General features: G+C 35.2%; 7 protein-coding genes across 49 annotated transcripts in view; 2 read left to right on the forward strand and 5 right to left on the reverse strand.

Annotated features, from left to right (window-relative positions):
- Positions 1-8,747: 8,747 nt before the first annotated feature.
- LOC18432077 (uncharacterized) lies at positions 8,748-17,191 on the reverse strand. 28 transcript variants are annotated; one of them, XM_088868109.1, is made up of 11 exons: positions 17,066-17,191; positions 15,651-15,759; positions 14,268-14,539; positions 13,530-14,190; positions 13,168-13,367; positions 12,532-12,776; positions 11,417-12,345; positions 11,117-11,213; positions 10,692-10,771; positions 9,682-9,818; positions 8,748-9,035 (listed from the first exon to the last, which is right to left on the reverse strand). In XM_088868109.1, the coding sequence occupies exons 2-7, from the start codon at positions 15,720-15,722 to the stop codon at positions 11,429-11,431; spliced, it is 2,367 nt and encodes a 788-aa protein (XP_088724235.1). In that variant the 5' UTR covers positions 15,723-15,759; positions 17,066-17,191; the 3' UTR covers positions 8,748-9,035; positions 9,682-9,818; positions 10,692-10,771; positions 11,117-11,213; positions 11,417-11,428. The 28 variants fall into 28 exon arrangements, with proteins under 28 accessions (XP_088724235.1, XP_006842250.3, XP_088724237.1 ...); XM_006842187.4 differs by having other exon boundaries at positions 10,692-10,809; positions 17,066-17,190; XM_088868111.1 differs by having other exon boundaries at positions 10,692-10,778; positions 17,066-17,189.
- A 6,099-nt stretch (positions 17,192-23,290) lies between these two features.
- LOC18432076 (NUP50 (Nucleoporin 50 kDa) protein) lies at positions 23,291-34,340 on the forward strand. 2 transcript variants are annotated; one of them, XM_020665854.2, is made up of 3 exons: positions 23,291-23,554; positions 31,248-31,445; positions 32,515-34,340. In XM_020665854.2, the coding sequence occupies exon 3, from the start codon at positions 32,607-32,609 to the stop codon at positions 33,969-33,971; it is 1,365 nt and encodes a 454-aa protein (XP_020521513.1). In that variant the 5' UTR covers positions 23,291-23,554; positions 31,248-31,445; positions 32,515-32,606; the 3' UTR covers positions 33,972-34,340. The 2 variants fall into 2 exon arrangements, with proteins under 2 accessions (XP_020521513.1, XP_006842249.1); XM_006842186.4 differs by lacking the exon at positions 31,248-31,445.
- Positions 34,341-47,280: 12,940 nt separating this feature from the next.
- LOC18432075 (uncharacterized) lies at positions 47,281-58,956 on the forward strand. 5 transcript variants are annotated; one of them, XM_006842185.4, is made up of 12 exons: positions 47,281-47,941; positions 48,336-48,409; positions 49,954-50,113; positions 52,650-52,674; positions 53,505-53,594; positions 54,516-54,687; positions 55,455-55,528; positions 55,870-55,939; positions 56,282-56,353; positions 56,767-56,900; positions 58,061-58,134; positions 58,520-58,956. In XM_006842185.4, the coding sequence occupies exons 1-12, from the start codon at positions 47,677-47,679 to the stop codon at positions 58,576-58,578; spliced, it is 1,269 nt and encodes a 422-aa protein (XP_006842248.1). In that variant the 5' UTR covers positions 47,281-47,676; the 3' UTR covers positions 58,579-58,956. The 5 variants fall into 5 exon arrangements, 3 of the variants coding, with proteins under 3 accessions (XP_006842248.1, XP_088724247.1, XP_088724248.1); XR_002280570.2 differs by having other exon boundaries at positions 47,289-47,941; positions 56,263-56,353; XR_016056392.1 differs by having other exon boundaries at positions 47,289-47,941; positions 55,465-55,528.
- LOC18432074 (pentatricopeptide repeat-containing protein At2g33680) lies at positions 58,889-63,266 on the reverse strand. The gene is made up of 3 exons (XM_011624270.3): positions 60,043-63,266; positions 59,523-59,627; positions 58,889-59,357 (listed from the first exon to the last, which is right to left on the reverse strand). Exon 1 carries the CDS (start codon positions 63,094-63,096, stop codon positions 60,190-60,192), a length of 2,907 nt encoding a protein of 968 aa, XP_011622572.2. The 5' UTR covers positions 63,097-63,266; the 3' UTR covers positions 58,889-59,357; positions 59,523-59,627; positions 60,043-60,189.
- An 18,702-nt stretch (positions 63,267-81,968) lies between these two features.
- VRN5 (Fibronectin type III domain-containing protein) lies at positions 81,969-87,577 on the reverse strand. Of its 4 annotated transcripts, none has more exons than XM_006842183.4 (6): positions 87,516-87,577; positions 85,949-86,015; positions 85,070-85,718; positions 84,346-84,656; positions 82,802-84,013; positions 81,969-82,354 (listed from the first exon to the last, which is right to left on the reverse strand). In XM_006842183.4, exons 2-5 carry the CDS (start codon positions 85,989-85,991, stop codon positions 82,818-82,820), a joined length of 2,199 nt encoding a protein of 732 aa, XP_006842246.2. In that variant the 5' UTR covers positions 85,992-86,015; positions 87,516-87,577; the 3' UTR covers positions 81,969-82,354; positions 82,802-82,817. The 4 variants fall into 4 exon arrangements, with proteins under 4 accessions (XP_006842246.2, XP_088724249.1, XP_020521544.1 ...); XM_088868123.1 differs by having other exon boundaries at positions 84,346-84,667; XM_020665885.2 differs by having other exon boundaries at positions 85,949-86,073.
- Positions 87,578-100,811: 13,234 nt separating this feature from the next.
- On the reverse strand, positions 100,812-107,634 carry LOC105420478 (DUF538 family protein (Protein of unknown function, DUF538)). Of its 4 annotated transcripts, none has more exons than XM_011624246.3 (2): positions 107,119-107,634; positions 100,812-101,096 (listed from the first exon to the last, which is right to left on the reverse strand). In XM_011624246.3, the coding sequence occupies exon 1, from the start codon at positions 107,588-107,590 to the stop codon at positions 107,120-107,122; it is 471 nt and encodes a 156-aa protein (XP_011622548.1). In that variant the 5' UTR covers positions 107,591-107,634; the 3' UTR covers positions 100,812-101,096; position 107,119. The 4 variants fall into 4 exon arrangements, with proteins under 4 accessions (XP_011622548.1, XP_011622547.1, XP_011622546.1 ...); XM_011624245.3 differs by having other exon boundaries at positions 100,812-101,124; XM_011624244.3 differs by having other exon boundaries at positions 100,812-101,175.
- Positions 107,635-109,149: 1,515 nt separating this feature from the next.
- LOC18432072 (zinc finger FYVE domain protein) overlaps positions 109,150-144,179 on the reverse strand; it is a 45,143-nt gene continuing 10,113 nt past the window's right edge. Inside the window, exons 9-36 of one of the 5 annotated variants that reach the window (XM_011624243.3) lie at positions 134,407-134,530; positions 133,504-133,602; positions 133,355-133,426; positions 133,032-133,169; positions 132,241-132,394; positions 131,775-132,139; positions 129,406-129,863; positions 128,953-129,306; positions 127,105-127,326; positions 126,373-126,463; positions 126,084-126,161; positions 125,630-125,920; positions 125,073-125,270; positions 124,465-124,953; positions 124,133-124,294; positions 123,724-124,053; positions 123,570-123,652; positions 123,268-123,372; positions 122,729-122,969; positions 122,012-122,377; positions 116,742-116,843; positions 116,394-116,537; positions 114,966-115,054; positions 113,890-113,972; positions 113,563-113,678; positions 112,574-112,659; positions 111,871-111,970; positions 109,150-109,610 (exon numbers count right to left, since the gene is read on the reverse strand). In XM_011624243.3, the coding sequence (XP_011622545.1) occupies positions 109,545-109,610; positions 111,871-111,970; positions 112,574-112,659; positions 113,563-113,678; positions 113,890-113,972; positions 114,966-115,054; positions 116,394-116,537; positions 116,742-116,843; positions 122,012-122,377; positions 122,729-122,969; positions 123,268-123,372; positions 123,570-123,652; positions 123,724-124,053; positions 124,133-124,294; positions 124,465-124,953; positions 125,073-125,270; positions 125,630-125,920; positions 126,084-126,161; positions 126,373-126,463; positions 127,105-127,326; positions 128,953-129,306; positions 129,406-129,863; positions 131,775-132,139; positions 132,241-132,394; positions 133,032-133,169; positions 133,355-133,426; positions 133,504-133,602; positions 134,407-134,530 (5,206 nt within the window). In that variant the 3' untranslated portion in view covers positions 109,150-109,544. Of the gene's footprint in view, positions 109,611-111,870; positions 111,971-112,573; positions 112,660-113,562; positions 113,679-113,889; positions 113,973-114,965; positions 115,055-116,393; positions 116,538-116,741; positions 116,844-122,011; positions 122,378-122,728; positions 122,970-123,267; positions 123,373-123,569; positions 123,653-123,723; positions 124,054-124,132; positions 124,295-124,464; positions 124,954-125,072; positions 125,271-125,450; positions 125,506-125,627; positions 125,921-126,083; positions 126,162-126,372; positions 126,484-127,104; positions 127,327-128,952; positions 129,307-129,405; positions 129,864-131,774; positions 132,140-132,240; positions 132,395-133,031; positions 133,170-133,354; positions 133,427-133,503; positions 133,604-134,406; positions 134,531-144,179 lie in introns of those variants that run through there. The other 4 variants (XM_088868126.1, XR_016056394.1, XR_016056395.1 and 1 more) reach the window with 4 other exon arrangements.

Raw genomic sequence — 144,179 nt, forward strand, 5'->3', positions numbered from 1 at the left:
TTTTAAAAAAAAATAGTGTAGAGATGTGACATTGTGATTGGAGCAATCTTAGCCCTCCATTAAAATATGGACGGTTGGATAAGGGATCATAAAACTTCTATGTTGCAGGAGAATATAGAAAGCTTTCCCTTATGAGAAACCCTTAAAGGCTGAGAAATTAAGGTAAAAGACATTTTATGCCACCATTTGGGGCACCATTTTTGTGTATTATAGCTCCATAAAAAGCGACTGGCTAGTTTGGTGCATTACTATTTATAAAACACTTTATTTAATAAGCAGGCCTTATAGATAAAAAGAGGGATGTTAATATATGTTAATATAAATAAATTTAAATTTTTGTGGTGCTTAAAACTGTATCTTGCGTTTCATATTTTACATTCATGTATCTATTTTTTGTATTTTTTATTTTTTTCTTAAATTTCCCAGTTCCGAACTCCAAGTTCTAAAGCTTGGTCCTTTTTTTTCTTTATCAAGAGATCACTTTGAATCTTCAAGTCTCAAAACAATTTTCTCAAAAACCTACTAGTTTGGAACTTGGAGTTCCAAGCCAGTTTAATTGTTTGTTTTCAGAGTGAAAGATAGCTTTGGAAGTTGGCAAACTTTATCTCTAAAAAACATGCAATCCAAGTAGTTTGAAAAAAACAAAAAAAAAAAAAAAAAAAAAAAGAAGAAGAAGAAGAAGAAAGAAAGAAAGAATAGAAGAAGCAGAAGAAGAAAAGAAAAGAAGAAGAAGATAGTTTGGAAATCCTAGTTCTAAAAAAGCTTATTTGTTGATGTTTAGTAAAGACCAGTTGGAAAATTGGAACTTAAGAGTCACTTGAAGTTTCAAACGGTTAAAAAAAGTCACCGGAAGTTCCTAATTCATCTCTTGGCTAAATAAAAAAGGAAAAATGGTTTCATGAGTCGGCGGGCGCACGAGCCTGCTGACAACATCCATCCTAAAGATGGACGTTATCAAAAAGTATATTATATTTTTAATTTTAAAATTTTATTTATTTTTTTCATATTTATGATCATCTTGGCCTAGATGATGTATCTATTAAAAAAAATAATTAGAAAACAAATAATCTAAAATAAGTTTTAATAGGGGGTCGCATATGTACATATGAGACGACTGACTCCTAGAAACCCCATCCAATGACAAACACCTCACTTTGGAACTTAAAGAGTTCCGAGGTGTTTCTAGTATAACGTAATGAGCAGGGGTGCCGTTTGTAAAGAGCCGAGGCTCTAAACAATTAAAGTAAAGCCCACCTTCAAATACTATCGAAAAATGTGGTTTCAGTACTGGAAATCGTTGTGATAGCCTTAAAATGTATTTTTATTTTTAATTATAAAAATTTAAAACTTCAAAAATGGTGTAGATCAAGCAAATCTATGAAAACTTGTAAATCTTGAAAATTGACAGTCCAAAAATGTGTTACAAGATGCATTATTTTCAAAACTTGAAATCCATTTATTTCTCATGTCCATGCAAATTGATGTCGAGATTATCAATTTGATGATATTTGAGCATCAAAACGACCTCTTCTAGTGAACTTTTTGAGGTCGGCTCTAGTTTGATTGTTCAGAGCCTTGGCAAGTCTCTATACAAACTTTTCTCCAAAAAAAGAAAACCCTTTTTAACTATGAGTATATACACTTTATTTCGACCCAGGAAAAGTATGGAGATCGAGGAGGTTACATCCTTAAATTTTGGGTCCTAAGAATGCTCTTAGATGGACTTCACGAGGGAGTGAAAGTCACCAAAACTTGTACATTGTTTTTTTTTGTTTTTTGTTTTTTGGGCAAGCTCTCTACGTTTCCCCCGGAGCATAGAAGTTCTATCCTCCCCCTTATCCCACTGTCCATTCTGAATGGAGAGCTAAGAATGCCCCAATCACAATGTCACTTCTCTACACTACTTTATTTTTAATTTTTTTTCTATAAACTATTTTGACACCGAATTTTGGACGTCCATTCCTCTATTAACTTGCACTAGCGAAAAATATAAAAACAATATTTTCAATAAAATAAAATGATCAAAATTCTCCTATAAATTTCAAGGGGTATTTTGATCATTATATTTTATCAAAAATTTATTTTTAATATTTTTTATAAGTGCGCCTCAATGAGAAGATAACATGTACCAAATTTCATATTCATACAATTTTTATAAAAAAAAACTAAAAATAAAATACTTTGAGACGTCGGATCTAAGATCAAATGATGAGTGGCTCTCTCGATCAAAATTGGATGGCCGGATTGTAGGGGGAGGATAGAACTTCTATATTGTAGGGGAAGCATAGAAACCTTTCTCTTTTTTTTTTCTCTTTTTTTTTTTGACAAAGATTACTGGACTTATTAATAAAAAAAATATTACAAAAATAACTGAAAGAAAATTGTATATTGTTTCACGTGATTATGACTATCAAAGATCAATTATTTCCACACTTGCCCATAAATCTAAGGAAAAAGTTTATATAAGGTTGCAACTTTAAACTATGGAAGTAAAGTAAGGTGCATCTCAAAAATCCAATAGAAAAAAGTGCTCTAAAGTTATTAAAACCTTCCAACTAATCATCTCGCCCTTGAGATCCATAGATATTAAAAAAAATAAAAATAAATAAATAAATAAATAAAATAAAATAAAATTCGAAGTCTTAAAAATGCTGCATCTTGTAACTTATCTGAATAGTCTATTTTCAAGTTTTTTACATTTTTATAGCTCTACTCGATCTGTTCCGTTTTTTTTAATTATGAAATCTACATTTAGGGTTGAACATGAATTTTTAAATCATCGTAAAATTTCCAAGAATAACTACATCCGCAAACAAAGTACAGAAATGTACCTTACTTGCATAGTATAATATGGGCAACATGTACAAACTTCACCCTAAATCTAAATATAGATGAGCCCCCCAAAGATCCCTAACTTGTAAGAATGTGAATCACATGCCTAATGCCTGAGATCCAAGACATTCAAATATGAGGTAAAGGGAACTAAGACCATTCCATGGCAGATATTTACCTGAACAAGCACAATACCATAAATAATAACCATGGGTTGTTGAGCAAATATTAGATTTCACATATATTACCTGGGCTTACATAAAACCAAATTATGGTGCTAAGTGATTGTTAACATTTCCACACAATAATAATAATAATAATAAATAAATAAAATATGGTGCTGAGTGTAACAGATTGATTTCATGAGTTATCGCAGAGAGAATTATAAGGTCTTTTCACTTAAAATTGTTATATCGTTTCTAAACTGCTACAAAGTTCATTAGTTTTTATTGACTTCTCAAAATAGATATCCTCACAAAGGATGAGAGAGACATAATAATCCATTGTCACAACCCATAACTAAAAGTCGAAAACATACCTAAAAAAAATGAAGGTTAAAAACTTTCATATGAAAGAATTCAAGTCTCACGTAAATTATTTTAGATTGTATTATTTGGTGAGAAAATAAAATTCTAGATATCTATTTGTAGTATATATTATCTTTGGAATAGGGAGGTCACAATTACTTACAACCATCCGATGTGAAATCTGATAGCTTGAGTGTGCTACAGCGTTCGAGAAAATTTCTTTTGAACTTTGAGTTTGGTCAATGAAATAAATCCAACCACCCAATTTCACATCTAATGGTCAAGATTTATTGTGACCACCTTGTATCAAAAATAAATAGTCTCATTATATACTTTCCATATATATAAAGCATGAGTTCTATTGGAACAACATGATAAAATAATGTCTAAGGGTCCAATAAGAGGATCTGGTGCAGAATTAATTTTTGATGATGTGGCTTCTTTAAAATTTATCTTTGACTAATTATTTTTTGGGATTGTCTACAAGGTTTTAAATTTTATACAGAGGTTTACCTTAACAAATCTTCTTATTCTTCATTACATTTTCTTTTTCTATAAAAAATATATAATATTCTAATTATCATTCTTATTGCACCACAGAGGATGAAAGCCATATCTGTACAAATCATCTACATATATATCCAAATTGAATGAAATATCTCAAGAAAAAAGAAACATCTCTTTCTCATATAGATTATTTCATAGGGTGCAGTTGACATACGGATGCATCCGTAGCTGTAGAGGTAAGGTGCACCTTCAAATTTTATGATGGTATATAATTTTGATTTAAAATGTTCTTAGGATTATCTCAAAATCTATTTTATATCTAATTATAAAATTTTAAATTTAAAAAATGGTTAAAATCAAGTAGATCTATAAACAAATGAAATTCTTGAAAATGGACGGCGCAGATGATATGTTGTAAAACGCATTATTTCTGAGACTTAAAATCCTTTTATATTTCATAGTCATATATCTCGATGTCGAGATGATCAATCAAAAGGTTTTTCAACGTTAAAACTACCTTTTCCAATGGATTTTTGAGGTGCATCTGTAGCTATAGAGGTAAGGTCGCAACCTTATATAAACTTTTTCCTATTTCACATAACACCTGAATGGCCACGCAAACAGGACAATCAGAAGTGCTTCAAGAAATTGTTATTCTTCGATGAAGAGGTACGTACAATATCTCAAACATCGATGAATTTGTAATATCAACGTTCTAAATTATTCGATGTTTATTGGGTCGAGAACTCATTGGAACTAATTTCCCGTAAGATATACAACCAGTTTCTTCGAAATTTAAAGAAATATCATTTTACAAAATAAAAAATACAATCGACTACATCACTCCTGTACAACATAAACTTCTCAAAAGTGGATATGATATAATAATTTGTACATAGACAACAATTTATGAGATGGATCCCAACAGAAAAGAACTACATATTCATAGATTTGCCTCTTTTTCAAAATTAGATCATAGGTATGAACTCAAGTTGCTTCTACAATTGAGGCTGTTTGGACATTATTTTTTTTATTAATCTTATAAATCATTTCAAATCAATTTTGGAGACTAATAGTGTAGCAAAAATAGAGATGTACAAAAATGTTGAATGAGTTTCAAGATTTATGCCATTTTAGTAGTAAGACACTTCTACCTATGTTATCTTTTCTTGCAACTTATCATATATTTGCTTATAAAAATGAAATGTTATTTAAAATGCTGGGTATACTACCAGATTGCAAGTATCAAATAATTTCTACAATTTGTTCTTTTTGGGCATTCTTATTTTATTCTTCCTATAAATCATGTAAATGGATTTTAGTGGCTAACAACACACTGAAAATAGTGATGTCCAAAAGTGTAGATTGAATTTCAAGATTCATGTTATTTTAATAGCTACTACTCATAATTTTCCACTCCAATTTTTATGACATATGTGCTTGTAAAATAAAATGCTATTTAATAATCCAATTGTGCTAGAATTTCAAATCTTATTTTTCTTGAGAAGTGTAAGCGATTGACATCTAAAAATCCCAAGGATAGTTGTAGTTTTATATTGCATACAGTTTATATTCATTCTTCTCTATGTGATATACATAGGACAAATGAAAGAATATTAATGTTAATATTGGTGAACAACACCTTAAGAAATGTGTAGGACTAAAAAGTAAAGGACGTGGTTAGCATGCGGCCAAGCCCGCACATGTAAGCTTGACAATAAATATATTTTTTAAATATAATTTGATCTTAATTTTTAGCGAATATATAATATTTAACATAAATATGAAAAAGTTAATAAATTTTGAAAACTAGAAATAACAATTATATTAAGAAAACATTTGGACAGTTAGTTACAATTGTTTTTAGATAGACTACCAATTTGCGTCCATCTTCCAAATGGATGCTATATATCTCTGGACCGCACACTGTACGAATGCGGTCTAGCTTACATGAAACAATGTTCAAAAGTAAAAGTTTTAACATTGAGATCATGAATATGAAAAAAAAAAAAAAATTTAAAAAATTAGAAATAATAATTATATTAAGAAAACATTTGGCCACCAATTTGCGTCCATCTTCCAAATGGATGCTTTATACCTTTGGACCGCACATTCAAACATACATTTGGACCGTTAGTTACCTTTGTCAATAAACAATTGATCCTAGATATGCAATCTTTAATATTTGTGACAAAACCGTGATATATGTGTGGTCAAGAGAGAGATTCACAAATTTAGTTCAAAGGATTATTTGATAAGGGTTTTATTTAAGGAAACTTGTTTTATGAGTCAGAGGGCACAAGAGCCCGCTGACTTACAAATGTCCATCTTAAAAGATGGACTTTATCTAAAGTGTATTGTCCATACCTAAGATATGGACGGTGCATAAAAAAATACTAAAAAATTATATTTCCAATTTTAAAGGTTCATTTTCTTTTCATATTTATAGCCTGGAAGACAAATCTACAAAAACAAATTAGAAAAAAAAAAATCATCTAAAATGAACTTTTGTGGAAGGCATCTAATTGTTAAATTTTGCTCTTTCTGATGGCAGAATTTCTTCTTACAACAAGATAAGTGTTAAGAAATGTTGTGTTGGTGGCAACCTGAGTCTAGGTGAGTTCTTTCCATGAATGATTGTGCTTGAAAAACAATCAGCAACCAGATAATTCTAGATCTCTATGTCACATAAATCAGCATAAAAGGTCATTTGCATCTACACTGTCCACAGAGAAATGCTTATACATATCTTCATCAATGCTTGGACTGAAATATATTGGGAAAAATCATCCTCATTATGTGAAGAGACCTGCTAACAGCATATACACAACATACCTGGTGAAGATACTTGTTAAGAGTGCATGTGCTGGTAACAGTGTATATAAATTTCGCATGTGTATAAACTTAACACTGTTCAAAGCACTTTAGTGAGCATCGATTCTAACAAAAATAGTTCCTGTCTGTAAATTTCAATAGTTTTTTTTTTTTTGATAACTCTGTAAATTTCAATGGTTAACATTAACATTAGCCATTACTGCAACTTTTTGTGTCATATACTATTGTTTCCTAATCTTGTACTCCCCAATTTTCACCCTAAAGCTTTTTACCCCACTTATTAGAAACACCCATGTTATTAAGCTCTCAAACACGTTTCATGACCTCCATTATTGCTTGTCCCTCCCTCTACCGGACCAGTGTTTAGAAAATCGACTCGGCTAAGATGTCTTGATCGAGACGAGTTACTCGGGCAAGTCCGAGTAATTCAACTGAGTCCAGCTCATTTTTATTATTTTTTTTAAGAAAATGAAAAAAGAAAGTAATATGTGTAATTAGTAGAAAGTTTTTACATTCAAATAGCTTATGGTGTATGGGTAACACCACCTGACACAAGGTTGTCTCTTTGCCCACAACTTTTTTTTTTTTTGAACTCCATCATATTAAAAAAAAAGTAATGATCCTATAAGATACTCCCACACCCACGTGTGTAGGACCCAAAAGGATGATCATTAAATTTGACATAGATCTCTAAAAAAAGTTATCATATGGGTGCGAGATTTGACTTTTTTAGAACTCCATCACATTAAAAAAGAGTAATGATCCTATGAGACTCTCCCACACCTAGAACCCCAAAGAATGACCATTAAATTTGACACAAATCTCTAAAAAAATTATCACATGGGTGTGGGACTTGATTTTTTTAGAACTCCATCATATTAAAAAAGAGTAATGATCCTATGAGATCCTCCCACACTCATGTGTGTAAAACTCCAAAAGATCACCATTAAATTGACACATATCTCTAAAAAAATTATCACATGAGTGTGAAACTTGACTTTTTAAAGATCTGTGCCAAATTTAACAGTAATCCTTTTGGGTCCTACACACATGGACGTAGAAAGATCTCATATGATCATTACTCACTAAAAAAATAAGGTTTATGAAAAAGTGGAAAAAGTGATGTTCGCTAATAGGATTCAAAACCCGGCTAAAATACACGTCAGGACTAACAGAGCCGTCTAAATATATGACTTAAATTCACCGTGTTAATATAAATAAACTTTACAAACATATTCTACAGCCTACTAGCCCAAAGTTGCCTCGGCAAGGCTGAATCCTTGGTCGAGTCTCATAACACTGTAGCAGACTATCTAGAACTCTCTAGAAGAGCTTCTTCTGGCCTACCTCCCTTTCTTGAGCCCCTTCTTCTGCCTCATAAAACGAACCCCAAGTCCTTCCTGTCTCTTCTTCTAAAGCCTCCAACAAGAGTTTCTAAGCTTCTGTTCCCTGCAATGTGGAGATTCATCCGCCAAAAGATATGATTGTGAGGGTTTAATTCCTAGTGTTATTGCTGGTCCTAGTTATGCGTTTAGCTAGGGCTTGGAGGCCCTTTCAAAAGGTCGTCATTTGGGCCTGAAGCTACAAATGAAGATCTTGCCATTGCTAATTTTGGCTTGCCCAACCAGCTTGCAGATGCTGCCAATGCTACACAAGGTACCCCCAAGTGGACTGAGGATTACTGGTACCTTAATTACAGTCAAAATCTTCAAGCATATACAAGCCCCAGATCTGCAAGCAAATTAAGGTTTCTTTTTGCAAGCTTGAGAGATTTAGACTTCTGTATTCATGCTTCTCTGTATCTCTCAATATATAGCCCAAATTTCTCAATCTCTCTGCAGATGGGTCTAAACATAATTGTGTTTGACGGACAAAGAAATGGGGAAACGAAATTTGTGGGAAAAGCAGCACTATTTTTATCCAAAATATAACTCATAACTCAAGTGGGTGGTTCCATGAGAAAAGAAAAGAAATACTAGGTTTCTGGGGATACAACCAAAACAAAAAAGGGAAATAGCAGGTTTTCCAGTGATACAGCCGAATCAATGGAGCTTTGATAAGGATAATTTCTATTAGGGAGGATAGTGTTATTTCTCCAAATAAAACTTCACACAAAAAAACGAACATTTGTCTAACTGGTGTCATGTTAACATCACTTAAATAAGTTCCTCTTTCTTTTTTTACATTTTAACAGGAGCAGAATGGAACCCTTTGATGTCATGATGTAGCTCCCCGCCCTAACCACCCAGGCCATGGGCACATTCCTTGATAAATGTTCTTCCTCAGCAAAAAGTGCATTCAAGCCTCGAAATAAATCTTCATTGTACACCTAAACTGAAATAACATCGTTAATATCATACAAGGAATAACCAATTTGCTTTATATAATTTTTACTGACTCCTTAACAAAATAACTAAAATTACATCATTGAAAACATTTCTATATATAGGGAGGTGGACTCAACAGAATTGGAAAAACCAATTTTAGAATATTCAATCCCTTAATGCTACAGATTCAAAGAAAACGGAAAAGGAAAACGGAAAAGGACTTTGGTCACTTGTTTGGTCAAGATGAAACCTTACACTACAGCACGACACTAAAGAACAAGGACATTTCTTACGTGTTACTAATAGAACTTTATCAACATAAAGATACAATTAAAATTGAAATTAAGGGACAAGGGAATTTTATCAACGGACAATATTCATCAAGCAATATCGACATAAAGCCACTAAACACCAATGTCCTTTTGTGGAAAACTTCATCTTGTTTCCTCAAAATAACCAGGATTACCCTCCTAAGAAACATATCTACAGAAGGGTGAGAGTGTCTTCAGCCATTTAGAAAGACGCCATCTTCAGGAGTGCTTTTCAGTTTTTAACTTCAACCAACAGAAATTTTGGGGTATTAGCGTAAGCTACCGGTCTGCGCGTGCGCATGTGCGTGTGTGTGATAATAAGTAGGGAGTTTGAACCATAACCTTATTATTGAACAAAAGGACTCCATCAGATGATCCTCTGTCCCATGAGGGACAAGGGAACTGTCCAGATATCTGTCATACATCAGCCATTAATGTCCCACCCCATTAAGTTATGGGTATCTTGCTTTGAAAATTACCTGCACGCCATACAGTCGCTTTGTTTATGAAACATTACAAGACTGTTGCATACCCCACAGACGTCAACTGGGTTTTGTTTCAATTTTAGCTTGAAAAAGCAATGCGCAATCAAGAAAAAACATGCAGTTAGACATATCTGGATCATTCATACACTAAATCATATTAGAAAAATGGATGCCTTCTTCCTATTCAGGATTTCATTTTAAATATTTCAATGATTAACTCAGACCATCAATGAGAAAGCATGGAACTTAGAAGCTACTACATTTCTCTTCATTAAGATATATCCATGAAACTGCCTCAATCTGCTCTTGTGGTCACACAGAAGGTCCACAGCAACAGCAGACAAATGCAAATCATTCTTCAACTTTCCTGATATTTCAAGAACATAATGTTTCTTCTTTAGAAAAACAAGAAAAGCTGCAGAATAAAAATCCAAACGGATATGCTTTGAAAGAAAAATAAAAGTGACAAAATAGAAAGTGTTAACAAATTATAATTATCATGTTAAACTAGTTTACAAGGTATGGACATCACATCACCAACCGAGAATATTAGACATTACAAGAGTCACACAGAGTGGCTTAACTCAGACCATAAATGTGCAAGACTCACTCCTTTCCTCCATGTCTGTGGCACAGAATCAGAGGAAAAGTCGTAGTGAAACACAGAATTGTGGAGAATTGAAGGGAGAAAGACATAATTATTGAATCTTAACATTGTCATAACTATTGATTGTTTTTCCCTGACTACCTTCTAGAAATATCTAAGTACATAATTTAGCAAGTTGAGCATAAGTACGCGTAACAACCCTAAGACTACATGCAGTAAAGAAATTTAAAATCATAATGATGATATAATAGAATATGTACCTTCAATCCAGAACACAGTGTGCCAACCAGGTTCACTTCACAACCGATCCTCCCCAGGACCTGGCTTATCTGTCTCTTATCTGGATGCTTCAATAACGGCTGAATTCAGCAGTTTCCTCTTTCCAGAAATATTCAATTAGAAAAGCATACAAAACATACAGTTACCAAGTTTAGGAAGTCATCTGAAAGTATTGATTTGGGTCATCCCCATCCAATGAAATGATGAACTGATGGAGATATGGGAGGTCCAACCATTGGAATCATTGCCTTGTTGGTCCTGCTCTCTCCATCACTATACATTATTTTCTTGGATAGTGATGATCCCAATGGCTATTACTTTAATGGATTGAGTTGTGTATCCCTTTATATAGTACAAAAAATTGTGGAGTTAGAAATTGTATTTATTGGAGTATGGTATAACATACCTTCAACCACAAAAACAAAATGAATGCCATGTTCAGTCCATATGCATCAACAAGCAAGCCCCATATTCCCTGGGCATTGGAGTTCTGAAGTCTTCAGCTGTTAAGACAGCAATCCATCACTATATATGGAACTTAATTTGTAGAGGAAGCACACAAACCAAATGTAAAATGAACCAATATATAAATTGTACCAAGGTGACTATTGAATCATAAATCATAAATCATAAATCACAGATCATAAATCCTAAATCATAAATCATAAATCATAAATCATAAATCATAAACCACAATATTACATACCAATCAAAACAATCAACCGATCCCATGCCTCACATCACCATTGCCAGTGACTGCATGCTCACCTATGATGGGCCTCTCATTTGAAACTTGAGGAACTTTTAGAAACTGAACAACCTCTCTCATCTGATTGTTGATTAATGCTTGCGAACTAATCGCAAGAGAAGATCTCCCACCAAAGTCAAGTTGGGTTGATCCAGGACTCAAGGCCCATGACCTCTTTACAAACCTCTCAAAGGGTGCATTAACCTGAGGTACGAAACTCTCAGCCCCATTAGAGTTTGTTTCCAAGTGGATAACAGGCTGGAGCAAGCCACGAGAAGATAGCTCTTCGAGACCCTTGAGGTCTTGTTGCATTCGTGTAGCATGCACCATAGCATGGTCTAGAACAATGGGGTCATCAGGAGGGTTTTGCAGGAGAGAGAGCAATATCTCTCGATAAGCTTGCAGAGCTAGTGATGGTCTAGCCACTTGACGATGCCTGCATAAAACACCCACTTTGATTATATGCTTGCATACATTCCCATGCCTAGACCAAGGGCAATCACATAAAGAAAACTCAGAACCGGGATTCCATATGGTGTATGCATGGCTCCGGTCTGATTGGGAGATAACTTTTACAAAGAGAAGGTCTTCTTCATCCAATATAACATCATCATCAGAAATATGCAATGCCCTGCGCCAGGAGTTCATTGAGAAGGATTGTTCCCTCATGTTCCTAAAGAAAGCGCTTTCTTCAGCATATTGATCAAACCAACATAGGGAATGGAATTCAGTTGTCAATACATGCACCAGCCAATCAACCCGATGCCAAGACCTAGAAGGAGGGTCACTAAGCAATTTGGATTTCAATCTTGAATGATATGACTCAATTGCAGCAAGAACCTCTTGATTTGCTAGAGGGAGAGTCCTCATTGCAGAGACCCACATATCTGTTGAAAAGCACAGAGAGTCAGCTGACAATAGTTATGGAAATACAGTCAATGGAACCCACTTCGTGACAATTAATGATAAATCAAGAAAAATAAAAGGAGGGAACCAAGTCCAGCACACAGTCGAGAAGTGTACAATATAATTCAAGAAAAGGAACTAAATACAACACATGGTTAACAAGTTACCTATCCTTGGCAACCAAAAAGCCTTAAAGTACTCCAAAAATGCGGTTTGATCAACAAAAACTTGCATAAACTCCTCAACTACATCTGTGGCATTTGGGCCACTCCTTGAGCAATAGAGAATGCGACCAAGATGCTTGAACATTTCCCTTTGCACATCAAAATTGCAACATTTCTTTAAGAGGTTCCTTATCCAAACTCGCCGAACACGCCAAAGACACAAAAGAATCCTACACTGGAAGATGTCTCTGTGTATTGATGATGCATATTCAGCACAAAGGTGATCCCAATCTAGATTATTGGAAAAGGAAAGAAAGCACATCATACATAGCCTGTACATGGTAAATGGCACACAGCATGGGGGTCCCCCCCACCCCCCACAAAAATGTACCAATTAAATTCCATTCATTGGGAACTATGTCTAATCACTACCATCCATTTTTTTTTTTTTTTTGGGGGGAGGGGAGGGAGGGGGAGGGGGACGTTTGGGGCGGTGAGGTCATTTAATCTCCACTATCCATAAATCAGAAGGGAAGGAGTATATCCCATCTGTGTACCATAAACCCATGCACAGGCAGCAAGTGGTGGTATAATTTCTGCATTGGGAAACCATAGCTCCACATTATACTGGACATGTACCTGATAACAGAAATTTCAAAAGAGGGATCATCAATGAGGAAGGCAGTGGGCCTCCAATTAAGGTCCCTTGCTCGAACCCTTTCAACAAGTGAGCCCATCCACATATGAATATCTTGACTTGCATAACTAGATGAAATGACCCATGCGACAGGGATCCCATTCTGGTATGCATCAAACACTAACAAGGTGCACAAAGGACACTGCAAATGTCACAGTGGAGAGCAATCAGTACTACAAAACATTAATCCAAGTCTTAATACTAAATGCCATTCAAATACGTATTGATGAATTCTAGTCAGTAATCAAGGAAATAAATGATAATCCTATTATAAGTAATGCATGAAAGGCAACAGTTTTCAGACCTTGAGTTTGTTCAATCCAAACATGGAATTTGCAGCAATGGAACTGTTGTGACCATAACGGAGCATTTGCTGCAATTGCCACTCAGTTTGAATGCCCAAAATAAATGACTCTGTATCAGGACTATCTTGGAAGAAGAAAACACACTTTTGATGGCGTTGTACCCATATACGGACACTAACTGCATCATTTAAATGGAGTTCATATGTGGATTGCTTAATGACCCTCTCCATATTTCGAACGTCATTTCGAGTGAGAAAATCATCTCGATTGCAAGGACCACCATGCCTCTCTACTTCTTCAGTGTGATGCTGAATGATGTTATCCAAAGGAACCCCAATATAGAGCAAAGACATAATCCTCTGCCTTAGTTCCTCTGAAATCCTTGGAGCATACATGGCCCGAGTCCCTATAGCATCTCTATCCAGAGAACCATGACATGGGGCACCTGTTTTATCAACATGGTTCTTTTGGTTGAATATAATGAGGGCAAGTAATGGTCGAGTATACAAGCGCTTCACTGTAAAATGACATAGGCAACCTCTCATCATGTGCCTCCTTCCTGGCCTGCTCCCCTTTCCAGAAGTTGGTTTGTTATTTGGGAAATCACCAATACCAGAATCACAGTCCCTATAGTCTTCAGGGCCATAAGAACACCAATATCTGCAAGAAATGAGACACTTACATTGAGATATTCCACTATGGAAACCATGTGACAGAAGAATCACCAATAAACATACATTGTATATTCAAGGTAGCCATCAACTCTTGGCTTGCTGACACTTCCTTCAGAACGCTTTCTTCTTGACTCGATACGGAAACTAGCAGGGCACTCTACTTTATTGGATTCGCCTTTGACGAAATCATCCACTCTACTGAATGGGATTAAAGCAATATCATCACCACCTTGGCGCCCCCCATCCACTTTTACCCAGTTGAGATGCGCTGCTGAAAACTCAGCATAAGGAGGATCCTGCACAGGGAGATTAAGAATATCCTCCATTCTTGGCATCTGCATAAACCAGAACACCTCTGGTAAAGTTGCAGCATAAAGAGATACACATAATCAGTTTAGCTATCAGTTCTCTAAATAATGTATAGCAAATACTCTAGATCATAGGATCCAAGAAGTGCTATAGAAAACATCCTTAAGGAAGACCACATTCACATTTACAACATCATCTCCTTGATTTTGCCTAAAAAACCCCAACTAATGAGAGACTGATAAATTATAATGGACCACAGATGAATGGTGACGATAAGAGTGTGGAACATGCACCAGCTGATCATAAACTGATATCTCATTTCAGAATATTCTTATGCCAGAAAATTATTGTTCAAATCAACCTTAAGGGTTGCTAGTTTTTCCATCAAAGGGCAAGGCCATAGTCATCCTTTCATGTAGTGGAAGGACATATTTCTAGTTATGCAAGTATGTTGGTCACGTTTTGTACGCTATATCTATAGTAACCAGTGCAAAAACTTGGTTCGGGCTTGGGACTCATCCAAGTCACGTACAAGCCCGAAAGGACTCAAAATTTGCAAAAAATTAAAAAGAAGGTACAAAATATTCAAATAAAGAAAAATCAGTAAAAATAACAATTGACTGTATGTGTGCACCATTTATTGTATGTATGCTGGAAAAAGTATGTAGAAAATGGATGTGAAAAAAATTGATATATAGCTTGAAACAATTCAGAAAATCCAAAAAACGAAAAACAGAAAAATAGAGCACACAGTAATAACACTCAGAGAACATAATACTAAAATTTCATAACCCATCATCAAAATTATATAGAGACATATTTACAGAAAGTTTATTAGTGATCAAGTAAAACAATGGAATTTTATATATTTTTTGTACGCCCGAGTTTGTACAGAGAACTCGCCTCTGCAGGGTGCTGAGGCCAAGTTTTAAAACACTGATAGTAACTTATAAAGCCAATCATCTCACTAGGCCCTAGGACTTCACACTTCAGTCAATGGTAATTATTATGTCTCACTGTTGCACAATTTTGATATGGTACCAAACCACAACATCTAAATGCAATTTCTCTATTAAATTCACTCCAAAGCAGATTAATCATAATCAATTAACAAGAGGAACAATTTCCATAAAGTACCTTGTTCTCGCTTCCTTTCATGCTTCCTTTTGATGCTCCAACTCCTAAATCTTTATAAGTTGCCATCAGCATGAGCAGCCAGATTAAATCAAGCTGCTACTCCATTCAACTGATGATTATAGATAATTATTTACATCAGATGACATATCCCTACACCATAAACAAGAAAATTACACATACAGCATGAAAAAACTAACTCCTATCTAATATAAATCACAATTTCAAAAACAATAAAGACATCTTATAGAATTATGCCACGCAAATTAGGAGCCAAAATAAAGAAGGAACGCAAGAGTAGCATTATCTCTCCTTTTCTAATTAGGCTGACAAAATAGAATTATTACTCAGTAGCAACTGACATGAAGTGAATTTGTATAGTGATATCAATCAATTCAATAGCCTGTAATATCCAGGATATAAAAGAACGGAAAAGTAAATAAAAAACAGAGTCAATGTAAAAACTGGATCTTTATGTTTTTTTGGCTAGGCAAAGTGGAAATTGAATCAGGCTTATCCATGAGACATAAAAATAACATACTGAATCCTTCCTTAAATTCATCGAAAACTAGAAGAAAGAAAGGCAAAGAAAATAGGAAACTGACCAGGAAAATTAATCAATGCAGAATTATTATTCAAAAAAAAAAATCAATGCAGAATAGAGAAATAACATATCTAAACTAAAAAACAAGAGCATCAGTTTTCAAAAAAAAAAAAACTCAAAAGCAAGAGCATCACATAATGTGAATGTTCTAAAGAAAATGGAAAGTTCCAGTAACTAGCAAGCTAACATCACATTAACCAAATGCTGAACACATTTGCTTCCAATTTCTAAGAATTAACTGAATTGAATTTCCGTAAAATTAAAAGAGAAACAGTAGTGCGGGAAAAAATGGAAGTTAAAATAACTTTAGCAAATACCCAAATGAACTCGACCTTTTTTTTTTCTTCATTGAGCTCCACATTCAGTTACTTAAAAGTAAAACAAATAGAGAATGAAATGGAAGATTACAGTGCATGCAAATACTGTATTGTTCTTCTTCGTTTTCAATTTTTCATCCAAAACTGCAGGAAAAGTAGTAACCAACTAATGCAATAAATAAAGATAAATCAAAATCGCCCAGGTAATTCACGCAACTGCAAAAGAAATGAAACCAAATTAAATTGAGGAAATGGAGAAAGAAATGCACAGTATCTAGATATTCAGGCTTCTTCTGAAATTAGAAAACAAACAGTGTAATAAACCCTAACCTCATCAAATCTATCCTAGATTTTAGAGAATATAGAAGGAGATCATGAACAAATTCAGACAGATTTATGGACGAAAAGGTAGGGCGATCCATAAACTAGGGTTTTTCACCGCCTGAACTGGGGATTTATTGGCGCCGGTTTATTGGGTACCAATTAGGGTACTTTACCTCTTTTTTTCCATGCAAATGAGATCCAAGCTGTGAGAAAGAGCTTCTTTTACACATTAAGTGGTTTCATGAAAAACTAGAATAAATTTGAGATAATTTATATGGACAGAAAATAATAAATCAGTAAAACCCCATTTTCTAATTTAATTTCAGAATTACTGAGACATTCTTTAGCCAGTGACGAAAATACCCTTGCTGGAAAATAGAGTTGCGTAACTACCAAACAATGGTTTAAAAAGCGGATCTGTGATCTGGATCGGGCTTCCAAAAAACAGATCCGGATCTGAAGATCGGCGATCCGGATCGAAAATCGAGTGAATCGGTCATAAAAAAGTTTTAAAAAAATCTTAAAAAATTATTAAAATTCATTATAAATATTTTTTTTTAGGAATTCCATAAGAAATGAGGGTATTCCGTTAAGAAATTTCATGTTTTTGAATGAATATGCGAATATTAATATGTTCTTTCCCTGCATGAACCGCCATTCAGCATTTAATTTACATCACACAAAAGGATAAATATAGAATTATCATGGAATAAGTATATCAACATACATGGACTACAATAAAGCATAAAATTAGTAACATATGATCTAAAAATCAAATGATAGACGACATTATTGTTCTTCTTTGTCACGTTGGTGCCATTGATTGAATTTGTTTAACAATTCATTGATTCGATCTAAAAACGAATCATCGATATTAGCAAGAGTCTGACTATTCCCAAATCCCTGAGTGTTAGTGTTTTGTTGTGTTCCCAATCTAAAATCCCCGAAGATTCTCCATCCTTCATGCTCACCTGCACTGTCGTGCTCATCCCTACACTGTTGTTGTTGGGACTCGATATGTGAATAATATGGCTGGGATAGGGTGGCCTCAGAATCATCATCTCTCTCATTTTCTTTTTGAATAATATGGATTAAAAAATAATAATAACAAATTTTTAAAAAAATCAATCATAGATTAAAAAAAAAAAATCACAAATTTTCAAAAAATTCTACCATGGATTACAAAAAAAAATTCGATCATGGATTAAAAAAAAAAAATCACAAAGTTTCAAAAAATTCTATCATGGATTACAAAAAAAAATTCGATCATGGATTAAAAAAAAAAAATCACAAATTTTCAAAAAATTCGATCATGGATTACAAAAAATTCGATCATGGATTACATAAAATTCGATCATGGATTACAAAAAAAAACAAACAAAAAAAACAAAAAATTCAATCGTGGATTACAAAAAAAGAAAAAAACAATTCGATCATGGATTACAAAAAATTCAATCATAGATTACAAAAAACTCTATCATGGGTTACAAAAAAAACAAAAAACAAACATTTCGATCATGGATTACAAAAAAGAAACAAACATTTCGATCATGTATTACAAAACATTCGATCATGGATTACAAAATATTCTATCATGGGTTACAAGAAAAACAAAGAAACAAAAAATTCGATCATGGATTACAAGAAAAAAAAACAAACATTTCGATCATGGATTACAAAAAATTCGATCATGGATTACAAAAAATTCTATCATGGGTTACAAAAAAAAAAAAAAAACAAAAAATTTGATCATGGATTACAAAAAAAAAAAAAAACAATTCGATCATGGATTACAAAAAAATCGATCAAGTATTACAAAAAAATCTATCATGGATTACAAAAAAAAAAAAAAAAGTTCTTTACGAGACTCGCCGATTCACTGTACGGACTCGCCGATTCCGTACAGTAAATCTGCGAGTCACTGTACAGAATCGTCCAGTTCTCTCTAGAACCGAACGATTCCCGTTTTTTTCGCCGATTCAACCCGTCCATGGCGATTTCCGAGTTCGACTCGGCGTTTTTTTAAACACTGCTACCAAAGCATGGGCACCTGTTGGATCCAACTGTCTTTGAACAAATGAGAGGAGTATAATTTGAACTTTTGAGTTTCCAATATTGTGTGGGGCTTTAGGTTGTCTGGTTTTATCTTGGCTGATTTTGCGTAGGACGCGGTTAGCATGCGGCCAAGCCCGCACATGTAGAAATGCGGGTTTGGAAATAATATTATATAAAAATCTCAAAAATAAGAAAAATTTTTAGATGATTTTCGTGAACCGGCCGAGCACTTTAAAAAATTCAAAAAATATATAACAATCCCAAAAAATGAGAAAAAATTTGTTCGTAATGTATTTTTTAATGTTTTGACAAATATTTGAAATTGTGTTGCCCATTAATACTTATTTTTATATTTTCCTATATTTTAATAAAATTTCAAAAATATCCTTGAACACAAATCAATTATTTAAAATCCATTTTTTCATTATTTTTCATATTTATTTGGAAGTGATTTGTTTAATCATGCTTACAATATATTTTATTAAGTTTTGTTTGGATTTGTTTTTACTTTTTTTTAACACTTTTTTGATTGCCGAAGACTTGTCCTGATAGGCTGGTTAAACTGCTTCCGACTACATATCTGATTAACCGTTCAAATTCAATTTTTCCTATATTGATTCCATTTGAGCTTGATATTTTTTATTTCAATCACTCTCTTCTCTAACAAAACTAACAACTTTGTTTAAACTAATATGATTCATGATAATGTAAGATATTGCCCCCCTTATTTCAATCTGGATATGTAACTTTTAGAACCCTAATTCATATCCATTCCTTCCTCCCTAAAAAACTTTTATATACATTCTAAAAAATAATTTGTTTGTCGTTTGTTTTACTTTTTCTAAAAGTTATTAAATAAATACCATTTTTAAATCCACAAAAGCATGGCAGAAACATATTTACAGCGATTTAGGATGTGTTTTGTATCCTAATATCATAAAAATTAAGTTGGATTCATGTCATTGGACACACAATAAGCTCTTCCTTCACCGTTTTTGTGGGGAAGAATTTATTGAAATATCCATGTGAGATGAAAGTATTTAGCATTTTGCCCGTTAACATCTCCTCCTATATTTTTAAGGGTGTGGTTTGTATAGAGCCTAGGCTCTAAAGAATCAAATTAGAGCTTACTTTCAAAAAGTGTTGAGAAATCTGGTTTTAATACGGGAAACTTTGTGATAGACTTCAAATATATTTTCATTTTTATTTATAAAGTTTAAAGCTTAAAACATAGTGTAAATTGACAGATCTATGAAAACTTGAAAATCGATGATCAAAAAATACGTCACAAAATATACTATTTCGAAAACTTGAAATCCATTTTTTTCTCTTGTCCATGTATCTTGATGTCGAGATGATCAATTTGAAGATATTTGGGCATCAAAACAACATCTTCTAGGGAAATATTTGAGGCAAGATCAAAATTGATTGTTTAGAGCCTCGGCTCTATATAAACTTTTGCCTTTTTTTTAGTTTCTATAAGGTTGCAACCTTAAACAATCCAATTAAGGCGCGCACCTCCAAATTTTATGATAATCAATAATTTTGGTGAAAATTTTATTAGAATTATCTCAAAATTTATTTTCATTTGTAATTATAAAATTTTAAACTCCAAAAATGGTTTAAAATCAAGCATATCTATAAACATATGAAAGTCTTTAAAATAGGCGGCCTAGATAATGTATTGCAAGATGCACTATTTTTGGTACTCAAAATCTTTTTTTTCTTTCATATTCAAATATCTCGATATCGAGATGATCAATTAGATGTTTTTTCAACATTAAAACAACTTTTTCCAATGGATTTTTTAGCTGCATCTGTACTTATACATTTTAAGGTTGCAACCTCATATAAACTGTTCTCTTTTTTAATAGCTATTTCGAAATTAAATGGGTTAAGTATTAAGACTTCCCTTGTTTTTCCAAGGGGCAGAAGACATGTACCTCCAAATCGTAATACTAAATAACCTCTAGGTCTATAGAAAGCCCGTAAGCCTCCTCTAAGTTAATAGGAAATGATGTTTAGCCCCGTGTTATTTTTTCAATGTTCAAATCATAGCTAGCAAGTTGGGGGCTAATTATATATCGGCAAACTAAAATAGCGGTAGTAAATAAGTTTTATTTCAAAAAGTTTGAGGAATAAATTAGGTAAAAAATTTGGATCGCCAAAAAAATGAGATAAATTATAGAATTGTGAGTATTTTTTATTTATCTCGAAAAACCAAGTGAAAAAATCGGATATGTAAGCTCGATATATTATAGGATTATGATTTGCAATTATTATATAGATACATTAAAGCTATTGAACAATAATTTTATAGCCTCACCTAGTGTTATTAGAGTAATGAATGAATCCAATAATAATGCTCACTATATTGTCAAAACACAAAACATATCATATATTTATTACGAGCTTAAAATGAAACAATGAGGATAATACTAAACATAAGGACTACATTAGTAAATAACAAGAACTTGTTCATAGAAGAAAGAAAAAGGCCGTCAACATAGGATTGCACTTAACTTGAACAAAATTCAAATATCTAAATATGTAAAATAATAGCCCATCCAAAATATAATGTTGTATACACCAATAAAATGAAGAAAAGAAAAATATAGAATTAATCTAACTTCTTTATGCATAAAGAAACCAACAAAGTGTTTAAGTGAATTCGAATTTCACACTAAAATCCTAGTTGTCTAAATATTTAGTATCATTGAATCTCTCCCTTGCTTTTTGTAAGCACGCTTTGGACTTTTTTAAAAAAGAAAAAGATATTTCATTGGGTTACTCTTCTTCTAACTGTACTTGTTATTTTGAGATATTTAATTATTTTGATTTTTTATTTTTTAAAGAATATATTGCTTGTATTTTTTCGTACAATTCTTTGAGGGAACTTATTGGTGAAAATTTTGATGGAATGCTTTCTTAAATCAAGATTATTGATTTGCGCCTACCATTAATGTGCTTGTCTTTAAACCAAATACAATGACATCATGTTTATGAAGAAATAAAGGTTTTTAAGTATTTTTTTAAAAAAGATAAAATACTGATATATTTGTTCAATTAAAAAATGAGATTTTTTGAAGATATTTTGAAAAAATTGGAGTTCTTAATGGATTTAAAAAATGTGAGATTTTTTCCATGATTTATCCAATATTCATGATCGACGGTGGAGACAAATTGTACGCGATACATGAGGAATTCCGGTTAATCTCTACCGTTAATCATCTAGAAGGGACAATAATATCACCATCGTGTATTATATGCCATGCACCATTGGTGTACGGTTTTGTATTTCTCCCAATAAATAATTACAACTTGTTATTATAAAAATTTATCAATTACAACTTGTTAAGCTCAACTTAGAGAGAAAGAGTTTAGAGAGAGAATTTATGAAGATAAAACGAGAGAGAGATGATAAGTAAATGAGAAATTATCACAACTATACTTTAATTTTTTAAAAAACTTTTAATTTTCATAATTTTTATTTTTATATATATATTTTTAATTTTGATATTTTTTTACCAAACTAGCGTTACATTACGTAAAGTATTGTAATGATAGAGCTTTTATGGTGGTACGACTACTGTCTTTATGGTAATGTAACTATCGTGAATGATATTTTAATAAAAAAATGTCAAAATTAAAGAAAAAAAAAATATGGACCATGTTTATGAAAATTAACATTTATTTTTTTTAATTACAAAAAAAAAAAACCCTATTATTTTTTATTTTTAATTTCTATATCTCATCATATTCAAAAATTAAAAATATTACTGATAAGCAAAAGAATTATATTTTCTATCTTTCAACCCTTAAAACCTTTTTGACCGTATATTATTAACATCAACAACTTATAAAAGGATTCTACCTCTCTCAAAACTTTATCTCTCCAAAACCCAAACTCCATATCTCTCCGACATTATAGTTTTTCTATCAAAACTCTATCTTTTTTCTTGAAACTCAAATTTCATCTCTCTCTAAAACTCGTTCTTTCTCTAAAATCTAAACTCGGTTTTTTTTTTTTTTAAATTCCATCCCTCCCTCACACAAATAAGAAGTTGTGCCCGTGTTCGAGCTCAAACTAAACATCTAGGTTGGTAAACTCACTTAGAAGTGAAGAGAGAGATGAAGTTTAGAGAGTGATAAAATTTGAATAAAGCGCTATTTTAATATTTGTTTGAGTAAAAAATTTATGATCTAATCGATGGACGGGGTTGTAAGAAAAAAAAGAATGGAGAGTTAAAAATAGGAGATATTTTACCTTTACCATAATTTTCCTAAATAAATAAGCGTGGCAAAAATAAACCCTACTTTAGAGAGAAACAGATGAATTTCGTGGACACACTTCCCTCGTTCCAGCTGCATACTTCCGCTACCACTCTCTCTCTCTCTCTCTCTCTCTCTCTCTAAATATTTTCTCTCTCTTCCCCTCTCTGTGTGGACGCTTTCCGTGCATAATCACAACATTTTGAGAGTGTTTCATTTTGCAGAGGTTCTCAAGACAAGAGAGCCTGATATTACTATATCAGAGCCAGGAAGACCTAGTTCGAGTTCAAGCGTCAAGGATATCTGCCTCTTTCCACTCGTCCCTCTTTTCTAGGGTAAGTTTTCTAGGTTTCTTTTTTTTTTTCTACTCTGAGATGTTTTGATTGTTTTCTTGACACTGAATGGTTGATAGTACGTTTTTGTTTCCAGATTGAGCTTTCTCTGTGTTGATTTTCGTGGGATGATTGTTAAGCAGAGAGAGCTTTCTTTGTGTTGATTTTCGTGGGATGATTGTTAAGCAGAGAGAGAGAGAGAGAGAGAGAGAGAGAGAGAGAGAGAGAGAGAGAGAGAGAGAGCTTTCTCTGTGTTGATTTTTGTGTGATGTTCGTTAAGCAGAGAGAGAGAGAGAGAGAGAGAGAGAGAGAGAGAGAGAGAGAGAGAGAGAGAGAGAGAGAGAGAGAGAGAGAGAGAGAGAGAGAGAGGGGATGCTGGTTCTGATATTATGGCATAGGAGATAATGTTGTTTGAATCTAATGAAATTTGGCAGGTTTCTCAGAATAATTTGGTGTGCAAAGGGAATTAATATTTTTCCTATTCTTGCTTAAAGATGGGGAGTGGGGCTATTACACTAATAGCTTGCTTTCCTTCTGTGACTTATTGGAAAAAAAATAAAATCCTATTCTTGCTTAAAGATGGGGAGTTGGGCTATTACACTAATACCTTGCTTTCCTTCTGTGACTTATTGGAAAAAAAATAAAATGCTTGCTTTCTTTCTGTGATTTTGTGGTAAGGAGTCATTTTATTGGTTATAGCAACAGAGGCATTTTTCCCTTTGAAGTGGATGGAAGTTTGATAAATTTTGTGAATGGATTGTACCTAAACTGTTTTCTTTCTCCACTGTTATATTAGTTGGGTTAATTGTTTTTCAAGAATCAATGGAGAACGTAAATTTTAATAGTAATCCCTCAAATACTGCAAAATTCCCCCTAATATTCATGTGATGGCGGAACCCCTCATTAGACTTCTAGTGATATTAAGAGAATCACCCTAAATAATTTCTAGGCCTTCAAAGCTCAATGTCAAGAGCAAAACCCCCACCAAATCTGCATTTATTCCAACCTTTTGCTATATTTGATTGGAAATAGTATCTCCACGGAGCGGCCTCTACCTCTGTGTTATTCAATCCTTGCTGTCTCTGCCAAAAAAAAAAAGAAAAGAAAAAGATTCAGGAGAAATGCAAAATTAGAAATTTTGCAATATTCTTCACCATGTAGATCAACTATATTTGCACTGGACGAATGTATGATGCTTTGGCTCTTGCTCGTCACTACATGAGATATATATGTTGGTTAGAATAATGAACACTATTGAAAATGATCTATTGTTAGATTTCTTTTTTTAATTTATTTTGATTGACTAATTATAGGAAAGTGGGAGACCTTGGATGGACTTGTGAATCAAATTGTCAAGGAAGACTCTGTAGTTTGTTCTAAATGCATATACATCTTTCTTATAACTCATTTTTTTTAAAAAAATTTGTTATATCAAAGTGGTCCACATTTTCATTATGTACTAACTCAACCCCTTCTAATCTCCTTATCTATTTGGATAAGAATACTTCTTTCAAAATATGTGTGTCAGTACTTCTGATTTATGCTCCTTGGACTGGCAAAGCTCCATCCCTTGAACTAGGTGAAATCTATTCTCCCAGTGTTCCTTTCTCATGAACCACCTCTGCAAATGATCAAAGTGCTATGTTATGACAAGACAAAAGTGACTATATGATCACTTTTGGAATTTAAAACGAGTGAAATTTTGTAAATTGTGAGATTTAACAAACTGGCCTCTATGAGGGTATTGAGAAGTCCACATGGTTGTCCCATGACAATCCCTCACAATGCTTCTTACCAACTAATGCCGAGAATATCCAGTGTCATTGCTATTGAAGCTCAGGTTCAGGGGATTTTGCGAGGGAGGAGATCAATTGTAGAAGGATGGGAACACTTGAGCACATGTTCTTCACTGCTATTCTATTTTGAAATGTCCACAGTCATGATCCGTGGGAACGCTTGAAGTCTAAGGCCCCAAGAGATCAAGGTGTCAAGAATCTTCTAGTAGATAGCTTCATTTTCGCAAGAAACACCATTAAAGGCTTGGTTGTTTCTCTTTTTGAGGAAATTAAAGGCTTGGTTGTTTCTTTCCTAAATGCCATAGAAAATACCCTCTTGACCCTTCAAATGTTGTTATACCTGTTAAAATCCCAAAGCCCTACCATGAAGAATCCTCCAACTTTCAGATAACTTTATGCTATGAATATTTGATCGGTTCGAGTGTGTGCTGCTTACCTAAAAGGACCATATTCATCACTGGTGATTCTTCTAATGCCCATGCCATCACACTTTATTGCTGTAGAAAACTCTTTCAATCTCATCAAACGGAGTTCTCTTTTGTTGTGTTAGCTTGGCAAACAAATTTATGTATCCTGTCCAGTATGAGGCTACCCCAGTTGGAATACAGTAGAAGGACATGAAACACATCAAAAGATTTCTTACAACTGCCTAGATAAAATTTTCGTCTATTTTTGTTTTCCATGGACAAAAGTGATTTAGGGCAAAAGGGTGGGGGCCTGGCAGTTTATGTGTGTATCTATGTTGCATGGATTCTTTTGTTTGGTGCAGTACCTCTGTCAGAAGCATATTGACACCCATACCAGCACATATTTTTCTGAATTTTCTTGTTTACTAACCATTGGTTACATCACTTTAGAGACTTCATCGTTTCTTTTTATTGAGTAGACCCATGAACTATGGAAATATCTGTAGAACCTTGAAAATATATATGGATTCAGCCAACTAAGGTGCAATTGAATTTTTCTTACACGAAATGGTGTATTAATAAAACATTGTTGATTTGGTTGTCGCTTCATGATATAGCCATATCACTGAATTCTCATTTTCTTGGCATGACGAATCCATTTGACCATACCGATGTCTGACATTGACAAGGTGCCTACTTTCATGCATTGTGTACATATTGCGAGGTGTTATTTTCTTTTCCATGTGGAATATCGAGCATTTGTTTTGGATCTGAGTATGCCAATGGTTCTGAGTACCTTGATACCCAGTAAAAGTAATAAAAGCAGAACTAACACATGATAAAATGCACCTCTCAGATGGAATTCCTAGACAGTCACGTATTCCCTCTGTTCTAAAAGTCTTGAAAGAAAGCTGTAGAATGACATTTAACTCCTGAATCTGAATTCTGTGAATTGGAAAGATGGCATAGTCTTATATCAAATATTCTTGTGAGATTGTATGCATGTGCTCTCTCAGATCTCAGAAGTCTGTCTGCATGTCCTACAAATGCATTTGAAGCTGAGCCCGTAAGTGGCCAGGCAACTGTCTTCTCTTGCTTGTATAAAGTTTGCAAAAGAAGCCCATAATAGCCTTCTCATGTATGGAATCTGAAACTCTACTACTTTTGATGAGATTTCCTCTTTCTTGAGTTGGTGATCATGTGGATGAAGTTGATGATTTGTTACCTTCATTTTTTTTGGGTCAGGAAAAAAGAACAGGATAATTTAGGGTCAGTTTGGTTCTTTTCTTTTTTTGTTTTTGTTTGGGTTGGGGTGGAGTCAGATTGGTTTTTTTTGTTCTCTCTCTCTCTCTTTGGCAAATGTTTTCAATTTCATGAAGCCATTGAAAGCTCCATTAAAACTATTGCAGACTGGGAATGTAATGTACTTTGACACTACTTTCAAGGCTTAGTTTCCGTAGGGTTTAATTTCCAAGGCTTAGTTCTCGTAGGGTTTAATTTCCAAATCTGGACAAGGAACTACCTTCTTTACCTGTAACAATAAATTTACAGAATCTGTTTTCTGATTAATTTTTTTATTAAGTTCTATCATTGGCATTCATGCACAAATTTTTTTAGAAATCTGTCAGTTCTATCATTGGCATCATTCATGCCCAAAATTTTCAGAAATCTGTATTTATTGGTTTCTTCAATTTTTCTATGCTTCAATTGAGACTTATGCTCGAAATTTTCCTTAGCTTGAATCTTTTATTTATTTTACTTGGGGTAGTTCATAGTTGTTTCCATTTTAGCAAGATTTGCTGTGTCTGGGAAAACAGGTTCCACTCCCAAATGTCTAATAGATATCCAAAAGGAAACTTTTATCTCTTCCTTCACAATTTGAAGCTTTTTCATCATTTTTAATCTGCCCAGTCATCTTTTCTAATAGATATCCAAAAGGAAACTTTTATCTCTTCCTTCACAATTTGAAGCTTTTTCATCATTTTTAATCTGCCCAGTCATCTTTTCATCTGAAGTTCTAGCATTGTCATATGGTTTTGGGGATTCTGAATGACAGCCACATCACACATGTCAAACTGAAAAGGAATAGGTTTCTCTGTGCCATCAAAAGCAAGAGTATAAATATCTGAAGCCGGTTTAGGAGTGGCTACCAGTTTGCCACTTGGAATCCGGCCTCCTATTCTCAGGAGATGATAAGGCACTCAAGTCTTGTATTATCTACCGCTTGCTTCTTGTTTGATCTTATGAAAGAGACCGCCTCACAGTATATCGTCAACCGATAACACCCTGTAGACTCCCACAGTTTTGACTGTACTGGTGTTGAATTTTCTACGTCTCTCTTCTCACAGGTTCCTTGTTCTCTCTTATTTTGTTGTAACCTTCTTAGAACCGATTTTGTTCAAAAGGGCCTTATTCACTTAGTTTATTTTGCCTTTTATTTCCATTGATAGTTGCCCACTTTTGTGAAGTTTTTATCTATAGTATCTTATCTGGTTCCTCATCTAACATATCCCGACTCTCATAATTCCAAAATCCAAACAATTGAGTTCATAATCCTAACAATGGATATTTTAATGGAGTTGAAATGTATAAGTTACTTTCTCTATTAGTATGAGAAACAATGTATTGCTTCATTATTTTCCTTTCACTTTATGGGAGGATAGGATAAAAAAAAAAATTTCTATACTTTTTTGCCCCTCCTAAGATAAATTAAATTGGTAAAACCTTTTTGTTGGAAAATTTGTTGTCCTGTCCTTTAGCTTTAGTTCGATATCTTGCAATTTAACAAATTTAACAGCTAGTTGATATCATAGAATTATTAATATTTATTCCAATCGCAATGAGTTTTCCAATACTGTCCACATTTTATATGGATATTTTATACCAACACCCTTATGTTTGATGCCTAGAAAAACTTTCTGAATGAATCTGTTTAATATTTTCTCTTGGTTGTTTCCTTGCTTCAAAATGAAATGTCTACTCAAAGTAAGGATATCGATTGCTTCGCTGGATTTTAGTTTGGGAGCTGTTTGTCGTCATATTCAATTTTCTTGGGGTTCATTTCTTCTTGCCCTTCATTTCAAATTACCTCTGTTCATGTTCTATTAGTCACCTAACAAATTTGAAGTGGTGATGTATTGGTATGGCCCTTAATGGCTTCATTGAGGGTATGGCCCTTAATAGAGCAGAATGGCGGATCGGGATTCATGTATCCAACCCCTATTTGTTGGGAAAAGGCTTTGATGCTGATAATATGTTGGTACCATTTTCTCCTTATACTTAAAACCTAAACGTCATTAATTTGGGAACCTAAATTACTTAATAATTTACAATTTGATGCCTTTATAAATTTGTTGGTAGTAACTTATCTAAGTTAGCAACATTTATTTTTTTCCAAATAAGAAACAATAAAATAACCTACAAATGAATAGCTAGAGATTGGTTTAACTATATTAAATTATAGAGGCTGTACTGTACAAATAGTTAAAGTTTAAGCAAAATTGCATGGAAATGAGAGTTTTTTCATCATCATCAAAGCCAGTCCCAGCTAGTAAATGAGAGTTTTGTCTACTGTGCATTAATATTTACAATTCTATTTGTTTTGTTCTTCCTGATGATATTTGTGTTTTGTTCAGGTGATGAATTCGTCTTGTTTTTTGGGAGTTTTTACATGTTCCCTTTTCTGGTTTCTTGGATGCAATTCTGATAACTGACCAGTGACTCATGTTGGATCCCACTGTCATGAACTTCTTGAAGCAAATCTATATTAAGAATAATAAGTAGTTAGTACCTTCTGGAAACATTGAAAGTACCCTGGGTTGTTTGTGATTTGTTTTTTTGTGTATTTCAAAGATGTGTGCTCGCTCTTCAAAATAGTATCCTTCCCTTGAAGTAAATGGTCTCTCTCTTGAGCCGCCAACTGGCATCAAATTTCCCTCAATCATTGACTCTCATAATTTTGTAGTCTTCTCAATTGTGTTATGATTCTCCTCTATTGCATACTAGTAATGCAGAGTCGCATAATGGAGTAAACAAACCTGGATTGCCCCTTAAATTCTGAAGCACATTGCTTTTCAGAGCTTCTCTCTTATGCTATTAGCTAGATGCTGGTTATCAATTACAATGCGGTCCTTAGAAACTGAATTGGTTTGGTTTGTGGCTCCTAAAAAAATGAAATGGAATGTATGATTTTTCCATAACAACTAATTTCATGGTCCAAATGATCATCTTCATGCTACCTCCTTACCTTTGAAGTGTGTATTTTCTATTGGGTAATGTTTGTGCCAGTATTGTGAAACACACAAATTCTGGTATCAAATCCTGAAGTTAGGAGGCAAGAAGCCCACATCATTGCTTATATGCAACAATCCAAGGCCTTGGAACTACTGATGCGAACTTCATCCAGTTTATGCCAGTGCGACATTCTGGGAAAGATGTGGCCTTGATTTCTTAAATGCTTAGCTTATAAAGCGATTTAATTAAGACAAGGAAAAGTAATATCATATTCTTGGAGATACCTAATTTTTTTATAGCCAAATCCGAGAAGATTCAAATGAAATCCTCTATGATTTATGCTTCAAACTAAATCAATTAGAACTCGGTGGAAAAGACTGGGGTCCGTTGAATTACAACGTATAAGCGGCTTGAGATTGCATAAAAACTAAGAAAAGATACACGGAAAACTAAATGAAAACAAGTAGAAAGAAAATAATCTGAAAATTAAAGAGAAATAAAGAACTACTTACTTGGAAGCCGGTCCCCTAGGCGCAACACTTAGAGTTGGTGGCCTGGATTAGACTAGCAGTTGAAGCGTTTTCAACCCTCAAGAGATTTGCTTAAATATTAGAAGCTTTTTGAAAGGAGGTTATGAGAAGCTTTTTGAAAGGAGGTTTTACCTAAGGCATGTTCTTCCTGGGGTTTTGATTGCTTTCTGGGTTTGGGGTTTCATGTAGATGCAAATAGTTTTTCTAGCCTAAGGGTCTGAGTAGCTGAATGAAGGATTGAATTGATATATGCCCTTTAAGGTTTGGGTACTAAGGAATCTATAGGCTTCAATGAACTCTAGGTCTATTAGGAATAGGAGTAGGAGTTCTAGGGTTTCTAGAAGTTCTGGGTCGTCTAGGATTTCTAATGCTAGATTAGAATTCCAAGGCTTCTATACAGGTTAAATATGCCCTCAAAACAGATCCAGAAAGACCTAAACAATCAACATAAGAGCCCTAAATTGCGTCACTGCATTTCCGGAAAAATCCGGAAGCCAGAGCAGACAGTGACGCATTATGCGTCACTGGGCCGATTGGGCCTACCACGACGCTGGTCTAGATCCTGCTCCGGATGATGTCAAAGGGTCTATGGTCCAGTCTGGTGCAGGCTAATTGAATTTGTATCAGTTTTGGTGGTTGTGATCTGTGTCGTATTCTACTGTTCTGGATAAGTCTGGATAACTCAAGATTGGTCTGACTGTATTTGGACAAATTATTGTTCGAGTTGCAGGTTTCAGGGAATCTCTTAGCTAAAATTCAGTGGCGTTGTCTACACCTTTGCATCACATTTTTTAGGTGGAGATGATGATCCTTGTGCCATCCAAAAGACCCCTGTATGATCTCCCATAGAAGGGACCTGCTAGTGAAAAGTACGCGTTCCAACAATTTCGCTCAATGCTCTGAATATCCATTCCAAAACGTTCAATAGGTGAATTAAATGATATCTTCTGCCTTAGTGGAGACATTGAATTCTACATATGCTACCATGACCAAAGTTCAGTAATTTTAATTTTGTTTGTAAATTCTACTCTTCGCATCATGCTTTTGCATGAAATTTCATTCATCCTCCATTGGCATCCTCTCTGTGGGACAGGTTGACAGGCAAACAACCTGTTGACTGTGAACCTAAATGCACCTTTTTATGGTTGATATTTTTCCTTTCCCTCTTCTATTTATCCTCTCTACTTATTTAGCTGTACATGTACATACATCCATAAATATACTAAGGTGATTGTACATGTAGGTATTTCTTTTTTTGAATGTGTTAACTTTTATACATGTAGGTATTTCTTAAAAAAAAGAAGAAAGAATGCATGTGTAAGAAATGTCATACATAAATGTTTTAGGTTTCTTTTAGTAGAAAATAATCTACATATGCTGCTGGTGCTTCCTGAAAATTTCATGGTGTTATGCTGTATCCTTTGTATCTCTGCTGCAGTAGCTTCTTGTGAATTTATTTATATTTTGCCGTTCTTCCTGCAGTAGTTTGGGGAAACTTATGATAATTTTGATTCAATCTGCTTGGTTCCAAGTGATATAGATGAATTATAAAAGTCTTGTTTGCACAATTGGATTTTTCCTGTGAACATTTTCAGACTTGAATTGATTTGTGTGTTATGGTATTTTGGATAGACATTTGTTTCTTGTCCTTTCCTTATACCAAAGGGGAGGCAAATTGTGATCTAATGTACTCTGGAAAGCAATAGTCTCTTGGTGTCAGAACAGTCCAATGAAATGATGGTCGGTGATGGGGATTGGGGCCCCTCCATAACAGGACATGAGCTAAATGGTGGGTTCTACTCTTTCCACAACCATTCACCATTTCAATGCATGGTGATGACTCCGGGGGACTATGAATTTCCATGTATCATTGAATTGCAGTATGCTTTCCTTATATAAGAAGTCAATTTTATTGTGACCTTTCCATGGCACATGTATCATGCAGAAGGTACTAACAAATAAATTCTTGTATGAATCAATAATTGCTTGCCTTGCAGTTAGTCCACCATTCACTGATAGTTGGATACTGTGCCAAAAAGGAAAAGGGGGTTAAAGAGTTTCCTTGCACTCTCTCTCTTCATTAGTTACGATGAGGGATTCCGAAAATGCCCTTCCTCCTTCCAAAAAGAGGGTTGCGGGTAGGGAGCTTTCACGTGATAACCCAGATCGTGATGATGAAGACGATGCTCCCGATGAAGAGAGTGGGACCTTTCAAAAAGCAAGTGAGGAAGTATTGGCCTCTCGAAGGATGGTCAAAGTGCGCCGAAACCCACCTCCTACTTCAACTGCTTCCTCCAATCCTTTTGCAAGTGTTCGCTTGGTTCCCCCTTCAATCCCTCCCGTTGATAATGAGGCCGAGCCTTCCACAAGTCTGACCGAAACCACTGTTGTGTCTCAAGAGGCTGCTGATGCATACACTTCAAAAGTGAAAGTTGGGTCTTCTGTTGTGGCCGAATCTAAGGAGAATAAGGAAGGAATAGAGAAAAAATCAACTGAGCTGAGTGGAGAAGCCACCGATGCTTCCATAAATGAACCAAATGGCAAAAAAGAAGGCGGGGACGAGTCTAAAGGTGACACTGATGTGCCAAAAGAAGCATCGGAAGCCACTGATAAGGTGGACTCTGTGAAGGAGACCACTGACTCGGATGAAACAAAGAAAGATGAGGAGGAGGCTAAAAAGAGAAGTGAGGAGAAAACTGGTGAAGGGGACGGCAATGGAGCTTCAACAGCGGCAGCTGCTCCTTTCAGTTCATTTCAGCAGCTTTCTAGTGGCCAGAATGCCTTTACGGGGCTTAGTGGAACTGGGTTTTCGAGCTCTTCATTTTCTTTTGGAACCATCCCAATAGAGGGTTCATTCGGGTCAGGGGCTTCTACATTTGGGGGCTTTGGTTTGGCCGCAGGGCCCCTGTTTGGGTCAAACAATGATAAGAACACCAAAAATGGAAGTTCTTCTCATCAACTCTTTGCTTCTTCGACTGGTTCAAATGATGTGACTAAATCTAGTGGCAGTTCTTTGACACCCATGCCTGAGGTTCCTTTGGAAACTGGCGAAGAGAACGAGAAATCTGTTTTCACTGCTGATGCAGTATTATTTGAATATTTGGAAGGAGGCTGGAAAGAGAGAGGAAAGGGTGAACTCAAACTGAATGTTTCGACAACCGACAGTGGGAGGGCGAGGCTTGTGATGAGAGCTAGAGGCAATTATAGACTGATATTGAACTCAAATCTTTATCCCGACATGAAGCTCACCAATATGGATAAAAAGGGCATCACGTTTGCCTGTGTGAATAGTGCAAGTGAAAGGAAGGATGGGCTTTCTCTCTCTACATTTGCCTTAAAGTTCAAGGACAGTTATTTGGTGGAGGAGTTTAGAGGAGCTGTGACTGCTCACAAAGGTAAACAAACTGCAGTTTTGAAGACCCCCGAGAATTCCCCGAAGGCCAATGATGATTGAATCCGAGTATTTCCTTACAAAGGTTGGAACCACTATAGAGTATCGATAAAAATTTTACTTGCTGTCTGTCTTCTTCTTAGTTTTGGTTTTTTGTTATGTTTTAAGTTTCGGAGGTCTCAAGTCTTAATGCATGGGGATATTCTAAAATAAGGAGCCTCATGTATCTGGCCATGAGGGCCTATGATAATTTTTGAATCACTTGTTACTATGTAGTGAAATAGGTGGGTTTTCTTGTTTCAGTTACAGGAAGTCTATTTTGCTAGTATGGTGATCTCATTTGTACTGCTATGGACAAAAAGGTATATTAAGATGTGGTCTACAAACTTGAGGTGGTGCATCGGCATTAATGCTTAACATAATTTTACGGAATCTCTTTGGATGGTTACAATTGTAGTTTTAAGTGATGGACATCCTGAAAATGTTTGGTTTCTATTTTATTTTATTTTATTGTGAGAAGATAACTTAATGTTTGGTTTCTATTTCGTATACGTGTGGGTCTTTTGGTTTCAAATAGTATGATTCTTAGGCCCATTTGAATGGACCAGTGAACATGTTTATTATTATTGTCACAGCAGTGTGGGAACCATTCTGCAACGTGTTTGTTTATGTCCACTTTTTAACCATACTTAATATTTGAAAAATGTAGCAAGTAGCCATCTCATTGGGAAAAGCAAAAGTATAAAAAGTGACCATCGACTTTCTATACTAGGAGGTCTTAATTACCTTTGTTTGTCATATTTCAAATGGGGTGATTTTAAATGTGTTATTGACTAAGCTCAAAATTAAAAAGTTTTTTTATCGAATTTTGTAATGCACTTCAAGCCATTCAATCTTACATCCAAATCACTGTGACCTCTTTATAACAAATATAAATGGGCTCATGGGGAGATGGTTTTGACCACAAGCAGGATTAGTGCTAGTTAAATTAAAACTAGGTGGTACACCTTTTAATTGATTTTTTTGTTCATAGGTGCTCTTGGCAAGGACTCCTTTGACTCTTGGAAGAAATGGCTTTGTAAGCCTGTGTCTTCCAAGAAACTAAAGCTGCCAATTCCTATATTGATCGTTATTTTTGGTGCCACAGGGTACCATAGAAGCTAAAGCTCCACCCATAATCAAATGGAGAAGTGCTACAATATTTTTGAAAACATGCCTCTTGCAAATATCAAAGACGCATAGGAATATTCACTACTTGTCCATCCATTGTGCTTCACGACCCAGATCTTAGACTTTGAGTCACCTTTTGCAGATGAATATGTAGACAAACCATTAGGATTTAGATAGTTGCTCCTGGATATTTCTTGTTGAATTCATAGATACATCTTTTTAGATGTTCATGTATGACGTCAAACATAAAATGGGATCTGCAAAATGATTTCGGAATAATTTGGATGCTTAATGCCCTGTTTGTGCAGATGGAATGTTAGAGATAGCATTGTTTAGTTTGCACTAGTATTTCAGTTTGGTGTGCCATTATTCATAGTGAGCCTGTTTTTTTAACCCACCCTGTTTGCCCATAAAACATTGTCCAAATGCCATTGCACCGAAATAAGAGATATCTATTTTTCCTTTTTCTTTAATATATGTTCGTGATTGCCCAAAACAGTAAGCAATGAGGATGCCTAAATAATTTCACATGAAACCATGGATTCAACTCCGATTTAGGAGCACTCATTTTATTACACCTACAATTACCGTAGTACCACTCTTAGTTTGCCTATTAGTCTCTATAAGATTATTTCTAAAGTCCTAGTTGAGAGACTAAAGTGGGTGCTTCCCTTGGTTATTTCGGGCCCTCAATTGGCTTTTATCCGTAATAGATTGATTATAGATGGTGTCTTCATTGCACAAGAGTCAATCTACTCTAGAATATTGAGCGTCGAACTGGAAATTTTGTTAAAGTTGGATATGAAGAAAGCTTACGATAAATATATTTTGCAAGAAATTATGGTGCGTATGGGCTTTGAGGAAAGGTGGAAGAGGCCTGATTTATAAATACTTATCAAGTGCTATCTAAGGAAAGGTGGAAGAGGTCCGATTTATAAATACTTATCAAGTGCTATCTTTTATGTGATTAATAGAAGTCCAAAATGATTCTTTAAAGCAACCAGAGACATTAAACAAGGTCACCCTTGTTTTCCTTATTTGTTTGCTTTTATGGCTGAGGATTTTGGTACGATGTTAAGAAATGTGGATGGGACGGGTTTATGACTTTAGGGTCTCCAACAATGACCCATGTATCTCGCATTTGTAATATGCAGACGGCATTCAGATTTTTTGTGATGTTAGGATGGGTCATGTTCTCAATATTAGAATATTCTTGAGGTGTTGTGAGATGGTTTTGAGACTAAAGATAAATTTTAGAAAAACATTGTTGGTTGGGGGAGAGTGTCTACACTAGTGTCTCATGTTGGCTGAATTGTGAATAGTTTCCTATTAAATATCTTGGACTTCCTATCTTGGATTCTAGCTTTAACCAGAGCTGCATGGGATCCCGTTATTCAGAGATTTCAGGTTAAGCTTGACTAAGTTTTATACTTAGGGGGTTGTATAACGTTGATTAAATCTTCATGGCTAATCTTCCTATTGTCTCTTTTATATATGCCTAGTTCTATTCTCAAAGACATTGAGCCGATGATGAGGAACTTTCTTTAGGGATCTCGTTGTAATGAAAGAAAGTAACACTTTACTAGTTGGGACAAAGTTTGTACTCCTTAAAAAGGGGGCTTTAGTATTAAGAAGCTGAAGATTGTGACCAAGCAAAATGATGATGGAGTTCTTTACAAGGTCAGGTGCTTGTGGCTAACTATGGCCTAGATTTAAATTTTGAATTGAAAAGTAGAGGTAGAGGTGCATCCCATCAATCACAGTTTTAAAGAGGTATTCTTTACTACAATTGATTGCCGAGAGGTATTCTTTACTACAATCAATTGCCGAAAGGAACATTTGGTGGTTGGTTGGAAGGGGGAACAAGGTGAAGTTTTAGAATCATAAATGGTTATGGGATAGACCTTTGAGGGTGTGTCATTCTGAACCTTTTGTGAAGGTCACTCATCTTTTGGCTAAGGTTAATGAGATGTATGAGTGTCATGGCTCAAGTTGGTTCTGGAGTACTAAGTGTTCTTATAACAGGGTTCTTGACATGTTGATCACACAACCAACTGAGGTGTTGATGGATTTGAGCTTGTTTACCTACCATAGGATGCTGGAGATGAGATTGTTTGGGAGAATGAAAATGATGGTCTTTTCTTGGTTAAGTCAACATATTGATTATTAGTTCATGACCATAAGGTGGATGCAGCAAATGCTTAATAAGATTAAGAAATGGCCTATTCCCCACGAGTTACAAGCCTTCATGTGGATTGCTATGCAAGGTAAGATTTTCAATGTAGATAATCTACACAAGAGAGGAAGAGTTTATGGTTAAAAGTTGTTTGATGTGTGACAAAGATAAGAATGTGATAATCACTTGTTCTTATATTTGCCTTTAGTACAAGATGATTACAATTAGTTTTGATCATTGGATGTGAAATTGGGTGGCTGCATTTATTTCATTGACCAAGCTCAAAGTTCAAAAGAAATTTTCTCGAACTTTGTGACTCACACAAGCTATCAGATTTCACATCAGATGGTTGTAAGTAATTGTGACTTTTTTGTACCAAAGGTAAATGGCCTCATTGTATACAATCCCTTTACATATTATTTTTGGGAATGGGCTTTTCAAAAGATTAGGATTCCTTTGATAATACCGAGACGTCACAAGGACATTGTAGAGCACTTAAACTTGCCAGGATTGCCAAAAATTGGGAAGGCAATTTGGAAAGTTTTTCGTATAGCCTTGTTGTTGGAGAATCATAAAGAAAGGAATAGAAGAACCTTTGTTGAGATTGTTTGAATGCAAATAAAAAATAAAATATTACATACTTTACGGCATTGGTCGGTTTCTAAAGAGGGGTTGGATGTCTTGGAAGTGGTTGTCTCACGTTTGATTTTGTGAACCTTGTCAACCAATGCACCCGAAAGCTTAGGCCTAAAGGGATGTGGACTGCTTCAATGCCATGATGAGTTAAACTAAATTTTGATGAAAGTTCATTAGGGAACCCAAGACCATTAGGAATAGGTGGAGTGGTTGGAAATTCTAATGGTGTGGTGGTATTATCTAATTCCGATCCATGCGGTGTTACTACGGCAAATCAGACAGAGTTAAATGCTCTTATATAGGCACTTAAAAGTCTTACATGATAGCCGTTTTGGAGGTTTTTGTATAGTGGAGGGGCATGCACTTAATATTATCAGGAGTATAGATCACTCTGACACTTGATATTGATTTGGTTGCACATCATGGCCATTTGTAGCTTTATGGAGGTCTATTTTAGACGTGTTTATAGAGAAGCTAATGATGTGGCTGATGGATTAATCAAAAAGCATGTTTTTTTTTGTTATTATGACTCTTTTTTATTTTTATTTTTTGTAATCCCTTGTTCTTAAATAACACTCGGTAATATTGTCAAGAAGAAAAAAATACCTTTGTGCCACTCCAATGGTCTGGAGCAAATGTTCATTTGTTCTCTCGAGTAAAAGACTTAATTAGGGACACTAATTCAATATAAAATGTTGTATCCATTTTCATAGAAAGCTATTAGATTTTAAATTTCTTAGTACTTATTTGACGATCTAAAAATTGGATGGTCACTATTCAATCTTATGATGCATTATCATCATAGTCTTTTTTCAACTATTTGGGCTCGGCTACATAAATCATGTTCGCCATTCTGCTCTATCAAGGGCCATGCCTTTAGCGAGGCCACAGTCCCCATATCTTTTCTCACTATTTTCAATCATGCCCTTTTATTAATTTATAACGAGTGTAGAGATTAGAAAGTATTGGAAAAAATACGGTCCAACGGCCGAAGCAGAAGCAAAATAAAATAACCAGAAATCGAGTATCATACCTGAGTGGTTGTACAACAATTTTGATGAACAAATGTGGAGATGAATGATTAACTCACGTAGGCACGTTCGACAACTACTAGAGTTGTCGAAATCAATTCCACACCGTAAATCCCGAGCGAGGTGGAAACTCACGAACACTCTAACAGATCCGATAGGAGCAGTCCAAACTCGACTCTCACGCACAACTCTTCATCACTCAGGGCCGGATCTCTACTTAGATCTCAAATGGGAGGGGGATTGTACTCTCTCATATTTTTTCTCTATCTCTCAATATGAACTCTCACACCTTTCTTGTGTGTGTTATCGTGTATATGGAGACCTCCACCCCTCCCCTTTTTATAATGAGAGAAATTGCTCTCTCATGAAGAGGTGCAACCTCATGAAGATGTGTAACCCCCTCATGAAGAGGTGTAACCCCATGAAAAGGTGTAACCTTTCCCCACTTCCTTTCATGTTGTAAGTCAAACATGAAGGGAATGTGATCCACTTGGGTGTTTCCTCACAATAAGGATGCACTTTCATGTCTACAGAAATAATTACCCCAAATGCAGTTTTAGTGGCAAGGCTTATGCAGCAGAATGTGAGCCCATAGTTACGGTTGCTAAATGGGCTAGTCAAACTAGCAAACTTAAGTGTCAACAAAACCCATGTCTAAGACTAGATCTAGCAGGTTAGGTTGGGTCCAACTTATCCAGATTTTGGCATGAGTTCAGCATGGACCTATGTGGGTTGGGTTCGTGTCCAAGATGGGGTCGACCAGGTCCCGAATATATATCATATGTAGTATATGATCCGGGTCGATGGCCTAGGACTAATAGGTGGTTCCAAGTCAGTGTCCAAGCCTGGGTCATGCCCTGACCCTGCCAATCGGGTCCAAGTAGGATCAACCATGACCTAATCCATTTGCAGGCCTATCGATAATATCAAGATCCAAAAGAAATTTATATGACTCAGCCAAAAGGGTTAGAACAACTTGATGTTAAGACTGCATTCCTTCATGAAGAGTTAGAAGAACGAAGTTATATGACTCAGCCAAAATGGTTTGTTGTTAAAGGAAAGAAGGACCATGTCTGCAAGCTGAAGAAATTATTGTACGACCTAAAATAGTCTCCTAGGTAGTCCTACAAGTGTTTTGATACATTCATGATTGGATACAGGTATGTCAAAAGTAAGTATGACAATTGTGTCTATTTTAAGAGATTTATTAATGGTTCGTTCATCTATTTATTGCTCTATGTAGATGATATGCTTATTGCTTTGAAGAATTCTTCAGAAATCAGTAAATCGAAGACTCAACTTGCAAGAGAATTTGAAATGAAAGATTTAGGTTCAACAAATAAAATTTTGGGTATGGAGATTCGCAAAGATCGAAAGTTAGATAAATTGTGGCTATCTCAGAAGGAATACATTGAGAAGGTCCTCGATAGATTCGAGATGGAAAATTCAAAGCCCGTGGGTACTCCTCTTGTTACACATTTCAGATTGTTGGTAGCATTATCTCCAATCTTTGATGTTGAAAAAGAATACATGTCACATGTTCCTTATGTGAGTGTAGTTGGAAGCCTCATGTATGCAATGGTTTGCACTCAACTAGATATTTCTCATGCCGTTAGTATTGTTAGCAAATATATGGTTAATCAAAGAAAAGAGCATTGGCATTCGGTAAAGTGGATTATGCGTTAGCTAAAGGGTATATCCGATGTGAATCTGATATTCAATAGAGATAGTAAGTTTGGTGACAAGGTTGTTGGTTATGTTGATGCTGACTTTGCTGGTGATTTAGACTGTAGGAGATCTACTACAGGTTATGTGTTTACACTTGCAGAAGCGCCAATAAGTTGGAAGTTTATGCTATAAACTGTAGTTGCCTTGTCTATGATTGAGGCAGAATACATGACTGTTACCGATACAGTGAAAGAAGCCATTAGGCTTAGAGGGCTTGTAAGCAATTTGGGCGTATGACAAGATGAGACTATTATTTATTGTGATAGTCAAAGTGCAATACATTTGGCAAAAAACCAAGTATATCATACAAGGACGAAGCATATTGATGTCAGATATCATTTTATCCGTGAGATCATAGTTGAAGGTAATATCTTATTACAGAAGATTGATACTAAGAAGAATATTACAGATATGTTGACAAAGCCAGTTCCATTACAAAAGTTCAAGCTATGCTTGAACTTGACTAATGTGTTGCCAAGGTACGCACCTATGGGGGGCACGTGTAGAGAAGACAGTCGATGACAATCTCTTTTGGAATTCAAGCTAAGGCGAGAATTGTTGATATTTATCTTGAATTCTTGAATATCTAATTTTAAAGGATTGATTTTCTTTAATTTAGGTTTTTTATTTATTTGGGTAGAACCTATTATTTAGGATCTAAGTTTATGGATAAGTCCTGCTTAGATTAGGATAGAGCCTTAGGTATACAAGTAGATAAAGATAAAGTTAAGTTTCGTAACCTTATGAGAAAAGATAGAGCCCCACATACCACCTCTTTGGGATTTGTTTTTTCTATGTAATGGGTTATTTAGAAAGAGAAAAAGATTTAGAAAAATAGAGAGAAACTTTTGGGGGTGTTTGCAAAGAGAGAAAATGGTAGAGAAGAAGTCTTTGTGACTTAGTAAAAAACATCGATTGTCTTCGCCCGTGGATGTAGTCACATCTGTGACAAACTACGTAAATCCTGGTGTTTTTTTTTTGTTATTTATTTTTTATTTTATTTTCATTGCTTGTTGCTTGTTTTTGTCGAATCTTTTTTCTCGTACCTTATTTGCCAAAAATCAATCCGTTGGGTTTAGAGCTTTCGTGCATAACAAGATCAACTCTAAAATTTCCATACGGGCGAAGGTTTTAAGAACTCAAAAATCTTTTTTCTCTTAATATATGACAATTGAATAAAAAATGTTTTGAAACTTTGGATTAGTGGTGCCGATCCTTCACTCATAGATTTGTGTCGGATTGCTAAATCGGCGGTCAGAATTGGTGATCCATAAAAACTTAAAGATAGATAAAATAATAATAATAATATTATTAAGGTGGGAATTGAGGGGACCTAGAAAAATATTAGAAAATATTAAAAAAATAAAAATATACAAAGGGGCTTTAAACGGGGATCGGGCTTGGGCCTGTACCATTCTAGAACCGGTTCGATCCCAATCAATTTCCATATGAACTAGGAGATATAAAATGGAAATGTGTAGGTTTTTAAATCAGCAGAGTCAAAGATGATTTAAAAAAGTTCAGATCATAGAAATCGCACTAGCTTGGATATTTTACCCGCGGGACCACCATATGTGCCCCACATATAAATGTATCAAATCTGGTCTTCAAGTCAAACAATTCACAACAACATCGAAGTTGATTAGAATCATTAGATCATTGAAAGTAAGATGGTTTTTCAAAACCAAGTGATTATCTACATAATATTTCATATCATTTTTTGAAAAACAGAACACCAATAGAAAATTAGGTTTCCAAGTTTTCAAATTTAAACAAATCCCAATCTAAATGGGCAGCTTCCTCTTCTAAAAACAATGCCTCTTTTTTAGATGCACCACACGGGAACACACTGGATTGCTTTTTTTTTTTTTTTAGGGTTTTCCATTTTCTTGTATTCAGAGGCCGATTTGAAGTTGTAGCTCTAGCAATAGTCTTAATGCAGATCACAAAGCAAGTATGAAGAGTCTCTTGATTCTTTTGTTCCATGGATGTGATGAGTATAATTCATAGATTGAATTAAAAGGAAGGTTTTATTCTTCATTAATGCCATTTTTTTTATCCTTTTCCTCTCTTAAAGCATGTTTTCTACATTTCTTATTTCTACAATCCTAGTACGGTTACTAGTTGTTTTTTACTTTTTTTGAACCATGATTTATTTTCTTCATATTTTTCTTAGACTATTACTTATTCTTTCTCTTTTTCTTTTAAATTTTCTCTTTTTTTCTTTCATAGTTTCCATTTCTTACCTGCCACAAATATTTGGAAAAAAGATCATACTTTCTTCTCCAATATTTTTGTATTTGTTTTATTTCTTTTTTCTCCAATACCCATTCATTCTCTCTCTCTCTCTCTCTCTCCTGTTTTCTCACATTTTTTCTACTTTCATCTTGTTGGTTTCTAATAATTCATCTTTTGTGGTTTTTATCACTTTGTTCTGTTTTTCACAAACATTCTTTTTCTCTAATGATTCTAATGACTGCTTTTTTCCTTTTTTTTGACAATGGAGTGTGCCTTTTTCTTTTTACCTGTTTTATCAAAATTTTCTCTTTCATTTTTCTATGGAAAAGTGTTTGCTAGACCACATTTCTGCATATGCAGTTCAGAAAGTGTAAAGCATCCACCTCAACGATGGATGCAACAAGTAGGTGTTCCATCAAAAAACAATGAAAAATGGCGGTCTAAATGTTTTTTTTACTATAATTATTATTTATAGTTTTTAAAATTTATTTATTTTTTCATATTTATGATCTCTATGTTAGAGATTTCATGTCCTTAAAAATTAGGGTGCAGTTTGTATAGAGCCTAGGCTCTAAACAATCAAATTAGAGCCTACCTTTAAATAGTGTTTAGAAATGCGGTTCAATATTGGAAATATTTGTGATTGTCTTAAAATATATTTTCATCTTTATTTATAAAGTTTAAAGCTTAAAAAATAGTGTAATTGTCTTAAAATATATTTTCATCTTTATTTATAAAGTTTAAAGCTTCAAAAATAGTGTAGATTCACAGATCTATGCAAACTTGAAAATCTTGAAATTGAAAATATACTATTTCCAAAACTTGAAATCCATTTTTTGTCATGTCCATGCATCATGATGTAGATGATCAATTTGAGGATATTTGGGCATCAAAACAACCTCTTCTAATAAAATTTTTGAGATAGGCTCAGCTCTATATAAACTTTTTTTTTCCAAAAATTAAGTATTAAAATCCATCCCAAAAATAGATTTATTAAGAGGCCCGCATGTCTACATATGTGGGCTTCGCCGCATAGAAACCGGGTGTTTTTTCTATCTGAGAACTTGGAGAATGTAGGTGTACAACTAGTCGGATTGGACCCGGACTTGAGAAAATGTTATGGGACTTGGACCCGGACCCAAAAATGTAGTGTGGGATTTAGACCCGATCGGACACGACCCAAAAATACAAAAAAATAAAAAATAAAAAATAATAAAAATATATATATATATATATATATATATATATATGTGTGTGTGTGTGTGTGTGTATGTGTGTGTGTGTATTTAACTATCTTTAAATTGAAATATTGGGACCCAAAATAATATTATGAGACCCGGACCCGAACCTGAACCTGAATAGTGTTTGGATCCAAGATTTGGACCCGGACCCGCACCAACCCGACCGCTGAGTCGAATTTTTAGACCCATACTTGGACCCCGATTGAGTCTACCCCTCGGGTCCTGGGTTAGGTCAGAAGGAAAGAATGATATCATAAAACGTGTGAAAATGTCACCTGTTCCCTCACTCACATGCAAACGCCCACACGCCAAGTTTAGCGGGGCACATGAGGTAAGATGCCTCTTGTCTGTGGTCTTGTTTACAAAGTAAAGACTATCAACCCCTTCAAAATTACAAAGTTTTTTAACAATATTATACATGAAGAGACTTTTGCTTTCTTTTACTTTCCTCTTTTTTTTTTTTTTTGGTTTTTTTTTTTTTTTTACCTGGCCTTTAATATTTATAGCTAGCCTCAACATCTTGGGATATCTTTAAAATACCCTTTGGTGATATTTGGGTGGTCTCAAAAATTATTTTCTTCCTCTTTGCTAAGTGTTTTTATTGCATAGGGGTCAATGATCACCTGTTTTGCAATAAAACTTGGAGGCATGTGTTCCTGTTTTTATGTGAATGTGAACACTTTGAGGAAGATACTTACATTTGATGGTATAAAAATTAAATTTTTTCTATTATATAAGACAGCAATCTTATTTGTAGAAATAAAGTTATGATATTTATTTAAACAATATATATTTCATACTATTTTAAAAGATATGACATTTTTTTATATTATTTTAAAAGATACGTCAAATCTCCTAAAATAATTGTTGTAAAACATGGTACCTTTACTTCTACAATTAGGTTGCCGCACCCATAATAATTAAGACAAGTCTACGTAATGGTCATTTAATGATGTCTTACCTTCCCCTTCTTTAAGCGTACATAGATGTGCCATATTTGAAAGGCATAATATTGACATCTTAGACACCCATGGTCATTACATGTAAACTTGTCTAAAAAATGGGTTATTTGGAAAAAAAAATCAATAAGAGGGTGGAGTTGTCAATTGAATCACTTATAAGGGCTAAAACCGTCAATACTCTTCTTCATATCCCACTTTTGACAATGTATGGTTTCTAGATCTCACTTCTCTGTTGTTGGGTTACTTTTTGTGTTTCAAATCTGAATCTTTTTGAGTTTTAATCTAATACTTTTGATTTCTAGTCCTTTTCTTGTTTACAATATCTTCTTTTTATTTGTAATATTTTTATTCATTTATTTTGAGTCTTTTAAGTTTTGGGTGTGGTTTGCTTTGTAGCCTTCAACAATCAAAGTAAGGTACACTTCTAAACTTTGACAAAAGATAAAATTTGGTGTGGAAATTTTTAAGATGGTGTGAGAATATATTTTCATCTTTAATTATAAAATTTTAAGTTTTAAAAACTGTTTAAATTAAGTAGACCTATAAACGCATGAAAATCTTAAAAATAGACCGTACAAATAATATGTTACAAGATATACTATTTTTAGACTTGAAATGTCTCTTTCTCTCCATCTATACATCTCGACGTCGAGATGAATTAGGTGTTTGTCTAACATGAAAGCAATAGTTTTTGAAGGATTTTAAGGGTGCACTTTCAACCTTATATAAACTTTTTCTTTAAAGTTTTATGACATTATTATATGCACTCAAGTTGCATTTTATCAAACGCTTTTGAAATCCGCTCTCTCGTTTTATTTTTCATATTTAAATTCTCTATTTGAGCCACTTTGCACTTGGGTGACTCCATATTTTTTGTCATTTTCACTCTTTCGTTTGGTACACTATAATACTAGTGAATATGAAAACTCCATACTCATGATGCTTATCACCCTCTAATCAATGGTTTGATGATATGAAAATCATATAGACCAACAATTTGAGTGCTTTAATGTTTTGATGAGTCCAACTATGAGACTGTCATCAACCATCCCTTGATTGAATGGAGATTAGCCTCATGAGCATGGAATTCCACCTTAGTCACGAGGATTTCATATAATTTCCCTTCTATTTCCTAGTGCTTTTCTCTACTTTTTTGGGTTGGATTTTTATATTTTTGGGTTCATCTTGTTTGTTCTAGGGGCAGGAAAGATTCCAATCTGGATTGACATTTTTTTAAAAGAGAGTTTTTATAAGGTTGACAGTTTAAAATGTAGAATTAAAATGCGCATCTAAAATCTTTCAATAAGGTTATTTTAAGGTTGGATAATACCTAATTGATCATATTGACGTCAAGACGTATGGATATGGAGAAGAAAAAAGATTTCAAGTCCTAAAAATAATACATCTTGCAAACACAGTATTTGGACTGTCTATTTTCAAGGTTTCACATGTTCATAGATCTACTTGATTTGAACCATTTTTAGAGTTCAAAATTCAACATGAGGTGGACCCATTTTTAGAGTTCAAAATTCATCCTTTTGTTACTTTTTTGCAATAATCGGTTTAATGCGCCGCTCACTATGAAAACTTGTCAAGACTGTTGTAGCATGGGGCATAATTGCTTCTGTCGTTCTTTCTCTATCATCTCTATATCTCTTTATTGTGTTTTTTCTTTTCTTAATTTTTTGTTGTTTAACGTTACCTTCTCTTTATTGCTCTCTCTCGGATCGGGTCCAGCTGGACCCAGTCCCAAATACAAATAGTATTCGGGTTCAAAATTTGGTACTTGGACTTTTGAGTCTTGGGCTGGTCGGATCCATTGCCACCTTATGACTATGAGTTTTATTATTATTATTTGTTTACTTCTTTTTTACCATCATATACCCTATAACTACGAGATTTTTTTTTTTTATCAATAATAATGTAAATGTTGTTAATATTGTGACAATATGGCCACCTAGCTCGAACTTAAAGATATATGATTGTCATCATATACCTTATAACTACAGGTACGAATTGGGTTCGACTAGACCTGGACCTAGATCCAGATTCAAATAGTATTTGGATCTAAAATTTGAAACCATGCTCGAACCCGAGATCAGGTATACCCATCGGATCCGGGTCTAATCGGGTCTATTACCAACCCTATCTCTCTCTCTCTACCTTCTCTTTATTGTGCTCTCTCTCTCTTTGTAGGCATTCTTCTTTTGTGAACATTGCGTGCCTTCTCTTTCAATAGAGTTATCAATCATTTCTTTCATTTCTTTCTCTCTCCGGTTTTTCTTTTGCTTTTTATGAACATTGCTTGCCGTCTCTCTCTCTCTCTCTTAACGGCTCTCTTTCTTCTGCTTTTAAAAAACATTACTTGTCTTCTCTCTCTTTTCCCCCTCCCTTTCTCTCTCTATAAAGAATCTTGGCAGGTTTTTCCCTTGCTAATCACCCAACTTTGCTTGCCTTTTCTTTTCCTATTACTTATCATAAACAACTCTCCCCTCTCTCTCTCTCTCTCTCTACTTCTCTAGGATTTATAAACTCTGCCTAATTCTCTCTCTTCAATCAAACCCTTTCTCAAATTCTTATGGAGCTATGGCCATACAGGAAGGGGATTCAGAAAGGGAGAAGAAAAGGGGGAATGAGAAATGGGGTGAAGAGGTGAAGGTGGTGGTGGTGGTTAGTGAGAGAATGGAAGAGGAGGGTGAATGTAGAGAGAGAAAGAATAGTGCTATAAATCGGTTCGAGTTTTGCAACCCCCGAATTGCGAGATATGTGTATGGATTCATGTTCCTGCTCATGAATGTACTCGCTTGGATCGTTCGAGATTATGGCCACGCCTTTCTTGATGAGTTCAAACGTGAGTCCCCCTCTCCTCTCTGTGTCGAATTTGAATCTCTCTCTCTTCTTGAATCTTTTGTGTCCATTGTTCAATACTGCAATCATCCAATGTCACATGAATGCCACAACTTTGAAGTGAACCAAGTTTATCACATGGCTCTTCTCTTTCTCTCTCTAAACACATGGGTCTTCTCTTTCTCTCTCTAACTTTTTTCTCCCTACTTGCTTCTCTCTCTATATCTCATTGTCAATATTTGTTATATGGGGGATGTTCTTTCCTTCCCTTATGGTCTAAGTTATAGAATGAGTACTCTCTTCTCTCTCTAACAGTCCTAGTACTCTCTCTCTCTCTCTAGAATCTCTTTCTCTCTCTTCCAAAGAATTTGATGAGAGTTGTTGAAATGGTGGTGCAGGGTTTGAGGAGTGTGAGGGTGGACGTTATTGTTTGGGGACCGAGGGCGTACTTCGCGTGAGCCTCGGTGGCTTCGTATCCTTCCATCTTTTTCTCTCTAGATTTTACGGACATATTAAGTTACTTGAGTGGCATATAGTATATCCTCCACCCATATGCGTTAGACTTTAAAGAATTATTATTAAATTTGATTTGGATTTATAGAAAAATTGAATGCCACACTTATATGATAATTTTTTTAAAAATTTGTGTCAATTTTAATGATAATATTTTGAAGTCTTATATGTATAAATGAAAGAGATATTTTGAAGTCTTATATGTATAAATGAAAGAGATATTTTGAAGTCTTATATGTATAAATGAAAGAGAGTCCTGGAAAATCATTACACGTAATATATACATGTCAAGAACAAAATATGATTTATATGGTTATAATAGTCACTGTCATGATTTATCATTGTCCAAACATAGGTTTGACGGTGACGGTGACCGTGACGGTGGAAGTGGACTACACCTCAGCTGATTAAAGAAATTTAGAGATACCTCTAATTTGTACTTTTAAGGCACCATACCCCGGATATTTTTGATATTAAAGAGAATTTTTTTTAGAATGAATGTCAAATTAAATTTTTTTTTTTTGACCCAAATACTTTTAAAATTTAACTCTTGTTTTTAAAACATGATGGTCGAGATCTGGCACAAAAATGTGACGGACCTGCACAAGTTGAATAGAGTATGCCAGACATATATGAATATAGTAGCACAAAAAATGTGGGGCACTGGCTCTGCGTTTAGAGAGAAAAAGTGGGAAATGTGACTAAAAAGATGGTATTTTGCCCCAAAAAAATAAATATAAGGGTTTGTTCTACAAAAAAGATAAAAAATTCAAAATTAATATTGTAGTATCAAGAGCGTTAAAAAGAAATATTCCATAGAGAGTACATATTAGGACATACCTACAATTTTCCCCTAATGATATCATGGTGGACTCCACTCTTTTTCATCACCCTCCAACCCATTAATGAGACGGTGATTAGCTGATGGCATGGAGTTAATGACCTAATAGGGATGGCAATGGCCCAGGTGCGCCATGCCTGCCTGGCCCTCCCTAAAAAGCTAGGTTCTAGTCCAAGCCACCAGGACGCGAGGACCGGACCTAGGCTTCGGCCAAGATAAGGCCGTTAGGTGTTGTGGATTGTCCACTCCATAGATCCCTGTCGGACAGTTGGATCAACGATCTAGATTGGTCCAAATCAGTGATCTGAACAAATATTTAAAATAAAAAATTAAAATTAAAATAGAAGTTTATGTAGTAAAGATTTAGGAAAAAACTAAAAAAACATTAGTTAAACTTCCAAAAAAAAATGAAAATTGAGGTTTTTTGGACCTTCTTGGAACTGGTTCAACCGTAGCCGATTACCAATCTCGACGGTTCCAACTCTAGCCGATTACCAATCTCGGCGGTTCTCGATCTGGATCACCGAGTTTTAAAACAGTGACTAAAAGAAAGTAGCTTTAGTGTATATATCCCAAAATAGCTAAAAGGAAGAAATTTAGAAGAAACAATTATTTTATAATTTTGTTTTGGGCTTTAATTCCTTAATTTTTATTAAAAAAAGATATTCTTCTTCGTGATGTTTGTATCAACGGTGGGGACATCGAAGCTGAGTGAACGTCGTAACACGTGGCACTCTGGATGGTGGTTGGTGAAAACTGGTGCAGCATTTGTTTTGACGCCTCTTCCTTTTCTCCTTCCAAATGTTCTGATCCGAGCATACGGTTAGGATTCTTCACATAAAATTCTTTTCTTGATTTTTAGGGAAATATGTTAAGAGATGGTATTGCATCCACAAGATGTAGATGCTTAACGGTTAAGATTGAACAAGCCTCATCCAAGACTCAAAAACGAATTTTGTTTTTTCATTTTAATTCAATGACGATATGAATATGATATTTTGGTTTTAAGTTTAAATAAAAAATATTGATCAAAATAAATTTAAGGGTATTCTATTTTTTTACTTAAAATATTTTTTAAAATATATTTTTAATACATTTATAAAAATGAACCTACAACAAAAAAATTTAGAGAAATATCTTATTTAAATAAAAATATAATAAAATATTAAATTTAATTTTTGGCCATTAGATATATCCTTGTGACATCTCAACCATTGTGCACCCTTCCCACATCATGTGGAAGGGATACTTTTCCATATATCAAACTACTTATAGAAGGTCAACATTCAATGTTTTACCTATGTACAACCATTCCAACTCATAATCGTGTTTTTAATAGTTATTTCAAAATTAAATCAAATATACAAGTATAATGTTAAACAATTTATCTTTATTAGGCCCAATCGAGGCATTTTCAAGCTTGTCAGAGTAGCCCGGCCAGGTGACCAGATTTCGGGCTATTTTCAGCCCAGCCCAGCCCTATCGGATAATACTATATACCCAAAATGGCCCGGCTAAGCCCGGCCCAGCCCTGTCGGATAATACTATATACCCAAAATGGCCCAGCTCGGCACGCCCCGCAGCCCGCAGGAGGCTCATTAGCCAGCCCAACCCAGAAGCTTGAGGCCTGGCCCTGTCCATTGGCAGTTCTATTTATCTTTCGTTCTTGTTTTTTTATTAGGTAGTTTGAAATTATATCAAATATACAAGTACAATGTCGAACTGTAAAGAAACAACATATCTATAGAATGAGTATAGCTGAGATGAAGATGTTGAGATGGATGAGTAGAAATACATGAATGGATAGAATTAGAAATGAATATATTGGGGAGAATTTAGATGTGACATCAAAAAGCGATAAGATGAAAAAAAAATAGACTTATGTAAGCTGGTCATGTGTGGAGCAAGCCCAGTACAACACTGATTATGAGGTACGAGTTAGTTCAAATGGATGACTAAAAAAGTGTAATGGATAGGTTCAAAAGGACATGATGTTAAGTAATGAAAAAAGATATGGAGACTTATGATCTTGCTGAGGGTACGACCCTTAATAGAGTAGAATGGTGGACTAAGATTCATGAAGTCGACCCCAATTAGTTGGGAAAAAATGTCGATGATGATAATGATTTTGAGATTAAATCAAAATATATGAGTACAATATTAAATAGTTTGTCTCATAGGTGTTTGGATGAATTTCCTTGATTTCTATATCATTCATAAAAAAAAAGAAATAATTTTATAATTTTAAGCTAATATTTATCCAAAAGGAATGAATTCTAATATTAAAATAAAAGAGGCATAAGTGATTCATCAAAAAAGAAATATTTTTATAATTTTAAGTTAGTATTTATCCAAAAGGAATGAATTATAATATTAAGATAAAGGAGACATAAGTGATCCTCACGTCCATGTGAGCATGCATGTTTAGTTTTGAGAATCAGGGCACAAAAGGTGCTGTAAAACATTTGTGGTTTTTTTTATTTTGGGTTATTTCTTATTATTAATATGGGAAATACCAGCCCCTTGACCATCTCTGTCCAGTAAACTCCTTTTTTTCTCTTAAAAGCGATACTCTGTTTTCTTTTTATGCATTTCTACGAAATACGGAAATCTATTGAAATATCTTGTTTTATTTTCAAATTTTAAAAATATTTTATAGAGTTGTATGTTATTGGACCTATTTATTTTTTTTAAAAGGAGGTTACAATCATTTTTAACCATTGAATGTGAAATCCAATAGATAAAAGCTTATCAGAATATTCGATAAATTTTATTTTGGACTTTGCGCCCAATCAATGACAAATTATGGTTGTGAAGTAAATGGTCTTATTGTATATTCCTATTTTATATTTTATGTTTAATATCATTTTTTGAGGGCTTATGGTATATTTTAATTTTGACCGTTTTTATATATTGGATTAAGCTCAAAATATTAGGCATACACAATTCTTACTATCACACATTATTAAAAAGTATAAAGTTTAATTTGAAAGAAATAAGATAACCAAAATGCCCTAAAATACCCTAATTTTGTAGTGGTAATTTTTTATTAATTAGTTTTATTATTATTATTATTATTATTACATTTTTTATGTTGCGGAATGGTGAGAAGTACGGACACCTTAACTTTAAACTTAACCTAGAGCGTAGAAAAGAAAAAAATAAAATCAAAGTAACATATGAAATATGGGGTTGTCAAAATTAATTCAAAAAAGAAATGGGATTCTTATGCAATTTTTTTTTAAAGCAATACGGAAAGTTTAGAATAATGTTGACCTATTTATTCGAACGTCATGAATAGATTTGAGTTTCACGGTTCTAATACTGATTGCCTTTTATTTAAATTTGTTTAATGCAGGGACAGTGGCTCATTTTGGTGCAGGGTACGCTGATTTTTTTTTTTTCTTTTCTCTCTCTTTTTTTTTCTTTTTTAAAAATTTCCTTTTTTGAAGTTTTTGCCTTTTTCCAATACTGGGTGAGCATTGTTATCTTTAGGGGTGGCGATGGACCCGACCTCGGACTTGATGGGTAGACCCAGCCTCAAATCCGGATATGGGTCCAAATTTTGGATCCGAAAGGTTGGGTCCGGGTCTAGACGAACCTGACCCGAATAATATGACGTATATATGGGTATTCATAAATTTTGCCAATATATTTGTTTCTTAGGAATTTCCAATTATTACATAAAGCAGAAAAGAATGTGGGTATATGTGGATATTCATAAATGTTGTGCAATAATGTAAATGTTGTCCATAATATAGGTATATTGTATATGATGGTTAAAAAAGAACAGCAAAAAAGAAAAAGAAAAAAAAGCTCATAATCATAGGGTCGCAATGGACCCAACCAAACCTGGGACCTGAAATGGATCCAAATTCTGGACACGAAAGGTCGAATCCAGGTCCAAAAGCTAGACCCGAATACTATTCAGGTTCGACCCGTTGAGACCATTGGTCATCTTATCTTTATTAGCATTGGAGTGAACCAATAATATTACCATATTGATTTTGGCCCAATAAACACAACTGCCACTCACTTCTAATTATCAGAGATATAGATGGAATGACTTAGTCTCCGAACACATATATATTATGTGTATGGAGGCAAATTTCCCTTTAAAATTTGTTAAAAAATTAACGAACATGTTCTATCTTTCTTACTTATTTGTATGTCCAGTTGTTTTCTGACTGTTGATTTGTTGTACTCTTTGTAGGGTTTTCCTTCTCATACAGCTGATAAGTGTGATCAGCTTGTTCACTTGGATCAATGACTGTTGCCGGTCAGAGAAATATGTTGACAAATGGTGTGAACTCATCCTCTGTCTTTTCAAATATGGCAAAATAATATGACATTTAAATCCGAGCTTCCTTTAACCAGTGTTTAATCATTGGGACCCGGGAATCATTGGGGACCTCCCAATTCCCTGACAGTATTAGGAACTAGGGGGTTCCTACTTGAACGGGTCGATTCTGTCAGTGAATCAGACTATCTGATTTGACCGGATCCTTGGCTCCCACTTTTTTAAAAAAAATTATATTTTTATTTTTCATTGTAGTTTTCAATCTTTTCTATTTTTTTTATTGGCTGATTCTCTCGGCCAATCGTCGATCCGGAATGACAACTTCTTGATCAAGACCTGTTTTCCGGATGGCCTGGTTCACCTCACCGATCCGAGTTTTTAAACATTGCTTCAACCAAGTATAATACCACGAGACTTTCATAGCCCAATCTCATTTGGACTCAAGAATTACATCAAGAGTGCTCGAAGAAAGAAGAGCACATCTTGGAGAACGCATTGTGTGTTAGAAAAACACATACTCTCCATAACTCAGAGGATGCACCTGCTCAAATCATTTAAAACACTCAGATATATGCTCAATTTCTACCCAAATATTAAAATGAGATTGTATAATACAAGACAATTTATTTTAAGAAAGAGTTTATATAGGGCTAGGTTTTAAGATAAAAAGAAAATGATGCATCTCAAACCTCACAAAATAAAAAAAATAGTTTTGACTTGGTCTTCATATCGATCATTTTAACCTCGACAATTACATACTTGAAAAAAATAGATTTCAAGCCCTAAAAAATGTGTATCTTGTAACTACTATTAAGGGATCGTTTGGAATTTGGGTATATGATTGTTGACTTCAACTTTACAAATTTGGTCTTTGTTCACTTTGGAGAAAATAGCCTCATTTAGAGAAATATTTGAATATTGCAGCCGCTTTCAAGTAGTATCAATATCAGCAGCTGCCTACATATTCTCCATGCTGGGGATTGTGTTGATGTATGTTTGGTATGCACCCAAGCTATCATGCAGCTTGAACATTTTCTTTATCACTGGGACCCTGGTGCTCCTACACCTCATGGCCTGGACATCTCTCCATGTGACGGTAAGTTCATAACTTTTTGCTCTCTCTATGGTTTTGTTAGGGTACGCTTATATATGGAGTATTTCTTTAATGTAATCAACATTTTTTGACAATTGATATCTTTATTCTATAATGTAGTAACTTTTTTGTTAAGGGACATTTTAGGTAATTAATCAAGGGCAAACTAAAAATTTTTAGTAGAAAGAGAAGCATTTATTAATTATAGTAGAGAATGACATCATCCATATGAAGTGTGAGATCACTTACATCGATGACCTCATCTACGTGTGTGTGCGTGTGTATCTAACTATCTTTTAGATTTATCTATCTACACGCATACACACACATGCGTGCACACTTTCCATTCATTTATTTACCCATCCAAGCACGCACAGACGCACATGCTATAGTGTGCATTTAGGGATAAGGACACAAGATTTCCACACATGCGCACACACACACACACATTCACATATTTAGCTATCATGCAGGTACACACAAAGATAAACACATACATACATACATAGATGCATACATACATTACGTACATACGGTTGTTACAATGTGCAGTTAGGGTATAATGCTCTGAACATGAAGGCCTTGAGATGCATTATCTAACACAAGTATTTTTGGGCAATCAACTTTAAATGAACAGAAACAGTACTTTTTCACATTCATATAGTGATTCCAGCCATTAGTGCACATGTTTGAATTTTTACTCCCTATTTTTTGGGTTCTGTCTTATACATAGACCTTCATTTCCTTGTTTTCTTTTATTAATGGGGCAGGTAAATGCAGGGTATCTGACCCCTGGGCTTATGGGGCTCTATGTTGTATTCCTTTGTTGGTGTGCTATTAGAAGGTACATTTTCTATGAAGAATCTATTTGCCCATTTACCATCTATTTTATCTTATTTTCCATTTTATTTCATATAAAACATGATTATCAGATGGGAAAACCATGAAAAATCTCATTCAAGTGGTTTTAAATGGTTGGAATTCCTTTGTAAATAATCATATTCCTTTGCTGGTAGAACTGTGAGTCCTACATAGAGGTTTTACTGCAGGGGGTTCATCAGAAATGATTGGTTAAGAATGCATCAGTTAGTAGAAAAAAGTAATTTGGGTTTCTTGCGATGGTAATGTACTGATTTTGAACTTCAGATTTAACCTTTAACATTATCTCATTGCTTGTGTTAACAGTGAGCCACCAACTGAGAGTTGCAATAAGAAGGCAGAGGCTACAACAAGTGCAGATTGGCTTTCAATCATAGTAATATTTCAAATTCTATTTGAGTAAATTAGAATCAATAAACAGTTAATCGCATACTATGGTGTACCATATACCACATGCCAATTCTGTATGGTATACTTTCCCATGACAAAAGGGTCGTTATCTGTTACATTTTCCAAATGCACATTGGCATTCTGACCAACACTCAAATGTTTGTGGGTGTTCTTTCTAATAGCTAAGGCAAGAATGTTTTAATATTTCACTTCATCAGAACCTTACTTCCATTCACTAAACGCTTCACTTACTTATGCAACCCAACTTCAATTATCTGACCCATGACAAGTTGACTTCATACTAATCAGGGGTCAAATATGTCTACAGAGCTTCATTATGGCAGTGATAGCCATTGTCATAGCAACATTTTCAACTGGCATAGACTCCAAATCATTTCAGGTGCACCCCTTAAAACTAAGAAACAAATTTCCTTTCGCTTTATTATTTCTGAATTGCATATTTTATTTTCTTTGCAATATTTGAAAGTTGAGATGCATAATCTGATGGGCAACGATAAAATGGAATGATAGACATGGATGGAGAGGGACTGCAGGACAACCTTGGGTTGTGTTATGGAATGGTGTCACTCTCACACTCCGTTCTCTGTTACTGTTCATCATTTAATTGGACAGTGATGACCTCAGTGGATAACTGTTTTACCTTGTATTATACTTTCCCTTGAAAATGTTGTGCAAGGGATGTTAAGAAAAGGAGAAAACAGACCGTTTGACTAGGTGATTATGCACTGGTACGGATTTAGCAGCCCATGTGTTCTCTTTTGTGCTTAAAGTATGTGATAATTTTGTATGCAGTTCAAGAAGGTCAAAGCTAAGTCAGAAGCTGATGTTCCCTATGGTTATGGCTTCTTTCATTTTGTGTTTGCTACGGGAGCCATGTATTTCTGCATGCTTCTAATTGGCTGGAATGTGCATCACACCATGCAAAAGTAAGTACCCCACCTATCACATGAAACTTTAAGCCTTAAACATATAAATAACAAGGATGTTTTTGCAGTAATTTTTGTCTAGTTGTCCACATAAATCCCATTAAACCCTAAAATTTGACACCTCCACATTATAAGTTTGTCTCAATTTATTTTCTTTCATTCAAGCTTGAATTGGTTTCACACCTTGTGGCATATGGCATTCCATTTGCCTAAGAAATAATAAAATGAGATAAAGATAAAAATAGGCATTAAGAAGGTAAATGTCGCGACGAATTCCTGATAGAACAATGCCTGGAAAAAGCAAATATAACAATGAAACATTAAATGAGATATTAAAAGAACCAATAAAATGTAGTACATAAGTGTTTTGGTAAATTTTGGGTTAAAAATGAAAAACATATCCTATCCCCAAATCTACTTGTCCCATCAAATGGACGGGCCTACATTCTTTGTGTTTTTTTAAAAAAGCAACAAATTTTAGTAGCATGTGCTTTCATAACTTTGTTTTCTTGATGTTGGTAATCGGAATGTAAAGAGTGTGTGTTTAAAATTTGGGGTCAAACTAATAAAATACTCCTCACGGGGTCTTTGAAGGAGTAACTGAATATGATTGTCATTGTAATTATCGAAGAACATGGGGCTGGAATCTTGCACAAATGAGAAAATTATACCTTGTACTCATATCACTATGATTTTAGTCTTAAGAAGGGTGAGAACCTTAAACTTTCCCTAAACCTGTCCCAAGCCCAGGTAAAAGAGGTGGGTTGTGTTAGGTAGGCAGCTAACGGAAAACTTTGCCAAAACTTTCCATGAATCTTGAATCTTCCATTAGGTATTTTGATCAATTATTCATGTGCATATATAAACAAATGCCTCCCATACATAACAAGACATGATAGAGCACGCTATACATAAAAAATCTGCCTGAACAGGACAAGAGCCCACTTATGGTTTCCATTCTCTTTATCACCATCATCATTTCGCTCGATGGTGATGAACCACTGGATATGGTTTTCCATAGAGGGGGTTAAAATATAGGCTTATGGATATCGATAAAACACATGAGACATTGTTTATGCATAAACATGAATTTAGGTCTGTTCAAAATTTCCATCTCGTAAAGTATGAAAAGAAAAAAGAAATCTCTTTTTCCTCTGCAGATGGACAATAGATGTTGGATGGACTAGTACTTGGGTTCGGATTCTCAACGAATGGTTAGCAGCATGTGTCTATAGTAAGTAACACTATCAATCATCTTTCGTTATCAGAAAAGAAAGTATACTGGGCTAAGAGTGAATGGATGGTGATGGAGAGAATGTGTGCTCCACGAGAATAGGACATGACCCGAACAGTGAGCCCCACTCCCTCCATCACCATCCAATATTACATTAGACAGTATCCTAATGGATAATGGCTTCCACAGTCCCCTATATTAAATTGTACTTTCCTGTTAGAGAACCATTGAAAGTACCAAAGTTTTTTTATCTGACAAAAAATGCCCCTTCTAATACTAGAAGGGATATTTTGGGATTTTATCAAGGATTTTAAGCAAGTTATAAGGAGGTCCTTCTAGATGGGTGGCCCTTTTTCTTAGAAACCCTCTACTTTTTTTGATGCAGTTTGGATGCTGATTGCCCCTCTCATTTGGAAGAACAATCAATCTTCAGGAACCACATGAATGCCCATGCTTGTAATTTATTTGATTTTCCATTATGGGATGGATGTACAGTGGAAATGTTCAGTCCATGGAATTGTTTGTGTTTACCAAATCAAATCACCAAAAGAAGACCTTTGGATATACCATAGCAGAATTTCATACAGAAGAAAGGGAGTGGATTTCCAGCTGTTAAAGCTGCATTGACAGAGGGTTTTTTCTAGTGGCTATTTCCCTGTAATGGTTAAGCGTGGATTGAAAAAATGATGTAGCAATTCTAGTCATTTCTATGCACTAAACTGCAAATTGCAGTAATTTTCTCTCGTTATTTGTATTTGTTTTTGGAACTGTTAACTATGTATTAAGTAAAAGGAGGTATACAAATTACAAAAAATTGCTGCCTACAGCTGTGGGAGCACTATACCACCACTGAGATGTTGGCAGAATAAAAAAATGCTATACAAGAATGAGATTACAGAGCATGGATATTGCAAAATACTGCAGCAAGTGCTCTACAGCAACGCTAATTGTTCTCTCATTCTTCTAGGCACATGAAACAAAAGCTTAAGCATTATCATGTCCGAGAGGTGTACATATAGACATACAAGTACCACTGGCCACAGACACCCTTGTCCAATGTGCAGCACTCAACTGAAGAATGCAAGTGAGGAGGGGTCGACCGTGTGTCAGTAGCCGTGCAGCCCCTGCCACGGGGGGTACTAGCACCTCTCCTAGCTGGCACGGGGTGCCTGTGGAAGGGTACCGCGGCGGAGTCGGGTGATGGAGCATGCAGTTGGCACTGCCTGGCACGCGAGGGGAAGAACATGGACAACAGAGACAGGCGAGTATGAGTACCTTAAGAACTTTCCAACTTCATCACATGAAGATCTTAACGTACAATAAAAGAATGAGATAAAAAACAAAGTAGAATAGACCAAGACTAAGCTGATATCGATGAAATCTTATACCTGAACTTCTCAATATACCATCAGAGAAAAAATCTCAAGCCGACATGGCAGTATTTAGTTGATTCACCTCCTGTTATTCAAGGAAACAGAATGGGACATCCCTTCCTGCATAAAATAAAATTAAGAATGAGGCTCCCTACCAGTACATGGGAAATTTAGGAGGAAGGACTAAATGATTAAATCAACCAAAACTATCAAGAAATTTTAACTAAATTAATCAATCTTAACTATGCCTGAAAGATATCTGTATACCAACCGGGTTTTGAACAATTTGTCCTCTCAAATGTTCTAAGGATTGATTGGTATGCACTTACAGCATGATAAATGCTCTTGTCCTAAAGGCTGAAATCGTAGCTACCCAAGCTAGCTTTAGAGGACAATTATTATCCCTATTGCAATATTAGTGCAAGGGTAGCACCAAGAAGACCCAATGTTTTTCAGAGGGAGCGATAGTAGGGAGTTCCAATAAGTACAAGTCTGGACAATGGAAATGAATTAAGAAGTAATTCACCAAAATTACCCATGAAGTGAAAGCACTGGACAATGGCAGCTTCTCCAATAGTCTAGGTTTTGGCTTTTTGGGGTGTCTCTGAATAACTTGTCAATTCTTGGGTGGGAGAGTGGGAGCACCAACAAGATAAGAGATTATTCTAAATATTCAAGAAAGCTAAAGTTTCTTTTGCAGCAAATCTTGCTCAATTGGGCTCACAGTGTTCTCTACAAGAAATGCCTTCACTCCATCCTTTACCTCTATCCGACTATAACCAGGCTCCCTTTTCATTATCCCCCTCCCCCTCATTCCACTCCTTAGTGTTTCTACTTCAACCCACCTTCCTGCAATGGCATATATGTTAGACACCAATATATTCATTGCAGAATCGTCCCCATTGACAACCATTCTAGCTGCTTTAATACCCAACTCTGTGTTCCCATGGGTTCCACAAGCTGCTAAAAGAGTCCTCCACATCAAACCACTTGGCTCCATTGGCATATCATTAAGGAAGCCATGGGCCTCCTCGAGCCTTCCTGCTCGACTAAGAATGTCAACCATGCATGTATAATGCTCTTCCATTGGAATCAACCCATGGTCTTTACTCATTGAATGGAAGTAAAATCTCCCTCTTTCTACCATACCCACGTGACTACATGCTGATAAAACAGCTACATAAGTAATATGATCAGGTTTTATTCCTTCTTTCTTCATCTCTTCAAACAAATCCAATGCCTCCTTAGCATAACCATGTTGGGCATAGCCAGTAATTATAGTGTTCCAAGACACCATGCTCCTTACAGGTATCTTCTTAAACATAGCCATTGCGTCTATTATGCTCCCACACTTTGCATACATGTCAATGAGGGCATCCCCCACTGAAGCATCTAGCTCGAGCCCTAAATGCACAGCCCGTGCATGGATGCATGAGCCTTGTTTCAAGGCAGTGGCTAAGCTTGCGCATCCCTTAAGTACAGAGATTAAGGCCAGTCGATTGGCTCGCATGCCATAGCGGTGCATCTCTCTGAACAATCTCAAGGCTTCATTACCATTTCCATTTCTCGCATATCCAGATATAATCATCTCCCAAGAAGCTGAATCCCTCCTTTGCATGGCTTTGAAGTTTCTCCAAGCACATTTTATGTCACCACATTTAATATAAAAGTTGATAATGGAATTCCCTAGTATAATATCGATCCCAAACCCTGTTTTTATGATGCAAGAATGGATCAATTCACCCCATGTTCTAGACTTCAAATTTGTGCAGGCACCAAGTATGGTGGCAAAAGTAAACTGATCGGGAATTAAGCCTCTCCGATACTCCAAGGATAAGAGGTCCAAGGCTTCCTTGCGCCAGGAATTCCTGCAATACCCTGAGATCATGACATTTAGTGAAACCACATCATGAAAGGGCATGAGGAAGAAGAGTTTTTGGGCTCTTTTGATATGCCCAAAATTTATGTACATGTTAAGTAGAGAATTCGTCACAAAGATATTGAACCCAAATCCTAGTTTTAGCGCAAGAGTGTGAATTTGCTCCCCTTGCTTTATAGCTTGTAAAGTCGTGCAGGCTCCAATAATAGTGGCAATAAAATGCTGGTCTAAATTGATCCCTGTTTCCCCAAAATAGCTGAGGAGTTTGAAAGCCTCTTTAAACTGCTTGTTTCTAAGGTGACCTGATACAATGGCTGTCCATGAAACCAAATCTTTATCACCCATTTGAAAAAAAATCCTATTAGCAGAGCTCACGCTTCCACATTTGGCATACATGGTGATTAGTGCATTGGCAATGGAAACATCGGATTTCCATCTGGTTTTTGATACATAAGCATGGATTTGGGCACCCTCTTCCAAGCTAAGACACAGGCCAAGGAGACTAATCAGAGCTCCTTGGTTTGGTTTTGACCCGAAAATTCGCATTTTTCTAGTCACTTTCACAGCTTCTTCTTGATATCCATTATGCAGATATCCTGATACAAGCACCGAAAATGTATTCAAATCTGGGTTTTTCATTGTCTCGAAAAGCTTGCGCATGTTTGCTACCTCCCCAAGCTTAGCCTGCAATTTCAGAAGCTCTATAACCAGAACATCATCAGAATCCAACCCAGTTTTGATAATATAACCTTGCAGAGTTTCACAAAAACTCTTCAATCCTAATATGACTCCTGCACTTAAAACAATTCTCATTGTCACAATGTCGGGAAGCAAACCCCTGTAATTCATCTCCTTATAGAGAGAGAAAGCTTCATCGACAAATCCATTATGAACCAAACCAGAAATAATGGAATTCCAAGAAACCAAGCAATCCTTCTTAGACATCAAATTGAAGATCAAAAGTGAATCTTTTACAGAACCACATTTAGCATACATGTCAAGTAGGCCTATCTCTAGAAACCCATCACAACAAAAGCCAGTTTTTATTATTTGGCCATGAATTTTACACCCAATATCCAATACGCCATGGTCCGCGCACGCTTTTACCATTGATGCAAAAACAAACTGGTTGGGCTTCAACCCACTATTATACATTTTCTCAAAGAGCTCCAGAGCACCTATGCTAAAACCATTATGGGTACACCTAGAAATTACAGTGGACCATGAAATCAAGTCTTGTGTGGGCATTTCATCAAATAACTGATGCATCTCTGTCATCAAACCAGCTTTACCATACATATCCAAAAGCACATTTGATAGTACTATTTCAGCTTGAAAACCCATCTTAAACACATGAGTATGAATGCTTCTACCCTTTACACAGTCCTCTACCTCTATGCATTTCTTCAAAGAAGTAACATAACAAGGCAAAAGATCTGAAAGAAAGTGAAAATCAGGAGAGAGAAACATGCTTTTCACAGGTTCTAGAATCTCCAAAATATCTGAAACTCTAGCCTCTTTGTAAACTGGCAAACCCCATTTTTTCTGAGTCGTTTTTGGAACATGGATCAGGCTCTTGTGAGGAGAAAATGAAGAAAATCTTATCAATTTGTAGTGGGAGAGTGGAGTTTGAAAAGAATGGCTCCTTTCTGTGTGTTTCAGGAGGAGAGATAAAGGTGAAACAAAGAAACTGATTTGATGAGATCTCATCAATGGGACCTCTCATTTGAAGAGCCTTTCAGATTTTTTGAATCTATACGGTTGCCATGAGCATGGAAGTTTACAGGTTTAATGACCATTGAGAACCCAGTTGTTTTCTTAAATGGCAGAGTACACCACAAACTTTTTTTTTTTTTTTTGGTTCGACAACGTTACCTTATTTCATTAAGGATGAAGTTTTTGTAAGACACAGGCTTTATGAAAATAAAACAAAGGCTCACCTGAAACCCTTGTCCGGAAAGTGTAAAAAATCTTTATGGTGGTTATAAAATTAATTTTCAATATCGACAATGAGATTAAGGTTCAGGGCAAAATAGACGGTCTAGATAATTTATTACAATATCCACTATTTTTAGAGCATGATATTATTTAAAGGTTTTTGATAGATCTTCAACCCTATCAAACCAATTTCCTTTCATTAATGAAAGGAAAAATACAACAAATTATACATCAATCAAAACAAAACAGCCGACAGAGTACACTACAATCTTTCACAGCTAATTAAAAGATCTTATGCTCTCATGGGAGCAAACTGTTGTGCTTGCTCCATTGACAAAACCCAGTTTCGTAAAGTTCAAATAGGTGTGTTTTGACAAGTTGGGGAAGAGTGGAAATAAAAAGTTGCAAGGTTTTTTGTATGAATGCATATCATATCGCCATTATTTTTTAGGGTGGTTTTTGACAAGCAATCAACGATCCGTAATCTCTCTCTCTCTCAAACACACGCACACAAATCTCTTCTCTATAGAATGGCTTTCTTATGTTACTGTTGATTTTGCATGTGCTTTACACTGATGTATGTGTGTTGCCTCTTTTGCATGCCCTATATTACAAGGAAGAAGCAAATAAAAACCGAAAATCGAAATTGATCTTTAAATGCACCATTGCGCATATCCTCCTCCTCCTCTACTACAAAAGTATGTAGCTATTTGTCCACAATTTCTAAAAATTACTAAATAATCTTAAAACCTACCCAACTTCTAATACAATAACTTCTACAAAATAAACTTAAAACCTCCCCCAACTTCTAATACCATAAAATAATCTTAAAACCTACCCAACTTCTAATACAATATTTTCTTCTTTTGAGTCAGATTACTGTTGCAAAACTTATCCCAAGTTGGAGGAAGCCCTGGCAATGCATCGGCCCACTTGGTGTTGACTATTGCGAACTTATCCCAACTTGGAGTAAACGGTCGCAATGCATCGGGCCGCTTCAACCCATATAGGGTGGAACTATAGTTAGCAAGTCGGGAAATATCAATATATCGGCTCACCATAAAATCGGAAATAAATCGTTTTTAGTTTAAAAAGTTGAATGAAAAAATCAGGTAAAAAATACAGATTGGTAAAAATATTTTATTTAAAAATGTCACAAATATAGCGGACTAAGCTAAAAATATCGGAGTGAAAATAACGGATAAGTTTAAAAAAGAGGCACCAAATTTATGCTAACTATGCTAAAACTATAGTCTTTAAAATAGCTATTCTAACTATGCATCATACTAACCATACACCATTACTAAGTATAAACCATACGAGCCATACTAACTATACACTATACTAATTATACGAATACGTACATTACCATCTGTTGCACCATATTTAGACTTTTAGAGAGAGAAGACGAGAGGGGGGTGACCATTTCCTTTGGAGACAGGAAGCAGACAGAGAGGAGTGGCATAGGAGAAAGAAATGCAAAGGGAGAGAGAAATAGAGAGAGAGAAAGAGAGAACGGGGGTGGGGAGTGACCACATATCTCTTAAAGGAACACAGAAGAGCAAACATGGTTTTGGTGTTGTCTTTTTGAAGCAGATGGTGCACTTTTTATGAAGAAAATCAGATGGGTGAGTCTAAATCAAATCGTGCCGTATTTTTTAAGCTGATGGGTTGAATCAGGTTTAGGGAAAAGCCTTTTGTATGTTTTTTCTTAATTTATTTTCCTTAATATGTTCTTTGAGCTATGTTTTGTGATTTGAAAGTTCTCTATCAAATTGTCTTCTATTTTCCCTAATCTATTTTTCCCTAATTTATTTAAAATGTTGTTAAATTTAGGGATTTTTAAAAGTTAATGTTAAATCTATACTTCAATATAAATAGTGGTTCTCTTTCTCTAAAGCATACATTATAAACCGTGGTTCTCTTTTTCTATCTCTATACCCATCAATTTCTATACCCATCATCGATCTCTATACCCATCAAGCATTTGTGAAGTAGTTCAATTTGGGGATTTTTAAACTTATCTATCCCTGTTTTTTCCTAATTTTTTTGAGATGGTTATCTGCCTCTCTTTCTGTACGCATCAATGAGATGTTCTCTATCACATAGTTCTCTATCTATGTACCGTGTAGTATTATTAATAGAAACATTTTTTTGAAACGACTTATTATAAAAATTAAAAAATCACGTTTTAAATTTCTTCAATAAAAAAACACGATTTTTTATGCACTTTTAAAAAATACGTTGTTTAAAAAAAAATTTAAAAAAAAATTCCGACTTTTTCAAAAAATCACGTTTAAAATGTAGATTTGCTAACTATGGTGGAACCATAAAGGGGGCAGGTAATGGGTGGAACCTTTTAAGATGAGAAAAGTCAAAGGAACTCATTGTGTAGGGTCTAGAATAGGTATACAAACATCCCTGAAAATAATTGGTGTAAAACATATCCTAAGAAAGTCAATTCTAACTCACTGTGATTTCATAAACTATTTTTTTTTAAATCTATATTATTTTCCCATTATTTTCCATTTTTCAATTAATGACTATTTTTCAGGTTTTTTAATTTTTTTTTACCCCCTCAATCTCTTATTGCATATTGCAATACATATAAATCCACTAGTTGATAATATGGATATAGACATACATGACTCAATAGAACTAACTTTTAATCACATACTCTCTCACTCTCCATATATATATATATATATATATATATACAATATATGCATGGATTAGCCCACTAGTGTATATGAATATATGAGCCCAACAGTACAGATTGAATCTGGATCAATCTGCTGGTCACGACTTCATTTCATGTTTGAATTTTAAATTTTTTTCTACGAATCCAAATAACTTGAAACTTTAGGTGTTGATTCTTCTCATCAAGGCGCACCTAATAAAAATATTTACAAAATAATTTACAAAAAACATTAACCAAAATACCCTATAAAACTTTTAGGGGTATTTTTATCAGTATATTTATTACAAATTGTTTTTTTGATATTTTTATTAGATTCTCATATTTTTGAAAAACACATGCCTAAAATTTCAAGTTATTTGGGTTTGTAGAAAAAAAAAATTAAAATTCAAACATGAAATGAGGTCGTGACCGTCAAATCGACTCAGATTCAATCTGGACCATTTGGTTCATATATTCATATAAACTAGTGGGCTCATCCTAGCATTTTCATATATGAAAAAAGTTGGAATTAGCCCACTAGTTCATATGAACATATAAGCCCAACGATCGAGATTGAATCTAGGCCGATCTGATGATCATAGATGTCTGCTAGTATTTGAAATTTTAGACGTGTATTTATAAAAAAATAGGTGAATTTTTGAAAAATATCAAAAAAATATTTTACATGAAATAAATTGACTAAAATACCCTCGAAAAGTTTTGGGGGTATTTTGGCTATTTTTTTCCATGAATAATTTTTTTTTGTATTTTTATTAGGTGCGACTTGATGAGAAGAACATATACCTAAAATTTCAAGTAATTTGGATTTATAAAAAAATAAATAAAAGTCAAGCACTACCGGACATTTGTGATCGTCGGAACAGTACAAATTCAATTTAGGTTGTTGGGCTCATATATTCACATGAGGTAGTGAGTTAATCACAACTTTGTCCATATATACCAACGACCCAACTCTGAAGGTCATGACTTCATTTCGTGTTTTACTTTTAATTTTTTTTTTACAAATCCAAATAACTTAAAATTTTAGGCATATATTCTTTAAAAAATTTAAAATTTAATAAAAATATCAAAAAAATAATTTATAAGAAATAAATTGACCAAAATACCCCTGAAAAGTTTTGAGGGTATTTGGGTTAGTTTATTTTTTGTAATTTTTTTTAAAATATTTATATCAGGTGCACCTTGATGAGATGAATATATGCCTAAAATTTCAAGTTATTTGGATTTGTAAAAAAAACTGTAAAAAAAACTTAAATTCAAATATGAAATGAGGTCGTGATCATCAGATTAGCCCAGATGGATGGGATCATATGCTCATATGAGCTGGTGAGGCTAATCTTAGCATTTTATATATATATATATATATATATATATATATATATATATATATATATATATATATATATAAAGTTCCTACACACCCATGTGCGTGCCGCTATAGTAAATGCCCAATGGCCCAGATTGAATATGAGCCGATTTGACAGTCATCGTTGCTCAATAGTATTTGAATTTTAATTTTTTTCTACAAATCCAAATCACCTGAAATTTTAAGTGTGAGTTATTCTCATTAAGGTGCACCTAATATACATATAAAAAAACTAATTCACAAAAAATATTGACCAAAATACCCCTAAAACGTTTTGGGGGTATTTTGATCAATTTATTTCATATAAAATATTTTTTTGATATTTTTAATAGATTCACCTATGTTTGAAGAACACACGTCTTCAAGTAATTTGAATTTATAGAAAAAAATTAAAATTCAAACACTACCAGACATCTGTGATCGTCAGATCAGCTTAGATTCAATCTGAGTTGTTCGGTGTTTACTGTAGCAGTTCACGAATCGGCGTACCGTAGCATCTTCATATATATATATATATATATATATATATATATATATATATATATATAAACAGCCCTTCAAAATATAAATGTTGAAGTTAAAAGGGGTTGTGATAGATGTATCTATAAAAAATATAATTATTTTTTGTTTAGGAAATTATTTTAATAGATAACTATTGAGCAAAGGCACATTTGAAAGTTTTATAAAAGTACAATCGTTGGTTAAATGTGCCAAATATAGCGTTGGGTTTATCTTGGCTTTGGCCAAACCCGGCCCTCGGGCCAAGGTGGCCTGGCCCTTGGGTCACAAAACACATTTTGTGTCCCAAGCCCTAATTGAGGCGGAAATCAGCTCACATTTTTTGTGGTCTAGGCCCTTGGACCACATTTTTATCGAATGTACTTGTTTAAGAGTCATTCCGCCCGACTATTCCAGCATGTTTACTAAAATTTTCTTTGCATTTTACGCCTTTTTTGTGTACATCTATTTTTGGACGAATATACTCTATAATAAGGAAAAAGTGTATATAAGGATGCTACCTAAGAACTACGGATGCCCCTCAAAAATCTATCGAAAAAGGTAGTTTTAATGTTGAAATACCCTTTGATTGATCATCTTGACATCGAGATGTATGACTATAAAAAAGAAAAAGATTTTAAGGCTTAGAAATAGTGCATCTTACACCATATTATCTACACCGTCTATTTTCGAGATTTTCATAAGTTTATAGATCTACTTGATTTTAACCAATTTTGAAATTTAAAATTTTATAATTAGATATAAAAATAGATTTTGAGATAATCCTAAGAACATGTTACATAAAAAATATATACACCGTGATTAAATTTTGAAGGGCACCTTACCTCTTCACCAATGGAGGCGTCCGTATGCAAACTGCACTGCACCTTTATAATAATGATATTGATTTTTTTATTTTTATTAAAAAAAAGAAAAAAAAAAAAAAAAGGACTAAGAGGTTTAGGCAAGATCGTGGCTTTACAAATTTTGGTAATGCTGCACTGCACAGCCACACTGGAAACGTCATATCCAAAAACCTCTAAACAACGTGCAAGTTCATTTTCCCCCCTTATTGTGAAATATAGTGCTTCATAAGATCTGGTGGATTTGTAAAGACGACCCAAAAAGAGTATTATAAGATGGATTATTCTTGGGGTTTAAAATCTAATATTTTCAGACCTGGTTACAGCAAAATCCCAAGAATATTTATGTGTGAAATTCCCTCCGCTGTAAATTAGATATATTGATAAATTCGATTGAGATTCGTGAGGGCAGTTGGAATTACAATCGACAAACGAGTTAATCCTGTGAGACCAATTCCTCTTTGGATTGTTGGCAAAGCCGGCTAATCTCTTCAGACAAAGCAAATATTTTTAACATATAATTTGAAGAAAATAAATGCGGAATAAAATATTTTTTTACAAGAGGTGAGCCTTTTGGCCTTGAATACCTAGAATCTCGAGTTGGGGGCTTGTATGGGTTCTTTTGCCTTCTCATTCTTGAAGGAAATTGTTGAGATTGTTATTGGTTCGAAATTGATCTAAAGTGAATTTCATTTCTAGGGCTTAGCTACCTAGGCCTAGAGTTTGAGCTTGCTTCGGTGTTCGCAAAATCGAAACGGAACGGTTAACCGAATATGGGTTTGAAAGCGATTTAATCGGTCTAATCGATAAACCGGCCGATTCAACCGCTCTAACCGGACAAGTCCTGAACGATCAAAAAAATGTTGAAAAAAATAAAGATACAAAAAAAAAACAATTAAAATATGAAAAACAGTGGTTTAAAAAACGAATCGGTGCCCAGGATCGGGCACTCCAAAGACCCATCCGGATCAGTGAATCGGTGATCTAGATCGAGAATCGACCGACTCCGTCGGATTAAGCTTTAAAAAAAATCCAAAAGAAATTATTAAAATTCATTATAAATGTTATCTTTTAGGAATCCAATAAGAATGAGGGTACTACATTGTTAACTTTCATTTTTTTTATCAATTTGTGAATATTGAGATGGTCTTTCCCTGTATAAACTTATGTTAACTATTAAATTTCCATCACACAAAAGAAAAATCATAGAATTATCATGGACAATATATATAATCATACATGGACTACAATAAAGAGTAGACTAAATCGATGAAAAAATGGCCACTAAAATCTCAAATTGGCGGAAAACCCTAATCCCCTAAAAAAACCCAAATTATTACAACCTAACTAACTATAATCCAAAATTATTACAACCTAATTAACTATAATATTATATACCGAAATTAAAATTGTTGGTTTATATTTTATAATTATTTTATTATAGAAATAATAACAAATATAAAATATTTTATAATATCATCAAATTTTAAATATATTATTGACAACTATAAGAAAAATAGTACACGACATGATTTATAATTCAAAAATTAATAAATAAAATAAAATATTTGATTATCAATATAGATATTATTAGAATGTGTACCAATTTTCGAAATAACATTGTAATTTTTCAGATTTCTAAAATAAAATTAGTAGAAGATATTGTAAGTAGAAAGAGAGAGATTTCAAATAGAATAATTTTATTTATTTATTTATTATTATTATTATTTTAACAATTTTATTTTCTGCTTATTTTATTTTACAACAAAAACCTCAAACGTCTAAGAGATAAGTAGGAGTGATAGCCAAAAAGCCACATCGCGGCATATGTATAAAGTTTCCATATTAATAATACTTATTCAACTGTTTTAGCTTAATGCACTGTTTGGGGGAATTATCCCACATATAAGAATGAGAGTTACATTTTATACGTATAAATCGCTTTGTCACATACATCTCAGCGCACGTGTGAAAGCACGGGGGCATCATGGGCGGGTTAAAGGTTTTCCGCCACGTGTTGCGCCATATCGAAGGTTCACTGTTCAGAACCGGCGGTGATTCCCGGTTTTACAAAGCAATCGGCACGGGGTTACGGATTCCCAGCGGTTTTGTTCTAGAACCCCGGCAATTCCCGGTTTTACAAAGTAATTGGCGCAGGGTTACCGATTCCCGTGCCGACTTTGGGCGAGTCCGTTGCGACTTGTCGATTTTTAAATCACTGATGAAAAGCATAAAAAGAATTGATCGATATTTGGCTAGGAGTATTTTTAAAATTTTCTGAAAAAGATGGGAAAATATAAAAGTGAGTATCAGTGACCACAATTTTTTTAATCTTTACCATTAATGTAAATAATCTTAAAAAATCAACTTAAATCACTGATGAAAAGCATAAAAAGAATCGATTTGTGTCTAGGAATATTTTTAAAATTTTCTGGAAAATATGGGAAAATATAAAAGTGAGTATCAGTGACCACAATTTTTTAATCTTTACCATTAATGTAAATAATATTAAAATAATATTAAAAAATTGACTTGACCAACTCTTTTTTTAAAAGAAAATGAAAGAAATAAAATTTTGACTTTTTTTTTGTAAATATGTAGTAAATGATATTGGTTAATAGATCTAATAGGCAACTAAATAACATATGGTGCATTGGTTAGTGCGTTTAATAATTTTTTGAACTTCTTACCAATCTAATGATATATGGTGCATTGGTTAGTGGGTTTAATAATTTTTTGAACTTCTTACCAATGTAATGAATTATTGGAATTGTTAAAATGAAAATCCTATAGCGATTAAAATTGATATGGACCATTGGATCAATGCACAAATCACATTTTTACGGTCACTAATGCATGTCGCCTTGATTTTCGTGCCATGCTGATCTTATCTAGATTTTGATCCATTTTTTGATCCAAATCTAATGCTAATTGGATCCGAGAATTTTATTTTTATTTGAGTTCTGATTGTTCCTATTTTGAGTTGACTCTGGATAATCCTAATGGAGTCAGGACTCCTAATAGGTATCTATCTTTTAAGGTTTTTCTAGAAACAATTGACTATAGTTTAGGTTACAGGGACTAAAGGTGAGGCTACACTAAGGTTTATTATGTTCTAGTCTCCAATGTCTTATTAGGCTGTTCAAGGTCATTTTTCCTGGGGTTTAGGAAATACTTAGGCTTAGGTTTTAAAATACAGGGTTCTACTAAAGCTTTAGATTTCAGGTTTCAGGTGAAGGAACTTAGAAATATAACCAATTTCAAAAGGTAGGTGTGCCTACAAGACCCATAATTGTTGAGGTGAAGATGTTTGACTTGTAAATTTTCTTACCCCAAAGCTGATTTCCAGCAGGATTCAAGGTATCGTCGTATAAAAAATGTTTCTATTGAAAACATTTTCCTATAAAATGTTGGATTGGAGGCGTGGGTTAGTTAAGGTATGAATCTATGGAAAAAGTAATAAATCTGAGATGAATTTTAAGGCTTATTTTTTAAGGACATGTGATCTCTAACATAGAAATTGTGAATATGAATAAATAAATAAATTTTAAAAATTAAAAAAAATAATTCTAGTAAGCAAACATTTGGACCGTTAGTTTCTATCGTTTTTAAATAGAATACCTACTTGCATCACTTTCTGGATCGCATATGTAAAAATGCAGTCCAACCCGCATTAAACAATTTTCCATTTGCAAATGAAATGCATGCGACGGTCCCCATCCATGTTAGTGTCGGAAAAAAGTAGGTAAGAGTAGAGGGTGCATCGAAAAAACGTAGGTAAAAGTAATATACGAAGGGAGGACATTAGAAAGCTTTGGTTTTTCTTCCACAATTCTCAGGGGCCATTAAAATAAAAAAATAAACGAATTCAAAACTCTCAAAATTTGGACAAAATAAAGGTAAATAAGACTATTCATGGTTAAAGTTAAAAAAAAAAAGAAAAAAGAAAAAAAAGAAAGAAAAGGTAAATAAGACTCTTTTACATTTTTGCAAACTTATTTTTTCCTCTTAGAGCAAAATTTGGGAAATTTTATGAAAAGAAAAATTCTCATGTCACCTCATGTGTTGGGTTCGAATCACAATTTGCTCACCCGAAAGGAACTAATAATTAAGGCCCGGTTCGGACATTTTTGTAACCGTTAGCAGCCTTTTGTGTATTTGAAAACACGAAGTTAGGGGACGAATAAAGAACTTCCCTATCACAGTACAAGTTTCGTGTTTGATGCATAAAATTTATACATTAAAGAAGTTCCACCAAGAACTTCTTCATTCCCTTGTGAACTTAAAATAGGAACTTGATTTCTCAAACCCTACTCTGCCATCCTCTTTATATTTATATTTATATTGTTAAGTTATATTTGTATTTGTATTATTATTATTATTATATATATATATATATATATATATATATATATATATATATATATATATATATATAATTATATTATATATTATATTACATTTTATATGGGAAAAGTTTATATAAGGTTGCAACCTTAAAATGTAAAACTATGGATGCACCTCAAAAATCCATCAGAAAAGGTTGTTTTAATATTGAAAAACCCTCTAATTAATAATCTCGACATCGAGATGAATGACGATGAAAAAAAATAGGATTTTGAGTCCCAAAAATGGTGCATCTTACAACATAGTATCTAGACTGTCCATTTTCAAGATTTTCATATATTTATAGATCTACTTGATTTTAATCATTTTTGGAGTTTGAAATTTTATAATTAGATATGAAAGTATATTTTGACGTAATCTTAAGCATATTTTACATCAGAATTATATGCTGTGATAAAATTTGAAGATGCACTTTAAATGGATTGTTTAAGGTTGCAACCTTATGGAAACCATAGCCTTTATATATTATATAATATATTTTATTTATATAATAGATATTTATAATATTACATATAATAAATATATATATATATATATATATATATTAGTAGAATAAATATAAAATAAAATATATCTTATAATATATTATATATTACATATTTATATTTAAATTTTTAATATATTTGTATTTTATATATTACAAATAAATATAAAAATAATATATAATATATAATATTTTAATAGCATTTAAATAAACATGACTTTATATATTTCAACGGGTATCAAACACAAGATACTCATAACTTCTTTAACATTCCAACAAGTTATCAAGTATTTACATTCAAAACTTTCTTAAATAACTTCTTTCTTTCCAACAAAAAAGAACTTCTAATTTCCTCAAGATACTCATAACTTCTTTAACATTCCAACAAGTTATCAAGTATTTACATTCAAAACTTTCTTAAATAACTTCTTTCTTTCCAACAAAAAAGAACTTCTAATTTCCCCAGTACATTAAAGCTCTAATAGACAAAAACCCTCAATATATGCATTGGAACATAAACAAAATAACTCCCAGAATTGCACGGACCAATATTTGGATGGTTACAATTAAGTGTGTGCATACCGCTGCATTTCATCGCCGGCATCCCATTCATCGGATGATCAGGAATCATGTTTATGCATAAGACAAACAGTGTAAAAAAGTGGCACATCATTTATAATAACGCACACGGTAGATCACACACACTCCACCGTCAATTTTCGCGACGGTGCACACACACGGTGGAGCACACACTCCACCACCCATTCCTAGTGGTGCACACCTACACCGCCACACATCCTTGCGATGGTGCACACACTCCATCGCACGCACCCTTTCGGTGGTGCACACAAACACCGCTGCACTCTCTCGATGGTGAACACACACCATCGTTCATCCATGCGATGGTGTGCACACACCATCGTACATCAACTCAATGGCGTGCAAACGCGTCATTGCACACATCCAATCACTCTATCAAATCTACACCATCCAATAAAATGGTCGGCTTAGATTCCTGATGTTTCAAAGTTTTTCAATTTCCATGTTGAAATGGACAATCCAAATTCTAGGAGTGATTCGACTCTATGCCTTATCATTAGAGGATGAAGTTTTTATAAAGCCTAAGCTTCATGAAAACAAAATAAAGCCTCATCTCAAATCGTTATCTAGAACTCAGTTTTGGCAACAGAAATGATGGATCTAAATCAATTTCTATCACCGACAATAAAATTTGAAACTAAAAAAAAAATGATACATATATTGCGGATCTATAAATAATCAATTATAGATCTGATTTTTAAACACCGGTGAATACTTGTAATATCCTTCATAAAGAAAGTGAAATACGTTAGAAATGTGTGCGACCTCTCATACGGATACACACTAACATCTTATATTTATGCAACCATGTGGAGTGCAATGAGCATGCATTATTTACAGGAAAGTGTATTGAATAAAGGAAGAAGTTTTTATAAGGCCTGGGCTTAACAAAATAAAGCCCACCTCAAATCCACGTCTAGAAGGCACTTTGGACAACAAAAATCTTCACGATGGATCTAAATCAATTTTTAATACCGATAATAAAATTTGAAACTTAAAAAATGTTACAAATCTTGTAGATTTTTTTTTTTTTTGACAATATTAATTACTTTTATTAATTAAAAGAAAGAATACAAGAAGTCAAGGAGGAAAAACATTAAAAACGTAAATGGTGTCAAAATTAACACCTATTTTAGCAAGAGCATCTGCATCTGCATCTGCATCTGAATAAGCCTCCCGGTAAACATGCAAGAAGGTAACTTGCAAGCTAGCACACATATCATGAATAGCCATCAGCTTTCTCCTCAATCTCCATGGAGGTCATGCACATAGGTATTGTGGATCTATGAACACTTATTTTAGGGTGAAATGGACAATCTAGATAATTCGTTGCAATTGTCTAGATAATTTATTACAATATATATATAATGTTTAGAGCTTAAAATCCTTTTTTTTTTTTCACAACTAATACCTTCAAGCTAAGATGATCGATGCAAAAGTTTTCCAATGCTTGAATTGTAATTTCTGATGAATTATGAGGTGAGGCTTTAATTATTTTGATAGAGCTGCAGCCCTATCAAAAATTTCCTGTCAGTATGGGGTGGGGATTACTATTACCACAAGTGGTGTATTTCCTCTCTTTGGTGGGTATAGTATGCTCCAGAAGGAGCACATTGTTATCTAACTCCCTTGAAAAACCAGCTATTGGAAGGATTATTTTGTTTTGAAATTTCGGGATCAATCATTGAATCACTAGATGACTATTAAAGGAAAATAAAAATATTAGATTTTGAGCTCTTTAGTACTTAAACCTTATCCTCCAAAAATTGTTTTTTGGACAATTTTTATTCAACCTTGGGATCTTACCCTCCAAATATTTGAGAGTCCCAATTCAATCTTGCAAAAGTAGTGAAGAAAGATATGGCAACTTGTAGTCTCAATAAGGGTATGATTTTTGATAGAGCAGAATGGCGGACCAAGATTAGAGTAGTCAACTCCAAATAGTTGGAAAAAAGATTCTGGTGATGATGACGATGATGATAATAAATAATACATTTATTATTATTTTTTATAGTTGGTCGTTTATTTCAAAATGTTACATCCCTAAAATTTGAGATTCTTGGAATACTCTTGCCATTAACCTAAGAAACGAATAGATCGTTTATTAAAAAAATACCGCTTATTGTTATATGAAGGAAAAGTTTATTGAGTGCCTCCGAACCCGTTATTCCACCCCCATTTTTTTGTGAATTTAGGATTTTAAACTTTTTTTCAAAAATTGCAAATACATTTTTGCATTACATATATGGATTTGTAGCTCTAAAAATACCATAATACGATGATCTATAAAGAATTAAAATTAACTATCCAAAAAGAAATACTACATAGATTGTGAATTTCCGATAGATTTTAGAGGCGCATCTTAATTCCACAATTTAAAGCATCAATCTTATATAAGCTTTTTCCATATATGTGGCGTTGAACACTGTGAAAATGAAAAATGATTTTTCTATGTGACATATGTCTAATATTCCAATATTATTTTTACTATTGGGAATGAGTGTGACCTTGTTGTACCAAAAGTGAATGATCTCTTGATATAGCATTCGATAACATATTAGAATAAATCTTCTTAGTATATGAACAACTACAATTTTCTCACAAGGAATGCTTTTTAAAACATGTGTTCTTTTCCTTCTTAATGAATATCACTGATGCAATGAACTATAATAAAGAAAATAAGGAAAACATCTTAGAAACAAAAGTAGTACTTTTAATTTGGTATCTTTACTATATCAGTTTCAAATTCCAAAAAAGTTATCTAATTTTTAATAAAAGAAAACAAAGTTTAATTTTTCAATAAAAGAAAAATTTCTATTAATTTTTATTATCCCAAATGCTTTCAATATTCGACTTTTTTAGGATAAATTAATGGAAAAATGAGTAATACTGAAGATTCAAACTTGGAATGGATTGGGCTACTACATATCGGTTTCATAATGGTAGGAGAAAAATAACAGTTTTTCATTAAAAGGGTAAGAGCAGAGAAAAATGAAGTGGACAACCAAGAAAAATGAGAAGTATTTGAACAATATTTTTCTTTGGAAAATTGTTTTATGCGTCAGGGGATGCGTCCTTCGACACAAAAACTATCCATTCCAAAGGTGGATGTCAATGGTGTTTCCTCTAAAAGTGTGAATATTTTTTTAAAAAATTATCACTTTTGGGTTTTTTAAATACATATTTTTTACATACAAATGATCCGCATGTTGGAGATTATATACTTCTAAAAATTTAGGACCAAAACCCATTTTAAAATGGATTATTAAGGGGGCTCCATTTGTCCATTTGAGTCCGGGGACTCATAGAGGCTGTGTCCTCTTTTTCTTTTTTTTTAAGAAGAGAATTCTTCTTTTTTTCTCTGTCAAATATGAGTGAAATCCCATGCATTGCACCTATGGTAAACCCTAGATTGAAAATCCCTATTTTCCAGAGAAAAGAGATTCTCAAATTAAGTACATTTCCCATTTTTGTCTAGAAAGATAAGAGCATGGGTTGGCAAGGCATGCAGGGCTTCAAAATGCTGCTTAAAAATAACTGCATGCTTATAATATAAATGAATGGTACTATATCTTCTTTTTTTTTTTGACAAGAACACAATTAATGGTACTATATCTTTCTAATTAATACTCATTAAGTCCTACCCATTTATTTTCAAAGTTGCCCTCCAACTAGACAAAATGCATATACATGCATCTTGTTATACCCCACATGTCTCTCAAGTTAGTAAACATTATCTCTCTCTCTCTCTCTCTCTCTCTCTCTCTCTCTCTCTCATATATTGTAAGCAAAGCTCTCATTTTACTATATAGAAAACTATACACCTCTCTTTTTGGTTGAACTCATGGCTCAGTTGGGTGGTGCTCAATAGCAGAAGAGGAATTATCCAAGGATGGATGGTGGATATCAATGCAATGTGGGTCGAATCTTGCGCAAGGCGGGCTCGACAAGATTCATCGCGACAGGTTTGTTGTCCAAATGAAGAAATACAATAAATCAGAAAACTAACCGCGGTCTTTTCGGCACGACGCGTGCGAAAACATGGGCTTTCCCTGATCTTCTTTGTTTTAGTGTGCAGGGTACGGCAAACATGGGACACGACACCGCTCCCTTCGCTAATAGCTGCCTCGTTTGTGTCTTAGGATTCCCTGAAAGACACTTAATCTCCACCTTTCATCATAGGTAATAGACCACAGGTGCTCTATATCTCGCTTTCTCATCTCCTGTTGTGATATATTTTCTTACAAGAAAAACATGCATGCATGCATCTCCACTGACACACACACTTGCACATCCCTCTTTCTAAATGTGCTTAGGCGTATACGTGTTATCGGAACTAAAACGAATCCGATACAACCTGCTTTGGATCAGATCCCAAACGGGTTTAGTTCAGTAAAAAGCTTGAGCTTGAAAATGCCTTTTCATTTGCATTTTAATGAACATTTTTAGGATTTTCAGCAGTTTTGACCGTTAAAACCTGCACTTTCTCAGTTCTGCATCTCCCAACCATCTATTGTTGAAATCTTATAATTGGGGAGGTGTTGCCAAATTATTTCAAAACCAAATGCTATCACACATATGAAGTGTGTCGTTCCAACTGCGAAAAAACATAATTGATGTGTTCTTATTGTACTAATATTGAGAATGGTATAACATGCACTATGAGGTTGCCGATGTCAATTAGTTGAAAAAAGGCTCTGATAACGATAATACGTACTATGGGAAGATGGTGATTATCATAGAATGAGCATCCAATGATAGTGTGACATAAGTTACCACGATGGATGCATGGAAATGGAAAATACCAACATGACATAGCATATATCACAGCAAAGGATATACTCTTGAGGGGAAAGGGTTGGATCGTGGTGGTAGCATCCCCATACTTAGTAACCACGTTGTGATTTAATCACCTACAAAAAGCTAACTCCTAATCTATTTGAAAAAACAGGTAACGATCTGTCTTTCTCACTGAATTACCCAAATAAAAAAAATATATATATGCTCTTGAATCTAACTGAGGGCGCAACTACCCATAATGTAAAGCGAGTCTGGGAAACCTTTCTATACATTGGGTATATAAGAAAATGACATAGGCTAACTCTTTTCTAGCTAGCCATCAGAGCCGAATGGACAGTTGGAATAGCTTTAATCATAATGTTACAAGTTAGCATTTGCCTACCAGATCTTATCAGAGAGATCAAAGAATATTATTTTTTGTTGTTTTACAAATCATTTGGAATAAAATTTAGTATTTAATACACCTTGGGGACAATAAAAAAAGGGGAAATTAAAAAAAAAACACATTTTATTATCTAAATTAAAAAAAGACACGGTTAGCATGCAGCCAAGCCCGCACATGTAGAAATGCGGGCTTGGCAATAAATATCTTTTTTAAATGTAATTGGATCCTAATTCTTAGAGACATGGAGATCATGAATATATATATATATATATATATATATATATATATATATATATATATATATATATATATATATATTAAAGAATAGAAATAATAATTATATTAATAAAACATTTAGACCGTTAATTACAAGTGTTTTTAGATGGACCACCTATTCATATCCATCTTTAGAACTCATACTGTAGAAATGTGGCCCAACTCGCATGAAACAATTGTTCATTAAAAAATAGTACCCCCCATATTTTACGTCGTCAAATACCATTATTTGAGAGCCCATATTGTATTTCAAAATGTTTCAATTAAAATCCAAATCAAACTTTGAGCATCCATACTTATCATCATGCACCACTGAAAAATACCATAGATTAATTTGAAAGGAATAAATTAACCAAAATAACCGAAAAACCCCTAAAACTTCTAGTAATATTTTGCTCTTTGAATTTATTTTTCAAATTTTATGAGTGGATGCTTAAAATTGAGCTTGATTAAAAGAAAAACCGAAATACAATATCCACTCTATCAAAAAGTGAGACTTGAAGATAAAATATAAAATACAAAAGACTATCACTTACTTATGACACTGATCAACCGGGGTGCTGCCCTACTTTGAAAACGACTCGAGGTACCACCGCCGGACGGGAAGACCTCTTAAGGGTCCGGTCAACAAGGTTGCCCCAGGCACGTGTAATTTTGGTATCAAAATTTTTTAGGATGACCAGAGAATCCATTTTGATCTCTAATTATAAAATTCTAAAGTAAAAAAATGATTCAAATCACATAGATCTATAAACATATGAAAATCTTAAAAATAGTCCGTCCAGATAATGTGTAGTAAGATAATGTGTTGTAAGATACCTTATTTTTTAGACTGAAATTTTTTTTTTTTTTCATATTCATTCCTCTCGATGACGAAATGAATAATTCTTCTTAATGACGAATGAATAATTAGAGGATTTTTTAACATTGAAACCGCCTTCCTTCCATTTGAGGTACCACCAATTTTTTTGACTTTACCAAATCCTTAATAAAAAGACCATGTCAAGGTTTTCCTAGAGGAAAAAACTAAAATAACAACATAACCCATTCCAAAAATATATAACCTGAAAGTCTTGATGCTCATTTCTTTGAAGATGAATTCCTTGAGAAAAAAAAGAGAGTAGAATTCCATAAGCTTCAGCCTAACAAAAAAATTGAAACCATCCCACTTAAGCGAAGTGAGAGAATCAGGAGACCTCCATCTCTTTGCACTTCCCTTGTGAAAGACTATGAGAGGATTGATGAACTTTATTTTTACCTACATGCTATATCTTGTTCGGATCAGAAGTTATGAAAAGAAACCATACAAGACGAGATAAATTCAATTATAAAAAACCATGTATAGGAATTAGTTCTATTAACACCTAGCCTTAGATCCATTGGATGTAAGTGGATATTAAAAAAAAAACTGAACTCCAAAAAGCATATTGATAAATACAAAGCAAATCTTATAGCAAAACGTTTTACTCAAAAGGAAGAGGTAGATTATTTTGATACTTATTTACTTGTTACCAAAATGACTTCAATTAGAATTATTATATCCATAACAACCTGTCTTGACCTAGAATTGCATCAAATAGATGTGAAAACCACCTTCTTAAATGGTGATCTAGAAGATATATACATAAAACCAACCCAAGGTTTTCACACTACAAATCACTTTATGTATATGTCCTCTTAACAAATATAACCCTTGGCTCATATAAAACAAAATATCATTAAACAACCTCTTATAAAACAAGCAACCAAATACCAATCTAATCCCCTACCAAGAGATCAATACCCAATTGGACGGTGATCCTAGAGTGAGACGTCGGGTGCCATGTGGCAGCCCTATGGCCACTCGAAAGCCACATGGCACTACCAGGTCAAAACTACAATGAAATTTGAGTCAAACAATTTGAAAACTCTCAAGCAAATAAAATTCCGAAAAATTCTCTAAAATTTACAATAAATATTAAAAGTACTTTTAAACAATTATTAGGTTTATTCATCATTATAAAATCGGACAAAAAAGTTATAGAGAGATCCTAGGCTAAGAACTATAGGTATCAGAATACTCCATTGGGCTAGTCCCAAATAATGTTCTGCCGAATCTCAGATCGACCCAATAGACTTATGTTCCATAGTCTAAAGCCCTAGAAGAAAAATCTAAAATAACAGCATAACCCTTTCAAGAAATATATAACCCTCTAAAACTGACCAAGATAAACCAGTAAAATGTAAGATGATGGTGCTTACATAAAATATAAAAACAATTATACTAAAAGAAAAAACAAGACAGAATCATTTATTCAGAAAAAAAAACAGGAGACTGTTTAGCCCTGCAAATCAATGAGATATAGAAATAGATCAATTACTAGTGTACCATTGATCTCTTTTCATCATAAAGGTAGACAAACCAAGGAATCTCATAAATGTATCACTCCAAAAATTTCTCAATGCGCCTACGCATCGCGAGGAACCATGAGAGTCAATCCAAGTGAGGGGCCACTTAACAACCAAAGAGAGCTGTATGTCTCTAATGTTGCAGGCCTGAACAATCAAATTGTGCCCAAGAAATCAACTGGGATGCTTGGGTAGAAGAATCACCAATCTCAATCTACAGTTCTGAATGGATTATGGCTACCTAATAGGACTTATGTAATACCTGCATCAAGTAAAGGCAATCAGAATGACACAAAAATGGGGGGGAAAAAAAAATTTCAACAGTTTTCGTCATTTTTTTCAGGGAAAGTATGCTGTAGCCTAATGGACTATAGGATCATAAGCCATTGATGCTGCAGCCTAATGGACTATAGGATCATAAGCCATTGGGATCATGAGACTCATGACCATCGGATGAAGTGATGGACGGTGATGGAGAGATTGGGAGACCCCTCAGGACAGGACATGACACCCAATAGGCGGCCCCACTCTCCATCTGTTAACCATTTCATCAAACAGTCATAATCCCCATGTGGGGTCCGATACCCCTTTTTACTGTTCATCATGAGCCTAATGGTGGGTACAGTCCATTTATCATCAGATGGTCATGACCCCAATGCACTATGTCCATTGGACTAAATTACACTTCCCATTTTCTTCCTGAACCTACATTGGACATTGTATCATCAATGCCATAGCTTGCTACAAAATCCGTTTCGCGGTCTCTTGCTAGAGACAATGTCCAGGAAAGAATCCATTAGCTGCCCAGCCAAGCTGCCTGGGTCATCAACCAGGGTTTGTATAAAAGTATTGACCACCCGCCTCTCTTGAGCAGTCGATCTCAAACTAAACCACGTCAAAAACTTCATCCTAAAATCCCTCTCGATGTGGCCCTCACACTCCAACCACCTAATAATCTTCACACAGTATTCATAGCTCTCATCCAACCCCATAGACCCTTCAGAGAACGAAATAGGAGATGACCCATTGATCAAAGTGCTATCGCAGTCATGGGTTTCTTCATTCCCGTTCCCCACGTGCTTTCTCCTGAGATCAGTTCGAGATTCAACTGCAGGAACCTCCCTGGCTGGTCTGACTGCCCAATTTTGAGAATCTCCACTCCCATTTGATCTCTCCTGACCATTCTTATCACCTCCACGCTCTGAGCTCCACCCCAGAGCCTCATTTCCATGCTCCAAGCTGCACTCAATATACTCATCTCTGGATTCATCCAACAGTGGGGTAAGCTCAGCATTTAAATCCGGAACTGAGACCATATTCAAATCAAGGCCATGAGAAACAGATGATGGGTCTCCATCCAAGATCTCTGCTTTCACTATATCATCACCCTTTGAGCCATCTGCTTGTTCCTTATCTTCCTCAAAATACCCATTAATACAACCTTGTTCTTGGGCCCATGCTACCCTTAGAATTTTCCCGAGATCTCTGACTTTGAAACCAGAAGCTCCACCATTCGCTTTTGCCTCTTTCTTAACATTTGTTGAGCTCCCTTCAATACCCAAGTTCTCAGTTTTATCATCTAGGGATACAGTGGGCTCGGTGCTCCTGTGGACTATCTCTACGCTCTTGGTGAAACACTTGGATTCAGAGTGACCCAAGTCCCCTTCATCAGTGAATGACCTTATCCTGAATGTGTACTCTGTGCAGGGTTGGAGGTTCGAAAGTTGAACCCTTCTCTTTGATTTTGGCAAGATGCACATTGGTTCCTTCTCATTCATCTGCTCTCTACTTCTATGACACCAAAGTTTGTAACCCTTTATGTTGCTTTTGAGCACAGAGGCCGCATCTTTCAGTACAATCATGAGAGAAGAAGAGGTCACATCTTGAAACTGGACCCTGCAAGCAGCAGGAAGTGAATCCTCTGCATTGGAGAAGAGGAGCAGGTTTACCAAGATTAATTATGAAAGGCTTATAAAACTTGAGAATCACTGCTTTTTGGGGAAGGTATGCTAAACCAATTGACAATGCAATACAGTCCATCAGGTCATCACTGCTAATGGAATGGATGGCTATGAAGCGCAGGCCCCATCAATGGGGTCATGTTATGTTCTGGTGGGTCCAAATCTCCATCACCATCTGCTGTTCCAATGGACGGCGATGACACAATGGACAATGGTTTTTCCAAGGTCCATGGGATTTAAACTTTCCCCTTTCTTTTGATAAAACATAACTCAAGATTTTGAGAGAGCTCACCTCTGTGAATAGAGTTGCTATGGCCGATAGTGGTCACCCAAGATTCTGCCTTCTCAATAGCAAGAGCACAGAGTTTTTGAACTTCAGAAGCCACAGAGAGCCTGCTAACAATGCCACGAGCCATCTTGGCTGAGACACCATGAACAGGGCCCACCTCAGTTTCAAGTTTCGACTTTGCGTCTTCGACAATTTTATGGATTTCTTGGAACCGAGATGTTCCATCCAGAAGCCTGTGACTTAAGGATATTCGGTAGCAAAGAATATCTACACGCCGTGCATCTTTGGCTATTAGTAATTGCTTCTTCCATGTTCTGCGCAGAAGCTAACAAATATCACAAGCAAACCATGAAAATAGGCACCATAAAAAAGAAAATAGAACAGTATGTGGATAAGCATATGATGAAGCTCGAATTAAACGTTAGTAATATTAGTGGCTTGGAAACTGTACAAGACTACCACCAATCTAAAATGAGCCCCAATACTTGAAAACATAGAACCCAAAAATATTTTAAAAAAAAAGAAGTCGGAAAGGAAACAAGAGTTAATTACACTGGCAGCCAAGCCAGAGCCACGCAGGGATTCAAACTGAACAAAAACACCAGCCCAACTAATTATAAGACCAACAAACCAGGACTGAAATAATTTCCCATCAACGTCTTCATTCAACGACCAGTTTGGCTTTAACGAGACAGAATCAAGCAAAAGTTACTACAAGTTCACTCACCCAATAATGCCCGAGACTTTTCCACAAGATGCACAGCAATAACTGCCATCTAAATGCATCAACTGACCAAGATCCACAACCCCAACTTTGCGGTATTGCAAAGCACATTCAACATGGCAAGATAATCCACATACATCTCCCTCACTAGTCTCAGATGAACATACCAACCAAAGACTTGGGTCCTTGTTATCATCAAACTGATGGCAAATACAGCAAGAGCACCTCCTACAAAATGCATCCTCCGAGGTCAAATTTGCTCTACAAGCTGCATTCTTACAAATCCAGGAGCTAGGGCACCCACTACTAGGGGAGTCATCAGATACAGATGGAAGGCGAATAGGGTTCTCCCCTTTCCTCGGCTGTTTTCTAGAGAGAGATTGAGAATTTGTTGGTGCTGCATTACCCGAAGAGGTTTTCTTGTTCTCGTGGTTCTTGCTGCCTTTGGTGAACACAGGTTTCAGATTTTGTTCGGTCATTTTACACTTTGTCGCACTTGATTGCTTTCTTTCTTTCTCGAAACGCATGCGATACGCAAGTTCCTTCTTCGAGCATGACTGGAGGAATGCTTGGATGCTTTCTTGGGTTTTTGAACCATCTTGGGCGACTTCCTTTTTCCCTGGTGAGCTCAGCACCTCAGAAGACAAACTCTCTAAGCCAAAGCCAGGGAGAATGGAGATAATCAACAAAGTATCATATGTACATAGTTCTAAATCACTAAGGCAGCAAAACTAATACATGCACACAAATTCATCACATCCTTGACGAAGGAAAAGAGAACTCTGCTGTAGGGAGAATAGACATTTAAATTGGATTAAGGAATTAAGATAACTCAATAAACTCTGATATACATTAAATACTCAATCAAAGCCAGGTTCATACCTTTAGCAAAGGTTTTTTCATCTGAACCCATCACTCTTGGCATCAAGAAGAACTTCAATCATTGCACCTTAAATAGCAAGAGGCATGAATTACTAATTGTAAAATCTTGACACACTTTGAGAGGACTGCCACACAATTAGAACATAAGATCGCAATTGCTTCCTTATGGATATCCCTCAAATTGATAAAAACATGATAAAAGAAAACAAACATCTCAATAACAATAAACAGGTTTGCAACGAACAATAATTTACTTAAGCATAATACACGCTCCCAACTACACATAGCAACCACATTATGTCGTACATGACTCTGGGAGCTTGGAAGAACAATATGTTGATTGGCAATTAACATATCTAGTTTATATAGATAAGATGTCATAGTTTTGCTTCATGGGTTGAACAGATGTCCTGTTCTGGATACAATTGCAAAGTCAAAACAACATAAGTTTCCTATGAAATTAATTGAGTGTAACGTAGCGGCCTAGGCAATCAATCTTGCTCTATCATAAAAAAAAACCAAGTGAGAAAAAAAAATTTCAACTTCACAAATAGGCATTATATAGCATTTCAAATAAACCAAGATTAAATTTTGATTCAGTCTCAAATTAAGCAAGGTAAAGAAACCCAATTCCAAACAGATGCCAATGCACCTGAATTTTTGACTTTGCCATCAGGATATCGAAGTCTCTCTTCCAAAGTTGCATCAAAATTTATTCTTTGATTTCTCTTTGTTTATAAAAAAGGTTAAATCTTAACCCCAATCAATTGAGAGTCAGTTCAAGACAAAGCTCACAGTAGATGAACTTTGGACTAAAATGAGAATGCTAAAATGATATGTCGAGAAAGTTAAACATAGTTTGCCAAAAAAACCACAAACGAAGCAACTCACATTGTTAACAAAATGAATTAGTATCAAACAATAAATCACATTATTCCTTCCTCAATAAAGAGAATCTCCAGAAGGCAGAGAGAGAGAGATAGAGAGAGAGAGAGAGAGAGAGAGAGAGAGAGAGGAAGAGAGATTCAACCCAGTAATCAAGATAATTGAAATGAGCTGAAAAATCCAAATTCCAACAAGAAAAATAATTAATTTGAGGAAAAAAATTATATTTTTTCTGAGTAAAAAGAGAATAAAATCAGCAATAGCCATTCCCACAAATCTTAACAATCCTTCTCCCAACTATGCACAAGTCCAAAGATCCAAATCAGAAAAAAATAATAATAATAATTTAACAACAATATACCCGCAAAGCCATGATCTATAACAAACATCAACCACTTCTAATGAGAAATTACGTAAATATTCGATGGGAAAAATGAAATAGTCGAAGAAATTACAGTCTAATGCTAGAATAACTTCAAAGCCACATTCTTTAACAGATCCCAGCCATTTTTTTACAGAAAAAATTGCAATAAAATCCAAAAATTAGAAAAAAAAACAAGAAAAAAAAGAAAAGAAAAGGGGAATTAATGGACTGACCATCGAATATTAATTTTCAACAGGAATCAATAAAAAAACCCAAAAAAAAGAATAAATAAGGACAAAAATCAAAGTTTTGATGTACCTTGAAGACTGTTAGGGAGATCAGGAAGAGAACTAGGGTTTCCTTAGTGAGCTACGAGAAACAGAAAAATACGAAGAAAATGGGGGATTTGCATAAAAACGAAAAGTAAATGACGAGACAGCCCCTTTCTTTTAATTATAAGACTCTAAAGTCCCAAGTACTTCTGTAATGCCAAAAACACCCTTATTTCTGTGTAATATCAATCAATACCCCTCTAACCAAAGACCACAAAGTACATGAAAGAGAGAAAATAGCCTAACGATATTCTACTCCCCACGAGTAGCAACCCATAGATTAACCTTAATAAAAGAAATTATGTACCCTCTAAAAAAAGATTGTCTCGAGATTGAATAGAGTCCATCCAATTTTTAAATAGTAAAATCTAGGTGTTAAAAAACTCGAATTATAAATTTTTTCTTTTAAAAATAGTTATCTAGTAATTCTTAACTGGTTTTCAAAACTTCAAATTGAATAAATCATCCCAAGCAAGTCTCTTGAACGAGGGAATAGAAAAAGGAGCACAGTATAGATGCTCCTGATAACCACAATCGAAAAGTTTTCACATGATTGGAGGTGACTAGAGAGAGAGAGTTGAAGACGATGGAGAGAGAGATCGAGAGAGAGTGTATGTACAAAATTAAAGATGGCATTGTCAACAAAATGACTATTTATTTTTTATACAAGGAGGTTATAATTATTCTTGTTTTTTAAGTTTCAAAATAGGCAATTGTAAGGATGTCATTGAATAAACACAAAATTCAAAAACAAAACTAGAGATTATGGAGAAAGAATGCAGATTAAAGACTATGGAAAGTGCTCATGGCTTTGGATTGGAAGGAGAGAGATAGATAAAAGACTGGGAAGTAAAGCTTTAGATTGGAGGTGATTAGGAGAGCATTTTCCAAAAAGAAATCAAAAGGGAAACCATGTCTTTGAACTTTTTTCTTTTTTTCCTTTTTTCTGAAAGGTTAGGCTTGTCTGTGACATGTACCCAAATTTTATAGAAAGGCAATTCTTTGTGTATGGATTCAAAATTTTCAATTTCTTTGTTTTTTTTTCTTTTTTTGTATATTAGGTTCAATGTTGGCAATTATTGAGGGGATAATCATGGATTAATGAGTGGATGAATGTTTATTGAAAGGGACAAATGTTAAGAAATATTTATCCTAAACTAAAGCATAGACTTGTTTAATGGTATCACATAGATTTCCTAATTAGGCATCCCTTATGATTTCTTGCTTCTTCATTTTCTTTCCTCTTTTCATTATTTTATGATTTGACCTTCATCTTATTCTAAGATTTATTTTTACTCATCTTCAAGCTCCCTTTTTTATTGTCTTTGGTCTTCCATTTTTCTCACTTTTAATTGTTCCATGCAAAAGTCTCTCTCTCTCGATATATATATATATATATATATTTGAAATTTCTCTCTCTCTATTGTTTTCAAGTTCCTCAAATTGTTTTAATTTTCACTTTTGTTTTTTTTTTAACTTTCTTTCATTACTCATACACATGGTGCTCATGAGGATGACATTTTTGGTAGTGGGCAATTTATTATATCAAAATACTATTTATATTATTTATTATGCATCGAAATAAGATTGAATAGAGACCACCCGATTCTCGACTATCAAATCTAAGTCTCGAGGAACTCAATGTTTTTCTCAAAATATTGCCAAAGGAGTAAGTTTACATTGTGTTCATATTGTGGGAGGTGAAGATTAGTATTCTCATATGCAAATTTTGTAAACTTTGATTACCATTTTTCTTTGTTGCATCGTGTTCACAAACTCGGCCGGTCCAACTTGGAACCGGTGTGTCAAACGGGAACCGAGCACTGACTGATCTAGTTTTGGGTGGTTTTAGTGGTATGGCTGAGAATTTAAAAATTTTAAAAATATATACATAAAATCCAAAAAAAATAAGAGATTTGTTTGCATTGTATTTTAAAATATTTTTTATCATTTTAGCAAAGGTTGGAAAGTATTTTGGTTACGAATACTTATTTTTACATTTTTTTTGTCTTTTTTTTTTAAATTTCAAAAATATATTTGGGCCCAAATCGATTTCTTAAAACCATTTTTTTCGTTACTTTTTAACTTCATTTGGATGTGCTTTAATTAATCATGTTATAAAATAAGATTTTCATAGTTTTTTGTAATTTTTTGTATTTTTGCATTTTAACACTTATTGGACCGGTTAAGACCTACCCAATTAGGCCTGTTGAACTTGCCGGTTTATCGGATACTCAGACCCAGACCTTGGGCGGTTTTCGAGACCGGTTTGTTTTTTTAACACTAATTGCATCATTATAGAAAAGGGTATTTTAGTCATTTGGTATGATAATAAATAACATTAAAGTAATTGTGTTTAATGTACAATCACTACCCTACTATATGTGACACATCATTGTATATGGCCATCATCTATGTGTGTTATTCTTAGAAATAAATAACATTAAAATAATTGTGTTTAATGTACAATCACTACCCTACTATATGTGACACATCATTGTATATGGCCATCATCTATATGTGTTATACTTAGAAATATATCTAACAATAACCAAAGATACATTTGCACTTATAAAATGTTATTTTTAACCTCTAAAATCTATCTTCACTCAAAAATTAGCTAGGAAATACAACGAATGTAAGATAGATACATATGCTTATACATGTATCGTATCGTAATATGACATGGAACACTACTGTTTTTAGAAATGTTAGTATCAAAATTGGTTATTAGCCCCAACATGTTTATAAACTATTCAAAGAAAGGGAAAAGTGAGATTTTATATGATATTAAGGACTTTATAGTGGGATTTCAAGAAAAAAGGTTAATGATGAGATATCCAAGTATATAAAATATTAAACATGAATATTACATTTTTTATTTGTTTATATATATATATATATATATATATATGTGCATGTCTATATTTTAAGTTTTTGGGGTAGATTAGTAAGGAAGGAGTCCCCTCTCTCTAGTAGTTATGGAACCCAATACAACATGTTGTGACACTTGCCACGGGACCACCTACACCTTTTACATTCATATATTCATGTTATATAAGTAAGGAGTAATTGAAGACACTTCATGTTGGGCGACATATATATATATATATATATATATAAAGTTTTTGGGGTAGATTAGTAAGGAAGGAGTCCCCTCTCTCTAGTAATTATGAAACTCAAGACAACATATTGTGACACTTGCTACCGGACAACGTATACCTTTTCCATTCATATATCCATGTTATATAGGTAAGGAGTAATTGAAGACACTCCATGTTGGGCTTAGTGTCGTGTCAATATATGTGGACATTGCTAGCAATAAAAATCCAATGTTGCTTATAGGCAACATTTCAAAACCCGAATTAGTGGAATGCATTGTCCACCATACAAATCTATGTCAGCACGCCGATTCGGATCGTTTCAAAATGGGAATCTAGAAAATACTAAAAATAAAAAAATAAAATAGGTTTTTATTTTATTTTATTTTAAAGACAGTGCTTTACGGTGAGGCCTAAAAAACATTAGGTAAGCTTTAAAAAAAGAAATATGAAAGGAGATTTAAAGAAAAGACCAAGCTTATACCGATACCTTCCTAGAATCTATTAGGTCCTTACCGTTTTGAAATCCAAATAGGAATTCCAAATCTGCAGGTTGTTTAAAAAACTACTGAATTTGGGGGAACTTCACCCCTTTAGGGATGATGTGAGTACTATTATATGTGGCATATCAATGTATATTTCCATCAAGCACATACACACACATATACGTACACACACTTTCAAGAACCGATTAGGTCCCGGCTCTTTTCAGATTCGGAAAGGTGATTCCCAATCCAAATCTATTGGTTGTAAAAAACTACTCACAAATATCTTGAATTTGGGGGACCTTCACCGCTTTAGGAATAACGTGAGTGCAATTACACTGACACACCAATGTATGTATGTGTGTGCGCGTGGTATTCTTGGAAATACATTTAATAATAAAATGCGGTTTGTATAGAGCCTAGGCTCTAAATAATTAAATTAGAGCCTACCTTTAAATAGTGTTGAGAACTATGGTTTCAATATTTGAAACCTTTATGATAGCCTTAAAATATTTCATATTTATTTATAAAGTTTAAAGCTTCAAAAATTGTGTAGATCGACAAATCTATCAAAACTTGAAAATTGACGGTCCAAAACTACATTACAAAATATACTATTTCCAAAACTAGAAATCTAATTTTTCTCATGTCCATGCATCTTGATGTCGAGATGATCGATTTGAAGATATTTAGGCATCAAAATAACCAATTCTAGTGAAATTTTTGAGGTAGGCTCAAATTTGATTGTTTAGAGCGTCAGTTCTATATAAACTTTTCTCTTAATAATAACCCAAGACGCATTGAACTTATAAAGGTAATTTTTGAAAGTACCTCTAAAATCTCTAGTTACCCCAAAAAAGGAAAAGTCTTAAAAATGCAATAGGACAAAAATGAATATTGTTTCACCCCACACCGACTCTAGTAGAGCTGTTGGATTTTTTCCTTAAAAGTCGCAATGGCTCTCACATATGAGAGCCATTGCGCTTTCTTGCATTTTATGTTTGAAAATCAAACACAACGGACATAGCATATCCAGTGCAGTCGATTTATCCATGTCGTCCTAAAAAATCGAACAAAAACACTCCTCATTTTCGCCCATAGGCATTGTGTAGTGGCTTCCCCAAACAAGGTTGGCAAATATAATCATTGTTCACCTCTCGTGACAAAGAGCTATGTTAGATATACATATATATACATATATACATGTCATCATTTGACATAGAACGCGAGTATTGGAAATGCTAACCTCAAAATTGGTTTTCAATAAGATATAAGTGCTGTCTTAGATAGCATTGAGTACTTTTATTATAGTATTTCAAGACGAAGTCTTAAGATACAACGTCTAAGTTTATAAAATATCAAATATGATTGTCACATTCTTCCATTCTTGATACGTCGACACATAAATAAATGCTTGATACATATGGGCACGTGTATTCATATAACATAAGAGCACGCTTTCGATGTTTTCTCTATTTCATAAAACTTATACACTTCCCCTTATCCAAGCCATCCATACTGAATGGATGGCTGAGAGGACCCTAATCACAATGCAACGTCTCTACGTTATTTTATTTTTAATTTTTTTTACAAAATATTTTGGCACCAATTTTTGGGTGTCCATTCCTGTCTTAAACTCGTATACGTAAACAAAATTAAAAAAATATTCTGAATAAAATAAGATGACCAAAATACCCCTAAAATTTTCAAGGGGTATTTGATCATTATATTTTATCCTACTTAATCCTATTTTAAAAATGGATTTTTAATCTAAACTTTTAGGGATTCATGATCTAGATTAAAGCAATTACGAATATGAAAATAAAAAATATTCTTTTTTACTAGTTTACAAATAAATTCTACACTGTTTAAATTCATTTTAGCCTTGTGAGTTTTTTACAATGTCCATCTTAGAGTTGGGCATTAATGAGGCAGTGGGCTCTTACTGCCCACTGACTCATGAATGACTTTTCCTTACATAAATTAAAAGTAATCTAAGAAGCCATGTTACTCTTCTGTGTAGGGCATGGTGGTATGTCAATATGTGGGGATACTGCTAGTGATACAAGGATAAAATTTATATAAATACTATTGAAATGAGGCGTGCCTCAAAAATCAACTAGAAGAGTGTTTGAACATTGGAAAAACCCTCCAATCTGATCATCTTGATCTCAAGTAGTATGGAAAATTAGAAAAAAAAAAAAATTAAGTACTAAAAATAGTACACTTTATAACAAATTATGTAGATCGTCTATATCTGGATCGTCTATTTCAAGATTCTCTAATGTTTATAGTTGTGCTCGATTTGAACCATTTTTTGTATTTTAATCTCACGATTAGAGATGGAAATAGAGTTTCATACCATCATAAGATTTCTAACACCAGAACTACATCTTCAGGCAAAATGAGTTGTGCATTACTTCTTCAGTATAAGGAGGACACCTTATACCAATCTTCTAAAACTTGGCGATTCGGATCAGGAATCGCCAATTTGGATCGACAATCGACTGAGACAGAATCATTAATGGTATCGATATTGGCCTAGTCCCTCCACCCCCCCTAAAAAAACCTAGATAGTATTTTTTAAAAAAAATTATTTAATATTTTCTTATGTCCCCCTTTAAGTCTCCATCCCACAAGGCCCTACGTTATTTTTTTATTTTTAATATTTTCTTGATCACTAATTCGAATCGATGCATATTAGAGTTTTGGCAAATTATCGATCCAACACAAATTTGTGGGGTGGATGATAATACACCCCACCGTTCCAAATCTCAAAATAGTGGCTTGTACCAATTCAGTTTGGTTATAGCCAAATCACCATATATCTCTTTTTTTCAAAAGATCGAGGGTATTATGATAAAAAGAAAATGAGCTTTCCTAATAAGCAAATTAATGATTTTTATATAAGGGAATCAAGGAAGATATAATACTTATCCTATTTAGGGTCACCCCTTGGGGTTCATGAGAATGGATCTCCAAGGAGATGAGTCTCCAAGAGAGAAAGAGATGATCTCCTAGAGAGAGGCGGTATTTTTATAGGATTTGGGTTGGTTAGATCTCCACTGTAGTGAGAGAAAGTCTCTCGGTTGCTTTCAAAGTACTATTTTCGATAGCAAGATTGCGGTAAAAGAGATGATGTTGATCGACGATGTTGCTTGTTTGAGAGAACGGGTTTAGAAATGATGATCAGTGAAGTTTTTACCGATGTTTAGAGAAGTATTATCTCTTGCAACCTGAATTTATAACATCCATTGAGATAGTGAATTTCTATTTATCAAGGACATAGATGCAGTCCTACGGGATAAACCACGTAAATCTTATGTCGTTGTGGTGTGATTTTTAGTTTTATTTTATTTTTTACAATTGAAATATAAATGTATTCATTTATTTTACATCCAACCAACTATAAGTTCTTTACCAACCCCACTCAAAGATAAATTATATGTCGGCATGTGTATGTGATATTTGATTGATACAAAAAGGTATATTTGGATTTTGTTGGTAGAAGAGGTAAATAAGAACATAAGATGAGGTACTTTTGGCATTTTTAGTGGAAAAATGTCGTTATAGATATTTCGAAAAATGATTGGGGTATTAAGTTTCATCCCTGAAATCAATGCCAAGGTGTTGGCTAAAAAGTGGATGACCACATGGAAGAATCTGACCTTTTTCACACTTTTATCATGAAAAGTGGCTCTGACTGGACTTTACAAAAGTACCCCTAGCTATATGCAAATGGCATTTTCTTTTTTGGGGGCAGTACTTTTGATTTTGGATAGATAATATGTCAACAATGAATTTTATTTGAAATTGAAACTATTTTTCAGTTTTGTGGAATATGGTTGGATCCTCAATATTCAATTTCCATGAAATCGTCGAAAGTTTGGTCCATGGACCAGACTACTTTTCAAGAGAGTATTTCGGCGGATTCTCTCGCGTCCCATGAATCGTGTTCACACTTAAAACCCCTTGACGAGTACGGGTGACGATGGACCCAGACCCCATGCAAGACGTGATGGGTAGACCCACCTTGAGTTTGGGTATGGGTTCACAAATTGGACTTGGTGGACCGAGTCCAGGTAATTGTCGACCTGATTTGGGTAGTCTTGGACCGTAATATTATTTGGATCTTGGTCTAGGTTCGGGTCTACATCCGATCGAGTCTGTTGGGTCCAGGTCTAGGTGTGGGTCCCACATGATAATTTTTAGGTCTCAATTTATGAAATATATTTAAATGTATAGATATTTTAATTTTTGGGCAAATCCTATGGGGTATGATCAGGTGTGAGTCCCACGTTATATTTTTGGGTTTGGGACTTCGAATCCAATGGGGCTTGGGGCTAGACTCGGACTTGACCCTTTGTCAATCCTAAGGAAGAAAAAGAATAGGGTGGCAATGGGCTGGTCGGGCTAACAAGGCCCACTTTAAAAATCTAGTACTTGGGCTACCAAAATGTAGCCTGAGCCAGGCTGGGTTAGGCTAGCTCCAAAGATAGGGTGGCACGGACTGGCCTGACCCTTCTCTTATTTCTTTATCTTTTTCATCCTTTCTGTTTTACCGAGCCCAATGGGCCCTCGAGGAATGGGGGCCGGGCTGCCGGACCGGTTGCCAACCCAAAGTGAAATCACTAAAAATCACGTGGTGGGAGAGAGACGTGCATGGGTGGGTGGATACCATTGCCCACAAATAGAAAGAAAAAGGATGAGAGAGAGAGGGAGAAAAAGTGGTATTCCCCGTGAATGGTGGGAGCATGGTTTAAGAAACGGGAACGAGGTTTTGGGAGAGGGCACGCAGTGTATTTCCATTGGCTAAAGTGGTTCAGAATCATAAAAATAATGTTCAAAAATGGAGAGAGAGAATATCTTTTCATTCCTGACAAGTGGAGAGAGAAATAGAGCCCTTCGTACCAATGATATCCCGGTTTAGAGAGAGAGCTAGATACCCTAGAGAGAGAGAGAGAGGGTTAGATACCCAGATTATAAAAAGGCCCCTTAGACTTTTAGTAAAGGCTTTTTTTTTTTTTTTTTTTTTTTTTTTTTTTTTTTTTTTTTTTTTTTTTTTTTTTTAAGCAATCAAAAAAGGGTAAGGTTTTTTTTTTTCGTAACGTTGCCTCAATGTACTATCGAAGTCAGGTGCACTTATAACATTTATTTAGATATGTCTTTTTGGTTTTTTGGTTTTAAAATTTAAAAAATAATACAGATCGAGCATATCAATAAATATTTGAAAACAAACGATCTAGATAACTTTTGACAATATGTACTATTTTTTTAACTTAAAAATTTTTTTTTTTTTTTTCAGGTCCATTTATCTCAAGGTCGAAATGATCGGTTTGAGGGTTCTCCTATGTAGAAACATTCTCCACTGTAGGATTTTTGAGGTGCACTTTTCTTAAACAGTATAAGGTTGCAACCTTATACAAACTTTTTCCATCATCAAATAAGCAGTTTTTAGGAAAATGGTTTGATAGCACTGCAAGCTGTATGAAAATAAATAAAGCCTCACTTCATGACTCATTGTAAATTGCAATTCAAGTGTAAGAAAACCTTTAAATCGATCATCAGGTATCAACATTATGATTTCGAAAACAAATTGAGATTTCAAGCTCTAAAAAATAGTGTTCATTACAAAAAAAATTATCTAGACCACCTATTTCACCCTAAAAATAAGTATTCACATATATACAAGATATGTACCTTTTTGAATTTTAAATTTTGTTGCCAGTGTTAAAATTTTACTTTAGAGCCATCATAGAGAGTTTCGATATCGAAAGAGCTTTCTAGACAAAGATTTGAAGTGAACCTTTATTTTGTTTTCATTAGGCTTAGGCCTCATAAAAACTTCATCTCATAAAATAAGTGGCATACTATTGGTGTTAAGACAATGCGGTTGTTTTATCTTTCGATTATTGCTCCTTCTGTCTCTAAAGCCAAAATGACGACCTCATTAAGTGGTATTTTGAAATAAGGAAATGTATAGTAGAAATGTGTATATAGGTTTATCTTTTTAAAACAAAGATAAATAAAAATGCTTAAAAATTAATTTAGATAGAAAAATGATTAAAATATCTTAAAATTTATTTTGACCAATATTTTTTATTCAAAATATTTTTATTATTTTTATCTAATTCTAATTATAAAAATGAAGATAAAACCAGATTAATATTTTTTAAATGAAAAATCAAAATTAAAAATGAAATTCATTTTTAGCCCTTGGAGGCTGGTTCAATCTGAACCATTGACGATCCTAATAATGCACCAACCTAGCATATCACCCGTTCATAGCACATTGTAGCCGAGCTTTTTAAGGTTGGAGCTAAAATTGGAAGGTCCAAACAACACTTAAAGATATATCATTTTCCTTTTTTTTTTGGAATGGGATCTTCAAGAAAATATATATCTTCTTGATGAACGAGAGAACGATGAAACTTCATAGTCCTAAGAGGAGAAAAAAAGAACCAAAAAGAGCGCTTCTAGTGTGCTCCTTGGGAGCAACAATGTACTTACTCCTTCAAGTGAAAGACACACTTGTTTGGATTTGAAATTTTGGGATCTGATTAAAATTTATTATAATTGTTTCATGTAATAATTTTATTACGGAGTTTTCAAATATTTAGATATTATAGTTTCATAACTTAACGGTCTTTGTTCAATCTTTATTATTATTATATGAGCCTTGTCCTCCCAACTATTTGGAGTCGACCACATGAATTGTGCTATGTCATACTACTCAATCAAAGATCATACCATCAATCAGACCATAGCTTGTGTTCAACCTTATGATGTTTGTCTTTCTTCAAAACCATGAATAGTGCATTTGATTTTTATGTTTGGATTTTTGGTTGAAGAGATTATATCCCTAAAACTTTGAAGTACTAAAAATACTCCCAAGATTGGGTTCTAAGGGCGTTAAAGCAGATAATGCTACACTGAACCATCTAACCTCTCAAAATAAAAAATTTGGTAAATTGGAAACTTAGGAATTTGAAAATAAGCGTAATTTTATGTAAACCGGTGTTTGACTGCTCCCTCCGAGTTCTGCCACCCTAGCAAGCCCGAGTTTCTCGGAGTTGGGTGTCCCACTCCGAGATATTAACAAAGAAATTCAAGAAAATTATAAAAATTCCAAGAAATTAGGAATTTATTTGTGATATTTTTTTTAATGTTTTCTATCATTTTGGCAAAGATTGGATAGTGTTTTGACCATGAATACTCATTTTTATATATTCCCATCTGTGTTACATTATTTCAAAATTACCCCCGATCACAAATAGATTTTTCTTTTACTTTTTAAATTTATTTAGAAGTTTTTTGCTAAATCTTACTTTATAAAGTTTAAAGCTTCAAAAATGATGTAGATCGACGTATCTATAAAAACTTAAAAATCTTGAAAATTGACGGTAAAAAAATGCATTACAAAATGTATTATTTCCAAAACTTGAAATCAATATTTTTCTCATGTCCATGCATCTTGATGTCGAGATGATCAATTTGAAGATTTTTTAACGTCAAAACAATCTCGCCTAGTGAAATTTTTTAGAGAGACTCAAATGTGATTGTTTAGAGCCTCGGCTGTATATAAAATTTTCCCTTCATTAAAAGACTCATCAATTGGAGATTGATATTTGTCCAATAAAAGAGATTTTTGGCCATAGCACATACATAACAGGACCAAGAAAATGGACTCTCAATATTGCAAGTTCTTAATATAATATCATAATGTTAGTATTAATAAGTTATGTCCATCTCATTGGTTAGCTGAGAACGTTACTCTCTCTCCTCTATTGTTTTTTATCAGAGCACGTTTGATTCGTGTGAAAACATTTTCACAATGAAATACGTGAGAAAATATTCACATGGAACACCTCCCATGTGATTAGGCATGAGGCTTCGTTCACACAAATTGACTGCCATTGGTGTGGAAAGTCGTGTTGGGACCAATTAACGCGGAAAACCTCACATAATCACATGGGAAAATTATTTCATGTGAAAATATGTTCAGGAAAATAATTTCATACGGACCAAATGGACCTTTAGTTTCTCTAATTCCGCTTAACTTTCTCTCTCTAATCTCTAATTCCTCTGTTTTCTGCCTCTTATATCAAGGTCCTCTTTTCCGGTTCTCTTCATCTCTCTAGTTCCTCTCAATTCTCTCTAACCTAACTATGTGCAACTTCCATTTACAGAGTTCTCTCTATAGACGTGTCTGATTTGGTTCTAGAGTTCTCTCTAGAAGAGTGTCAGATTTAATTTTACATTTCTACAGATATAGAGATCCCACAGTGTATATCTTCCCTTTAAACCATCTTTATCCCTTTTGACTGCCCCTATTTAACCCAAACAAAAAAAAAAATAACTATCTTTCTAAACCCCTCTCTCTATAATGAGCTTCTCTCTCTTGTGTTTCTACCTTAAACCTATCTCTTTCTCTCGCACATTTCCCTTTCAGCTCTTTTCTAGAGAGAACAAAAGACGTTATAGCGAGAGAAAGGGATTTAGAAAGGATTTTTTAGAGAGAGAACAAAACTCGTTATAGAGAAAAAGGGGTTTAGAAAGGAATAGACACAATCATCTTGCTTACTTTTATTTGGGCTGAAAAAAGGGCAATCAAAAAGATAAAATTGGTCCAAATGGTTATAAGATATACTATATAGGATCTCTATGCCACAAAAAATGATTTTTAACCTTGATTATGCTGGGAAATAAAATTTCAAAATAAGGTGCACGGAGATATTTTTCCAAAAAAATAACTAGAACAAAAAACAAAAGAGTCCCAACAAAGTGATTAGAACAAAAAAACCAAAAGCAAAGACAGATGCATAGATACATAATAGTTATATTCTAAGTCTTCCTCTTTGGAATAGGAGACTCACCGTGGTTGCTTGCACAGATAAACATAGAGCGCATGTTATCTTGAGCAGTAATTAGAACAGCATCAAAGCAAAAAATTTTGGGGACTCAATTGTGCTAAAAATAGTTATTTATTATTCAATGGTAATTCTTTTAAAAGTAATTGAGTAACTCAATTATCAGCCATTCTGTTCAGCAACCAAATCGTTTTCGAATATCTGCTTCAAGGCAGCTCTTCGTTTCACTGACTGCATTTATACTTCCATTGCATAATATATTTATATGCTCTCCTAAATTGCTTCTTAATTACTTTTTAAAATGGGAGAGAGTGACACACAACTTGTGAATGGTATACAACACATTGTCGGGGAATCCCCCATTTGTTCCCAATGATGGACAGAGGAAACTAACTGTAGTACTCAATGACAGACAGTTTAATCCCTAGAGTCCATCATTAAGAACACATGGTGGATTCCCCTGCCGTGCACCAAATGCCATTGAGAGGCTGTGTATGCCATAGTTTCCCTCATGAAAGCATCAAAAAGTAACTTCATTGATGCGATTCTTCAGAAAGGGCTCATGTGCGAGTGCAATCATCAATATAACTGATGAAGCAAAAATCACCAGAAAAATAAAACAAAATAAGCACAGCAGTGCCTTCCCCTATGTGTACCAAATACCATTGACATTATGCCATAGTTTCCCTCATGAAAGCATTAAAGAGTTTTAGAAGCCTCATTGAAGTGATTTTTCAGAAAGGCTCATGTGCCAGTGCCATCATCAATATAACTAACAAAGAAAAAATCACTCAGAAAAACAAAACAAGAGAAGCACAGCCTCACATATCAATATGTGCTATTTAAATAATCAAGCTCAATCTCTTCTCTTACACTAAAAGCCAGTATATAATATCATAAAGTCAGACATTGTACACTACACGTGACAGCCTTATTTTGACTTAAAAACGAAAATAACAGAAAATAAGGTAGTCGCTTAATTACATTTGGGGATGTATAAACCTAAACTAAAATCAGAGAGTTCTTACATATTTTCATTCATGGCTCATGCACTAAAAGGATACTTGTCACAAGACAGGCTATTCGAGAGATAGTACACCGCTCCACCATCCTGCACTAGTCATCTTCCTTGTTTAGTCCTAAACCACAAGGTGCGTGAGAGAGAGTAACCAAGCATTGTTTAGTTTAAACTGCAATTAACAGAAAGGGGGTATTTTAAAAAAAATACAAAATATGCTTAGATGAAGCATATAAATCACTTGATGATTGGTTAAACCAACAATGTCTCCAAGAATAGAGTTTGTGGCCAGTGTCCCGACTCATTATTCATTGGTTGTATTTTTTTTTTGGGAAAATTTCGTATAGAACCTCTAATTCTTCATTTTATTTCATAATAGACCCTCATATTTTTCTTTCGAGCGGCATAAGGAAACCCCTAAAGATTTCACTGTATCCGCTCTTCTCTTATCTCCTGACTTTTGACCATAAAAATTAACCCCAACAAATCTTTTTATACTATTTCACCCAAAAACTTTTTTAACTCTATTTTCCCCTTTCCACCCATTAAAAAAGTATTTGGGTTGAAATGATATAAAAACATTTGTTGGGGCTAATTTTTATAATCAAAAGTCTATAAAAGGGGGAGATAAGAGATAATGGGGTATAGTGAAATCTTTAGGGTTTCTTTATGCCGCTTGAAAGAAAAACAGAAAAAGGGCCTACCATGAAATAATATGAGGAATTAGAATTCGATACGAAATTTCCCCTTTTTTTTTTCCTTTTTTTTCCCATTTCCGACCAGTATAATTCATGGATTGTACCATGAGAAATTAAATACTATCTTGGGGTTCCATGGAGTTGAAAAACCATGACATAACCAGATAACTTTTTACCTTTGAGAAGTATAGTGCAGTGCTTAGAATGGCCTTCAAGCATGAAATACTACAGGGAAAAGTTCAATGTCAACCGCATCCACCATCCATTCTGAAAAACAAATGGTGGAGATCAATGGTACCCAGGTGACATTGGCCACTATCTGGAACAATGGTTAATCTCCACCGTCCATCATCTAGAATGCATAGTGGATGCCGCAACAGTGTCATATACCATACACAGGCTATGCATGGTACAGTTTCTCATAGAATTATTTCCATGAGTTCTTGGTTTGCATTAAGGGCCAGGAAAAACCTAAGAGAATATGGGTATTCTCTTAGAAGTAACCAAGAGAGAGAGAAAACAGATACTTGCAAGAAGAAATCCCAAGAGAGAGAGAAAACAGATACTTGCAAGAAGAAATCCCAAGAGAGAGAGAAAACAGATACTTGCAAGAAGAAATCCGTCTTTTTTTTTTGGCATATCTCTGAAATTAAATAGATGGTCATTGATTTCATTGATTCAAGCCTTCAAACATGATCATCATCAACACACATCAAGAACGCAAGTTCTAATGCACAGAATTAAATGTAGTTATGTCACGATGGATCCCATTAACCCCTTTCAAGGTGCCCCTATATGAAGTACCAAATATGGTTATAAATATCGTACTATTTATGTTCTTCCCAAAGAAAAACCTCCATCTATTCACATCCAAGGTAAAAATCAAACCATTGATATCCTTGGTGAAAAACCCAACATTCATAATAGGAATAGTGCTTGGTGTGTCAAGGCCCGCTCATGTTATTGTGAGGTCCTCACATCTGCTCCATCCAATATGATTGGACAGGCAAATTGCACCCGAAAATCCCATCTCCCTGTAGGGCCCACACCACTTGAGGTGCATTAGGCCCCCACCAAAACTGGGTCCTTAATTAGACAAGGTTCATAAGCACCTACTAGTAATAATCACACCTGACAGACTGTCAAAAGTTATCTTCTTTACTGAACTTTTTAAACATTTTCTACTTCTATTCTAAGAAACAGGCATGGCATTGACCGCCCATTTTTGAAATATAAATATATAAATACAAGTGAAGAAAGATATCAATGATTAGTATATGCATGCATGCATATTTATACATATGGACAAAGAAGTGGAAGTGCAAATATACATACATGTGTGCACACTCACGCATATGAGCAAATGACCTAAGCCCAATGTTGAGATTTAGGAGACATTCATACCACCAAATTTTGGCACTTAGAACCCACAATAATGAGCACATTTGACAGTAATATCAGGGAGAATATGCTCTACCTTTCTCTCTCTCCCTCCCTCTCTATTATGACGGAGAATATGCTCTCTATCAAAGATTAAAAAAAAGATACATAAGAAAAACAAGAACTTCCATCTACAGCAAGATCAATGATCCAAAACTGGGAATCAGAATAAAAAATTGAGTAGAGTACAAAATTAAGTCAATTTATTAAATATCAATATTTTACCCTAAGCCAACATTAAAGGACAGGAGAAAACAGTTTTCTTTTTTATACAGATACAAAGAATCAAATCAATTCATTAAATCTCAATATTCTAACCTAAAAACATAACTAAAAGACAACATGAAATCAGTTCCCTAATATCCTCAAATTGATCATCTTGACATCTGTTGGATTTGGTGCTATCCAAAATCACCTACATAATGAAATCTCATATTTTGTGGGATTGATTGAGATATTCCCATATTTCGTGGGATTGAGATATTCCCATATTTTGTGGAATTGAGATATTCCCAAATTATGTGGGATTGAGATATTCCCATATGGATTGAGATTGATATTTATAAGTTTCCTAATTGAAATAGAAGTCGAAAAAGATTAAGGCTCTTGGATGGATATATCTCTTTGGTTTGAGATATATATAATATCAATAGGAAGTTTCCTATTTAGTATGGACTCCTAATCTTATATATATGGGATGAAAGTGCAGAGAACTTTTTTGTGCCCTATTTGGGTCACCATATGGGAATTGCGATTCCTCTAGAGAGAGAGGGAGGAAGGCTTCCTGTGCATAAAATGCGATTTTCTCTTAGAGAGAAGAGAGCTTCCTATGAAGAGAAACATTAATTATGCCTCCTAAAGACTATTGATTATACCTCCTAAAGACTCCTGCAGAGTGAGATGTTGGTTTCTTGTAGAGAAGCAGTTCCCATAGAGATTTTGGGTTGTTCCCCTTTTAGTTTGAGAGAAAGTTAACCTTTGAATTATAGAGAAAGTTAGTCTCTCTTTGCTCTCGTGTTTCTATCTGGTGTTGTCGGTAATGGTTGTCAAACGAGAGACTCCTGCAAAGTGAGAGGTTGGTTTATTATAGAGAAGCAGTTCCCATGGAGATTTTGGGTTGTTCCCCATCGCAAAAGATTAATGCTCTTGGATGGATATATCTCTTTGGTTTGAGATATATATAATATCAATAGGAAGTTTCCTATTTAGTATGGACTCCTAATCTTATATCTATGGGATGAAAGTGCAGAGAACTTTTTTGTGCCCTATTTGGGTCACCATATGGGAATTATGGTTCCTCTAGAGAGAGAGGGAGGAAGGCCTCCTGTGCATAAAATGAGATTTCCTCTTAGAGAGAAGAGAGCTTCCTATGAATAGAAACATTAATTATGCCTCCTAAAGACAATTGATTATGCCTCCTAAAGACTCCTACAGAGTGAGATATTGGTTTCTTGTAGAGAAGCAGTTCCCATAGAGATTTTGGGTTGTTCCCCTTTCAGTTTGAGAAAAATTTACCCTTTTAGTTATAGAGAAAGTTAGTCTCTCTTTGCTCTCGTGTCTCTATCTGGTGCTGTCGATAATGGTTGCCAAACGAGAGACGCCTGCAAAGTGAGAGGTTGGTTTCTTGTAGAGAAGCAGTTCCCATAGAGATTTTGGGTTGTTCCCCTTTTAGTGAGAGAGAAAGTTAGTCTCTCGTTGCTCTCACGTCTCTATCTGGTGTTGTCGATAATGGTTGCTAGAAGAGAAGAAATGGAGAGTGGTTTAAAAGGGTTTGCTCAACTTTGGGTTTTTTGTCGATGTTTGATCTAAAATCTTTGATGTAACTTTCATTGGTATAGTGGATTTTAGTTTGCCGTGCCCCTGGATGTAGCTCTCTTGGGTGAACCACGTAAATATTTATGTCCTTATTGTATGTGTTACATGGTTTATTTCTCATACTTAATTTGCCAAATATTAACCCATCGAGTTTAGAGCTTATGCGCACAACAAATAGTATCAGAGCACAACAATTGGTATCAAAGCCTAATTTCGGGCTTTCGGTAAGGCAATAAAGGTTTCGAATGCAACGTTCGAGGTGGAGAAATTTGATGGCAAATACTATGTTTCAACAAGAATGGTGGAGAAAATTATTTGACAAAAGATGAAGAATCCATGAAGCTATCCAACGGATGTTGGCATAGTGAACAAGTGATTTTGATATCAAGGTGGAGATTGTTGGATTTGTTGCTATCCTAAAACACCTACATAAAGAAATCCCTTATTTTGTGAGATTGATTGAGATATTCTCATATTTGTGGGATTGAGATATTCTCAAATTATGTGGGATTGAGATATTCCCATAGGGATTGAGATTGATATCGATAAGTTTCCTGAAATAGAGATTGATTGAGATATTCCCATATTTTGTGGGATTGAGATATTTCCAAATTATGTGGGATTCAGATATTCCCATAGGGATTGAGATTGATATCGATAAGTTTCCTAATTGAAATAGAAATCCAAAAAGATTAGGACTCTTCGATTGATATATCTCTTTGGTTTGAGATATATGTAACATCAATAGGAAGTTTTCTATTTAGTATGGACTCCTAATCTTATATATATATATATGGAAAAATGGACTCCTAGTCTTATATATATGGGATGAAAGTGCAGAGAATTTTGTTTTACCCTATTTGGTTCACCATATGAGAATGGTGGTTCCTCTAGAGAGAGGGGAAGGAAGGCCCCCTGTGCATAAAATGTGATTTCCTCTTAGAGAGAAAACAACTTCCTATGAAAAGAAACATTGATTATGCCTCCTAAAGACTCCTGCAGAATGAGAGGTAATTTCTTGTAGAGAAGCGATTCTCATAGAGATTTTGGACTGTTCCCCCTTTAGTTAGAGAGAAACTTAGGTTGGTTTCTTGTAAAGAAGCGGTTCCCATAGAGATTTTGGGTTGTTTCCCTTTTAGTTAGAGAGAAAGTTAGTCTCTCATTGTTCTCGCGTCTCTATCTCGTGTTGTCGGTAATGGTTGCCAGAAGAGAAGGAATGGAGAGTGGTTTAAAAAGATTTGCTCGACTTGAGTTTTTTGTCGAGGTTTGTTCCAAAATCTTTGATGTAACTGTCATTGGTATAGTGGATTTCAGTTTGCTGTGCCCGTGGATGTAGCTCTCTTGGGTGAACCACATAAATATTTGTGTTCTTATTGTATGTGTTGCATGGTTTATTTCTTATACTTAATTTGCCAAATATTAACCCATCGAGTTTAGAGCTTCCGCGCACAACAAGTGGTATTAGAGCACAACAAGTGGTATCAAAACACAACAACATCAAGATGCATAGACATGAGAGAAAAATGGATTTCAAGGTTTGGAAATAGTGTATTTTGTAATGCATTTAGGACTCTCAATTTTCAAGATTTTCAAATTTTCATAGATATATCGATCTAACACTATTTTTGAAGCTTGAAGCTTGAAGCTCTAAACTTTATAAATAAAGATGAAAATGTATTTTAAGGCTGTCACAAAGAATTTCAGTATTGAAACCACATTTATCGACACTATTTGAAGGTAGGCTCTAATTTGATTGTTTAGAGCCTAGGCTCTATACAAACCGCACCCTTACATAACGTACATCCATACATGAACAAAGACAACTAATGGTTAGAATACAAAAAAAACAAGAGAGAGACAGAGAGAGAGAGAGAGCAGGTTAGTGTGGTAAACAAATAAATAACAAAATTCATCCAAAATTTCAATTTCTTTGAGTAAAAGAGACAGATTATATATCAGCGGCGAATCACTAAAATTTACTATTTATAATTCGGTGATCACAGAACGCAAAACAAGTTACAAAAAAGAAAACAAACTTCAAGTGCATAATTGCCACAATCAAATCCCTAATTCATGAAAAAAACAAGGTAAAAATCAACAAAGAATCAAACGGACATGGAAAATCCAAATAAGAGAGAGAAGAGGGAGAGAGAGAGAGTTACCTCATTGCAAAGATGCCGAGCCTTCACACTCAGGGCTCTCAACGAAATTCTTCGATGGGTATTTAGCAGTGACCATCCCCACCTCAAAAACCAGATCATCACCACTAGACTTGATCCCCGTAATCGACCACCACCTGAAAAAAGCCCTAACCCTAATTCCATTGAGCTCTGCTATGTGCCCTTCCCTTAACCTACCAGTAATGGTGTTCGCATAATTTGCGAGGTAATTATCAGGAGGAAGAGTAATTTGACATGGGTTTCCAAGCTTAACAGAGAAATCACCAGATGTCTGGTTCAAACTGTAATCAAGAACATTTGCAGGCAAAAGACCCGAGGGAAAGCCATTGTTCTTAAGCTGAGAGTAGGCAGAGTGTAACAGAATGTTGGGTTTTTTGGAGTGAGCAAAATGGAAGAGAGAGAGTAGGAGAAAAGTGGAGAAAATTTTAGAGCGAGAATGGAACCCCATCGACATGTTGGTTTCCTCTCTGAGGGTTCTAAGGTGATCAGTTGCACTTCATTCCCGCGGGATCCTGGATGGATACTTATGGAACTCACCCAACAAAAAGGCAAATCAAAGCTACTCATTTTTCTATCCTCAAGAAAAAAGAAATTAAGAATGAAAAAGTTACTTTAACGAATTTTTACGATCTACGTTAGTATTTTCAAAAGGGTGCGATTTGTATAAGACTAACGTCAAATAATATCGAGAAATACGGTTTCAATATTGAAAATCTACGAGATAGCCTTAAAATATATTTTCATCTTTAATTGTAACACTTAAAGCTTCGAAAATAGTTTAGATCAAGCAGATTTATGAAAACTTGAAAATCTTCAAAATTAACAGTCCAAAAATGCGTTACAAAATGCGCTATTTTCAAAACTTAAAATCCACTTTTTTTTTCACATCCATGTATCTTGATGTTGAGATGATCAATTTGATGATATTTAGACATCAAAACAACCTCTTCTAGTGAAATTTTTGAAGTCGGCTCTAATTTGATTAATAAGGAAAATAGTTTGATAGCTGCAGCTGCTGCCCTATTAACAATTAACAATGAAACCCTCAGGTCATAACTCATCGAATATTGCTATTCAAGCGTTAGAAATCCTCATCGCTATTCAAGCATTAGAAGACGTTAACGTAAATCATATTGGCTTGAACATTTCTAAGTTTTAAAAATAGTATATATTATAACAAATTATCTAGATCGTCTGTTTCAACCGAATAAATGTTTATAGATCCGCACGATCTGTACCACTTTTTTAATTTCAAATGTCTTTGTCGATATTGAAAATTGATTTTAGAACCATCATGGAGCTTTTCATAGCCGAAAGTACTTTTTTAACGAGGATGTGAGGTGAGGCTTTAGTTTGTTTTCATAAACCCTAGGAAACCTCGTCCTTTTTACAATCAACATTAAATATTTTCAAAAAAGGATTGTAGTGTATAAATTTATTTATTTTTAATACAGTGATGTATCAATCACTCTCAACCGTCGGATATAAAATCCTAAATAAAATGTGGCAGATTGTTCAAGAAATATTATTTTGAAACTTTTTATCTCGTCCAAATAATTGTGACCTTACAATAATTGAGACCTTTTTATACCAACACTTAAAAATACTCATTTTGGTATTTTTAATCCAACACTCGAATTTTCCCATGAACCTCTTGAGAAAAAATGACCCCCACATAATCCATGTCTCTGCTCATCGAAAATAGTAATCACTCTTAAAAGAATTTTCTTATAATTGCAGAAGAATCTCATTTTGGGAGAGGTAATAGGTAAATAAGTGAATATGACATTAATTTTTTAGAAAATCACATATATTATTAGTCTACAAGAAGTTTGTTTTAAAAACCACTGAGAAAACGAACGGGCATCATGATGTGAGGCATCATGGCCACAAACACGTACATCCAACCAATAATCGCGGGCACACACACATAGAGAAACAGAGAGAGTGCACTGAATAAATCATAGAGAAACAGAGAGAGTGCACTGAATAAATTTGTTGGGCTACAAAAGATGATCGCAATAAAATTCGTCTGATATATACTCAATCCGAACCTCCAACCAATCCCAATGAATTGAAATTTACACTCCAAAACAGATAGACATGACGCAGGCCAAACAAAAAATATATGACCAGCTGTAAATAAATGGAAATTAAAAACACACATGTACATATACACATCATTGCAATCAACTTTCTCCCTTCACAATTTCGCTACTTTACACTCACCTATTGCTGAGAATTTCTATGACTCGAATCCCTCGTTTGATCAAAAATCAGGAGCAGGTTTCCAAGGAAATTATTTCTTGGCTCCCAGAAAATCTATCTCCTATTGTGCAAGATGAGCTTTTTGACACAGAATAGAAGCAGCAGATTACACAAAACAAAAGCCTGAAGCATGCATAGCATCACATATACTGAGCCAACCATTGCTTACACATATCAAGTACAGGAAGTGCATTCGTCTGTAATGCCTGCAAAATTGTTTAGAAGATGATAAGAATGTTAGGAAATTTTTTAAGGACAAAGGGGTACTGTAGATTCTCTTAAAATTTATATTCACAGTGGACACGATTTTTATTAATTATTAGAGACTATGAATTAGAAAATCTCTCCACTAGTTAGTAGTCCAAGAGAGTGATTTAAACTGTAAAATTTTAGAGCGTATATTTTTAATTGAAATATGAGGGGAATTTTTTAAATTATCAAACCTGGAAGAAATGCATCATTTAACATTTCAGCCTTTTTCTTTGTCCTAATTTATGAAACACTCAAGGACACGTCGTAATGGGTCAATAGATTTTAGGAGGCAAAAGTTCCAATATTAGCCCTCCATCAAATGATTCAAAAATTCAAAGCAAAGTAGTTTCTAAAAGAAACGCAGGCTCTTCTACAGCAAAATGTAAACTTACCCCCTATGCAAACCCTAGCCATGAGTATTTTTAGGACACCAAATTTTGGGGGGTGTAACCTACTCAAACTAGCAACCAACTGAATGGGCAGTGATTTCATTAAACGGTTGTATCATAGTATAATGCAACCACACTTCTAGAAAACCATGTTTGTGGTATTTGTATGACCAAACATTTTGCACACACACTCTCCTCATCTCAATAATCAATCCCCCAAAAAAAAAAGTCAATTCGAACCCTAGATATGGTCAAAATGAGTCCCCTCCAACAACGAATCTAGACCTTTCATTTGATGAGTTTCAAGATTACAGCCTTTACAACTCAAAATCATTTTTTTCTTTTTTAACATTGTTCATCTAATGATAATAAAGCTATCTAAAAAAATTGGAAAAGAAAAATTCCTTCTAAGGCCTAGATCTAAGCATCTTATCAAAATGGACAGCCTATGTTAATTGGGCTAGAAAAATACTTTCTAGGTTGTGTTTTCAAATTTTTCTTTTTTGCAACTGTTCATTAGAATGAAAAGAGTATATATTTTAAAATTTGGATAAAACAAATGGCCCTAACATGGTTTTTAAAGATTGGTGCATTATATTACTATACAACCATTGCATGAAATCACTATATATATATATATATACTCTGTGTGTGTGTGCGCGCCTCAATACTTACCCTAATAAAAGGGAAATTTATCAAAAATACCCATGAAAAGAACAATGATTGAGTTATAATAGTTGCATATATGTAAATGCTAAATAGCACATCTCTCATGGGTAGTTTGATCAATTTCCCGAGGGGAAAAAATTCCAAAATATACGTCTGCTACTATGCAAAACCCTAGCTATGACCAATGAGTATTTTCAAGACCCCAAATTTTGGGGATCTGCCCCACTCAAACTAGCAAAATAAATAAAATAAATAATACTCACTCTAGCACCATATGCAAAAAGTCACACCCTAGGCATTTACGTACTCAAAATCTTCCACAACACACACACATCTAGTGATTCTAAACTCTAAAGTGGATCCCAAAATTTCAAATGAAGAAAATCCTCTTCATTAGGTCATTTGCTCCATGGAGTGGCAAAAGTTTTCATCATGTGGGAGCATAGTATATTGCGGGATGGGATATTGGTATTTGAAAATAGCAGTATCTCACACAGGTAGTTTTCCTATAGTCACTTTGGTTGTGATGGAGGGGCAAATTTTGGAAACTGCCCATCCATCAATATATGAGCTCTATGATGGGTACCTTGAGGGGCTTTCTGGGAAGTAGGACAAAGGGAATGAGCGAGATGCTAAATATTGAATCCCTTAGGTGTAGTTTGATAAATTTTTTTTTTTTTTTTGGGAGGGGGGAAGTGTTGATGTTTGAAGTTTGATAAATTTCTAATTCATTTCTTTTGTATTGTCTTTTCTTGTTAGGTATCATTCTATCTTCGGCACATTTTTATAATTTGTATAAATTATTAGAAATTAGAGGGTATAAAATTATCAAAACTGCACCACGCTGGTTCCTACTACTTGTGTTTTAAGTATTAAAGGTTATTAAATATTAGAACATAAATTACTAGATTCTACTCTGTTTGTGTGTATTTCCATATCCAATAAAACAAGTCGATACAACTTGCTGAACCTAATCTTGAGCAAGAAAATAAAAGGAGTATCAAAGATTTTTCTTTCTTTTTGCTATTCTCTGGAGTTGGAATAGTGTAAGAAACATGGAACACAAACTGCAATTTTGTACTGAAACAATTAAAAAGAAAAAGCAATCAAGTAATGAAGATTAAGGCTTAGAAAGAGGGAAGAGATGAAAGCAAACCTGATGAGCCACATATTGAACATCAGCCACACTGCCACTTCGAGAAGCAATCTGAAAGGCACTCTTCAAGCGACCGCAAACAACACAAGCCAAAACCTTCCTGTAACGCCAAGACATCTCAATGATGGTTAATCAAATGCATCAAGTGCGCAAAATTGTTCTCGATAAATTATCAGAACATAGAAATCTCGTATGCAACATTTAAAAACCCACAATGTATGAAAAGCTACAGTAGAAAAGTGCAATTGGGATCAGAAAATGCTTCAGAATGCGCCCAACTGTAAAAGATAGAAGAGTATCATCATTCGTTTTAATCTTGTTTCTATAGAAACCCATCTGGCCAAGTTCTTGCTTTAGGATCAATATTTCTCAAGTTGAATTTGTCGAGGATAGAATAATGGCCAATAAGCAGGTTGCTAGAAGTGTATTCTACCCAAGAGATTGTAGCCACTACCAGAACTTTCTTCTTTTTTTTGAATAATCACTACCAGATCTTTCATGCATAATTATCCATGAAGGGGCATTAAGCCATTGATTTGCATACAAGCGTAAGTGTACTTTAGGCCCATACAATCTGCTATCACACCCCTCTTTTCACTGGTTTGATAAAAAAACGGTTAGATCAACCCAGATAACTGTCCTATTTATACTTGTAACTCTTCAGCGGTGCATTTAATCTATCAGAGATGGCATACGGGAATACCTGTGGCTGCTCGATAACATGTCAATGAGTCGATCCGGTCGCTCCCTATGCCTGTTGGCATATACATTGATGGCCGCACCCAACACCTGCATAATTAGACAATCAGGAAACTACTCAAATCATAATCAAATAATCAGGAAAGTACTCAAATCACAGGAATATTACACTTATAATATGCCTGTCGGCATATGCATTGATGGCCGTAGCCAAGACAATAATCAGGAAAGTGATCAGATCACCTTCCTCCCTCCCTCCAGCCTCCCACCCACCTTCCCTCCCACACTTCCTCCTGCCCTCCCACCCCCCTCCTTTCTTGGAATCAACTTGACCATGCAGGCAGTTTACAACTTAGTTTCCCCAAACCACAATTACAGGGGAAGTCTTCATTTCAGATGGACACGTAAAGAAATCATGAAATTGAACATGAAATCCAAAAGAAAACAGTATTTGAATTGCAACTATACGAAAATCTGAAATGGACGGTCAGAAAAACATCAATCTTTCAATTGAGGAAATGGGGCCAAATAGAAACTGAGGAAATTCAACACAGAATTTCATCGGAAACTAAATTTCTGTGGATAATGATCAAAGTCTGGAACCAAACTTTTTAACTTAACATACTTCAAATCCAAAATATGCCAACTAACCATATTTATTTTATAATCCTCTTTTCTTTTTCTTTTCCATGAACACAAATATTTGGAACTCTGGTTGCATGATTTTATGAAAACTCAAACTTTATCTTTCATGTGAACACTTTTTTAAGCTTCATGTGAAAAGACTTCCCTATATTTCTTATCCAGTAGTTATTTTCTTTCATGTGAACACTCTTCCCAATATTTCTTGTCCATTAGTTACTTTCTCTCTCGATTGGCCCCAGTTGAAGAGATGCAATGAATACTTATCGAGAAAAAAGAGATGCAAAGAATAGCTGAAGATGAGATGCATTGAAAGTGAGAGATGCTTCTAAACAGCAATATGAACTTTACCTGGTCCCAGTCATCATCTTCAATGGTGCCTTTGATATACCTAAAAAATTCAGTCAGCTGATTACCCTTTTTCCTTTCTGCTAATGATGCTGCTACGCCGGCATATATATGGACAGCTGCAGAGAAGATTCAAGGTCAAAATAACCAAGGAAAACAAAGTACTGGGTGAGGCATAGACTTCTACAGTGTCAAACCAACACCACGAGGAAAAGAAAAACACAAGGTTCTGGCTTTAGAAAGATAACGAAGAGCTAAAAAAAAAGATGAATTATCATACAACTAAAATTATGATGAATGGATTACAAAAGAATGAATTGTCATATGTACCAGGAAGATTGAATTCATAGATTACTTGGCAAGCCAGGTCAAAATTCCTTTCAGCAAGTGTCTCTGCAACCTCACATCTTCTCCTGCATTGAAGTAAGGCTGTCAAACCTTCTCTTAATCAAAAACAATAAAGTAGCGAGTATTCAATATTAAGCATAGCATGTATACAGTATTAAGCATATGTAATATTATTTTTCAGTAATTAAGTAATATAAGTAGATAAGTACATGGACGTTTTTAATATTTTTACAAATGTTAAATGTTCTCAGTCATTACGTCTCACAGAATCTTTGTCTCCAAACGAAGAGCTAAAGTTGACATCATTTAGGAGAAGGAAGTGTCTTCTTGGTATACAATATCTAAGTATCTATGATGAACATGTTTTTCAATTCACAAAATCCCATTACCTATCAAAAAAAACGATGAAGGAAATACCACTACATTCTTAGAGTTACCAGTTTCAAAAAAAAAAATATTATTCTTTAATTAATATTAATATGTCATCTGCTCTAAACCACAGTATCAAGAATCTGGAAAGCACCTTCCCTTTTGGATTTCACAGACAAACACAGTTAAAGTTTTCTAGAGAAGTCTAGCTGTTGACTAAAGGTTGTTCCAGGGCTCCACCCCGCATTTGAACATATGACCTATTAAGAAAAAAGAGAGTAATTTAACTCCTAAATTGACATCATATGGCCCCTCATCAGCCTCAGTTTATCTTCACAAAGACGACCAGGCAGCAGGTTGGCATTTAGGACCAACATTTGCATGGGAGAACCAACAATTAAGTCGAGCAAGTTCACCAGAAGTAACAGACAACAGGATCCTTCCACAGTCACTCTCACATTTATATATAAATATGCAGCATAAAAATAAATGCTGGGAATTACAAATTAGAACTGGTAAAGAATTTGTGAACCCACCAGAAATTCATGATAAAAAAGGCCTTACATATTACAACCAAAAAGAAGATTAAAAAACATAACAAATCCAAAAGAAATTGCTTCCACGATAACTACTAATTATACAATCACTTTCGTACCATGAACTCTAAAATCATAACATATTAGGCCCACCTGAAAGTTTCAGGATCGTTAGGATTTCCGAAAAGAGAGTGCTTCCATGGTGGTCCATCAGACTCATTGAAGGACCTCACTACATCCATCTGAACAAGGACACATCCATAAATCAGTTTTACATGAGACAAACCAATATAAGCCACCACAACATCACCTCGAAGAAAGCTATCCATGCCAACAAATCTGCACTTCGCACTTTGCACTTTGCACATTGTTGAACTACCATTCGCAGAGAATTTTTTTTTTGTTATTAAATTTTCCAAACCTAGGCCTCATATATCATAGTCGACAATCTATATGGGACGTAAAGTTTTTTGAACAGTATCTGGGATGTAAAGTTCCAGAATAATCCAGAAGTAATGTGGTATTTCTATAGTACAGTGCACAAGCAAACGAACATTTCATGGTTCCTTATATGAAGTCTATACATCTCTGCTGATTTGTATGCCTTATAAAGGTTGCCATCAAATTAATAAGATTCCACATTTCTCACAAAATCGGCTTGTTGAGGTATTTCCTTAGTTTTCTAATTTCTTTTGTACTTTTTACATTTATTCAAACATTCCAACCCACATCTAGATCACTTAGTGGATTAGATCAGCCCAATCACAGCTTTGCAACATCAAAAGCAATATAAGTGTGTTCAAGTCAAAGCACTTAAACACCTTTTTCATAAAATCCTGAAGTATTGTTCAACACTAAATCAATAATTATGATTCCAATTGCAAGAAAAAAAAAGTCTCATGAGATAATAGTTTGCTTACACAATGGCAAAAACTAGTTTTTAACCAATTAATATTTATTGCAATATATCAAGATTCCATATAATTACTGAAAAAATCTTTCATTTTCTATAATGGAATACTAAAAAACATGATTGAAAATGAGATAGATGGCCTTCTTAAAATACCCAACGTTTCAAAATAAGGATCGGTGGGGCAGATTGTTCACCCACAAATCCATGTTAGGTCACTCGATCGGTAATCCGGATCGGGTCTAGATTGGTCTGAATTGGTGATCCAAAAAAATGTTTTAAACAAATTAAAGTTGAGAGTTAAGAGGCATAAATAAGAGAGAGAGAGAGAGAGAGAGAGAGAGAGAGAGAGAGAGTTACGAAAATAAGCAAAAAAAAAAATTTAAAAAAAAAAAAATTAAGATAGGGGTTTATACGCTGGTGATATAGGGTAGACCTACTAAACCATTAAATAATCTTTAAAAAAAAAGATTTTTTGGTGGCTTTTTTTTTGTTTGAGGAGCGGTGGTCTAGGGGGAAACCGGGCCAAGAACCATACCATCCCGGAACCGATTTGGTTCTGATCGATTCCCATTTGGATTGGCAATCCTAGACAAAAATCGCCAGGTTTTTAAACACTGAAGAATCCTATAAAATATATGTATATAAGGCTCAGTTGAAGGCAACCATACTTGTATAGCGACACGTGCAGAGAATTTAACAAGCCCTTCTTCAGTAAGCTTCTCGGAGGCACTCTTTCCACGAACACCCTTGGAAATGAGCTTTGTGGACTCTCCTGCTTTGTGTCGTGCAGATAGACCTTCTACAAAGTGCATCTGTAACAAGCTCAAAAATACAATAAGGGAGGCTCCCAATGGCAATGTTAGGGTGAGCAACGAGTTTATAAGCATGATGAAGTTAGAAAAAATATGCTAAAACTTAACAATTTCATACAAATTTATGTCAATAAAAGAAAAAGAAAGTAGATTTTGTCTTTCACTATGTATGATCATTGAACAAAACGAAGACCTCCAACTCACCTTCGCATGCTCTAGATGTCTTAGAGCTTCCTCCTGAGAAGCAGAGTTCATAAACAACTGAACACAACAAAGTCCAGCAGCTACATGATCCTTCTTGAGAACCTAATCCATCACGACAATTTATGAAACATTATACATCATAAATAATGCATAAGCTCAACATCTTGGAAAAGAAAAATAATTTTAAACAGTTACGATAATGATATGCACAATAACAAAAAGCAAACCATTAAAGAGAAAATTATCTGAAGTACTAAAAATACTATTGGACTTTTTCTTTTTTTTTTTTTTTGGAGTTCTTTTGCTTTTTTTTTTAGTTCTAAAGGCTCTTTAAAATTAGCCGGACAAAGATAGAGTATCTGGAATGCGAGCTTAATAATAATAGGAGCAAAGACAAGTAATTAAGATTGACAGCTAAGAAACACAAAATAGAGCGCATTTTCGATACCTTGGGTCGATAATCCAGGAAAATCAGAAATTGAGGAAGATGTCACAGATAGAATTAAAGCTGGGAGGGCGAAGTGGAGATGTGCAACCAGAGTTTTATGTGATCGCCACACCAATGAAGCGAAAGAGCAAGTTCTATACGACAACTGTGAGACCAGCTTTATTTTATGGGACGGAATGTTGGGCGGTCAAAAAAACAACATACCCATGGAATGAGTATAGTTGAGATGAAGATGTTGAGATGAATGAGTGGCAAGACAAGAAAGAATAGAATCCGAGATAAATACATTTGGGAGAATTTAGGTTTGGCACAATACACAATAAGATGAGAGAAAGTAGAATTAAGTGGATTGGCCATGTGTGGTACAGGCCCAGTACAACACCTGTTACGAGGTGCGAGTTAGTTCAAGTGGAAGGCTAAAAATGGGCAAAACGAAGGCCTAAAAGGATATAGTTGAAAGTAGTGAGAAAACATATGAGGACTTGTAGCCTCACTGAGGGTATGGCCCTTAATAGAGCAGAATGGCAGACCAGGATTTGTGTAGCCAACCCCAATTAATTGGGAAAAGGCTATGATGATGATAATGTTGATGAGATGATAATCTGCATTTCAGAATTATTTCATAAGCTTGTAATTGCCAATGCTAGACAAAATTGTGCAGAGTACAGATGGTTAGCACCTTGTTACTCACTTCAAGATGTGATAATTTTATTGAACAAACAAAAACAATTGAAAAATCATATGCATGTTGAAGCATGGGGCATTAAAAAATGGAATTTACCTAAGAAGATAGCGTATCTACACAACATAGGGCTACCATTCAAAATGGGTAAAAAAAAAAAAGAGGCAAATTAAACATAAATGTTTTAGACCTCATTTTCATAAATAACTACCACAACCCAAAATTACAAAGGAACTTTATACATGGAACAATACAGCATCATATGTCCATGCAAACAGTAACAGAAAATCAAACTTGAAATGAGATTCCAAATTCAAACCATGCACTTATGGACTTGCAGTGGTCATGCCAGCATGTTAGACTTACAAAACCTCACTCATTTATCATGAAAAAATAACGCAGATAAGGTTCCACTGATTATTGTCAGGTTCTTCATCAGATACTCTTTTTTTACTGAAAGTTCTCCATTAAACCACATGGAACCCAGAGGATAGAGAATATGATTACAATAGTCCCTAGGGCATGATTTGATGACAGTTTTGGGTTGATCAGTTTAGATTTTAGAAACTATATCATTCTGCTCATACATCTAAAAATTGCATGAAAATACATGAAAACTATGGCATAATGAACTCGGTATTTCAAGCTCAGCCAATACTCATATTCCTTCCAAATCTAGCATTCTCAAGTAATAAGCTGTTTGCCATGTTATTTTCACGTCTGCTACCCCAACCAACTGTCCATTTCAGAAAAATAAACAGTTGGAACAATACATCTTCCTAATAATAAGAATCAGTGTAAGCAAAAGTGGCCCAGGTGCGGAACTCGCCCCCTGGATGAACCAAGTAACACATGAGAGTTTGAGTCAACTCTCCCGACACCGTGCCGAGCAGCCCAATGAGCCAAAAAAAAAGAGAGAATTGTGAAAAAACAGAAAATCCAAAAAAATGTAAAAACAAAACCAAAAAAGGAAAAATAACATGGAATATGAACAAAAAAATTGATGATATTGCCATAACAATTTTAAAAAAATCTGAAAAAAGAGGGAAACAAGAAAAATAACAAATACAAAAGAATAAAAAGTATGTACAATATTAATCATAAATACAATTTACTTAGTTAGAAATAAACCATTTTATGAATTCAAAATTGAATAAAATGAAACTCACCCAAAATTTTGAAGCCAATTTCCCAATCTTCGAGCTTAGGGCATATTGATTCCTCCATCCACATAAATGTTGGGGTTTGTGGCCTTTAAAGGCCGTGAGAGCATGTAAGACATTTATAGTGGATTCTTCACTTCAATAAGAGTGTGCACTGTTTGATTGACCAAGGGTTAGGCAGTATAAGACCCTGGTCATGTCCAAAACCATGGCATGGGACATGTCCAAAACCATGGCATGGGACACTAGTGAAAAGAGTTTACAAAAGGTCATCTGTTGTTGAGGTTGGAGAGATGCCCATGGATAGTTTTTAGGCCCGGAGAGCTATGTGGTCTCCTGTATACAAATGTAGGCCAGTGAAAGCAAGCACTAAATTCTCAACAAATTTCTGAACGACATGTACATATGATAGCCACATTACCAAGAAGCAACCCTGAAAAGAGATATGTGTACATGTGCATGAAGAGAGGCCCCCTCACACTATAATGATATGTGCTTAACTTGCTCTAAGGGGTGGAGCTGTAATTCACATTTCGGGATCGTGGTTCCATTGTTTATTGGCCAGCTTTGACAAGCCAATCATAAGCTCCTGACAAGTTTGTCGGTCATGGGTTTTGTTGAGTCAGTCTGAGAAGACAATTGTGAATCACAGTCACTGGGTCGGGTCGAGTTGCCTTATAGTCACTTGGTTTTGTCCCATTGTTACCATTCTACTTCTAGATATTTTATTTTCAATATTAGAAATATTTCTATAAATTTTAGAAATTTTTCAGAATTTGAAAACTATTTCTGTTGTAATTTCCTTGAAAAAGGGCACTTTCAAAATTATATGACTAAGGATGGGCACATGTGGGACCCTTGGATCCTGCCCCGCATGTGTACCACACCCCCTGGGTGGGGCGTGGGGCCCATAGGGGCCACATGTCACCCACAGGGGAGGCACCCCCCCAAGGGGGCTCCTCTCTTCTCTCTTATTTATTCATTTAGCTCTTGTTAATTAAAAATGTTTTAAGTTTGCTTAGTTAGATAATCTTTTAAAAGAAAAGAAAAGATCATGCATGCCTATTTTTGTGGGAGTTGGTTTTAACCAAGAAATATTAGTTCGACTTCCTACAATTAAAAATAAATTTAGAAGTTCTAAAAATTTTCGTAAATTGGTCTAATGCTAATTAAACTAGAAGTAGATATGGGTCAAATATTAACGGGATAAAGTTCCTCATATGCCTCCCAAAATCATGATGGCTGACTTATGGGAGAGATGACTCCAATTTATTCTCTCTCACCTCACATATTTCCTAACTTCCTGTTGGTCAAGGTGAGTTATTGGATAGGCATACCTCGGATGGTCTTGAGGTCTAAATTAGGAGGTGTACCCCCTCTCATTACCCATAATTAGGAGCCTCTTACTCACCTAATTCTCTCTCTCCTTCACAACCTAATTCTCTTCCTCTCTCTCTCTCTCATCTCGATAGTGCCCGTCTCCCCTCTGTCTCACCATTAGTGGCACGCCATCCTTAGACAAATTAAACGCCATCCTTAGACAAATTAAAGAGGGTGGCACGCTTAACCCTAATTAGGGTTTTGTAGAGAGAGGACTAGTCTAACCCTAGAAAAATGGAGATGTTTTTTTGAGGCATGCCCTAATATACTCTTTAGAAGCCTAGATTAAGAGGTAGTGCCTAAGGAAGCTAACTAGCTATAAAACTTCATAGAGACCAATAAGATTAAAGTACATCATTGTTCAAGAAATCGAGTGTGAGGGGTACCAAGACCTATGAGGATGACCCTAAGCATAATCGAGTGAATCTTCCCTGCTATTTATTTTTGTCCGTCATATTTCCATATTTACTGTGACTTTTCAAGAATATTAGTTGTACTCAATGTGTTAGAGGAAGATTGTTTTTTATTCCTGGATTGTGTTTATTTATTGTGGCAATAAAAGAAAAGGTCCTAAGTTGTTTTTAGGGTTTTGATTTTCTTTTACAATAGTGCATTGTAGCACTTGCAACTGGAATTCATATTCAATAATAAAGAAAAAAAATTATTTTAAAGCCTTGAATTCCACATAGCCACTTCTTTTAGTAAAGACTTCCTCAGATCACCCCATATCAAACCCAAATTTGAGTTCGGATCTAGGTGATCCGAGCTCTTGAAAAATTCAAAAGAATACTAAATCCAAACTTGAAATCTCACAAATCCAGGACCTTTTTTTGTCCCTTTTCTTATATGAGAGACAAGCCAATGATGGAATGACACCCCAAAAACACACAGAGACCAAATCCATCAAAGATTGACCAACCTGTGTGAAGAAATCACAACTTGTTTCATAATCAGGGAAGCCTACATTGCAATCTTTGATCTCCAAGTCCATCAAATTTTATTGTTTTTGCTCAAATCTGATCTATCAAGTATATAAATTTTCAAAAAAAGAATCTATTGGCAAATTTGACCTCAAACGCATGAGCTTTGGGCCCAAAATATGAACAGAAAGGGGCGTGGATTTCAACCGGCTTCATATTTCAGTCACTCTTGAAAAAGGTCAAACTCGGGCGAATTTAGGCAACTCGCCCGAGTTCTTGGTACTCATTTGAGTTGCTACAGTACTCACTTGAGCACTGCATGCCTTTTCATATACACCCAAGGTTGGGGGTTCGAGCCCAAGCCAACCAGGTTAAGTCCAAGTCGGCAGACACTAATAAGATTAGTTCATCATTTGTTTCTCAATTTATTCTGATGCATGAAGAATGGCACACAGGATATCAAATTCAACTAGAAGAGATCTATATTACAAACAGATTCCAAAATTATTGTATACGACCTCATGCTACATTTTAAAGACTACTTTTAAAATTATAGAATTCGCAGAAGAAATTTTTATAGCATGGCTTCTCATTGAATCTATCTGAACTAGCGTCGATAAAACATTAATGTTATCTCAACTTCAACCGTAATAGTCAGGGAAAAACTACTTTAATACCTGAAACTTATAGAGAAAATTGAAATGGCGATGAGTTTCACAATAATTGCATATGCGGGTAAGAGCAGCAGCTGTGTAGTGGCTAACCACAGCTTCATGCGATGCAGCAGATGCATTTCTTGTTCCAATGACATTCTCTAGCACAAACATGGCACCATATCCAACACATAAGTCACATAGATCCTCAATGGTTCCATAATCAGTTCCTAAAGGGTCTGGCCTTTGAGGTGATGAAGATTGAGTCGCTGTCCCATGTGCCGATGGTTGAGCAGGTACGGGGATAGCATTTGGAGGAAAGAAGAGCAAACAAGCATCAACATAGTGACCATGTCTGAACATGAAACTGAGCATTTCCTGCCGTGCATACTGTATTACACAACAAACAGAAATTCATGTCAAAAATGAGTATCAAGTCAGATAGAAAAAGGACGTTCATGCAGATATATCATTATAACCCAAACATCAAAAAGAATGCTAAACAATCTAAGACAGAAACACGTGACCCAGAGAGTTTTCCTACATGTTAAAAAAACATCCCAAAAAAAAGAGAATCACAAAAATAGTTATGAAGAAACACAATTAAGGGTTCCACTACATCAACTTACACAAGTGGCTCATTCCTTCAAGTCCCCGCCGGATAAGCAAATTTTAAGTTCATTTACCAACAGGTTCAAAGATAATAGAAACTTGTGAAGCACTTGAGGCAAATTAGCTTACTTCTTGCAAATAGTTGATGCACTCCACGTATCTGATGTTGTCGTTGTCCAAGTTGCTGCGAGGACCATCCTCAAAGTTCACCGAATTTGACAGCACAGCATGACTATTTGTAGCTTCCTGAGATCGTCTTGACCTCTCAGACCGAGGGAAAGTAGATGGCATGTATAGAACATTGAGATATGAATCCGCAGAAAGAGAATCATCCAAGATTGTTGGGGCACTTTTTGCCAAATGCTCATACCTGACAGTCAAATGTCAACTTTTATTGCTGGTTCAAACCCAAAACTCGAACAAATATTGTTTTAGAACTGATGTTTGTATTTGAAAATAATACAAACGAACCCACATAAAATATGAAAGTTCAAGTATCTTTTTGTGGTACAACTAGGTTTCTGCCATATAATGTCCCTATCTGTTCATGTAGTAGATTGGCCCGATGCCAATATTCATCTTTGACATAAAATCAAATACATCCAACCAAGTACGAAGATCAGCCTGCTATCCCTCATAAACAGTACATAAGTGCATTGATTTCTTACATTGAACGGACAGATGAGACATCTACTGGAGGGCCAGACTCCATTGTATTGATGATCTCAATAATAACAGGAGCAGGATCACCCTTGTGCAATTGAAGAGCTTGCCTGAATGCAATAAGTAATACAAGGTCAGTATGTCCACAATTCTAAGCAAGGTACTGCCCAATTTTAAGCAAGATACTGCCTTAACAGCACCTTCGCAAAAGTTCCATGAATTATATACTCACTACTACCAACAGCTAAAAAGGCACAAAATCTAAGTGAAAAAAAGAAGCTAAAATAACATGCAATCTTGCACATACTTGAACTTCACACGGGCTTGGGCATAATGTTCCATTCGATTCAGAGCATGGCCCCAAGCACTCCAGACAGGAAAAGTATCAATCTGAAAAAACCATATCATTAGGTGACCAATAGAGGCAACATTAGTCAAATCATGTGGTTGCAGATGTATACCTTGCACTTTTTGCATGTATATACAGCCATGCTATATCGTTCATCTCCAATTAACCTGTCACGAAGATGAGCTGATGATTCCTTGTCAGCAATATCATCAAGTGAAGCGACAATCCCTGACCCCAAAAGACTTTGAAGTAACTCGGCACGCCCAAGCCAGATATCAGCCTGTGATACAAGTTCTGACAGCTCATCTGTGCACTGACTACTGATGCTAGAACTGCCAGCATCAGAGGATACATCATCAGCTTCTCTACTTCGATCTGAAGTGCTAGACAAATCACTACTCCCAACAAGTTTTCTCAGATGAGACCTAGCATGAACTAGTGCCTGAAAATGTATATCAAGATAAATATTATCAGTATTTTTAATGAAAAAAGAAAAGAAAATCAGTCTGAAAATCAAATACCTGAACAAAAGTTTCAGTTGCATGATAAGCTCGTCCAACTTTTTCCATGGATGAATGCAAGGGGAGTTGCTGGGAGCTCAACACATTCCTCATCTGGGTAATGCACAACTCTAGAGCGCCTTTAGCTGAAACCAATTCATCTGAGCATAGAGAGAGCAGTGCCTAACAATAATATTGAACCCGAATCTCAGAGATCTTACAGGGGGGGAAATTTGCATGAAAATTTCAGTTGAATCAGCTTTAAGAGATACTATGATTGAAGACACCGTGAAATTTGTTGCATGTTAAAGCTAAACAATAATAGAAAGAGAAAATAGATTCCAAATCCGTACTTCGAAAAGTATGATATCAGGAGCGCTTTCATATTGGTGAGACATGCGAACAGCATCGTCCTTACTTGGATCTCCAGTGAGTATCCAACCCTCAGCTGTAGCAATAGAAGGAAGTCGTTCCTGACTATCACCAGAATGAAAGGATACACGGTCCTCTTGGATACCAGCCATTGCTTCCCAAGTAGCTCTCTCTGATGGAGAAAACCCTGAGCTTTTCCTTTTCTTTTGGGTTTCCTTAGGTGCAACTTTGTTACCAGTATCTCGAGGAGCCCAAGAGAAAGCCCTACGGGCCTCTCTCTGTAGGTTGCTAAGGCTATTACCAATATTTGACTTAGGTGGTACGCCACTTCGACCTCTTTGTTTTGTTTTTGAGGCCGCAATGCGGTATCTTTGCTCACCTAATGGGGGAGTCACATTGACAGCTATTGCTTTTGCTGAATATTTAAGAATCAGATCATTGTCACACAAAGAAGGGAACTCCTTCAAGATCTGCACAAGCAAATGCAATTTCAGGATTCTAACTCAAAAAAGGTACTAGGAGGAAATGCCTGATTTGGATCCTGATAGTTGAGGTAAATTTTAAGTTACAACAGGGAGGAGCACAGTACCAATGAAGCAGACTGAAGTTGTTTCCTCATCAAGAGAACTTCCAGTATTAAATGAGGGTGTTCATGAAGTGATGAACACCGTTGCTGCCATGGCAAAGGCAAAACTGCTAGCACGCGAAGACCCAAAGCCCAAGAATTAAGACGTGAGATCTCGACGTCTGACAAATTCCCAGCCCGTCGCTTCAAGAAAAAGTGAACCTTCATTGCACAAGAAAAGAAAAAAAGACATCAGACTGAGGAACAAACATATTCAAGGGAAAGTAGAATTCAACCCAGACGAACAAAATAACAATGCCGGCACAGGGGTTATAATCATCCAAGCATTGGGTTGCTCAGTGATGGAAGGTTGGTCAGTGTTGGAGAGGGAATGGCACATACAATTGAATCAGTGACAAGTTTGGTGGGACCCACCCTCCCTCAATCACCGTCAAACCTATTAATGGAGCAGTAATAACCTTATGAACAGGCTGCTATCATGAACATATGGATCGTATTGTATTCCATACATCCAAAAACATATAAATGCATCAATAAGTTTAAGGGAATTGAGACTACACAAGAAGCTGCTTTGAACGCAGACTTGGTAACTGCTGCATGGCACCCATAGCAACTGGAAGAGCATCATCAGAATCACGTAAAGATGAAAGAAATCTTGAAGCCTCAGCTGGGCCTCCCCCATTTACAGGATCAGCAGTAAGAAGCTTGACAAGTTGTCGGCCCTGTAGTTCTCTTCGCAAATCTATGGATAAAGAAGCACTTTCTGCAACTTCAAGGGCCGCAGATACAGCTCCCTTTCCAGCAAGTCTAAGTGCCAAACCTTCGGGATCCTCCTTGCAATCAGCTTCGACCTATAATTAATATCGGTCAAAAGAACAACATCCTTTAGAAATTCGAATGAATAAAATAAAGGAACAATTAAAGCCTTAGATGTATCAGAAAGAGCCTTTCAAATATTTGGATCTATTCAAGGTGATGTAACAACTCTTTACAGACAATGAGAGTGTTTTCAACCTCTTGCCAGCTGCTGTATTGATCATCTGAACACCAAATGTGATTGTATCTCTGCAAAGCTTGTCGCATTTGCATGACCTGATTATGCAGGAAAAAGCAGTCAGTTTAGGAGCCAAGACTTGTTCATGACTTATGTACTTATCAGACAATAGTTATCTGCAGATGGTAAGGACGAAGTAACATCATATTGTGACATGCTGGCAAGGATTATGTACCAGAAAAGCCTTGAATATGACCAAAAATATGAAGGACATAGGGTAGGTGATATTTGACGCTGTGACAGAGGTACCTCAGTTTTAAGTGGATCATCCGCAGTCAAATGACAACTGCACATCGTGAGGACATCCAAGGCTGCATCTAGTTCCCACCTGTGCACGTACCTGAATTCGGAAAAGCACATCTGTGGATAGTTCGAATATGGATTAACAAAAAAAAAAACAATAGGCAAGACAGCATATATTGCAGGAGGAATCTATGCTGGAAAAAAAAATTAACACTGTGGTCAGCATGATCATGCTTCATTAGCAAAGCAACCCAGGTCTTGATAAACAGACACCAGCATTTTTAAAAAACCAGGACTTCCTGATAAATTGATTTCTAAAATAAAAGGATGGAATAAGAAGACCATCCATCAGATCACCATCATCTAGATAGAGCAAACATGATAGCGATAAACAGACAGCAACATATTTTGCTTCAAATGCAATTCCTTTACATAACTAACATTAAAGTTGTACTTTATATTTACATAATCATGTTATTGGTACAAAAATACAAACAGGTATAATAACATGTCAGTAAAAGCAAGTGGAACTTATCATATAACGAATAATGCAAACTTCATCTGTTTACACATGCACCATCTGCAGATAACAAATGTCCTGTGTCCCTTATTGCAGTAAATCTACCAGATTAGAAGAAAATGAATGATGTAATATTACTGCCACCGTAGACAAATTGATGCATAGAGATTTACGACATAAGCAATAAGGAAAGTACAGCGAGAACAAGGATTACGCACTTGAGTGCAAGTGTAGCAGCTAGTCGTTTATCTTTTAGCCGCAAACAATACTGCCAACTATTGCTACCGAAGTTATGTCCTCCATAGACCGGAAGTCCTGAAGCTGACATATTTTCCTCTCCACGTTCAACAAGAAGCTGCAGTAATCGATCAGAGGCTCCATTTCGCAAACAACGATCAGAAAGAGCCAGCGCATCCATCAATTTCCCATCATTAATTAGTCTGTAAAAATAATATTTCGCAAAATGGTTATCCTAAGCCAAACATTCCTTCTTTCAAATTAACACCCTTGGAACTATAGAAGTGACACAGAGAGTATGAAGGAAAATTAAAGGAACAGCAAAAATCAGCAATAACAGAGAAAAAGCATAATTCTAAAACAAGCCAAGAGATGAACTTTCTTATTCCATAAAATAAAATTCATTCCAGTAACATAGGTTTCCCACAATGTGAAGTGCCACGTTTTATAAGCCTATGATATCCTAAATTAACTTAAGATCCAAGTAAACAATTTCACTAATGTAGAATGACGAAACGACGTAAACTTGAAGGCAAAAAGACAAAATGAAAGAAAAAAAGAAAGTAAACGACTCATTATACCTCTAAACAAAATTAAAAATTGCAGAAATACCCATCCTAACAGTGACCAAAGAATCGTACCATAAATACTAACATGTGAATAGTACTATGAACATTACTTGAGAATAGTAAAAAAAAAAAAATAGAAGAGAATAGTAAAAAAAAAAAAATAGAAACTAAGTGTTGAGGATTAACCCTATTTAATAATTCCTAAAAATTAACCAAATAAAAATAAAACACACACTTACGCCCATGAAATTAAAAAAATAAATCAATTTTCTGAATTATCTAGTTCTCAATCTGCATCAGTAACTAATGTCCATTTCTTTTTATACTATAGTAAACTTTACTTCAAACAATAAATAAATAGAAGCCAAATTTCACTCATCCATATGACTACTCAGCTGCATCACTTCAAAATTCATGCAAATTTAAAAAATTAAAAATAAAATTACTGAAATAAACTACAGAAAAACTCAAACAAATGTCAAAAGATCTCAAGAAACATTAGGGTGCAATACAGAACTTGTGTCAACATAGAGTGACTCAGGAAGAACCTTTATTTGGCAAGCAAGTACTGAAGCAAGAAATTGTAACTCATGGAAGGAGAAATGAATCAAAATAAATTTTCTAGTATAAGGTTTCTCGTTTTGGTTGATTGGCTAGTATATAGACAGTCAGAAAATGTACTGAAGAATACTCATGAAAGGAACATTTCCAAAAGACATCATTAGATATAAGCATTAGTTTCCAATGCAACAATAAAGATATCACTAGCTGCAAGGTTCTTGGAACTATAAAGTTTCTCTTTTTTGGTTGATTGGCTAGGATATAGACAGTCAGAAAATGTGCTGATGAATACTCATGAAAGGAACATTTCCAAAAGACATCATTAGATATAAGCATTAGTTTCCAATGCAAAAATAAAGATATCACTAGCTGCAAGGTTCTTGGTTCCATGTGGCCAATATAACCACAACAGCAACATATATCACCAAAAATCTGTACATGGAATAAACAATATTCCATAACAACTGCACCACGGGCGATTTTCAGAGGATATAAATGCTGCCGAATATGGTAACACCAATATGGCCATTTTCACACCTAATACTAAATGGAAAGAAAGATACAAGCAGAGGTAATGAAAGGACATACAAATTGAATCAATGTGATGATAGATTCAGTGAAAAATTTTTGTAAGAAAATAAAAATAAATTGACCAATTAATGTAAACTCGCCCTGTTTGGAAGGTTCTATCAAGCATACCTCTCTACAGCTTCTTCATATGGCCCTTCATTCTCCCAATCAAAAGAAAGAAAAACTGTCCTATCAGAATCAAAACTCTCTGATCTCTGCAGGTCTTGCTTAGTACCAGAAGCTGCAAACTCCTTTTTATCAAACTCTGAGACAGATACAGAAGCATGAGCGCCTACTGCTCCATAACCATCATCTTCCACTTCTGATTCCGTATCACTGTCAGGTTCCCGTAATCGTTTCACCAAAGTTTTGGACCCAGCTGTAGATTTGCCAGTTTCAGCCATACGTTTGGTTATAATAGCAGATTCGGTTACTCTATGAAGGTTGGACTGCATTTGTATCCATCGATTCAAAGTTGGATATCTGGTTATCAAACAAGGCCTTATTTCATTTAAGAATAGCACTTTAAGATAAAGTAACATATGATCTCCCCAACACCAGAGATTCCACGAAATATGTTACCTGTAAGACTGATCAAGTGCGAACTCATAAAACAACCTGTCAGCATCAGATGGTTGTGTTATTGAACCATGCGAGCTACTGGATCCCAATGATTCAGAGCCACTGGATAATATGGTACTCCCAAAGACACAAGCCAATACAGCTCGAACAGGTGACAGTGTTGCCAAGTGCTTCACTATATTAAGCTGAAGAGGATAGAGTGGGACTCCAGGTATTAATGATGAGGAAGAACTAGGCTGAGCCTCTACAGAAGAGTGAGAATGAATTTTGTTCTCAAGACTCATCATCGGATAGGCTGGTAGAACAGGAATGCAGGCCCAGCCATGACCAGACCTCGGAGGGAAGACTGGAGGAACACAAGCTGATATAACTTCATGAACAAGGTCCGCACCCATAATATCAGCTACCTTTCCAGCTGCATCAGCACTGCCTCGCTCAAAAACCAGACGAGTTAAAAGCTGCAAAATTTAACATCTTTAACATCAACCTATTGACAGAAAAGGAGTCATATGAAAATCATAGATTTTCAGACTATTATACAGAAGTCAACAAACATGACTATCTCACAATGTGTTCTGAGTGATGGATCAACAAAAATAACCAACCAAAACAACTCCTTGCAGTACATAAAGATTAGAGAAACCTCTTTAAAGAAACCAATCAAAATATCATTGTCTAGAATGCGAGCACTACTGGGTATTATATTTCACAGCCAAAAACTGTGAAACAAATTCTCATCGCAATCTGCCAAAAAGCATAACTACAATGAATGACATAGTAACTCGTGTAATACTCCACCATTCTAAAGAATTTAACCCAAGCACAGTGATCTTCAATTAATAAATCCAAGTTCAATTCTTCTGCTCATGATGTGGTGAATAATGCATCTCCATGGTGACTAACAAGTCAGTAGTGCAAGAGACTTTCTAGTTTCTAGGCAGCATGAACCATGTCATGTAAAACCACTGTTTCAAGACTCGGCCGCGACTCGGACCCAAGCAAATAACTCAGCCTCGCCGTATGGGCGAGGCGAGTTTGGCCCGAGTACACTGTGCGTGAGTTATTAATATGTTATATATAATGACGTGCCAATTTTTAACATGAACATTCAAGTAAAGCACTGGTTTGTGTGCATTCTTATGGTCCATGATGGTGAGGGTTCGAATCCCCCAATAATCATCCGTTCTTTTTCTTTTTCGTTTTTTTTTTAAGAAAAAACAGGAGTTAAATAAATTGTCCAGGAAGAGGATTCGAACCTAACACCTCTTACAAAGGGGTACTCTAAGAGCATACCACTTTAACCAACACGCCACAGGAATTTCTTTGTAAACAAAAGTATTTATGTATCCCTATACTACCTTATAAAAAAAATAGAAAACAAAAATTGAAAATGAGTGGGTTCAGGATTTGAGCCAAAATCATCCCACATGGAGGAATCCCAAGGGCGGTGGACCTGACCATCAGGTCATTTAATGCTCAATGTCATAAACACGTATGATATAATATATATAAATTAACTTTTGTGATGATTTTTTTATTTTTTTAACTTGAACTGTACTCTGGGGAGTTACTCGGACTCGACCAAGTAACTCGGCTCAGGCAAGGGCCAAGTCGATTTTCTGAACACTTTGTTAAACCATAGAAATTGGTTAACCGTCTTTGGGCATAAAGTGCTTAAAGTGCTCTTGTTCAGAGCAATCAATGCTAACATGGGCCAATAGGAACTCATAAAAAACGTGTGCAACGCAAGGACTTGAAAGCAAAACAAAGGCAACCAGAATTTCACAAAACGAAAAGGCACTTATATGAGTTGAAAAGGTATATAAGCTGTCAAATGGACATGTTTGGTTCACTCCCAATAAGCATGTTTCTACTCCAGATGCAGTTTCACGCTCCCAAGGGCTGTGATTTCCAAGTAATTCCTCTATCAATCCCATCCAAAATTGGCTTCCGACTTTCACTGTAGTACTCACACTCCAGCTCCCACCATGGAACTGGATATCCTAAGGTTTATTCTACAACATCATAATATCAGATCATGAGGTTTCTGATCAAGATGCACTATAGCAGCAGCCAATCATATTTCATGTTAATAGGAAATTTCAAGGCCATACGAACTTTCTCTGGGGAACAAAGCAACCGAAAACATCAAGGAATTTATGATAGCATAATTTCAAAAAAAAAAGTTGAAGCTACAGAAATGCACCCCATGCTCAAGTCAATGTTGATAATTCAACACGTCTGTTTCCAAACAAAATAAACTAGGCAATTTCAATCAGCGGAATCAATTTCAACTGCAACGATTTCAGTGATGGACACTTAATTTTAAAGGGCACCATTAATAGGACAAAAATGAAAGAACTACTGACATCTTTAGGCCACTCATATATGAGAGAGAAAAAGTTGAAATCATGAGTAGTATCGACTCCATCGACTATATCACCAATCGTTGCAATGTAGAGGATAAATGCAGAAAGATATGTGGCCGGTTTCGAACTTAGGGGACCATATAATCTTTTATTCACATCTTTCAAATCATAATCAGTTGGATCAGTACTACTTTCCACAGCTGCTGTGCTGTGAGAGTTAGATTTCACAGTCCTAAGACCAAGGCCAAGAATTCCATCCTTCTCAGAACCCAAGCTTACTGTAGATTCCACATAGGAGCTCTCTTTAGATGAGCTTTCATCCATTTCTTCATCAGCGACAGCTTTTACAAGATTGTGCAGCTTCCCTGCAAATTTATTTCAGATAATCATTTGCCAATACACATAATAACCCAAATACGGCATAAAGTAAATTCTAGATACTACAGAACCACTTTGTAAACCCCACCACTCAAAAACTGCCGCTTTCCCTTGTGAGCATCCTCAATCATCTGATGCAAAATGGCAAGAGCTCGCTGCCTTTGTCCTTGCCTGTTACTCTCACTTGAAGGAGATACAACCATATCACCTCTGAGAATTGCTTGAAGGGACGGAAATTTACTCTGGAACATCAAGTACAAATATTTTCCCAAAAAGCATCAAGTAGAAATATTGAGATGGCATTCTCTTATCATACAATGATAAGAACTCAATTAAGTAAACATGAATGAAGTATAAGAACAAATTATTAGACATGAAGTGAACTATAACAGAACCACAATATTCTTCTCATTTCTATGAAATATTTAAAAGTATTCTTCAGCTGAGCCAAAGCAAACCCAATTGCAGCTGCGGCTCAAGTTAGAGGATACAGTACAAACACAACCATCAAGGAACAAAAGTACTTCATGCATGATTTCTAGCATAATATGCAACCATAATGGTAAACGTACTGTGTACTCAGAAAACAGCATTAAATCATGAAATGTATGATAACTCAGAATGAAATAAGGAACTTTTATATACAGTAATGTTCGATGTTCAAACACTTCCTTCCCATAAGCAAGTTTCCTCGAAATGAAGGTGGAAGTCTATTGTTTTGTCCTTTTGAATAGAAAACTAATTGAAACATGGGTCCAGCTGCACTCCTCATCATGTAGATTATAATTAAAAACAATGCAAAGAATGCCAAACAGCAAAGCATTTCACCAAGAATTTTACTGAGAAGAATAACATGTATCAGCAATATGGAAAACCAACCTGATCTAAGAAATCATGAAGACGCTTAAGGACACGCCTTGTCACAGTAATAATACATGCTTCTTGGACCTGATCCCAGTATGTCGAGCCTTTCTTTGGAGCACCACCTGGAAATATCTGTGACAGCAAGGTCTGTGCCTGCACATTCAAGAAGCTCAACTAACAGGTTATGCTTCTGATAATACATCTAGAATGAGCATCCAAAAGCTGTCAATGCTCAAGAAAATACATAATACTTTATCGCGGGAAAAGAGGAGCATGGTTTATTTGAAATAAAGAATTTATATTCTTCTTATCTGTTTAGAGGGAAGCAATTATCTTGCCTGGTGTAGTAGTTGACTACACATATGAACCGACTTAGCTGTAGTTGCAGCTACATCAATACAAAGAAGAACCTGAAAATATTGAGACACATTAGGATATCCAGATGGTTACAAGCAGAGAAGGCATCATATCCATTAAGCGGACTTACTGTAGCTAAAGGACCCAACTGGGAACAAAAGGACGAAAAGTCCAGTTCATGATCGCCACCTGGAATTCCCTCAGCAACACGAGAAACCACATCTTCAACCTGGTTGAAAGATGAAACTCATTTATTTTTCCATTTCAAAGTCTCGATTATTGCAACACATAATTGCATATTGAAAATGTACATAAATGGGATAGATGAAGTCATTGAGGAGTCACAATAAACCGTTATACCTATACTTGATGTACTGTCAATCGAATAATGTAACTGTCAAGTAATTCAACTGTTATGTGTACAGAATAACAATTTTTAGAGATGGATATCAATTTTAAAACTTGAACTAGTGCATACAAATGCTGTCCACATATCAGTGATTTAAAAAGCGGACTGCCCAACGCCTGGGTGGCTGCCAAGGCGGTCCAAAAGGCCTGGGCGCATCGCCCAGGCCTAGTGGATATCCATGGGCACCCACATAGGTGCCCGGGAACCCGCCTAGGTGGCCACCTGAACCTGCCTAGGCGGTGGCCCAAGGCCTGGGCCCCACCCAGGGGCGAAAATGGCCCTCATGGAGCGCATTTTTGGGTCATTTTTTAATATTAAAGGGGCAAAATTATGGGTTTTACGTTCATTTGAAACCTAAAGCCCATTAGAGCCTATTTTAGAGAGAGAAAACCCCAAAAAAAATTTCTTTCTACACCCAAGTTCTGGGCGCCCACCTAGCGCTTTTTGAAACACTACCACGTATCCTCATTTTCTTTTTGCTTTCTTCTAGCAAGTTGTGCATGAGAAGTTCTAAGGAATGAGCATCAGGAAGCAAGATATAAAACTGAATAGATTCCAATAAGATTTTCCAGCATCCACAGATAAGCAATATAAAAATGAAAACACTAAGCATTAAGAGCATACCGATGCCTTTCTAAAGGCACCATCAACCCATTCAACAAGTTCCAGAGCAGCTTTATCTTCTGGAGGTAAGGAGAACCTATGTACCGCTTCTTCGCCAATGTCATATTTTGCTCTTTGCATGCAGCTGTACCAAATAAATAGAAGACATTAACATGCAAGATGAAGCTAGCGAAGACAGCATTTCAATAAACTTCTAGTTACACATAATGAAATGTAATACATGTGATGAGATACAATAAATGCATATAAGCAAAATATCATCTTTACTATCTGTTAAATATTATCACCATGGAACTACCTCGTATGTCCACTCACCAAAATTGGAATAGGAATTTCTATACCACCTTTGCAGTCAACAAAGAGAACCTTCCATTCTCTTGTGCATTGACTTATCATGAAGCCATAAAATCTAGTTCATGGGAAACTAAGGGTTCAAATTTTGATAACCTGGCAAGCTACCTATTTCCACATACTCAAGGCATAACACCCACCATTTGCTCACTCGTTTCTAATAATTGTATAATCAATGAGGTGCTGTACCATCTCCCACCCCTCTTACAAGATTTTGTAACTATCAACTAGTGTAGAAATGGTACATGTCATACTACATTGCAAGATCCACAGAAGCCCAGAGGGGTATGGATATAGATGCAAATAGAGAGCAAGCAAGATACGGGCTCTTCATTTCCAACATTCAGGGCATGGAAATGGATACAAGTATACTATCTGAGACATCAATAAAACTATTATTTTATTTCATAACACACACATGCACAAGTATTAGAACATATATGGTAACAAATATGGTATATATAGAATAGAATATTGTTGGGATCTTGTGGCCTTTAAAGGACGTTTGCTCATATATTAATCCATGTTAAAACTCATGTTATCAAGAATAAAAGAAATAAATATGCTCCAATTTAAGTGGGAGTGCTGATTGGTCAATGTGGGACCAATGGGGCATGAGTACGGTCTACACCTAGGGCTGATTAAGTCACAAACCTTAGCCATTAAGCTCCAGAGGTGTGAGGCCTGATGCACTGACCGAGGAATATTTGAGTAATCCTGTGTTGAGGTCAGAGTAAATCCCAATGGTAGGTTGAGCAAACAGAAATACATTGATGGAGGGAAAAATTATACTTATTTTTAATTTCTATTCAATTTTGAAGGATGTATATTTTGATTTTAGTTTTAGGGCTTAGTTCTAGGGTTTTTTTATTTTCTAGGAATTTTAGGGATTTTTTAGATATTTAAATTAAAGTTAGGGAGTTTAGTTTCAAGTTATATTTTAGTTAGGACCTTTTGGTCAAAAGTTAAAATTATATGGACAAATAATGTCCAAAACAATATGTTTTCAATATAAATAAGGGCATGAATGGGCTGGAGAGTCATTCATGTATGCCTCTTTAAGAAAAGAAAGACTTTGTCTTGTAAAAGAAACCTAAGGCTTGAGACCTAGGTGGGAGAAAACCTTAAGGTTTCTCCAAAATTACTTGTGTTTGGCATGTTTATTGCTGATTTTCTATGTTTCTTCAAGTTCTTCTACATCAAGTGGCATCAGAGCCCACGATCCACACAAAATGTTACTGTAGAGTACGGAAGTTCCTGTAACATTACTAAAAAGTACTGTAGCATTACGCACTTTATTACTGTAGCACCACTTTTTTTGGTACCCTAGGTCAACAAAAAAGGAGGGAAATTATAGTAGGGTCTAGGGTTTACTGATTTTGGCCAAAAACAACCTAGATCTTGCTGATTTCAGCCACTTTTATTGATTATTTGCCTAGGGTATGTGATTTCGGTGAACTCATGGCAGCGAGAAGGGGCCGTAGAAGGGGTATTTTTGTGGACCCGCTCCGTGATCCTAGAGATGAGAGAATTGAGGAACTTGAAAAACAAGTTCAAAAGCTAACACAACAATTCGCAACCCTCAATAATGGGCAAGACGGTGATCTTTCAGCCCAAGCGGATCTTGAGTGCAAGCCTTTTCACTTTCGCACTCCGCGTGTGGTGTCGAGTGATGAGTATAGTGATAGAAGACCTAGATGTAGGGAACATCACTCTAGGGTTTTTGATTTGAAGAATGATATTTTTTATTTTGACATAGATTGCATGGAAAATCAACAAGTTGTTGATTGGAATTCACCACCACTCTTCAACATATACTCAGATCAAGAATAAAATTTCTTAGGAGATCCGATCTATGATAAGGATCAAGATGATGGTGAAGATATTTTGGAAGAGGGGGAAGAATATAGAGAGAAGGATGGAGGAGGACTGATCAAAATAATGCCCTTTGAAGATCTTATCAATATTGAAGAGGTGGAGCATTCAACTTTACGGCATCGGAATCAGAGTAGCGCAGTGGAAATGTGGTCGTCTCAACCGCAAATTATGGCCTTGATTTTAGAAAGTGATCAAATAGATGTTGAGAAATCCTCTAAAGGCCAGAAAATTATGTTCGGAGTATCTTACATGATTTCTAATGGAAGTTCACGAATACTTGAATTTGATAAATTTGCATGGATTCCTCAATATGCATATCAGGACCCATTTCTTGATGAATTTTTTTAACCTCGAGTAATATTTGAACCGACAAAGAAAACGAAGGTTAAAGAAGGTGGTTTTGATGTTGAAGTCATCTTAGCATAATTCAAAACTTGAGGACGAGTTTTCTCCAACAAGGGGAGAATGATGGAGGGAAAATTTATACTAGTTTTTAATTTCTATTCAATTTTGAAGGATGTATAGAGGAATTGGAAGGCAAGGGTCAAATCCTCAAGACACCACCCTCAAATGCAAAAATGATAGCCGCATTGGAGAAGCAATTTTGGGGTCCCCATTGTTTGAGGATATTTTGTCTCAAATAAAATGTCACCAGACTCGAGGAATGACGATGTCCAGCCAAATAAATTCCCAGCACGATAACTGCAGGGAAATCGAAGGAACCCTTGGAAATTGCTACAGTGGGCAAAAAGCAATCTCATAATAAATCAAAAATGAAAATTCCCTTTAACATGATGAAAGGAAGCTCCCTGCCAAAAATGAGAAAGATCCAAGCCCGATCATGCCCAAATCTCCAATTGGACGCTCCAGAAAGAAGTAGGGTCCAATTTGTATCAAAGGATAAAGAAATCATAATCTGACCATGGGATCCCTAATTCAAGGCACCCTGACTGAGGCTACCCTCCAAAAACAAGGCCAATCAAATACTAGATAACCAAAATATGGTGCGATGCAACTGAACCGTCCATCTCACGACATTGATCCAAGGCCAAAATAAAAAAACTCCTACAGATATAAAAATTTAAATGGCCCAAGAACTTTATGGATTAAAGGTATTAAGTATTAACATAACAAAGCTACGGTCCAAATTTGTGCCCAATCTGATATCAGATAAGAGAGATATAGCTTCTCGAATGCCTTGAACCGCATGCAGGGTCCATCTAAATCGTTCCAACTTTACAAAAGGAACCCAAAAAATAAGTGGCCAATAAGCTTCAAATTTTATGGGAGGAAGGCAATAATGAGGAAAGCCTTTGGTAGAAATTTCGGCCAATTTTGATGTCCAAAAGTGCCTTTTTTGGCATCATCTTTACTTCACCACAGGGAGACCACAGAGAAAAGAAAAACATACCATACTGCCTCTGTAGTTCATCCTCTTCATGAGAATTACAGCAACCAGAAATTTTTGGCAAAAATCTGGGGGCCATATCTCATGATTCTTGTAGCCAAAAGAGCCCAAATTTCGGTATGTTGCTCCTTTTTACATGGGATTTCCATCCATGTATGGATCAGTGGGTTTCTCCACTCGGATCAAGGTCGAATCGAAGCAAAACGATGGAGGTTCGCAACAAGTGATCTGTATCAATCCTCCCCATGACCTCTGCTCACTCTAGGAGTGATACCTCGCAAACCCTACAGCGATTCGAGCCAAAATTTTGCAGGGAGCTTCGTAACTTAGAGACAAAAGCATCCATACATAGCAATCCACGATCAAAATCAATCGGCTTATCGTCAAATAGCGGCTAAATTTGAGTGTAATGACAAAGTGTAGAAATGGGTATCGATTTTTATCAGAAATGGAAAACCAAAACTCAAAATGAATGAAAATTGGCGAATCATTGATGGTTTTTGCTCAAATTTGTTGAAAAATGATCATGGTCAATTGCTCCAGATTTTATGAAAGAAATTGGGCCAAAATAGTGGAAACAGGTCCAATTTGATGGGTTTTGGTAGCGGATGAAGAAGGAGCCTCCTCAATGACAAATCATTGAAAATTCCAAAGTTTAGGCATCCTTTTTGGTCATTTTCAGCCTTAGCCCGAATTTACTTTTAATAATCCATCCCATTTTCAAGCCAGGCTTTGATTTTCCACCCACCAACTTTTAATATTCCACCCATATTTTCCCATGTCTATAAAAGCCAACTTAAACTTCATTTTTAGAGGTTGGGAATCAAGCTCCAATCTAGAGAGAGAAACCCTTGCTTAGAGAGAGAAAACTTAAATTTCCCAAAGCGCCCCTACCTCCATTTCATAATTCCCAAATTACCCCTCAACATTATCAAAATACCCTAGGAAATTAGAAAATCCCCAAAATTCCCATAGAACCTAGGGCATCAAAATTACCCAAAAACCTCAAGCATCCAAAGGGAGAACCGAAGAAGGAATCAGCTCAGCTCCGACACTTTTTGGATCGCCTGATGACTAGTCGAGTACTCAACTACATCTGCCAGTAAACCGTTAAGGTTCAATGTGCAGTCAGTATCATAGCCGGAAATTCGACTCAGGTTGGATGAACTCGACCACTTTTCGGATCACCTGGTTCTAGCGTCGAGTCGCACTTTCCTTCTCGCTTAAAACAAGCAAGGCAGGGCGAAATTCCCCACAAGGAAACGTGTCAAACACTCGACCGGGTCTCCCAGTAGACCGTTAAGGGTGAGTGGGCGTCCCCCGGCATTCATATAAGCCAAGTGGTCTAAGAGGGTCAGCTGCACCAACCCTGATGAACCCACACTTCTAAATACGCTCCACGCCCCCTTGTATTAATTGAACCGATTTTTGCTTCTTTCGTGTGCAAGTCTCTAGTTGTTGCCTTTCCTTTGGAGTCGATAAAGAACCCAAGCGCACACACCACACGCACAATAACAGGTGTGCGCTGAGAAACACGAACACCCATGTGCATACACTAAGAGAGAGGACCTCCGCACCTGAAACTAGTGCATATTTCTAGGTGATTTAACTTATCCTTTGGAGATTCACAGCACCCTTGTAGTCCATCTACCTATTGGCTAACTTTGATAGGGTAATCAGAGCCCATGCAAGTGAAATAATGGCTCATATTTCCGGTTTGCTTAGTAAGAGAACATAGAAGGCGAACATGGCTGACATAAATTGAGTGCCTAGCCATAAGTTGACGCGATATCCTGAGGCAATGCCCACTCGTTCAAGGTTTCCAGTATTTTTTTTAAGAGAATCATGTTTGTTTTTGGAAGAGATTAGAAAATTTCTTTTCACAATATTCAGCTTAAAATAATTGTTTTTGTGATCTAAATTAAATAAGGATCTATGTGATGTGGAATAATGTTCGTATGCCCACGTAGGACTATCATGCAACTATAAACAATGTTTTGTCCTCTATACAACTTTAATTTTTAAAATTCTTGCATATGGCATGATTTGATCACATGTGGGCCATGCACATGCAACATCATCATTAGGGAAAACACATGGGCCATGATGTTCCCATGTGATTCAGATCCGTTCTATGGGAATTGGGGAATATGATATCTTTGGAGGAATCTTTTCTTTTCAAGATTCTTAAAAGATCCAAAAGATGTTTTGCTTTCTTATTGAAAAAGAACTTACTGTTTTGAGAAAGATTAAAGACTTTGGAAAAGATTAGATTTCAATTAACTGTTGGACACCTAGCACGAATCCCATTCAGACTACGATTGGAAGGAGTGTGGGACAAAGGCAACTCGGGATAACAGTATGATGTCATTCTACTGTTCTAATGACTGATCTAAAGAATAGAAGGCAAAGACAGAATGCGCCTCTCAGCCCATAGATCTCCCATTTGAAGGCAAAAGTGAACTCCTCTAGAACCCTAGCCCAAAACCTATATAAAGGCCTCGAACTAACTCCCACAAGTAATAGGGGTAGCCCGACTAGACCCGGGACCCGACGGGCATACCCAACCTCGGGTCCGGGTGGGTGTCCAAATTTTGGACCCAAATACTATTTGGGTCCAACCAGACCCGACCCGTACCCATAGTTATAGGGTATATGATGGCAATCATGTGTCTTTAGGCACATGCTAGGTATTCATATTGTCACAATATTGGCAACATTTACAATTTATTGGCAAAAAAAAAAAAGAAGCTCATAGAAATAAGGTATATGATGATAAAAAAAAAAAGGGCAAAAAAAAATAAAATAAGGTATATGATGGCAATCATGCGTCTTTAGGCACATGCTAGGTATGCATATTGTCACAATATTGGCAACATTTACAATTTATTGACAAAAAAAAAAAAAGAAGCTCATAGAAATAAGGTATATGATGATAAAAAAAAAAGGGCAAAAAAAAATAAAATAAGCTCATAGTCATAGGGTGGCAATGGATCCGACCAAACCCGAGACCCGACAGGTAGACCCAGGACCCGATGGGTAGACCTGGAACCCGACGGGTCCGGATACGGGTCCAAATTTTGAACCCGAATACTATTCGGGTTTGAGTCCAAGTCCAACCGGACGCGATACCCGACCCGTTGCCTCCCCCAACAAGCAACCAAGTTCTATTCGTCCATCACGTGAAGGTCTCTCCCTTCTAAAAATCACAAGGAGTACAAGAGGAAAAAAAGGAAAGAAAAATTGAGAAAGAACACTAGGGTTTAAGAATATGCATCAGAGAGGAGAAAGGGAGACCCAAAATCTGTGAGAGAACCCCTAGAGGTTAGGGCCTAGTTTGCTTCCCGTTTGCAGCCGATTTTTGCTTCCCCAAAAGAGAGTCGAAGAAGGCATCTTTGTTTGGTGTGCCATTGATTTGAGAAGATCCAAGTGGGTTATACAAAGTCCTAAAAGGTTCTCTGGGACAATTCTATGATGAGATCCTAAAGGGATTTGTGTGGCTAGCCAATGCACAGGGGTAGACCTAAGTATTTGGATGGGAGTGTCTCAGTCCTGCAGCCAAGTCGCGCCTCAAAAATACCAAAGGGATTGCTGGGTAATGATGACACCCATCAGTTTCGATTTGGGTATATTAACTTTCATACCTGTTGCTGCCTTGAAGCACCTAAGAAAGAGCAAAAGACAATCAATTTCCTCAATGGATGCATCGCAGAAGACAAGGTTGTCATCGGCGTAATAGAGATGACTGATGTCATGGCCATTTCTAGAGTACTTCAAACCACCTAAAATGCCTCTATGAAGAAGTCTAGACTAGGATCTGCTAAATATCCGAACATGTTTGGGTGTATTTGCAACAGAATTCATACAGCTACAATTCAGAAATGACCATATGGTCCTGAACATTGGAAGCCAAGATAATGGCTTCCCAATGGTTTGATAATTTGGGTGGGAGCACTTTCAAAAGGGCATCCTAAGCTTGCACATAAAATTTCATGTTTGGAGTTGATTTTGAAGTGTGTTCCATAAGTTTGCCACCAGCTATAGTACCAATGAATAGTACCTTCAGAGTTAACTTTTCAAAAATTTGACCAAATGGTGTCCGTTTGATCCCAAACTTGGAGGATCTAAAAAGGTGATTAAAGCTTATTGTCCAAATTCCATAGAATTTGGATGTCATTTGCTCACACGAGCTACGAGGCTGACAAACCGAAGTGCTGTGTCTGCAGCAGCCTATCAAAATGGAATTCACGTCGAGCTTAAAAAGGAGAGACAATGAAGACTTCCAATCAGAAAGAAATTTTTTAGGCAGGTAGGGCCATGCCTTGGGAATCTACAATTAAAATTTCATGAAATTTGGCCATGGATAGGGGCCCAAAGTAGATTAAATTCAGCATACTCTCAGTTTCAAACTGCAAACCGCAGAATGTGAAGAAAAAGTTGGCCATGAACTTTTTTAGGTGATTAGGACTCCTATCAAGATCATCATCATTATCAGAGCCTCATCCCAACTTTTTGGGGTCAGCTGGATTTCAATCAAGATGGTATTTGTTATATAGATAGTTAAAAGCCTTGGGAATTTACAGCTAAAATTTCAAGTAATTTGGAAAAAAGTGATCGGGGTTTGTTTTAAAATGACCTAGAGCCATTGGAGAATATTGTTGAAGTTTGTTTGATCGAATTTGATCAAGACTAAACCCTAGACTGACGAAATTTGGGTAAATAAGAGGAAATTTTTCCTTTCGACTCCAATTCGATTCTTCCAAAATATAGAAAGATTTCAAACTTGAACAGTTTTTTGGAACAAACTTGATCTTCAGAGATTTTATATATAAGGCATGGTCTTTTATGAAATTAATAGTATTTCGTTTGTTTTTTAATGACAAATCAAGTTTGGACATGATATGATCCAGAAACTTGCTGAAGAAGAGCAATTTTACAAGTAAAGTTTCTGATTTTAAGACTTTTTGACCCTCAAATCATGGGATTATGTGGCAATAAGAAATGCAATCTCGAAAAGATTACATTAGAAGTTGAAGACTCTAGAAGCAGAAGATTTCAAGCAGGAGAGTTTCCAAAATTGGAGATCTTCATTCCTTTCTCATCAAGTATCAGAACTCTATATAAAGCGATGCCTTGAGCATGATCGTGAACAAACCGAACCCGAACCTCAAGCCCTAAACTTTCTAATTCAGAGCTAAGGTTTGCAAAAGCTTCCTTGACATAGTGATCTTCATAATTTCCAGAAAGATAAAGATAATCGAAACAAAACTTCAAAGACATGTATGTATGCGTGTTACGATAAACTCCAGTGTCTTTATGCGTGTACTTCTTTCTTTGAGTTTTTATATGTCTATGTAATCATATATCAAAGATGTTCTTTCTTTCTATAAAAGTTTGACGTTAATGAAACAAGTTGTTCATGAACACTCAGAACTATTCCCAAATCCATTTTAATAAAAATATTGATTTCTTATGCAATCTTGATTAAATTAGTTTGTCTTTTGATTGGAGCCATATTTCTTTTAAATATTTATTTAGTACACTTTTAAGAAAAACAGGCCACAATCTGGAAAAGGAAGGGCGAGAGATATTTGCCTTTTCTGGGGCCTCTGGAGAGCGGGGGAACCAAATGACAAGGATGGAGAAAGAGGTTGACGAGATGAACACAGCCATCTTACTTTCTCAATTTCTCTTCAAATCCCATCTGTTGGAGGACTTTATCTCAAATGGACCTGTCTCCAAATCCCATCTGTTGAGGACAAGCCCAGGGCTTTCAGAGATATGTTTGGAATGGATGGCTTTGTGACAACTAGAGCTCCATCAAGAATCTACAGATTTTTTACAAAGCCACTTTGGTTGGAAAAGATGACATTGTCAAGGGTTTCCCAAAGTCTTGAGGCTGGGGCTATGGAAAAGAGTTTGTAAGAGGATTTAAAGAGGTTGATGGATCAGAAATCCTGGATTTGTTATGCACCTTCGATTATCGGGATTAGGCAATAAAGGCAGCATTCATTCCCACTTTGAACTTTGGTTTGACGGTGAAAATCATTGAAAGAGGTAATAATATATGGGGCCATGTTGTCCCAGAATTTGTTGAATATGACCACTAGGAACCCATCCGATCCGACTCTAGGAC

This window comes from Amborella trichopoda, chromosome 5 (genome assembly GCF_054954075.1).
Source record: "Amborella trichopoda isolate Santa Cruz 75 chromosome 5, AtrichopodaSantaCruz75HAP2 v2.0, whole genome shotgun sequence".
In the NCBI taxonomy this organism is placed as follows: Eukaryota; Viridiplantae; Streptophyta; class Magnoliopsida; order Amborellales; family Amborellaceae; genus Amborella; species Amborella trichopoda.

Coding starts and splice junctions, on each gene's coding strand:
- LOC105420478 (XM_011624246.3), bottom strand. CDS start 107,590: ATGTCGATGGGGTTCCATTCTCGCTCTAAAATTTTCTCCACTTTTCTC.
- LOC18432074 (XM_011624270.3), bottom strand. CDS start 63,096: ATGAGATCTCATCAAATCAGTTTCTTTGTTTCACCTTTATCTCTCCTC.
- LOC18432077 (XM_088868109.1), bottom strand. CDS start 15,722: ATGCTGATGGCAACTTATAAAGATTTAGGAGTTGGAGCATCAAAAGGA. Junction 14,540..15,650: donor TGAAAGGAAGCGAGAACAAG/GTACTTTATGGA, acceptor TGGTTTATGCAG/ATGCCAAGAATGGAGGATAT. Junction 12,346..12,531: donor TTTTTGGTTGCCAAGGATAG/GTAACTTGTTAA, acceptor GCTTTTCAACAG/ATATGTGGGTCTCTGCAATG.
- LOC18432075 (XM_006842185.4), top strand. CDS start 47,677: ATGGCCATACAGGAAGGGGATTCAGAAAGGGAGAAGAAAAGGGGGAAT. Junction 47,942..48,335: donor CTTTCTTGATGAGTTCAAAC/GTGAGTCCCCCT, acceptor ATGGTGGTGCAG/GGTTTGAGGAGTGTGAGGGT. Junction 55,940..56,281: donor CAGATTGGCTTTCAATCATA/GTAATATTTCAA, acceptor ATATGTCTACAG/AGCTTCATTATGGCAGTGAT.
- LOC18432076 (XM_020665854.2), top strand. CDS start 32,607: ATGAGGGATTCCGAAAATGCCCTTCCTCCTTCCAAAAAGAGGGTTGCG.
- VRN5 (XM_006842183.4), bottom strand. CDS start 85,991: ATGCCAAGAGTGATGGGTTCAGATGAAAAAACCTTTGCTAAAG. Junction 85,719..85,948: donor TGAAAAAACCTTTGCTAAAG/GTATGAACCTGG, acceptor GCTTTGGCTTAG/AGAGTTTGTCTTCTGAGGTG. Junction 84,657..85,069: donor AAAGTCTCGGGCATTATTGG/GTGAGTGAACTT, acceptor GCTTCTGCGCAG/AACATGGAAGAAGCAATTAC.